The sequence below is a fragment of the Bos indicus x Bos taurus genome, chromosome 3 (assembly GCF_003369695.1).
Source record: "Bos indicus x Bos taurus breed Angus x Brahman F1 hybrid chromosome 3, Bos_hybrid_MaternalHap_v2.0, whole genome shotgun sequence".
NCBI classification, from domain to species: Eukaryota; Metazoa; Chordata; class Mammalia; order Artiodactyla; family Bovidae; genus Bos; species Bos indicus x Bos taurus.
Genome location: NC_040078.1, coordinates 53712584 through 53844511, shown reverse-complemented (window position 1 = coordinate 53844511; position 131928 = coordinate 53712584). Strand labels below are relative to the sequence as shown.

The window sequence follows — 131928 nt, the reverse complement described above, 5'->3', positions numbered from 1 at the left end:
GTGTAGTTAGCTTCACAGGGAATGCTTGCATTTGTTATTTTGTTTTTGTCATATATTTTGAAGCATGTACATAAATGGTTTTTGCTTCTGGTAATGAATTATTAGAAAATGTAAGATTTTGTTGTGAGGTGAATGCTTTTGGCCCTCAGGTTTACCATGTAAATCTGGATTTTGGTGTGAAATCCCTCTGCCTGAGATTTAGTACTTTTGAGTGAACTTTATTGTTTTTAAAATAACTTTTATGTAACATACAGATTCAATTTTTATAATAAATAGCAAATAAAAACAGATTCAATGTTGGAAGAAGTTGACTGGACTAATTTTACCTGTATACATTTATCAGTGCCCAAGTTCCAGAAGTGAGTCCCTCCTCTTCCCAGGGTTCCCTGTGCAGTTGTGTTGTTACGTTGTTCACCAAATGAAAAATTTCAGATTTATGTAGCTGTCTTCCAGTTGCTAAGTTGTGTCTGACTCTTTGCGACCCCATGGACTGTATAGCCCACCAAGCTCCTCTGTCCAAGGGATTTCCGAGGCAAGAATACTAGAGTGGGTTGCCATTTCCTCCTGCAGAGGATCTTTCTGACCCAGGGATGGAACCCACGTCTCCTGTGGCTTCCGCATTGGCAGGCAGATTCTTTACCACCGAGCCACCAAGGAATGGTGGTATGACTATCATAACAGTAATATGAGTTTTTAAACTATGCTACAATGGCCACAAGGCTCTGAAAACTGTTGGACTGATCCTAGAATGCACTGTGGGAGGGTATGCAGTCTATCACTCTCCTGATTCATCTGTCCAGCAGTGTTTGTCCCTTGGGACTCGTTCACAAACCAATCCATCTCTCTCCCTTTCTTCTTGGCTCCTGTTTCTCCGTTTGCTGTTGGTTTAGCACTAACATTGACTAGTGGACCAGATGAAATAAAAAGTAAAAAACTGAGACAGGAGATGTTGAAGTTTAGGTAGGGAGAAGAGATGGAATTATCTGGTAAACCAGGTACATAATAGTTTGAACTTTGGGATAGAAGACTTTCCCCTCTCTCAATCACACACAGAGTTTAAGGAGCACATTAGGAAGCAGATACCAAGAACTTTTCTCTGCTGGAGGGCAGAACCTGATATAGACTGAAGCAGGTTATGAAGGAAACTAGATGGCACTATTTTTCCCTGGAAATGTACTTTAAGCAAGGCTTTCTCTCACCTCTAAATGCCTTGGGAATGGGAATATGTGGAGGAGATGAAACCAGTGCCTGACCTAAGGCATCACTGCGAGGTGCTTTGGCTGAGTCCTGTCCTAAAAGCCCAGAAGGCAGTCACCGACCCCCACAATCGTGGCAACAAGGGTGACTCCGCGTTCTTCACTCCTTTCCACTTTGCAAATCACTTTTCAAACATGCTGTGAAGGGAGCCTGGCTGTGCAGGCAGAGGCTGTGGCCATGCTGTTGAGGCCACAGCCTGATGCTCTGGAGCTGCAGCTCATGGTTGGGTTTCTGCCCCTTGTTTTGGATTCTCTGAAATTCAGGTTCCTAGCTTGTTTTCTGTGTCCCCCTCATCTCTGAGATCCAGAGAAAAGCAGTTTATCCAAAGGCACAAAGCCAGAGCTTGAACTCAGCCCCATATTTACAGAAAAATATCTATATGCCAAGGAAGGATCAGAAAAAAGTCATCTTTCAACATGTGTAGTCTCTTTGGAAAATATAAGTTTCTCTTCACCCTGTGTTGTCTCATTAGGCTCCATATGAGAGTTCTAAGTCCTGCCTCCTAAATACAGTACTTCCATAGAACAGCCTGTGTGCCACTGAGCTTTTCAGATTACTTCTTATATAGCAAATACCTTACGTTTTGTGTGCCTTTTTACACAGGCCTGTTGGTTTGTGTAGGGCTTCAGGCACATCATTTTTTTTACTCTCTGCCTCCCTCTGCCGCTGAGAAGAGAATAAATCAAACAGAAGCTTGCCTAGTTCCTATTTCTCCCCCTTTTATTCAGTTTCTCCTTGCCTGCCTCCCGAGGGAAGATCTTTAGAATTCGGTGGCCCTCACTTAATCTCAGAGACTCCATCTCAAATGAGATGCATGTAGAAAGCCCTATGCAATGCCCAGCACCAGGATCAGACAGGACATGTTGGGTGCCTGGGCAGGAAACAATTCAGCAACCTTGAAACGTGCTTTGAATGTTCATTTATTAGGTATTTGGTAAAGATGGGGGAGCTGGTTTTCTACTAGTAAAAATCATGAAGCTTAAATAGGCTAATTATTTCCTTCTCCAAAAGCAATACTCACAGAAAAGTGAGGTAGAGCTTAAAGATGACTGAGCAGAGAGAGGTGGGGATTGGGGAGATAGTGTAAATAAGTCCTCATAGTATTTCTATCAAACACCCCAACAGACAGTCTCCTCTCCCAGGCCTCATGAGCAGGCCCATCAGCTGCCGGGTCTCCCCTCTCTTTTTTCTCCCCAGAGCATCCTTCTCTTTTGACCCAACTCTTTTCCTTCCCAGATTTCAGGTGCTATACCCTTCAGTATCTCTGTCTCTGGGCCGTTTAGCGTTGTCCTAACCACATATTCCAAGCTTATATAAATCACCCTTTACTAAATCCCAACTTTGAGAGTATAAATAGCCATCATATCAAGGGAGATGTTTTACTTTGTAGTCATCAAAATAAGTGTCTTTGAAATCACAGTGTCCAGAGGAGTATGACTGTCAGCTGGCTCGACGTGCTTGCAAGCCTAGGAACTGGAGGCAAATGGGATTATACTAAAGGACAGGATGGTTTCCCAGGTTCCTCAGGTTGTAGGTTTACCAGAAGAGGAGTAATAGATTTGGACCATTGAATATAACATGCTGAATAAAATAGGATGCATTTGAAAAAAAGTGTCTTTCAGTTATCAGGATTCTCCCTTCCTACAAAGTGGTTTCCTGTCACAATTTCAGATTCCAAATGATAGACTTATTCGCTGTGCTGGATGGAAGTAGGACCAATTCGCAGTCCTTAGGCTGGTAACCTAATGAATTGCATATGAAAACTCAAGTTAATTGGTCCTGACCTATTATCAATTATTCCAATAATATTTGGTGTTCTTTGTAAGTTAGTACCGAGGCAAATGTTGGAACATTGAGGGGACCAAATGCCACCTGTCTGAAGGGAGTTTCCCTCTAGCCTTTCCCTAAACTGGGTTTCCTTGTCTCATGTGCCTGTGTCTTAACGTGCTTCTATGCTATGCTAAGTCACTTCAGTCTGCGACCCCATAGACAGCAGCCCACCAGGCTCCCCCGTCCCTGGGATTCTCCAGGCAAGAACACTGGAGTGGGTTGCCATTTCCTTCTCCAAACGTGCTTCTATGCCACATTCTAAAAAAACTCCACAGGTCATTTTGGGTTTGAGAAAAGAGCGGTTCTGTCACCCTTTTCATAATAGACTGAACCAGTCTTGGGTAACTGCTCTGTGAAAAAGGAAATCCAGAAGAAGAAGGAGCCAAGTGAAAAAACATTGATTCAATCTGCATTCTGAGGCCTGAGGGAAATTTGCTGGCCCGGTGATTCCTGGGCAGAACAATATATTACAGACCTCATTAATGGCTTCAAACTGAGGAAAGATAAAAATCTAATCATTTCATCACTGCTCCTACAGCGTGGAGTCTGCCACCTTGGGGGAAGCATCATATTGGGATACACCAATAACATCATTTACCTTCTGCAGTGGTAAAGAATTCACCTGCCAATGCAGGAGACATAGATTCGATCCCTGGGTCAGGAAGATCCCCTGGAGAAGGAAATGGCAACCTGCTCCAGTATTATTGCCTGGAAAATTCCATGGACAGGAGGAGCCTGGCAGGCTACAGTCCATGGGTCACAAAGAGTTGGACGTGACTGAGCACGTACCTCCTGCAACCGGCTGAGTACTCTAGTGGGTTCTTCCTGTGTGCTGTCTCAGTCCATCGAGCAACCTTAATTGGTGTGTTATTCCCAATTCACAGATAAGAAAACAAACTTAAAAATGAGAATTTCCCCAACACCTTGTGACTGTTCAGAAGAGGAATCCAATGTAACTTACAGGTCTGCAAAGCTCTTTCTACAGAGATTTAGGTAAACAGCACCCAGGATGAGCACTTCACCCTCTCACCCACCTGAGTATTTGAAGACTCACAGATCATGTTCTGCTTTTCAGAGTTCACTGGTCTCCTCTTGGTAGCTTTAAGCCTGTTGCTTCCTTCTGTTCCATATCTATCTTAGTTTGTCTTCTCCTGAGCCAATGAGTCACTTCCTGTCCATACTATTTCCCCCATCCTCTCCTAGGATCACAGAACTTTCCAACAGAAGAAACCATGGAGACTTTTTAGACAAGGAAAACCTAGGTGACTTGTCTAAGCTCACAAGCCCACTGCCTGAGAGAGGTGGCACCGAAATCTGCACATGCCCCTGTTTGTGCTCTTCTCAGGAGCACAGGAGTCTACAATAGGGGTCTCCAACCCCCAGGCCATGAAGCAGTACCCATCTGTGGCACATTACGAACCAGGCCACCCAGCAGGATGTGAGTGGTGGGCAAGTGAGTGAAGCTTCACTCCCCATTGCTTGCATCCTTCTGATTCATGGGAAAATCGTCTTCCATGAAACCAGTCCCTGGTGCCAAAAAGGTTGGAGTGTGCTGTGCTTAGGTTGCTTCAGTCGTGTCCAACTCTTTGCAATCCTAAGGACTGTAGCCGCCAGGCTCCTCTATCCATGGGATTCTCCAGGCAAGAATACTGGAATGGGTTGCCATTTCCTCCTCCAGGGGATCTTCCCGTCCCAGGGATCAAACCCACCTCCTGCATTAGCAGGCAAGTTCTTTGCCGCTAGTGCCACTTGGGAAGCTCTGCTAGTCTAAAACCAAAGCCCAGTGGAAGAGCCAAGACTAGCACCCAAACTTCCTCACTAACTGCAAGCCCTGTGCCTTCTCTAACAAGCTGCGTTCATTTTAGCTATGTCCTGTATCCTGATAATAACACTTTCTGTGCAAAGTGCAGTGCTGGGCCCAAAGCACTTGAGGCTCCTATCCCCACTTCACTTATCAGCTAGGCTCTGAAAGCAGCCATCAATAATTAATCATTATTGAGAACTTTGGAGTTCAATGGCCATAGACTTTATAAATGTGTTTAAAATGTGTTAAGATAGGCATGGTCTCCATTTATAGAAAAGAGAAGTCAATCCAGGATGGTTAAATGACATGAGGTGACATGTTAGATTATATAGCTAGTATGTGGCAGACCCAGGTTTTGAACTGGAGACTCTAGCATCAAAGCACTGCTTTTTGTATAGTGCACACTGCCAGGATCAAGTGACAAGCAAGTGATGGTGGTGTGAAAACAGCCTAGGATTTCGGCATCTGATCCAGTATTCTGTCCTTTAGACTGTGCAGACATGCTGGGAAAGGATTGATATGCACACAGATATATCCATATACACAAACATATCGCTTCAAACACCCTTTAGTATAAATACAACAATTTCATCCAAACGACTAATGTAATTTTAAACTTGTGGTTATTTTTGAAACTGCAGAGTTTTTCTTTCAATGTCCTAACCTAAATTATGAGCACATGTGCTCTCATCAGAGAAACAGAGTGCCATTCTGAGTTTCAGACCCTGTGGGAGAAGATGGATGAAAACCTTATCCTGTTAGAAAAAGAGTTGTCAATATTTTGGTCCTTGCTTCAAGGTGCACATGGGGCTCCCAGTCAGTTTGGGTTTAATACAGAACTGCTGTTACAGTTTAACTCCCTGAGAATCTTGGTTTATTATACAGAGATGCTGGCAGACATTTTAGACTTGCAAAATGACTATCAATCACAGTTCAGGCTAAATTGATTCTAAATTCGTTCTGCTGATGTGGACTTTTGGAGAGTGCGGAGGAGGGGTAGGTGATGCTGTCCTTATTGAATTCCTGCTGTGCTCTGGATAAGGAGGTGTGTTCCTCACCCCAAGCTGGTGATGTGTCCCTCCCTGGCTCTGCATATTTGCTGAACATACCCCTAAACATGGAGAAAGCCTCACCTCAGGCTCCAAGAACCCACTCCTTGAAGCCTTGGTTCACTTGGCATTTCCCCTTGGTTTCTTCAGAACGCCTGCCCTTCAAGACAAGGGCACATTAGACCCACTGTGAGCTGCCCGATCAACCACCTCCAAGGCCCTTCACACAGTGGAACTGCAGCTCCCAGATGAGCTTGCACCCCAGCCACCGAGCTCAGCTCAGGAACAGAAGACGGCTTACCAAGTGACTTTGCAACATCACATTAGCTGCTTTTTTAGTCTTCTAGAAGATGAAAGAAATTGACCTGCCTCCCTTTTTCTTTACGATGATGAGTCTAATTCCCCCAGCTTAGAAAAAGCACCCACGGAGATTTTTTTTTCCCAAGATTGAAAATGAGCCAAATGGCTCAGGTGCTGCCTCAGATAACCGGCAGGGGCCCCAACTGAGCCCCTGGCCAGAGTGGCTATAGGGAATCCCCTTCTCGGCATGAGCTGTGGCTCAGGAGTTTGGACAGGCTGAGGATGCCAGGGGCCATCTTGTAGTGAGAGAGAATGTGGGATCCTTGTGACTTTTAGGATTTGGCATTGGCCCTTGCAACTGCCATTTCCAGTGTGATCTGTGGGTGCCTGTGTGCTAGGGTCCCCATCTAACAGAGCCTAATGAGAGGGTGAGCTTAGGTGTTCCCTAGGGTGCCTTCCAATTCCAGTATTCTGATCTACATAAGATGCTCAGTAAGTGGGAAGTGTTGATCAGGGTTATTATTGAGTAATTTTCCTAAGAGCTCGAGCATGTCATACATTTAATTTTTAGCTTTATAAATGACTCATTTTTATGGCATGTGAACAACTCTTTTATTCACTTAAGAACCTACTGCATAACAGCAGGTGAGGGAGGCTGGGATGGTTTTAAAGGGTTGTTCTGCCAAGCCTCCCATCAAGAGAACCAGATGTGCGGTGAAAAGGAGCCATGGAGGGCAGGGCAGATAGGCGCATTCCCAGGAGGTCCTATGTCATCTCAGGTTACAGTTCCCTGTAAGTGGCATGGGTAAAAAAGTGACCTGGGAGGTACTTGACCCTCTTGGGCTTTTAACACCAAAGCATGAAATCCAAGGCTGATCCATCACCACTGATGTCCAGCCCACAGTCTAACCTGAGACCAACTGCTGCCTCCAAGTTTTCAGTTCTTTGGTTTCTGTTTCATGGGGCTCTGGGCCTAAGTGTTCCATCAGCTAACAGGCTCCAGCTGCAGAGACACGCTTCCAGGCTTGGGTGCGCTGAGAGGTGTCAGCTCCTCCCTGTTTTAAGGGTACAGCCCCGGCAGGGTGCCAACGCCAAGGGCAGACTCGTCTGGCTATTCTGACCCATGATTGGCCGCCCTGGAGCTGTGTGTTGTGCACCTAGTCTGTGCCCTGGTACAGCTGAAGACTGCTCCAGGCCTAGGTGTGAACTCTGCTGTGTTTAGAAGAGGAGAAAGCAAGCCCCTTGTCTTAGAGCTGGGCTGTCAGCCAGCTGCACCCTGGGTTGGAGTCTTACCTCTATCAGTGAGATCTGGGTAACCTTACCTCTCTAAGCCTCAGTTTCCTCATCTGTAAAGTGTAGACTCTATCCTACAAATATTTAGCACCTGCTCCCACACAGGGGCTACCTTAGGTATTGAGGATACAGTGGGATCAATGACAAGACAAGCAGCCTCATGAAAATAGACCTCCCTTGGTCTCAGGAGGATTCCAGGAGATTAAGTACAATGCTTAGCATCAAGTTCAACCCCAGTAAGGGTTCACTACATGTTAGTGGTCATGAGTTTTCCTGCCAAAGACAGATGGTAGAAAATCTTTTAAAATGTATTCTTTCTCATCTTTATCTTTACACATGTTTTTCTCCTTCATGTTCCATTTGTCTAACTAACTTGAGTTCTTCCATTTCTTGGGTTTAGTGGTCACTTCCCCAGCATAGCAGCTGCCTGACCAAGTCCACCTTCAGGCTCCCCTGTTGTGCGTTCCCATGGCGACTGGCACTCTACTTTGAGGTAGCCATCCCCTTGGTAACTACTACTTATTTAACGTCTGTGTTCCTGACTAGACTGTAAATCTGGTGTGGACAGCACCCATGGCTGCCTGAAGCGTCAGCACGGGACTTTGAGATTCTCTGTGAATGTCTGCCGATTGGACTGGCCTGCACGTGGAGCGGATGTTCTCCTCTGAAAGAGAAAAGTACGTCAGACCAGAAAACAGAGAACCTGATCCATTAGGAGCACATGGCCCCTTTCTTTCCTCCCTCTTTTCTCTCTGCTCATATGAAGAGGACAGACAGCCAAGAGATGGTTGAGAAAACCAGCCGTGCCCTGGACAGCACCCACATCTCCCTGGGAGCAATCAGGTAACCAGGAAGGTATCGGTTACCTGATATCAGGAATCAATCAGGTAACCATATTACGATGCAAAGGAAGGCAAGAAGGGTTCCCTGTTGGTACCAAGCATGTACCCACCACCACGCAGGGCACTGCTGAGAACAGGGCAGGCAGAGCCTTCTGTGAAACCATGTACCACAGTCACACTTGTCTGTTCTTCCTCAGTCAGATTGTGTGATTAAAGGAAGAAGTCTTGTCTCTTGTAGCTATAGAGAGAAGAGGGTTGAGAAAATGAAATTCGACTCCACATGTCTGGAATGACATTAGCAGCAGAAAGATAACCATGTTGACTTTTCACTCTGTCACCCAGAATGACAGGAGCCGCCTCCTCCAACCTCCCACCTCAGTACCTTGAGAAAGAGACACATTTACATGTGACTCACTGGAAGTGTTCATATTCTTGCCCTCTAGTACACTGTGAGATTTAACAAAGCAGCACTGTGACCTGACCCCAGTGATTTGCTTCTGGCCAGCACCCAAACCCTCAGGGCAGTGCTGGAATTCCCACATGCATTCCTATAGGCCCACCACAGGAATGGCAGGGAACGGGATGGCAGTCCATGGGCCAGGCCTTCCCAAACCTCCCTGCCTTTGCCCACCCTGTTCTCTCACTCAGAGGCCCCTGCCTTCAATATAAATTTGGAAGCTTATCTATCATCTATCTACTATTTAAATAGATGGGAATATCAGACCACCTTACCTGCCCCTTGAGAAATCTGTATGCAGGTCAAGAAGCAACAGGTAGAACTGGACATGGAACAATGTACTGGTTCGAAATCAGGAAAGGAGTACATCAAGGCTGTACATCGTCACCCTGCTTACTTAACTTATACGCAGAATACACCATGCAAAATGCCAGGCTGGATAAAGCACAAGCTGGAATCAAGATTGCTGGGAGAAATATCAACAACCTCAGATATGCAGATGACACAATCCTTATGGCAGAAAGCAAAGAGGAACAAAAGAGCCTCTTGATGAAAGTGAAAGAGGAGAGTGAAAAAGTTGGCTTAAAGCTCAACATTCAGAAAACTAAGATCATGGCATCCGGTCCCATCACTTCATCGCAAATAGATGGGGAAACGACGGAAACAGTGAGAGACTTTATTTTCCTGGGCTCCAAAATCACTGCAGATATTGACTGCAGCCATGAAATTAAAAGACGCTTGTTCCTTGGAAGTAAAGCTATGACAAACATAGACAGCATATTAAAAAGCAGAGACAATACTTTGCCAAGAAAGGTCCATAGAGTCAAAGCTATGGTTTTTCCAGTTGTCACGTATGGATGTGAGAGTTGGACCTTAAAGAAAGCTGAGCACCGAAGAATTCATGCTTTTGAACTGTGGTGTTGAAGACTCTTGAGAGTCTCTTGGACTGCAAGGAGATCAAACCAGTCAATCCTAAAGGAAATCAGTCCTGAATATTCATTGGAAGGACTGATGTTGAAGCTGAAACTCTAGTACTTTGGCCACCTGATGTGAAGAACTGACTCATTGGAAAAGACCCTGATGCTGGGAAAGATTGAAGGCAGGAGAAGGGGATGACAGAGTATGAGATGGTTTGACGGCATCACCGACTCGATTGACATGAGTTTGAGCAAGCTCTGGGAGTCGGTGATGGACAGGGAAGCCTGGCGTGCTACAGTCCATGGGGTCGCAAACAGTGGGACACAACTGACCAACTGATCTATCTCCCTACCTCTTTATCTACCTAGCGATCAACTTCTCAAACCGGCATTTATTTTTCAAGACTAAGACAAAATATTTTGTCTCTGACCACCTTCCTTCCCTCAAGTTACAGTTCAGTGCTTTTATTCTTAAACTTTATAAAAATGCAGTGAAGTTATTTATAGATTCCCTCCTCACTAAACTGACAACAGAAATCAAATCTTGTTAATCTTTCTTTCCCTTTCAACTAGTAGAGTGCCTAGCACATTGTAGGTACAGAATGAATGAAAAGCAGAAGTTTAGGCATTGGCAAACCTCATTGCAGGACCAGGGGGTCAGCCAGAAAGCCCAAGGAGAAGTACACGTGCCAGAAACTGCTCGTGGGTACTTTTTGTGGACAGACTGTGAATATGATAAGCCTTCGAAGGCTGGTGAAGGTGCCCTTCGTGGGCACGTGAACAACATAAGGAAGTAGAACTTTGGGTGCAGACTTTGAGGGTATAATGGGAATGATGAGGTTATGGTATGAAAATCTTATGCTCATCCTACAGATGAGAGAACTGAAGCTTGAGAAGGTTAAATGTTTCTGTAAAAACTCATACTGCTGGTAAACAAATCTGGCTTAGAATCCAGATCTGATTTCAAAGTTTGTATTCTTAGATACTATGCAGAAACTCAACCAAATCTGCAAACACCATCTTGAACTAACATCCTTTAGGTCTTCAGGGAACATTCTCCTAGCTTGTTAAGTGACTCCAGCATGTCACTAACCCTGACTATGCCTACTTCAGTTTCCTCTTCAGTAAAACAAGGAGCATTGAGGTATGTGACTATAAAGGCAGTTTCAGCCTCTGATTCTCTCTGCAATGCAAATGGTTTCCTAATCTGGGGATCAGTGTGGTCAAAACATAAGTGTACTTGTGTATTGGCCCTGGAAAACTTTCACAGGTTGCAATCGTGACTCCAAAACACAACAAAGACTATGAAATACGATCTTAAGTATTATCTTAAAGGTCTAGTCATTCTTCCCAAATGGGCAGTTAAAATATGCTCAGGCACTAAAGCATGACTGTTGAATTCACAGAGATCATCTGTTTATCTAAATAGTCATACTCAAGTCACAGCAAAGCTTTCACTTGCTCTCTACGGCCTTAGGGCCTTTATTCTACCTGTAATTCTGTATCATAGTGAAGGGAAGTTCAGCGTTGCACTGCTCTGACCCGTGGCACCTCCCCCCACCCCATTCCCATAAGTCTCCTTCAGACACAAACGCATTTCTCTGCCTTCAGGCTGAATCTTAGGGTAGAGCGCCTCTGAAAATGTCTGTGTGGTTCAGGATGAACTTCACAGTGAAAAGTTTCCACCCAAACCACTGACTAACATCCTGTTGTTGTTTTCATCAAATCTATGCAGTCCCTCCTTTGACTTGGCTTTCATTTGGAGTGATCTGTCCATTGCCATTTTTCTGAAACATTCAGAACAAGATACAATCTCATTATGGTCAGTGACATAGAGTGGACCTTTCAGAGCATAAAGAAACATCTGTCCTCCATCTGCAGTGCCTAAAAAATAGGACTTTCAATAGAGTACATTGTAGGACTCTAATGCCTTTAAAGGGCAAGAAATCCATTTTTGACTAAAATCTCCATAAATATGTCTAACAGAATATTTTCCTCTTACATACTGTTTTTCAAAGAGCATTTCAAAGGCCACTAGTGCAGAGCATTTAATAAGAACATAATCTTTAGGTTCAACCAGACCTGGTTCAAATACTTTTTCTGCCATGTAGTAGCTGTGTGCTCCTGGAAAGTGACTCAATCCTTATAATTTTAGATTTTCTCAGGGATGTAAAATAGAATAATTGTACCTGCCCTGGGAGATAAGGTTGTCAAAGAGAATGACATGTGTGTGTGTGTGTGTGTGTGTGTGTGTGTTAGTTGCTCAGTCATGTCTGACTCTGTGCAACCCTGTGGACTGTAGCCCGCCAGGCTCCTCTGTCCATGGGATATCCCAGGAAAGAAAACTGGAGTGGGTAGCCATTCCCTTCTCCAGGAGATCTTCCCGACCTAGGGATCAAACCAGTTCTCCTGTATTGCAGGCAGACTCTACCATCAGAACCACCAGAGAAGCCGGAGTGACACTTAGTCGGGCACTAAATAAACATCAGTTGTTGTTCCTACTTCATTGTTGCTATTGTTAATCCTCGGGGCAGACTGGGCTGATTTCTCAGCAGCTGAAAGAACACGGGATTTGGAATTAGACCTGAATTTGCACCCTGCCACTGCCGCTTACTAGTTGTGTGGCCTTGGGGAAATTACTGCATCCTCAGCTCAGCTTCCTCACCATAAAAGGAATATAAAAACTGACGCCAAAAGCTCAACCTCTCTGCACACCGGTGCCGATTCAAATCTCAGAGACAAGAGTGAAGTAGAGAAGGATAGTTTTATTACTTTGCCAGGCACAGGGGAATACAGCAGGTGCCTGCCTCAGAAAACTATGTGTCCCCCCACATGGAAAGGACAGTGAGAAGTTTTATAGTAATGCTTCAAAGAGGGCCTGTGATCAGCTCGTGGACGCTCTTCTGATGTGTTGGTGGTGAGGTAAGCAGGAGTCTGTATCATCAACCTTCAGGTTTCAATTGGTCTGGGGTCTACATGCTTGTGGGCAGCATACCACGGTTAATTGTAACTTCTTCCACCTGGAGGGGGTTTCGGTATCTGCAAAACAGCTCAGACATTGTTGTGTGTATCCTTTGATGGGGAAACAGGACCTTGTTTCTCTTGACTGTTTATCCCTAGTCTTGACTACCCTCCCTTCCCTAATTAATAATGGCTTGAATCTGCCCACTGGGACTCAGGAAGGTCATGGGGGCTGAATAAAAGTTATTTCCTATAATCAAAGAAATGGGGGACACAGAAAGGCTTTGTGTCCAGGAGCCCCCGGAAGCACCCTGTTTGGTATCAAAACTAACTTGTGAGGTGCAAATGAGCTGGTTTATGTGAAATATATTTGCCAACTGTCAAACTCTAAGCGTTTAGCATTAGCATTATTTTGTCACTGTTAATATTATGGGCTGAATGTAAATGTCCCCCAAAAATGCATATGTTGAAACCCTAACTCCCAATGTGATCCTGTTAGGAGGAGGTGTGGCCTTGGGTAATAATTAGATTTAGGTGAGGTCATGAGGGTGAAGCCTATAGGATAGGATTAGTGTCCTTATAAGAAGAGAGAGCCTGGAGCACTCTCTTCTCTCCCACTCCCCATCTCTTTTTTTAAATTAATTTTTTAACTGATGCGTAATTGCTTTACAGAATTTTGTTGTTTCCTGTCAAACCTCAACATGAATCAGCCACAGGTATACATATGTCCCCTCCCTCTTGAACCTCCTTCCCATCTCCCTCCCATCCCACTCCTCTAGGTTGATACAGAGCCCCTGTTTGAGTTCCCAGTGACATACAGCAAATTCCCATTGGCTATCTATTTTATATATGGTAATGTAAGTTTCCATGTTACTCTCTCCATACATCTCACCCTCTCCTTCCCTCTCCCCATGTCCATAAGTCTGTTTCTCCATTGCTGCTGCTGCTGCTACTAAGTCGCTTCAGTCGTGTCCAACTCTGTGCGACCCCATAGACGGCAGCCCACCAGGCTCCCCCATCCCTGGGATTCTCCAGACAAGAACACTGGAGTGGGTTGCCATTTCCTTTTCCAATGCATGAAAGTGAAGTCGCTCAGTCGTGTCCGACTCTTAGCGATCCCATGGACTGCAGCCCACCAGGCTCCTCCACCCATGGGATTTTCCAGGCAAGAGTACTGGAGTGGGTTGCCATTGCCTTCTCCGGTTTCTCCATTGCTGCCCTGCAAATAAATTCTTTGGTACCATCTTTCTAGATTCCATATATATGTATTAGTATACAATATTTATCTTTCTCTTTCTGACTTACTTCACTCTGTATAATAGGCTCTATGTTTATCCACCTCATTAGAACTGACAAATGTGTTCCTTTATATGGCTAAGTAATATTCCATTGTGTATATGTACCACAACTTCTTTATCCATTCATCTGTCAATGGACATCTAGGTTGCTTCCATGTTCTAGCTATGGTAAACATTTCTGCAATGAACACTGGGGTACGTGTGTCTTTCAATTTTACTTTCCTAAGGGTGTATGCCTAGGAGTGGGATTGCTGGGTCATATGGTGGTTTTATACCTAGTTTTTAAAAAAAAATCTCCATGTCATCTTCCATAGTGGCTGTATTAATTTACATTTCCACCAATAGTGCAAGAGCATTCCCTTTTCTCCACACCCTCTCCAGCATTTATTGTTTGTAGACTTTTTGATGAGGGCCATTCTGACTGGTGTGAGGTGATATCTCATTGTAGTTTTGATTTGCATTTCTCTAATAGTGAGCAGCCACTGCTCCTTACCTTGGACGAGGGGTATCTCCTCACTGCCACCCCTCCTGACCTTGAAAGTGGAATAGCTCCTCTAGGCCCTCCTGCACCCGCACAGCCACCGCTCCTTGGACGTGGAGTAGCTCCTCCTGGCCGCCACCCCTGACGTCGGACTGGGGTTGCTCCTCTCGGCCATTCCTGTGCTGTCGCAGCCTGGCACTCTCAGCCGCTGCCCCTGACCTCGGACGTGGGGTAACTCCTCTTGGCCACCGCCCCTCAGGCATGGGGTCCTCCAGGCTTCTGCCCCTGACCTCAGACGTGGGGTAGCTCCTCTCCGCCGCGCTAAGTGCACTGGTCGCAGCCGGCAGACATCCTGGAATGTGAAGTCAAGTGGGTCTTAGAAAGCATCACTACGAACAAAGCTAGTGGAGGTGATGGAATTCCAGTTGAGCTCTTTCAAATCCTGAAAGATGATGCTGTGAAAGTGCTGCACTCAATATGCCAGCAAATTTGGAAAACTCAGCAGTGGCCACAGGACTGGAAAAGATCAGTTTTCATTCCAATCCCAAAGAAAGGCAATGCCAAAGAATGCTCAAACTACCACACAGTTGCACTCATCTCACATGCTAGTAAAGTAATGCTTAAAATTCTCCAAGCCAGGCTTCAGCAATACGTGAACTGTGAACTTCCAGATGTTCAAGCTGGTTTTAGAAAAGGCAGAGGAACCAGAGATCAAATTGCCAACATTCGCTGGATCATGGAAAAAGCAAGAGAGTTCCAGAAAAACATCTATTTCTGCTTTGTTGACTATGCCAAAGCCTTTGACTGTGTGGATCACAATAAACTGTGGAAAATTCTGAAAGAGATGGGACTACCAGACCACCTGACCTCCCTCTTGAGAAACCTGTATGTAGGTCAGAAAGCAACAGTTAGAACTGGACATGGAACAACAGACTGGTTCCAAATAGGAAAAGGAGTACATCAAGGCTGTATATTGTCACCCTGCTTATTAACTTCTATGCAAAGTACATCATGAGAAATCCTGGGCTGGAAGAAGCACAATCTGGAATCAAGATTGCCAGGAGAAATATCAGTAACCTCAGATATGCAGATGACACCACCCTTATGGCAGAAAGTGAAGAGGAACTCAAAAGCCTCTTGATGAAAGTGAAAGTGGAGAGTGAAAAAGTTGGCTTAAAGCTCAACATTCAGAAAACGAAGATCATGGCATCTGGTCCCATCACTTCATGGGAAATAGATGGGGAAACAGTGGAAACAGTGTCAGACTTTATTTTTGGGGGCTCCAAAATCACTGCAGATGGTGATTGCAGCCATGAAATTAAAAGACCCTTACTCCTTGGAAGAAAAGTTATGATCAACCTAGATAGCATATTCAAAAGCAGAGACATTACTTTGCCAACAAAGGTCCGTCTAGTCAAGGCTATGGTTTTTCCTGTGGTCACATATGGATGTGAAAGTTGGACTGTGAAGAAGGCTGAGCGCCAAAGAATTGATGCTTTTGAACTGTGGTGTTGGAGAAGACTCTTGAGAGTCCCTTGGACTGCAAGGAGATCCAACCAGTCCATTCTGAAGGAGAGCAGCCCTGAGATTTCTTTGGAAGGAACGATGCTAAAACTGAAACTCCAGTCCTTTGGCCACCTCATGCGAAGAGCTGACTCATTGGAAAAGACTCTGATGCTGGGAGGGATTAAGGGCAGGAGGAGAAGGGGACGACAGAGGATGAGATGGCTGGATGGCATCACTGACTCGATGGACGTGAGTCTGAGTGAACTCCGGGAGTTGGTGATGGACATGGAGGCCTGGCATGCTGCGATTCATGGGGTCACAAAGAGTCGGACACAACTGAGTGACTGAACTGAACTGAACTGAAGAGTGAGCAATGTTGAGCATCTTTTCATGTGCTTGTTAGCCATCTGTATGTCTTCTTTGAAGAAATGTCTGTTGAGGTCTTTTTCCCACTTTTTGATAGGGTTATTTTTCTGGTATTGAGTTGTATGAGCTGCTTGTATATTTTGAAATTTATCATTTGTCAGTTGTTTCATTTGGGGCTGTCTTTTCATCTTGCTTATAGTTTCCTTTGCTGTGCGAAAGCTTTTAAGTTTAATCAGGTCCCACTTGTTTACTTTTGTTTTTATTTCTATTACTCTAGGTGGTGGGTCATAGAGGATCTTGCTTTGAGTCATCGAGAATTCTGCCTATGTTTTTCTCTAAGAATTTTATAGTTTCTGGTCTTACATTTAGGTCTTGAAAATTTTGAGCTTACCTTTGTGTATGGTGTTAGGAAGTGTTCTAATTTCATTCTTTTTTTTTTAATTATATTTTATTTTTTAACTTTACAATATTGTATTGGTTTTGCCATATATCAAAATGAATCCTCCACAGGTTTACATGTGTTCCCCATCCTGAACCCTCCTTCCTCCTCCCTCCCCATACCATCCCTCTGGGTCATCCCATTGCACCAGCCCCAAGCATCCAGTATCGTGCATCGAACCTGGACTGGAGACTGATTTCATATATGCTATTATACATGTTTCAATGCCATTCTCCCAAATCATCCCACCCTCTCCCTCTCCCACAGAGTCCAAAAGACTGATGTAGCTGTCCAGTTTTCCCAGCACCATTTATTGAAGAGGCTGTCTTTGCTCCATTGTATATTCTTGCCTCTTTTGTAAAAAATAAGGTTTCTGGGCTTTCTATCTTGTTCCATTGGTCTATATTTCTGTTTTTGTGCCAGTACCATACTGTCTTGATGACTGTAGCTTTGTAGTATAATCTGAAGTCAGGAAGGTTGACTTCCTGAAGGATGTCCTTTAGGAGAATGTCCTTCCTGAAGAATGAAGGACCAGCTCCATTCTTCTTTCTCAAGACTGCTTTGGCTATTCAAGGTCTTTTGTGTTTCCATATGAATTGTGAAATTTTTTGGTCTAGTTCTGTAAAAAGTATCATTGGTAATTTGATAGGGATTGCACTGAATCTGTAGATTACATTTGGTAGGATAATCGTTTTCACAATATTGATTCTTCCTACCCAGAAGCATGGAATATCTCTCCATCTGTTTATGTCATCTTTGATTTCTTTTATCAGATTCTTATAATTTTCTCTATACAATTCTTTTGTCTCCTTAGGTAGATTTATTCCTAGATATTGTCTCCTTAGGTAGATTTATTCCTAGATATTTTATTCTTTTTTGTTGCAATAGTGAATGGGATTGATTCCTTAATTTCCTCTTTGTGATTTTTCATTGTTGGTATATAGGAATGCAAGTGATTTCTGTGTATTGATTTTGTATCCTCCCCTCCACGTCTTAATTCATCTGTTTACAAGCCAGGAAGAGGGCCCTCACCAAGAACTGAATGTTGACCTTGGACTTCCAGCCTCTGAAACTGTGAGAAAGACATGGCTGTTGTTTAAGCTACCCAATCTGTGCTATTTTGTGACAGCAGTCCAAACAGACTAAGACAACACCACCACCATCTAGTTTTTTTTTCAGAAGTTTTCATTTACAAAAGTCTTGATTATGTGCTCAAGTGATGATAACTGATTTCCACTCAGTGTGAGTCAGTGCTGACCTCTGTAAGCATTTAATATTCATATGTCTGAAGAGATGCTGAGGCAGAAAAGGGTTGTTGACTATGGCCTCAGCCTATCGTGTGTTGTTTTTCTGTTTAATTGTTGGGTTTTTCATATCTCACCTCCTCCCCGTCCCCACCCCCACCACATTTAAAACAACTGGCAATCCAGCTCCTCCTATTTTCCTGGGAACCTGATCCATCTGTCCTGCCCATAGGGTGGAAGTCCTTGGGCTTAGGGCTTTAAAACCAGCCAAACTTAAGTTTGAAGCCTGCTTCCCAGACTTTCTGTGTTACCTTGGTCAACTCACTTAACCTTTCCACACCTCTATTTTCTCATATGCAAAATGGGAGAGACTACCTGGTTGGGAAAAGTCAATAAGACAGTACTTTTAAAATTTTGAGAGCCACATCCTTCAGCCAGGGTCACTCACCAGCTTCACCCTCCTTCCTGGAGCTCTTGGATTATCCCTGCTTGCTTTTTTTACCTGATTATTGACACCTCTCCAGGGCTTTTGGTGAGATGATCACCAACAGAGTCAGCAGCTATTGTAAGCCTGGAAGAAAGTATTCTCAGGGAAATATTAATCAATACTGTATCTCAGTAAAAACAATAGACTTTATTAAATATATATGCTGATTGAATATTTGAAAGAGAGAGTGTGTAGGCTTGGATATTCACAATGTCTCTGGTGGATATATACACAAAAAAGGTAACACTGTAGACCCTTTTCTCTGCATATCTTTTTGTATTTTCTTTTAATTTTGCATCATGTGCATATAATAACTATTTTTAAATTACTTAAAAAATGTCAGTGATATGGGAATATGTTCTTGATTTGGATATTCTAGAAAGAGTCTCCAATGCCCTGAAGGTTAGCATACACTACAAAACTTTCTAATATATGGATAGGGGAAATTGTGGGTTTTTAAGCTAAAAACTACTGTCTAATAATAGCCTATTAAAGGCTATAAGAAGAGATTTTAATTCTGTGGCCTCTTTGCTGTAGAACATCTATAACCTCTCACCTCAAGGTGTACAAAGAAACCATTTGTCACCAGTAATAGGAGTAATGTTAATGGAGAGCTCACTTTGTCAGGCACTGTTATGTGCATATTTTCACACACTACATCAAGTTCATTTTCACAACATTCTTGTGAGCTGAGTCATTATTACTCATATTTTACATAGTAGAGAGTTGAGTCTCCCAGTTTCCTAATTAGCAAGTGACAGAGCTGAGATTCAAACCTACTAAAGGTTTTTCAATGTTTCTTTTTTATTGGATAAATTTGACAGGTAACATTGTGTAAATTTAAGGTGATATTTATCACATTACATACTTTTAGTATTATCATCTATATTATACTGAACATTAGATCTTAATTACTTATAATTACTCATTACAAGTTGGTACCCTTAAACACTATCAGTCTTATACCCCTACCAATAGTCCTCTGGTAACCAGCATTTTATTCTGGTATTTTTATTTGTTTTCATAGGTCAAACCTGTTGTAGGTTGTGACAAGGGGCATTGGACTATTATAAGGATTAAATTAATTAATATATTTAATTGCTTAGAACAGAATTTCTTATAAGTATTCATTCTCATTAAATACAAACATTTGGAGTCAGGGAGGAATTTGGTAAGTTAGAAATAAGTGCAAGTCAGCAAAAGTACAGGAAGTCATTTTTATAAACTGAAATATGTTAAGGTCCCATTTATTCTGTGACTTAAGAGTCCTATGTTTTTCAAGATAGTTTTCCTTGTTTTTATTTCCTATGCCATTTCCTAGATCTTCCTAGGTCTCCTGCCATGAAGTTTTTGTGCCACTTCTCCTCCCCCAGCATTTTATGCTTTTTCATTACAGATTTTTTTTTTTTTTTGGGTCCTGCCATATGGCTTGCAGGATCTTAGTTCCCCAACCAGGACTGGAACCCATGCCCCCTGCAGTGGAAGATTGGTGTCCTAACCACTGAACGACTAGGGAACTCCCCCACCATAGAAATTTTTAACATAAAATCAGAGAAGATAATATTTTAAGGTATAGCTATTAGGATGACCACCCACACAAGTGGAAGCTTTGTGTTTGGATCTTCCTTGGTGGTTCTGATTGGGCTGTGTTTCTACCTGTGGGAGCTGAGAACAGGTGAAGCAGGAGACTTACAGGGCAGTTTGCTGTTCCAAGTGGTTAAGTCATAAAGACAGTTTGAGATCCTATTTTCAACATGTACGGGAATAGCAACTGCATAACTGCTTGCTATATAAAGCAAAAGAACAAGCAATATCTGAGCCTGACTGACACCATGTTTCTGCAGTCGCATGCCAGGCTCACAAAAATACAAAGCAAGAGAGGAAAATCCCTTCCTTTTGCCACCAGAACTGCTTTATCCTCCCACCAGAACTGTAGTCTATTTGAGCTGCTCTAACAAAGCACTGGGGGCTTGGGGAGGTGGAGGGGCAGGGACCGGACTTCTTGCTATTCCTCAACAGCAGCAGGTAATCTCCCATTTCAAGGCCTCAACCCAAATGCTCTTCCTCAGATACCAGATATCCATGTGGCTCATTCTCACACCACCCTCAAGCCTTTCCTCAGCTGCCTCCTTTTCAGTGAGCTCTTCCATGACCCACATATTTTAGATTTGTAATTGCCCATCCCAATTACTCCTTCCCCTGCTTTATTTTGCTCCATAACCTTTATCACCAGCATATTTTACCGTCTACTCATTTGCTTTAGTGTTTATATCCTTCCAAGAGAATCTAAACTCCACAAAGGTGGAGACCTTATTTTATTCACTGCTGTCTTCCCAGTTCTTAGAACAATGCCTGCCACAAAGTAGATGTTCCATAAATATTTGTTAAATGATTGAATGAAATCCTCAGAGGAGGATAATGAAGCAGAGAGAAGCTCAGTTTTAGCCCAAGATCACAGGACTAGTGTGTGCAAGGTTCAGGATTAGAACTCAGTCAGAGCTCATGGCACTCTCTCAACCTTGTTCGGGGCTTCCCTGGTGACTCAGTGGCAAAGAATCTGCCTGCCAATGCAGGAGACACAGGTTCAATCCCTGATCCAGGAAGATCCCACATGCCGTGGGGCAACGAAGCCCATGAGTCACAACTAGTGAAGCCCATGTGCCCGAGAGCCCATGCTCTGCCAACAAGACAAGCCACCACCACGAAAAGCCCATGCACCACAAGAGAGTTGCCCCTGCTGGCCACAACTAGAGAAAAACCCAGAAGCAAGGAAGACCCTGCACAGCCAAAAATTAAATGCATAAAATTATATTTTTAAAAATCTGGTTTAGCAGCTGAGAGGGGGTACTCCCCATCCAACCATAAGAGCTGGCTGGCTGGGCTATACCGTAGGGGAGGCACTCACCAGGGTTCAAATGCAAATCCTGCTAGAAAGGCTGAGCTGAAGCAGAAGCAAGTCTTTTGGCAGCGCTGTTGACAGACTCTGATTAAGGAAAGTCATTTGAAGGCATATGAAGAAGCGTTCCAGTTTTAAGACTGGCTTTAACTATTTTTCTTTCAGCTGTAGCTTTCCGGGACGATGAATGTACCATATGTCAGTATCTCCAGGTTCCCATACAAATTAGGAAACTAAAAATGCCCGATGATTAAAACAGATTTCTGCTTGTTTCCATGGGAAATCAACTGCTCCAAAACCTTAGGAAACTGGGAGGGAGGGAGACTGTTCAGCTCGAGGTGCTGTCTCGGAGTGGCTGCACTCTGCCTCCTGCCTAAGTTTCCCTCCAGTCTGTTCAACATTTTGGACAGGCGGGGGGTGGGGTGGGGGTGTAGTCCTAGGTGGCCCACCCTGCTGGCAGCCAAGTGACACCACCATGAAAAGCCCGTGTGTCTTATCCAACTCCTATGAGCCTCCTGCCTCCAGGGGACCGGACGCTCTACTCCAGGCCCTTCAGTGCTGGATCCCAGGCCCACCACACAGGAAGGGCCTCTTACTAATGACAAATAGACACTGAACAGGGCCGAGCCTCTGGCCTCATCCTTCCAGCATGGTTTTGGCGAGTGTTGAGCCCGCTAGCAGGTCTTCTGGTCGACCAGGGGATGCCCCCTCCAGGACTCTTGTTTGCAGACTCACTGCTGGCTACTCACAAGTAGGCAGTGGTAATTTGGGGAAGTGGGAGGAGTGGCCTCAAAACAGCAAGGGGGCCCTGGGCAGCTATACCAAGGATGTCTCTAGAAGGCTGTGATGATTGCTTGCTCCTGCCTGCCCCAGAATTAGCACCAATTTGCCTAAAAGAGAGAATGTTCAGAGAAAAGGCTGCAAAAAGATTTCAGTGTTGTCTTGCCAGTGGCCATATTTTATCTTCTTTGGGAAAACTGGCTCAGGTGCTTACCTTAGCCTAAGTTGCTGTTTAGTTGATAAATCATATCCAACTCTTTGTGACCCCGTGGACTTTAGCCTGCCAGGTTCCTCTATCCATGGGATTTTCCATGCAAGAAAACTGCAGTGTGTTGCCATGTCTTTCTCCAAAGGATCTTCTCGACCCACAGATCAGGAAGTACTGGCAGGTGGGTTCTTTACCACTGAGCCCACCTCGAAAGCCGTAGCTGAAGTTCAGGATTGATCAAACCACACCACCACTCTCCCTCAACCACCAGACAAGCTGAGGGTGAAAAAAAAAAAATAACTTTTTTTCTGCTTTCCTAACCCATAATGTAATTCAGGCATGCCAGGGTGACGCCCAAAGCTGGAAACTCGGCAGTAAGTTGAGAGTAGAGTTTAAATTTGGGAGACTTACTATCTTACTATCTGGGAGACCTCAAGGAACTCAGAGTCATAGATTGAGTGTCTCTAAAGTGGTGATGACAATACCTCTTCCTCAGTGAGATTATCAGAATGAAATAAACTAACTTAAGTAAAAACTCTCATACTGAGCCTGGTAGGCAATAGGTGCTCAGTGCCTGTGGCTTCTCTCTTCTTTCCCTCTGTTGCTATGTCTTATTGCCAAAACTGGAAACAGATAGCTTGGTGAGCAATAAGTAAGCAATTCCCTTACTACTCCCATAACCATTATTACCAGCACTAGCAGTTCAATTCTTCTTAGAATTACTACTGGCGATGCAGATAGTACACAGGATTCCAAATCCTTGTACGTATTATCCCACTGGCAACACATCAGCCAGGCTTGGTTGTCTTGCCTAGGTGGAATGTTTCTCAGAGACACTAAGTGGAAAAGGACAGTGTGTCATCTTCTGCCAAAATAAACCTCTGGTAGGTCCTTGTGGAATTAAGACCATAGATCACAATGCATTCCAAGTGCCTTCCCCTAGGCTGGTCAAAATATTAATTCCTCTTGTCTTTAAATGACTCACAGGTGTGATTCCTTACCATGAGGCCATCCTTACAGGTTCCACGTAATCAAGATTAGAGGACACATGCAGTGTTATCATTTTGTGGTCCTGGTGGGGCTTTCAGTAAATCAATCTTTCCATCACAGCTCTGCTATGCATATCATGCTCTGGTGAGTTGATCTATTTCTGCAGATTTCCTGTAATAGCTTCTCAATGCTGCCAGATCTGCTTCTACCCCTAACCCAGTTCTAATACTGACTACCCAGAGTTGACACAGGCTCCACAGGTTAAAGGCAAAGTCCTCCACATGACTGTATTCACTTCAGATGCTAGACATGAGTCTTGGGAGGTTCCCAGACCACCCACTCTTCTCCCCAACTAGCTACAAATTTGGGGGTTCCATGACTTTCCCAATGGCTCAGTGGGTCAAGAATCCAACTGTAATGCAGGAGACACAAGAGATGTGACTTTGATCCCTGGAGGAGGAAATGGCAACCCACTCCAGTATTCTTGCCCTAAAAATCCCTTGGACAGAGGAGCCTGGTGGGCTACAGTCCACAGGGTTGCAAAGAGTCAGACATGACTGAGCATGAGCACAATAAACAATATAACAACTTGAAAAATTCTCTAGAATGACTCACAGAGCTCAAGTACTAGAGTTACAACTTTATTGGATACAACCAAGAGCAGCCAAATGAGATGCATGAAATGAGAGAGAGGAGAGAGGCCAGAGCTTCAATGCCCTCCCCCCATGGAGTCAGGGCATGTTACTCTCCAGGCACATCTATGAGTTCATTAACCAGGAAGCTCCACTGAGCCCCAGTGTCCATGGTTTTCACTGGGGTTTCACTACATAGGCACAGTTGATTAACTAATTGGCCTCACGATTGAACTCAATCTCCAACTACCCCAATCCCAGAGGTCAGGCTGGCCTAAGGGTCCAACACTAATCACATGGTTGTTCCTGCTGATGTCCATCCCTCATCCTGAAACTATCAAGAGGCCCAGGTGAGTCAATTCTTTAACTTAACAAAGACACTTCATCATTCAGGAGATTCCAAAGGTTTTAGGACCTCTGTCCCAGGAATGGACAAACATCAGATATATTCTTCATTATATCACAGTCTCTTAATATTTACAAACCATCGGGGTTTTGAGTTTAAGGTTTCTCCTTGGGGCGGTGGAGAGATATTTGAAATAAGTTGAAGTCATCATGTATTGAGAAACGACTATGGCCAGTCATTAACAATACGTGCTGAGAGTAGTATTTGGACAATAAATTGGGCAACTACGTGGAGGGTGGTCTGGCTGAAGCTAAAATGGGGAAGACTGAGAGAGGCAGTGGCTGCCGTGTAGCCACAAGGTGGTGAGAGCTAAACTAGGGGAGCAGAAGTGGAAATGCAAAGGGAGACACTGAGAGAGATTTTGAAGGAAGCTTTCAACTGACCATTTAAAATGTGTTTTCCATTACAAGAGACTACACAATGGACTGAGAAATTAGAACTACTTGAAGAGTTAAACTACCTTCTAAAGATATCCAAGTAATATTGACAAAGTGGCTCCTCTGTGATTAACAGAACTTTGTATTCTAAACATTGAAAAATTCAACTAACATTAGAGATCTTAATGCTTTACCTCTTGAATAAATTTCAGGAACCCTGTCCTCATCATTAATGCCATATTCCCATTCATTCTTCTGAACAAAAAATAGGGACTCCCCTTGTCTTCAAATGAAAGACTTATTTATGTTTTAAAATGAATATTGTCAGTTTTCATCTTTAAAACAGCCTTTTGAAATTTCTTCACTTCTAAGTTCAAGATCCTTTCCCTCCTTTAGATCAAAGATTCATGACGCATCCCTGAATAAATTATGTATAAAAGAGAACCTGTAATATTGTTACATTAAAAACTAGCTATTTCTTCCTGCACACAGATGTCAGTAAACAATAAAAGTAATATTTCAGAATTCTGTATGTTTTCCTCACACTAATTATTAAAATAGTGAATTACTCATATCCGTAGAAGTTCTGGAATATGACAGATATTTTAGATAAGAATTTTTCAAAAAAAGTAATTTAACAGATTTAAATTTAGGGGCAAAGAGAAATGACGATTATTTTAATGTATAGAAATAGAAATGAAATAATAAAAATTATATACAGTTTGCTCAGGCAATACGCATTCATTTTGTTGTTATTTTTCAGTTGCTAAGTCATGTCCAACTCTTTGAGACCACATGGACTGCAGCACACCAGGCTCCCCTGTCCTTTACTATCTCCCTGATTTTGCTCAGATTCATGTCCATTGAGTCGGTGATGCTATCTAACCATCTCATCCTCTGCCTCCTCCTTCTCCTTTCGCCCTCAGTCTTTCCCATCATGAGGGTCTTTTCCAGTGAGTTGGCTCTTCACTTCAGGTTGGCAAAGTGTTGGAGCTTTAGCATTAGTCCTTCCAATGAATATTCAGGGTTGATCTCCTTTAAGATTGACTAGTTTGATCTCCTTGCAGTCCTAATGTTTACTTTAAAATTTTTAAATTATATATAAGCTATTAGACGTTGACTTTTAAGAAAATTGGCAACTGGCAACTCATGTTTGTCAGTATGCTTAAAAAAATCTGGAGAAAAGACTTCTTTGACATTATATTAAAATAATTAAGTGAACAAGTAGTTTTTGAACCTCAACTAGGTGGGAAACAGAAAAAAATCTAAAGTGTCAAAAAAAGAAGATGTAATTAGCTGTTGAATATTATTAAAAATTAACATTTACTGCATGTTTACAATGTGTCAGGTACTGTGCTAATCATCACAATCACACTGTAAAGTAGATATTAACACTATAATTTATCCCCATTAAACTACAGAGAAACTGAAGCTCAGAAGTTAAGCAACTTATCCAATTTCACACAGCGAAAGATTCATTACTATAAGCATTTATAAAAAAGAGTGTTTTAAAAAAGAACTCTATGGAGAGAGAATTTGAATAGGACATTTAAAGACTGATGGAATTTGGAAGAGAGTAGAGAGATGAGAAAAAAAAAATGAGAGAAAGCAGAAGGTAGTGTGAAGACCTGCACAAAGTCAAGGCAGTAGTAGTCACAAAGCCAATGAAGGCATGTGCCAATGGGGTGAGAGTGCCCCTCAGGGAAAACAACTGCAACACTTATAAAGGTGATTTGGACAAAAATTGGGTCCCTGGGCATTCAGTTATCATATTAGAAAGCATGCAATGCAGGCTAAAATGCAGATAAATCCAAATCCTTTTCATTAAGGAATTACACCATTTCTGCCCAGCTATTTGAGGCCTTGCAGAAATCAGAAGATGGAACCCTACTTATGTTGGGGGAGGTCATTGAAAAGCCATGACAACTGGTTTGACCTCTCCTGTCCTTGGAATATGTGTTCTGTTTGCTTCCCCCACTCCCAGAAGCTGGCCCAAGAGGACTTCCCTGGAGGTCCAGCAGTTAAGACCCCATGCTTCCACTGCAGAAGTGTGGGCTTGATCCCTGGTTGGGGGAACTAAGATTCCACATACCACTAAGTACAGGCAAAAGAAAAAAAAAAAAAAAAAAGCAAACACTGTTCCCAAGGATGAAGCCTTGAGATAATAATCTGGTGATGAGACTAGATTGCATACAACCGAACCTAGTTAAGGACTCCATATAGACTTTTAAGATTCTGGTGAGCAGATGCAGAAATCTCCTTGTCCTGCATCTGTCCAATATAAGCCTTATAGAAAATCCCCTTATGAAGCCTGCCACCTACCAATCTGGAGTGGTCTGCTTCTTTGTTCCTTCTCTCCCTGACTTCTGGGTATGGGCTTCAGTTTCAGATAACCCCTGGGAAGTTCCCAAGGAGGTTTGTGAACCATCAACTCACTTCTCTTAAACCTCTAGATTCACTCCAGATTTGAGAAGAAGCTTCTTCCAGTCCTTGACAGAAAAAGAAAAATACCGACCAATCTCCACAAAAGTCGTTCAGCAAAGCCCATGATGACTCCTGTATTTTCTTGTGAAAATGGTGGCAAGGGATACAGAAGTGCATCTTGTTCTTGCAACTGAAATCTGTGCTGTACCATTTGTCTTCATTAATCAGATACTGAGCAGATCTAACATTGCAGAGAGTTTTATAGGAAACTTTCCTATCACTAATTTTCAGAAATAGTTTTGGAATTTTAGAGACTAGCCAGAAATCTATAAATGCTGTGCATTAAATGATCTCATCATTCTAAGTAGTAGCCAGCCAAGATTTTTAAAATTCCTTTCTCCTTAAAGCACTCAGAAGTCGCCTACTATTGCCCACCTCCATGCTCTTTGGGAAGATAAGCTCGGATAAGTTTCCAGCCTGATTTGAAGAAAAGCACTGTGATGTGATGTGATTGTTAGCCTAGACACAGTCATAATGTGCCCATCTGGGGACTGTGGCAACTGTGGGTGACTTGTGGGCTGGTAATACCACTCCTGATAATGAAAAATTAAAGCTTGCCCAAGTAAAGAACTGGTAACTTTAAAAAATATTGTTACTTTTACCTCCTTCACTAGATACAGATTGTAAGACAAACATGTGACATCTATTGTATATTTGTTTTAGATTATTAAAATATTTTTCAAATGCATCTTGTCAGGAGTTTGACATGCATTGAAATGGAACATTTCAAAATGGCTTAACTGGAGTATCTTCTTACTCAAAATGAGCCACACAATATCTCCCTTCTCAGTCACTGTGGGCTGATGATGGACATAATTCATCCTTAAATGATCCTGAAATATATTCATTATGGAGAGATGAAGAATAAAACATTATATCTGGGAAGAAAATCTAGAGATAAAACTACAAAGAAGCAAGAAAATTGATGTTTATTTCCCTTAAGCAGTCCAGAAAAAAAAAAAATCACATTTTCTAGAAGTTGAAAAAATTCTGATGTTATAAGGCAGAAAAGGATACAAGACTGCAGTAAGAGTTCAGGCTTTGGGGTCAGGTACCTTGACTCCATTTCTGGTTCTGCCACTTTCCCAGGTGACACTAGAGATAAAGAATTCACCTGCTAATGCAAGAGACGCCAAGAGACATGGATTCAAGCCCTGGGTCAGGAAGATTCCCTGGAGAATGAAATGGCAACCCACTCCAGTAATCTTGCCTGGAGAATTTCATGCGCAGAGGACGCTGGTGGGCTACAGTCCACGGGGCTACAAAGAGTCAGACACAGCAAGACACATTACTTACCTGTGCCTTCAAGTTCCCTGTGTGTGAAATGGGGACAGTGATAGCACCTACCTCATACTGTTGTTACATGGATTAAATGAAACAGTAAATGTAAAATGCTTTAAGCCCTGCCTGGCTGAGAGCACTCAACAAATGTTAATTTATTGATCTTACCCTATTTGTAGCATTCAAATCACTGTAGCAAATTATCAGACAACCTCTTAAAAATTCCAGACTAGGTTGCTCACAAATCAATTATTGTTATATTCTAAAGTCCCTGAAACCCTTTTGATCAGAAAACGTTCGTTTCAAAGCAACTGATCAAAAGCATTATTATAGAACACATAAAGTTTGAGTTCTGGTTTAGTCAATGAAATCAACATGAAGAAATGACATCAAATTAGATGTAAATAGACTGTTGTTGTCAGGAGTATCTTACAAGCTGAAGAATATCATTGACATTCAAGAAATCTGGATGTTTTAAGTTTCTTAAATGTGATCACTGTTGTTTTCATGTTATCATAAAATGATCCTCCCTTTGGCCACATGAAGCAATTTATCTATCCAAACTCCAGTGTTTTCCTTTATTTACACTACTTTTGGAAGAAATTAGTGAAGTTAACTCAGAAGTACACACACACACACACACACATATCTATTCTTTACTGTAATATGGTAAATTTCTTTGCACTGAGGATTAATTTTTAAATTCATTTAAAATAACAAGATAGAACATAAGATATTTTATAGTCATTTTAATGAAATGTTAACATGCTGGAAAGAAATTCATGGTGCCTTTCTTTGATAGCCCATAATCAGAGCACACCATTTCTATCAGCCCTCTATTGAATGTTCCTCAGAAACAGGGATGGACAGCTCTAAATGTTATAACAGGCCTAGAGAAGCATTCATAGGAGAGTATGTTCACAATAACAGGGAGGGAGACCACCTAAGGTCATGAATTATTCCACGCATGTTCAATTCATAGGGAGGAAAAAGCCAGTTACTGTCAAGGACTGTAAAAGGCTGGAGACGTTATTATTTGCAAGCTAAAAAATGTCAGCCTGCCCCAGTTTCTTGGATGCTGGTAGAAGACATTAAACTCCTGGATCAGAGTTGGGGAAAAGTTCACTTCTTACAGCAATAGCTGTAGCCAGAATATCAGCATTTTCTGTGTGTCTGTTCCCTGAGCTTCAACATACTAACAGCAGGTTGTGTTGTAGAAGAGGAGCCATGATCTTAGGTAATGTGAACCCTTTATAACGAGTGTGTCTGCCTGTCCTTTGCTCTGGAGAGAGACATTATAATATTATTATACTGAGCAGTCACTGTGTTTGCCCTTTGCTCCAGAGGGAGGCATTATCACTACTGTCAAAGCTGTTCACTATACAAATGTCTTTGAAAATCTAGTCTGATAGAAAGGGCAGTCAGTGTCTTGCTCACAAGATGTGCAGAAATATTATAGATGCATGGACAGTTGTCTCCTGTTGGTCATTGGTAAATTATTCTATGCTATTCCCTTTGAATGCACAGAAAGTGTTAGCTGCTCAGTTGGTGTGTCTAACTCTTTTGCAATCCTATGGACTGCAGCCTGCCAGGGTCCTCTGTCCATTGGATTCTGCAAGTAAGAATACTGGATTGTCATTTTCTCCTCCAGGGGGTCTTCCCAACCCAGGGGTGGAACCTGGGTCTCCTGCATTGCAGGCAAATTCTTAACTGTCTGAGCCGCCAGGGAAGGCCATAGAAAGAACCTAAAGGCTAACACAAACATGTAAAAGCAAGGGAATATTCCTCAGTGTAAAGGAACAAGGGCACACTATTACCAGTGAGAATGGGGGCTCCTTATCCTATTAAAGATGACAGGTACTCTATTATGGCTATTTGTAAGGAAAATGCCTACAGATTGTGTCTACCAAGAAGGCTTATCTTCATAGGCATTCATTAAATTAATAGTTAATAGGGCCTATAATTCCCTTCTCTTTCCAAGGAGGGGAAATCTTATAAAGGTTCTGAAGTCTTTAACTCTAGAATAACAATTCAAACATTCTATTCTGAGAGATTTTATTCTTCTTGGAATGTTGATAGATATGACGAAGGAAATCATTCCATGGTAAATGAAATTAGAGAAAAATCACTGCAGGTGGTGATTGCAGCCATGAAATTAAAAGACGCTTACTCCTTGGAAGGAGTTACGACCAACCTAGACAGCATATTAAAAAGCAGAGACATTACTTTGTCAACAAAGTCCATCTAGTCAAGGCTATGGTTTTTACAGTAGTCATGTATGGATGTGAGAGTTGGACTGTAAAGAAAGCTGAGCGCAGAAGAATTGATGCTTTTGAACTGTGATGTTGGAGAAGACTCTTGAGAGTCCCTTGGACTGTGAGGAGATCCAACCAGTCCATCCTAAAGGAGATCAGTCCTGGGTGTTCATTGGTAGGACTGATGTTGAAGCTGAAACTCCAGTACTTTGGCCACCTCATGCGAAGAGCTGACTCATTAGAAAAGACCCTGATGCTGGGAAAGATTGAGGGCAAGAGGAGAAGGGGATGACAGAGGATGAGATGGTTGGATGGCATCACCGACTCAATGGACATGGGTTTGGGTGGACTCCGGGAGTTGGTGATGGACAGGGAGGCCTGGTGCGCTGCGGTTCATGGGGTCACAAAGAGTCAGACACGACTGAGCAACTGAACGGAACTGAACTGAACTGAACAGAAGTTCAGCAAAGCAACAAGTATTTTTAGAGCAGGACTTCTCAGAGCCCTTAGCATGTTAGTATTCACTGTGAATCCCCAAGAGGAGTAGAGTGTTCCCCAAAGGCTCCCCAATAGAGTGTTCTCCCAATGGCCCCAAGGACCCCTATTTCTCAGGGTACTCAAAGGGTAATTCTACAAAATGCTACTTGGAAATGCCTCAGTATAGGAAAGGCTTTATCTCACTGGCAATGGATGGCAGAAGACACAGGTGCTTTGGGAAGAAATTGCCTGACTGGTCTGCCCTGCTCTAGACATATTTCCCAGAGATAACAGCAAAGGATGCCTTCCTGCATCTTTGATTATATGTTGGTGACTATATCCATTACTTCCTGAAATCTAGGTAGGATAAATATTACTAGCAATAAACGTGATCACCAAAGATCTTACCACTGTTACTGAGAAGGCAAACCAGGCTTTCTTGTTTCTTTCTCCAGAGAGGTAAACAATGTCAGTAAATTTAGGAAATTAATAAGTGAACTCCAAAAAGTCTCAAGAAAATGTACCTTGTGTCAGTATAGGTGGCAGCTTTAAGAAGACAGCATCCAGGCATGGCTGTAGCATTTTCTGAGTGAACAAAGCACCGTCCATGATACTTTTCCAAAGAGAGAGTCATGTTTATGTAACAAGAGCATCTGCAATTTCACTACCCCGATAAGGTGTCTTGAGCCATGGATATTCATGCCTCAGAGAGACAGAGAAGAACAGCATTTTACTCAGAGTAAAGAAGCAATTCTTCAGGCCTGAAATCAGGTGCTTTGTCAGGGCTGATGTCACTGAAATTTGAAGCAAGTTGATGTTAAAGTGTGATCTGAGATGTTCTAGGGTACATTCTACATGCATAATATGATATGGTGAAAAGAAAAAGCTAAAAATGTTTAGCCCAGGGAAAAATAATGAGTTACCTTCCTTAGGAGGTAAAGCCTAATGTAGTTTGTTTAATAAAGAAGAAAGTTCTAACCCTCTTAACAGTGTTTCATTATCTTTAGAATAATTTATTTCACGGCTACAGCCAGTCATTTGTAGATTTAATTAATGAGTTAATACAGGTAAAGTTCTTAGATCAGTGGCTGTATGTATATGACTAAAAAGTAGTAGCAAGCAAATATTATTTAGTAGTGCAGTTATAGCAGTTACATTTGGATACAAAAAAAAGTCACTCCTGAGACTATCAAACTTATCTTTACTTAAAACCTATACTACATGTCATCATGTGAAAGCTATTTATCATTGGTCTATATAAAAATAAAAATTCCAAGAATGAGGCTGCCTGGTATATTTCATATTGCCTAAGCTCAGAACCACAGACACTTCATGCTCTTTTATTAAGTTTGCTTTCAATCATAAAACGCTTCTCAATTAAAAAGCAAGCTGTAAAATCATCCCAGGAAGGCACATTTGGGATATGAGTATGCTACTGGGAAAAGCACAAATTAATGCAATTTCAAAAAGTACTGGAAAAGTACATCATAAACCTTACTGAAGATACTTGATGGAGTCAATTTAAAAATACATATTCCTTTACTATGTGATTGAATAGTGGTTAAGCCCGAGAACTCTCAAATTAGACTCACCTGGATCCAGATCCTAACTCTTCCACTCATTGGTCATATGGCCTTTGGCTAGTTAATATGTGGCCTTTGGCTAGTTACTTGATTACAATCTGCCTCTCTATCAATAAGAGAAAATAACACTGCCTACTAGCTGGGGACAGTAACTAAATGATACAATACATAAAAATATTAATATAAAGCTAGTACTTAGCACATTAGCATGTACTTTGTAAGTGTTTATTCACCATTATTTCCAAAGAATATCTCACAAGTTAGTGGGACCTATTGTGTTTGCATATACACACACATGCATGTGTTTTGAGGAAGATGTGTAAATTACGATTTTAGAAGAATTTGACCCAAACTTTTCTAGAATCCTATTTTAAGTTCTTAGCAACACTACCCTCGCCTCTGGCACAATTCTACTGCCATTTTAGGATCAAGAGCACATTTGACCACATTACCTCTTGGGCAACTTCCGGCTCACAGGACATTTTCTAGGGAAGGTTTCTCTTGTCTGAGCATTTTTATTGGCATACAGTCAAGAATTTAAAAACTGTAGCTAAAGGTGGGTTTTGTCTTCCAGCTATTAATTCAGAAAGTGCTAATGGTTGCAACAATGTTAACAGCTGAAACTTAAAAACAACCAAGTTTCCTGTTAGTTCAGGATCCTTCCCACAAAGCTCACAAGAGGTCTGCTGAGCAGATGTGCAAGGGTGGGCAGAGAATGCTGGGTAAAGTTCTGCTGGTGGTTTGGGTTTAGAATTTAGATTTTACTTTCACTATTACTGGGAAGGATCAACTGACATCCCATACAAAACACACAAGCATAGCAGGTTGATCTTAAAGAATAAGCCCAGCATTGAAAAATCAAGGTTTAAGCAGATACATGTACATAACACATAATTTTAGTATAAACTAAAGGGTTGAGGTTTTAGAGACTGCAGTTTAATACAAATTATACTGAAAGTCAGAACAAGTACAGGAAATGGAAATATTTTTAAACTTGTTCTTTCAAAATTTATTGCCAGGCTCTCTGCTAGTAATGATGTAGAATTGAATAAAGAAACAGTAGAGAAGCAAAACGTTAATGGTGGCATGTGACGCTGAAACAGAGATTCAAAAATAAGTTATATGGGAGCACAAGGAAGAGAGAATTATGCTTGCCCGGAGCCTGCAGAGCTCTACAGAGAAGGTGACTTTTGAAACATGCTTTCAAGGAATGAGATCGCTCAGGCTGCTTTTTATTGTAGCTAATAACAAGATAATGTAATATAATCACCATTTCCATACAATCTACCACAGCAATTGCATATATTCTTTCTAAGCTTCACTGGAACCTTAAAAAGAAGGTATTATTCTCCCAATAAAGATATGGGAAATGGGATTCAAAAATTAAGAAACTCACAATCACATAGCTGGTGAATGGCAGATTCAGGATTTGAGCCCAGATCTACATCATTCCAGGCTTCCCAGGGGGCTCTAGAGGTAAAGACTCCATCTGCCAATGCAGGAGACATGAGACATGAGTTTGATCCCAGGGTTGGAAAGATACCCTGGAGTAGGAAATAGTAACCCACTCCAGTATTCTCACCTGGAGAATCCCATGGACAGAGGAACCTGGTGGGCTACAGTCTATGGGGTCACAAAGAGTCAAACACAATTGAAGCAACTTAGCATGCACACACTACATCATTCCAAATTTTGTACTATGGTCATGAGTTGCCCAGAAAGATCTACTTCTGTTCCCTATTGTCAACCAGTATATGGTTAACTTGTAACTATACAGAACTCACCCTGGAAGCCCATCTGGAAGGCCAAACTTTGGCCTAAAGAACTGAATATTTAATGAAAGATCAAAATGGTAGCCCTGGCCCACAGGGCCCGCTCTTTTCTTTGAACTTCAACCACATTTAGTTCAAAATGGTTTATACTGAGTCAAGTGCATGCCAGATTCCCTCTCCCATGCTCTGTGAACACCTGGAAATGAGGGAATAAGCCTAATCCTTCTCTGAGACCCTCAGGGTTCAGCAATCACAGAAGCTGGCTGATTGCTAATTGACCTAGTGTTTTACAGAGGGCTTGATAAGTGTGTGTGTTGACTGAAGTGAGGTGACTATAGACTTAAGGCTTACGTTCTGTAAAATAAGAAAAGGAGACCTAAGCAGTACAATATAGTGAGTTTCAGACTAGCGCCTCTCAGACCTCAGGGTGCATGGGAATCACCTGACTATACACAGAACTGTCCAGCTGATCCTACTAGAAAGCAGGCACAGAGTAGACAAAGGTATTGCAATTAATGGGGTAGAGCAGGGAGGGACTTAACTTGCAGGGACTCAAATCCATCTGCAAGCTTCACTGCTGTTTCTGGTCGTTTTGTTCTCTGAGCAATAGTGCAAGTCGCTCACTCTTTGTGACCCCATAGATTGTAGCCCACCAGGCTCCTCTGTCCATGGGGATTCTCCAGGCGAAAATACTGGAGTGGGTTGCCATGTCCTCCTCTAGGGAAACTTCCCAACCCAGGGATTGAACCCATGTCTCCTGCATTGCAGGTGAATTCTTTACTGTCTGAGCAATGAATTGTAGTAAATACCACAGCTACCATTTACTAAGTACTTATAAAGTGTTTGGCCCTGTTCTTGGTGATTTAAGTGTGTTATTTAATTCTCACAGCACCCTATAGTACTATACTTACATTGTTGATGGGGTGGGGGGAAGTAACAGTAATTTCCTTACATTTACACAGGAAAAGCAGGGATTTCTTCCGGGTTCACCTCAGTCCAAAGTCCAGCATTGTGATTCCTTGACACTGGGCAGTGAGGCAGCGTTTCAGGGAGGACTAAGCTTGAGTTTAGGGTACTAGTGGCACAAGGAGGATAGAGGTGCAGGCAGAAAGCCTCTGGAGAACAAAGCCCTCCGCAGGATATTTGTGCCCTTAGTGCTCATGTCGCTGTTTAAATCCAGGTAAGGTATTTAACTTAACCAAGTTAACTAGTTAACTCAGCTAGTACCTGGTGGCCTGCCAGATACTCAAATTTTTATTTTATTTTATTTTTATTTTTTTTTAGCAAATTGCTAGTCAGTCTTTGTCTATTCTCTAGGAAACTTCCAGGAATTTTCCCACCTGCTATCTAGGAGGAAGGCCCCACTTTAGAATTAAGTGTTGTTCTCTGGGTTAATTAAGGCTAGTGTTAGGGTCATTTCCTAAAGACTAAGAGGGTTGACGGTTTTCTTCTGTGAAAGACACCCAACAACAGTACTGGAATTGGAAAAAGTGTAGGAATTTGCCAGAGGAGCACGGAAAAATCAGTTAAGGCTAAGAAATCAACTTTTTTTACAAATTTTAATTTTGACTTGGAGATTAAAATAGGGTAAAAGGAGAGAGGCCTGCTTTCTCAAGTTTTGGGGTGTAAGAACAAACCAACTAGCAAAAAAAAAGATTAGCTGTCTATGAATTGCTCTGTTGGCATAAACCCCTCTTTTGCTGAATGCCAAGACAAAGCAATAGTTTAATTGTTTGTGCTCTTAGAAAAACTCATATTGGTAAGGCGTTCCAGAAGATCTTATAAATACTTAGTAATCTTGTCTGTACATTTTTCCACTGGGGAGATTTTCTATACAGGTGACTCAGCTTTCAATAAGGCAGAGTTCGCTTTTCATCCTGAAATTGGGTAGGGAAAGATGGAGAAGAAAAGCGTGGTTTAGTTCGATTTAAGACGGGGGTCGGGGGGAGAAAGAAACCCCCTCCCCCATACTCTTTAAACAACAGGTGGTTTTGACAAGAAAGATCAACTCCATGCACAGTAGGAAATTGCGGGCGGAGCATTCGATTTCAGTTCCCCAGAACCTGGCGCCAGGTTGTCAGGATGCGGGAACAAGGAGGTTGCTAGCGGACAGCAAGCTCAGGTGTTAAGGGAACAGCTCCTGGGCTTTTTGGTCTAGGAAAGCTGGTTTTTGCCTTTGTTCTCTGTCTCTCTGTGTGTGTCCCACCACCCCCTCCCACCCTTCTGCTCATCTGTGAGGGGAGCAGGATGAGGAAGGATTATCTCCATCCTCCCAAGTCCTTCCGAGGAGTGCCCAGAAGGGCTATTTTTAGTGATAGCGGCTCCCCTCCAACTTACCCCGGGGTGGAGCCGCGACTGTAGCGCGGCCGCCCAGCGCAGGGAAGCCTCGGGTTAGGGATGAGGAAGGTAGTGGCCCCGGTCCATTCCTCAGGCACTGGCCGCCAGGTGGGCGTTTCAGAGGCCGGAGTGGCTCCACCGGCAAGCGGCGGGAGATCTTCGTGGGCGCCGTGAAGGAAGTCCTCGGCGGCCGGCCCGGGCGCGGGGTGGTCTCCGCGGGGAGGAAGTTCCCGGGCCCGGCGGCCTGCGTCACAGCGGGCTGGCACCGCGGAGCCGACCGGCGGGCGGCGCGGCGACCCCGGGGCCGGGCGCTGGGCGGCGCTGGCTGCCGCTGGCCCTGCTGCTCGCGGGGCGGCGCTGGAGGCGGCTCCGTCCGCGGCCGGGGAGGCGGAGGGGAGGAGGGCTGCGGGGCTGGGGCGTTAGCTGCGTCCCGGCTCGGAGCCCGCGAAGAGGACTAGGAGGAAGGCGCCGCCGTGGCCGCGGCCGCAGTGCTTCGGGGCGCGACGAGCCATGAGCAGCCGCCCGGCGGGCGACCCCGCTGCCGCTGGCCGCCGCTGAGCCCAGCCGGGAGACGGCTCGCCGCTCCCCAGCACCGTTCGCAGCCGGCACCCTCGCGCCCAGAGGTAAGGGCGGGGACCGCCGAGGGATGGGATGGGATGCGATGGAGAGGGACGGCCCGCCGAGGACCGCCGGCTCGGTCCTCTAGGTGTGCTGGAGCCACGACTCGCCCCGCCTCGTTCGCGTCCCTGCCTTCCCCCCGCTCTCGGGCGGGCGGACTGTGGGCTCCTGCCCGGCGTGTGGTCCCTGGAGCCATCCGCTGCCGGAGCTCGGGGACCCGCCAATCCTTACCCCACCCATTCCGCGCCAGCCCAGCGTCGGGTGAGAGACCCCAGCCTGGCGCCAAGCGCAGCGCGGCAGGTTCTGCGGACTTGGGGGGATGGGGCTGGGGGACCAGGAGAAAACGGGGCCACGCAAGGGGAGATCGTCGTTCTTTTCAACCTTAAACCTCCCTGAGACCTCAGGGTCTTTACCTACTGGTCTGCTCTTCCTCACCACCCCCGAGCCCCTGAAGTTAGCACTTTGGGGAGAGAGAGGAATTAGGTCTCCGAAGGGAACGAGAGCGCGATGCCTGCTCCCCAGCAGGACCCGAGGGGAGAGAGGGTTTCGCTGGATCTCGCGGGCCCCAGAAACCAGGTGTCTAGGCCGGCGATTGAGACCAAGACCAATGCTTTCGACACAAACCCAGGCTCGCTGGTCTTTCCCTTTCCAGCTGGTTCTCAGCGACGACACGGCTAGGGATGGAGTTAGCGACTCAGGAACCTTAGGATGTGCTCTGTAGAAGCTAATTCCTTTCTTCTCTCCCTCTGCCAGTTCTTCCCTCCCCCACCCACGGTATACATCGGATTTTAGTACCTTCAAAACCTTGCTCTTTACCTAGCTTTGGGTGCCACGGACACCTAGCCCACATCCCAGACAGATATTTCAAAGAGTTAAGGCTAAACTTCACTTTCGAATTCTTTTTAAGCATTTTAAGCTCCCAGCAAACCGGTTAGGAAGCACTTTCAAGTCCCTATCTACCTTAAAGTAAAAAATAAGCACCCATCAAACTGTGTGTGAGTGCCAGCAACGTTGGGCAGAGGGAGATCTGAATGACTATTTCATGCAGATTTATGGGGGAGGAACAGGTAAAGGAAATGGCAAGGCTTATTTTAGTCACACATTTCTTACAAGCTCTCAGTCGTGTAAAAAATGTAGCCTTAACCAACGGTCACATTTCCGGACAGGTATATAGTGGTTTCCTAAGGCATACTGGAGGCTTCTTCATGGACAAGTTATTAAAATGCCGTCCAGATGAGAGATGAAGGCAACTGGTCTTAACTCTCTTCGCACAGTAGGGTACCATCACCTCAGCCATCAGCTTTATAGTTTTTATTTTTCTTTACATTCTATTTTTAAATGATTTGTGTAAACCCCAAAGGTAAGCCATACTTTACAAAATTTGCTCAGATTCATAAACCTGTGGACATGGGTAACAGATTAAGTGTCTACAGCTCCAATCTGTGATATTTGCCTTCTTGTGATTTGCTTAGATAGGGAAGACCATGGACCTGACCCAGACTGGCTTTACTTTGGAGTGATCAAATACTCTCTTTAGGTCAGGTTGTTTGTTTGCTTTTGAGGCAGAGGTGGGGAGCAGCTTTGCAAGGATGGATGCTTTTCATGGTTCACATAACAGATTTGACCACAGATAAGGCCCACTCACCCACCAGCAGTATCAGAGATAGCAAGCATGTTTAACAACTTTCTTAGTAATAAAATGATCAAAGCCTTTGTTAATGGTACTAATCTCTTATTTCTCAGATGAACTAGGCACTTAAGGAAATGTGTTTTGAGAAGGGAATGCTTTTAGTGTAAAAAGTATCTAATTTTTACCAATTTGTTAATGATTCTTAATAGTCTGTACTTAAGTTGTAGTCACCCATAACTTCATAGTAAAACCCAAGTTTAAAAAAGAAATAGAGTGGAAATACGCACTTATTTTGCCAAGTGTGGTGTTAATAATCTAGTATGAAGCATTACTGTAACACAGGCTGAACTAGATGCCTGACATGCATGATCTCAAAATCTGACAACAAAACCTTAAGGCAGATGGCCATTCACACATTACAGAAGAGAGAGGCTCAGAGTGTGTGACTTATCCAAGACCGTACAGCTAAGTTAATGCCTGAATGAAGCCAAGCCTCTAGTTGTCTTTTCTTTTTTTTTAATTTATATTGGGGTATAATTGATTTACAGTATTGTTTTAGTTTCAGGTGTACAGCAAAATGAATCTATTACACAAATACATATATCCAAATCCTCTAGTCTTAATGATTTACTTTTTTGTTATTCAAAGCTGCCTTTTTTTTTCCTAAATAAATTTATTGTTAACTTACCATAAGGACTGTATGAGGAAATGGAGGATTAAGGAAGTCAGGTCACCTGTTCAGGGTTTTCTGGTATATAGCAGAATTCACATTTGGAATCAGGGCCATCTGTTTCCCAAACCCCTCTTCTTGCCACTGCTGTCTATTAAATGATTTAGAGCTTAACCTAATGAACATTTCACTCTGGCTCATCAGCTATTCTCATTCACATGATAATGATGCCCTCATGAGTTGCAACACACTCCCAAATACTTTATACTTAATCCCTGGAGTGCTGGCTATGTCTCTAGGCCCAGAACACTCATGAAAGCATATTGTAACCTACGAGGTGACAGGTATCCTAATGCAGGTATCATTAATTCACTTAATGTCTCTTAAAATATAAATCATTGTAGACTGGTATGGGGTAAACGGCATGGCCTCAAGATAGGAAAAGCTGGTACAGGTTCTGGCTCTACTGCATAGAACAAGTGCCAACTAATTCACATTATTGAGCTTCTCTGAGCCACAGTTTCTTGGTGTGTAATGGGCTTATAAGTAAAGCCTACCTAGCTGGATCATTGTGTGCATTCAATGTAACAGTGCTTACAAAGGACAGCTTCTGAAACCTGTGTGTTGTGTGTTCAGTCACTATGTTGTGTCCGACTCTTTGCCATCCCATGGACGCAGTACACCAGGCTTCCCTGTCCTTCACTATCTCCTGGAGTTTGTGGAAACTCATGTCCATTGAGTCAGTAATGCCATCCAACCATCTCATTCTCTGCCACCCCCTTCTCCTGCCCTCAATCCCTCCCAGCATCAGGGTCTTTTCCAATGAGTCAGCTCTTTGCAGCAGGTGTCCAAAGTATTGGATCTTCAGCTTAAGCAGCAGTCTTTCCAATGAATATTCAGGGTTGGTTTCCTTTAGAATTGACTGGTTTGATCTCTTTGCTGTCCAAGAGACTCAAGAGTCTTCTCCAGCACCATAGTTTGAAAGAATCAATTCTTTGATGCTCAGCCTTCTTTATGGTTTAACTCTCACATCCGTACATTACTAATGGAAAAACCATAGCTTTGAGTATATGGACCTTTATTGGCAAAGTGATGTCTTAACTTGTTAATACACTGTCTACATTTGTCATAGCTTTCCTTCCAAGGAGCAAGCGTCCTTTAATTTCATGGCTGCAGTCACCATTCGCAGTAATTTTGGAGCCCAAGAAAATAAAATCTGTCATTGCTTCTACTTTTTCCCCTTCTATTTGCCATGAAGTAATGGGACAAAGGGCTTCCCAGATGGCACCAGTGGTAAAGAATCTGCCTGCCAATGCAGGAGACATAAGAGAAGTGAGTTTGATCCCTGGGTCAGGAAGATCCCCTGGAGGAGGGCATGGCCACCCACTCTTATATTCTTACCTGGAGAATCCCATGGACTGAAGAGTCTGGTGAGCTACAGTCCATAGGATCACAGAGTCAGACACAACGGAAGCGACTTAGCACAATGGGACAAAATGTGGTCCTGTCACCTAGTAGGTGCTTAATAAATGGTAAGAATTACTGTAGTCTACCACTGATTGAAATTTCTGCTTAATTTTACATTTGTATATTTTACATGCATATAGCATTTAGTCAGCACTGTCATTGATTCACTCTTTTATATGAAGGCCTTATCTGCTTTTTAGCATCTTTAACTTTTGAATCACATCCTTGTTTTTGTAGTCTTGACTTATATACACTTACTCACCTTATGTAGTTTTTCCTTTGCCCTACTCTGCACATTTTTTAGAATATTAATAGCCATCTTTCAATGGGATGGAATTTGTATATCTTGGCAAATGCACTATCCTGTTTTCTGCCTCTCCTGATATCTCAGCCTTGCTTATCACTCAGAGGACCATGGCAATCCTAGTATCTCCCTACCACATACCTCACCCTTCACTGAGTCTCTACCAGCTAATGTTCTGCATCTACTTCCAGGTCCAACTCCTATGTAAGCCATGGACCTTCCATTTTTAATCATTTGTCAGTTCATTTATAATTCAGATAACATATCCCCCCCTAATGATTTTTACATTTTTTAAGGTTATTTGTCTAGGTAACATCCTACAAAAAACTGTAAACTCTTTAAGACAAGGACATTTTTCTATTTCTTTATATGCTTTGCTTCAAATAGAACATCAGTTCAGTTCAGTCGCTCAGTTGTGTCTGACTCTTTGCGACCCATGAATCACAGCACACCAGGCCTGCCTTTCTATCAGGCCTCCCTTTCCATCACCAACTCCCTGAGTTTACCCCAATTCTTGTCCATCGAGTCGGTGATCCCATCCAGCCGTCTCATCCTCTGTCATCCCCTTCTCCTCCTGCCCCCAATCCCTCCCAGCATCAGAGTCTTTTCCAATGAGTCAACTCTTCGCATGAGGTGGCCAAAGTACTGGAGTTTCAGCTTCAGCATCAGTCCTTCCAATGAACACCCAGGACTGATCTCCTTTAGGATTGACTAGTTGGATCTCCTTGCCATCCAAGGGACTCTCAAGAGTCTTCTCTAACACCACAGTTCAAAAGCATCAATTCTTCGGCACTCATGGTTTCAATTTCCTGAATGAAAGATGAGTCAGATATTCAGAGAGAGATCCTCACAATAATTAGGAAACACACCCAAGTTATTTGTCTCTGTTACATGAGTAGTGGCACCTTCCACTTTATTCTGAGACTTGTTCATCCCAGCCTCCTTCACTCCTTTAACTGGCATTACATTTACTGGAAGGCCACAGTTCTTCAAAGCCTTGGCCATTAGGTACCAGGTAAGATAGCTATGTTTTATTGATCAATTGCTTCTGTGGTGGTATAGTAACCTCATTAGGTTGTAACTATATTGAGTACATCAACAGTATTTGAGTAGTTTGGCATTTTAGATGGGGTAATGACCCCGATGGATTTCTTTAACTAGGATTATAATTTACCTACGGGAAAGAAATGCAGGTTTCCCCCATTATCTGCAAGCAGAGTTCCTCTGAAAATTTATGTAAGCTGAAATAGCATAAAGGGAAGGAACAGTTATCCTAGGACACATCTTACTAACCGATGCACAGAATACATGGAGATAAAGCGCAGATGCTCACAGATACTGTTCAAAGTTATGGGGCTTGATGTGGAGATGCTGAGTGTAGTTCCTGGGGGAGGAGCTTGGCGGTGCCACTGTCGCTGCTGCCCTGGGTGTTCCCTGCCTCTGTATTTCTGCTTACTGCAAAACCAATGCTGAACACTATTTTTGCTTTTTACCTCTCTTTTCCATAAGTGCAAAAATCCTTTTTGGATTTCTTTCAGTTAGTCAAAACAGGCACCACTATAGGTCTTTCATAAAACTGAAGTGATGTAAAGGGAACTTTCAAAAAACAGGTATACCTGTACCTGCCTTAGAGAGAAGGTTAAGATAATAAGCAAGGAGGATTTCAAACCATTTGGTTGAAAATAGGACTAATCATGGCACAGTATGGAAGATACAATCAAATTGACTTTCATGAGAGAACAGACCAGTTGCTCAGTCATGTCCAACTCTTTGCAACCCCATGAACCACAGCACACCAGGCCTCCCTGTCCATCACCTACTCCCTGAATTTACCCAAACTCATGTCCAGTGAGTCGGTGATGCCATCCAACTATCTCATCCTCTGTCGTCCCCTTCTCCTCCTGCCCTCAATCTTTCCCAGCATCAGGGTCTTTGCAAAAGAGTCACCACTTCTCATCAGGTGCCAAAGTATTGGAGTTTCAGCTTCAACATCAGTCCTTCCAATGAACACCCAGGACTGATCTCCTGTGGGATGGACTGGTTGGATCTCCTTGCAGTCCAAGGGACTCTCAAGAGTCTTCTCCAACACTGCAGTTCAAAAGCATCAATTCTTCAGCGCTCAGCTTTCTTTATAGTTCAGCTCTCACATCCATACATGACTACTGGGAAAACCATAGCCTTGACTAGATGGACATTTGTTGACAAAGTGATGTCTCTGCTTTTTAATATGTTGTCTAGGTTGGTCATAACTTTCCTTCCAAGGAGTAAGTGTCTTTTAATTTCATGGCTGCAGTCACCATCTGCAGTGATTTTGGAGCCCAGAAAAATAAAGTCAGCCACTGTTTCCACTGTTTCCCCCACCTATTTGCCATGAAGTGATGAGACTGGATGCCATGATCTTAGTTTTCTGAATGTTGAGTTTTAAGCCAAAGTTTTCACTCTCCTCTTTCACTTTCATCAAGAGGCTCTTTAGTTCCTCTTCACTTTCTGCCATAAAGGTGGTGTCATCTGCATGTCTGAGGTTATTGATATTTCTCCCGGCAATCTTGATTTCAGCTTGTGTTTCTTCCAGCCCAGCGTTTCTCATGATGTACTCTGCATATAAGTTAAATAAGCAGGGTGACAATATACAGCCGTGACGTACTCCTTTTCCTGTTTGGAACCAGTCTGTTGTTCCATGTCCAGTTCTAACTTGCTTCCTGACCTGCATACAAATTTCTCAAGAGGCAGGTCAGGTGGTCTGGTATTCCCATCTCTTTCAGAATTTTCCACAGTTTATTGTGATCCACACAGTCAAAGGTTTTGGCATAGTCAACAAAGCAGAAATATATGTTTTTCTGGAACTCTCTTGCTTTTTCCATGATCCAGTGGATGTTGGCAATTTGATCTTTGGTTCCTCTGCCTTTTCTAAAACCAGCTTGAACATCTGGAAGTTCACGGTTCACATATTGCTGAAGCCTGGCTTGGAGAATTTTAAGCATAACTTTACTAGCATGTGGAGAAGACAATGGCACCCCACTCCAGTACTCTTGCCTGGAAAATCCCATGGATGAAGGAGCCTGGTAAGCTGCAGTCCATGGGGTTGCTGAGTCGGACATGACTGAACGACTTCACTTTCACTTTTCACTTGCATGCATTGAAGAAGGCAATGGCAACCCACTCCAGTGTTCTTGCCTGGAGAATCCCAGGGACAGGGAAGCCTGGTGGGCTGCCATCTAGGGGGTCACACAGAGTTGGACACAACTGCAGCAACTTAGCAGCAGTAGCAGTTACTAGCATGTGGGATGAGTGCAATTGTGTGGTAGTTTGAGCATTCTTTGGCATTGCCTTTCTTTGGGATTGGAATGAAAACTGACCTTTTCCAGTCCTGTGGCCATTGCTGAGTTTTCCAAATTTGCTGGCATATTGAGTGCAACACTTTCACAGCATCATCTTTTAGGATTTGAAATAGCTCAACTGGAATTCCATCACCTCCACTAGCTTTGTTGGTAGTGATGCTTCCTAAGGCCCACTTGACTTCACCTTCCAGGATGTCTGGTTCTAGGTGAGTGAGCACACAATCGTGATTATCTGGGTCGTGAAAATCTTTTTTGTACAGTTCTTCTGTGTATTCTTGCCACCTCTTCTTAATATCTTATGCTTCTGTTAGAATTATGAGAGAATAATGAGAGAATTAGCATGGGGAAAAGACCCATATAGTCTCACCACAAATATCAGAGGTGGAAAAATTTTAAAGGAACTGGTAAAAGAAATGAAACACTATAATATTACTATACTATGCTATGTTCTCTCTCTATATATGTCTGTGTGTGTATGTGTATATATATATACACACACATACATGTATATATATATATGTATATATATGCTGCTGCTAAGTCATTTCAGTCGTGTCCGGCTCTGTGCAACCCCATAGACCGCAGCCCACCAGGCTCCCCAGTCCCTGGGATTCTCCAGGCAATAACACTGGAGTGGGTTGCCATTTCCTTCTCCAATGCATGGAAGTGAAAAGTAAAAATTAAGTCACTCAGTTGTGTCTGACCCTCAGTGACCCCATGGACTGCAGCCTTCCAGGCTCCTCCATCCATGGAATTTTCCAGGCAAGAGTACTGGAGTGGGGTGCCATTGTATATATATATATATATCACACACTATCACACACTATGACAATAATAACAAATACTATTATTTATTATTAATAATAGGCATGTTTAGATATGGGTCATTCCTGGACTATAGAAATAGAAAAGAGACTGTGAGGTCAAGATGGGCAAGAGTGGAAACTAGTGTGGCCTCGAATACCTAGAACAATAACGTACTCCAATTCACTCTCAGCACAGTCACAGAAGGGCAAGAGGGTAATCTCAGAACTTTATGTAAAGTAGATAGTTCAGCATATATAGTGAAAATTTCATAAACATATTAAAAGGTAAAGAATACCTGAACTCTTTTCCAATATCAGGCGTGAAACAAAAAAATAGCCTGGGCTACCTACTTAAAAGTGTAACGCACTGTCACAAGTTCAGGGAGTGAATTTAAAATCCTTTTCTGGTGTTGGATCGACTGTCCTTTTAGAATATGATTCTATAGTCTGTGAATGGCAGTCAATAGAGACATGGTAATATTCAGAAAACGAATACAGTTAAGAAAAGAGAAAAAGGCAGAATTCAAGAACCGGTTTTAAGAAAACTGTTGTAAACCTTAGGGAAACAACTGAAAGTGTTCCAGATGACTGGGTATTTGAGGTCAAAGGCATTCAGGAGAACTATAGATTCTTTAAAGACCTCAAAAGAATGAACGCTCTGTCCTTACTGGAGATGGGTGGGAAGGAAGAGCAAGGAGGAAAGTTATTTTGGCTGAACTCAAACACTGCCCAAAGGCTAGAAGCACAAGAGAGAGTAATGAAGCTCTTAGGGAAGCATTTCTCAACCTTTAGTTCATGCCCACCTTCCTTCCAGGGATACATATTTTTAAATACATTGTAATGTATCTAATTGTAATGCCACAGATACCCTGTCTACCCACTTAGGTGCTGTGGCCTGTTGGCAGGCTACACCCTGAAGATTCTTTTCCTCTGCCCTGCAGACCCAGTAACCCACTCCCGTATTCTTGCCTAGAGAATCCCTGCAGACACAGAAGCCTGGCAGGCTACACTCCATGAGGTCACAAAGAGTAGTACACAACTGAGCAACTAAGCATAGCACACAGCAGTCCAAGTGTTTGACAGGGACAAGATTGCCCCCCCTGTTGAGAACAAATGGAGGAACATGATTCTAGATTATGTTTGAAAATCACAAATGAGCCATGTGGAACTAAAAGACATGAAGAACAGTGTATACATACACATTTTTCCTTTATAAGAAATCATATTTCATTGGCTCTTAAGCTGAAATGTATTTGTAAAAATATATCTTCCAATTGTACCAGTTTCATCTTGGCAGCATTATTACATTCATTAAGTTATCTTCCAGACCGGCCTCTACCTGCATTCTTTTGTTTTAGGGATGGGAAACCCTCCTTAAACTTTAAATGTGCAACATCTTTTATTTACTTACTTCTGTTATGCTGGGAAGGCTCTGATACTAACCATTCATTCTTGTGATTGTTCAGTTTTAATGAGTATAAATTAGTTTGTCTTTATTAGAGCATTTGCATTTTATGGCAATTGTTTATTATTATGAAACACTGTGTTCCCTATCAAAGAAATCTTAACTCACAACAAGTAGATATTTGGTGGTGGGGGTGGGACTTCTGAAGTCACTCTTAGCTTTTTCGTGTTTGTTTCCATCCTCTGGTTCCATAGGGAGCATAAGCCTGGGCTTCTGACATGGAATCTCAGAGCCTTTAGGGTTAGAGGAGCTTGGCTTCTTTATATATTGGCTTCTTTTGGCACTTGGAGCCTGTGGGCTTCCCAGATGGCACTAGTGGTAAAGAATCCACCTGCCAGTGCAGGAGACACAAGAGCTGAGGGTTTGATCCCTGGGTCAAGAAGATCCCCTGGAGAAGGAAATAGCAACCCACTCCAGTATTCTTGCCTGGAGAATTCCGTGGACAGAGGATGCTGATGGGCTGTAGTCCATGGGGTTGCAAAGAGTTGGACACCACTGAGCGTACACACACACAGCCTTTGCGTGCTCCTTCCTCCACCACAACACATCTTCTTTCAGCTTTTAACTGTATTGTTCTTTCCCCCTCTCCTTTCCCCTCAAGGCTTCAGAAATATCTTTGTTTTCCACATCTTTTCTCTTTGTTTGATTTTTAGAGCTGCACTGAAAGTCCCGTGAGGGCAGAGGCCATTTGGCCGTATCAGTCTTGTTCACTTCTGTATCCACAGCACCTGCACAGTGACTGGAACAGAGCTGCTCAAGAAACAGTTGTGGAATAAACACTTATGATACATTTTGCACTAAAGTTTCTAACCTGCCATCTTACAGTATATCCCTTTCTGTTATTTTAAATTCTAGAAATGAAATTTAAGAGTGTAATTAGAAGTTATTCTTCTTAATGGGGTCGTGACATATGTACACAGAAATATTTCTATATGTCACTGGAAATTTAGAGTATTATATAAAACATGAATTCAGAACATCAAAACAAGTCCTAAATAAAAGTCACTACATAAGCTAAATAGATGAAAACTCATGGGTCCAGTAATCAATACAAATTACTAACTACTCTTTCTCGAATACCTTAGGAATATATTAAAATTAGAAACAGATTCAAATATCTTTTTTTAAATAGGAATGATATAACCTATAAATCTAGCTTCTGGAAAAATACTTTGGGGGTCACTTAGCTAATAACACCTTGATTTTTAAAAATAACTATGAGAATAGCTTCATTAGGAAAACAGCTTCAAGCTAATTTCTATTATGTGCCCTGAAATTAGCAAGGTCCAGGATAATTTCCCATCAGCAAAGTTAGGAAATACTATATATAGCACACAAAAATACCTTTCTAGTTAATGCACAGCTATGTAGATCCCTGTAACCAGAAAATGGTAAAAGTTGAGGAGCTAGAAGTAGGGGTATGTCTAGGGCTTGGATCTTTGTTGAGTGTTTAAGCACTTTATCTAAGGAGCTGATGGTATAACGTGTATCTTATATTTCTGTATGTGGCCCCATGGTGCATAATGTAGTATTGAAGCAAGAGTTGGAAATGAGCTTGGCAAAATAAAAATGAAGGAAATAATCAAAACTGAGCACTGAAATTCACTTAAGGAAAGTATAGGATTGTACCTTGAAGAAAAATAAATAAAACAAACATAAAATATACTAGACTTTTGTTTGTTTTGTTGTGTTCGTTTCTATATCACCAGTATTTACAGTAGTACCTAATATGTTCACAAAGGATCGGTAAATATTTGTTGAATGAATAAATGAATGAAATGCAAGATGGAAAAAGACTAACTACATGCCATTAGGGCAAAAGTAAAGTTAATCCTATGGAGATGGTGATGGATAACTAGTAGACTGAAGAAACTGTTAGAAAACACTTTTTGGACAAATCATTTTTGAGTCTGTGTTACAGTTTTATTTTAGTTTTACATGTAAAAGACTTCTGGTAGGTCAGAAGTAGTTTAAAAATTCATCCCGACTAGGGACATTTTATAAGCATAGTGGATGGTTAGATATTATTGTTAGGCTAGATAAAAAATGTGGGTTCAAGGTCATTGGATTCTTGCCTAAGTTAACTGATTAGCTCTTTAGCTGGTTTCCAAAGATAAGTCTTCTCCCCCTTTAGCATTATACCATATTTTGTAGGAGAAGGCAATGGCACCCCACTCTGGTACTCTTGCCTGGAGGATCCCATGGACGGAGTACCCTGGTGGGCCGCAGTCCATGGGGTCACTAAGAGTCGGACACGACTGAGTGACTTCACTTTCACTTTTCACTTACATGCATTGGAGAAGGAAATGGCAACCCACTCCAGTGTTCTTGTCTGGAGAATCCCAGGGACGGGAGAGCCTGGTGGGCTGCCGTCTATGGGGTGGCACAGAGTCGGACATGACTGAAGCGACTTAGCAGCCAGTACAATAAGGACGAAAAAAATTGAAGACATAAAGATTGGAAAGGAAGAAGTAAAAGTATGTCTACTTACAGACTTTGTGTTTGAAATTAGGATTCCGTATCCCAAGGAATCTACAAAGCAACAACTAAAGATAAATGCCACACTCATCTCTAATTAACATGTGGATATTTAAAATTTAGAAACAAAATCTTTGAAATAAATCTGTTGTCAGTGACTGTTTCAGTCAGCCCTTGTACCTGAACTTGAAGATGATTTTACTTATCCTGAAAGGGTATCTAATAACATAATCACATTAATAACATTTTGTTTAACTTTTTTACTTAACAGCTCTCCCCATAATGTCACTGCAATAAACAGAACAGCCTACTGTTGCCCTAATTAAGGAATTTAAGGAGCAAATCAATTAAAACTAATTATTTCCAGCATCTCTTTTACTTGTGAGTACCCCATCCTGGATTATAGGAGAGGGAGCACACCTTTGGTGTTACCTAGAGGCTGTCTAATGTGTCTCAAACGTGTTTTGAATGTTAAAAAAAAATGCTCCTTTTTTATTGCTCCAAATTAGAAACAATCTTAAACCAACATTTTTAAATGTTTTCAGATAAGAATACAGATGCCCAGTAATAAGAGAAGGCCATATGGGTCGCTGGCTTATTAACTACAACTAAGAAAGTGTTTAAGAAATCTCAGAATTTTAATTTCTTTAGAGTCCAGGAGTCTCTTATTGTTCTGCTTGTTTGCTTTTAGTTATTTATGATTTTGAAATTTCAAAAAGCAGCCCCAAAGCAGGAAAACTAATTGCCCCTTCTGAAAGAACACATTTGGTTTGAGTGAAGGAAAAAATATCTTTTGTCAATTAGGTAGAATATATGGTAAGTAAATAATTTTACATCTTCATATTGGGAAAAGTTTTTTCTTAGTTACCAGTTACCTATTCTATTAAGCTAATTAAAAACAGCTAATTTTATTTCCGTGTATTATTTATCATGTAAATCACATAAGCTAAACAATGGTGGACGACAGTATTTAAAGTGTTACACCTCAGTTCTTAAGATAAAAGAAATTTTATAAAGCATGTTATAATCATATTATTATTATTTAAATGTTATAAAGAACAAATTATATTTATGTATAGATATTATACATAGGTTAAAACTATCATATATTATTTGCCAAAGGTTGTTCATTAATTAGTTATTAGTCCTAAGTCTTCATATTAATTGTCTTTAATTACAGTTTATACTTCCATTTAAAAATGATGTAATCACAGTTCATATTAGAATGTATCAGAGAAATATGACATTTCATGGTTTCACATTACTGTAGGAGTGCAACAACCATTAAATAAACTGGCACTAGTTATAATTCAATGTTGTTGAACATATGAACAAAGACATAAATTTTTAGTGTAAATAATGATCTGGGGAGCTGTCTGAGCTCAGAACTATCTGAGATGCTGTGTTCTCAGTTTTATATGCCAAATAAAACATAATTCTCAGCAACAAAAACAGAAATGATCTGACCATGGCTTCCCTGGTGGCTCAGACGGTAAAGAATCTGCCTGCAATGTGAGAAACCCAGATCCGATCCCTAGGTTGGGAAGATAGATCTCCTGGAGAAAGGAATGGCAACCTACTCCAGTATTCTTGCCTAGAGAATGCCATGGGCAGAGGAGTTTTGTGGACTACAGTCCATGGGGTCGCAAAGAGTTAGACATGACTGAGTGACTAACAATTTCAGTTTCAGTTTCATGAGACAAATACAAAGAAGTTAGTAACTTCCAATTAAACAGGCATCCTATCAGAGTACAGGTCAGTCATGCAGGAACTAAAATACATTTTAACAGCTTTATTGAGATATAACCCATCTTCTATAACACTTATTTTTTTAAGTATATAATTCAGTGGTTTTTAGAATAATTACAGAATTGTACAACTATTACCATAGTCTGTTTTAGAACATTTTCATCACCTCCCCAAAAAAATCTGTACCATAAACTATCACTCCCCAACATGCCTCCATTTCTTCTCTGAAGCTCTAGGCAGCTGTCTGTCCTCAGTCTCTATAGATTTGCTTGTTGTAGAAATTTCAGTAAATAATATCATGTTATATGTAATCTTTTGTGACTGGCTTCTTTCACTTAGCATATATTTAAGATTCATCTGAGTTGTAGCGTGTATCAGTACAGCATTCCTTTTAATTACCAAATAATATTCCATTATAGGGGTATACCATATCTTCTCTTTCCATTCTTCAATTAATGGGCATTTATTCAGGTTGCTTCCACTTTGAGACTGTGAGGAGTAAGGCTCCTGTGAACACTCATATAAGCATTTGTGTGGACATATGTTTTGATTTCTGTTAGGTAGATCTGTGTAGAGGTGGAATTGCTGGGTTATCTGGTGTCTCTGTGTTTAACACTATGGTATAAATGAGGTATAATTTTTTCATGATCTCCCAATCTAGAATAAAATCAGGGCTAAGACTTTTAACTGCCTTTTAGTGAAATTTAAGAAAATAGTTAAATTTGTTCTGAGTACTCATTATCAGGAATATCAATTGAACTTTGAATTTTATGTAATTCAGTGCAGAGTACTATAAAGCTTTGCTAAATCTCTTTGAATTAAACATTCTGATTGAGAAATATAGAAAGAGCTGTTGAAGGGTGACCAGAAAGCTATTTGCATAGGTTTTAGTTCCTCATCCTTACTGACAATTCCACCCATTACCTGCAAACTTCCCTTTTGTGCATTTTTCCTCTTTTTGTTGTAAGACAGTGGTGAATATTTTTTTGTGTTTCCTTATTCTAGGTATATATGTTTATTACCTCCTGCTTGGGATATGTGAATTCATTTTAGTCTTTACAGTCCTGTTAATTTCCCTCTGGAAAGAGGGAAAGGCACTTTTAAAAGTAAAACACCTTTCCTTGGCTAATGTTCTTTCAGGCACTACTCTTTTGCCCAGGAGGGTGAGAGAGGGGCTGTCTTTTTAAATTGTAGATTCTATCTTTTTTATCTATTTGAATTATTCTTTTAATCCACTGTCAGACCAATTCTTGACAGAAATTTCCCTTTACTCTTTATACACAGCCTTATGAAATCACCCAAGCAGATTTCCCCTTCTGCCTTTATTTCAACATAAATCTATTTAAAGAGGTGTTTTTCTAGGGGAAAAAAAGACAAACTCTGACCACTTAACCTTCATTCTTAGAGATATTCAAAGCAAGGGAAAAAGTATAGTTGTAGTAAGTGGCCAAAGAATTCACTGACCACAAAATAAACAAACAAACAAACAAAAAAACACAAAGCACTGTAAATAACTATAGAAACAGACAAATATACAAAACAACCTCTGAACCAATTCCTGCATACAGTTTTTTAACTGTTAGACAAATGTGAATACAAGTGCAAACATATACACAAACAAACCCACTGTAAGAAAACACAAGATAAGACTTCTGTGAACGTTGTCAAGGGATAATTTTTTAAAAGTTAAACATGACTCGATGAATATAGAATGAACCTGTCAAAGATTTATTCAACTCCTTATTGAGAGAGCTGGTAAGATGGCAAAACATTTAGTTTAAAGAGCATTCCAGGAACTGTTTGAAAAAGGAATGTTAGAATAACATTACTAGGTTAGATACAAAACTATGTTACGTCCTTCGGGGCAATAAAAAAACATATGTTTTGGGTTTTCTTTTCTACCGAACAAAAATCTACAATTCTGGGATGTAATCAGTAGTAATTAGCAAGTCAAACAAAATATATTTCCCTAAATTATTCTTGGGTAGGCCAGTTAAACACTTCTGCAGTATAATAATAAAAGGATATCTGCCCTCTTTTTGCCTCACTTCCAAGTTTTAGATACCTTTTTTCCCCTAAAAATGCATAGTTGTTCTTCCTAAGCTTCCTTTTGAAGGGCTTTTGTTTTTCTTAGTATTATAACAGAGATTTGGCCGTGGAATGTGTCAAATTCAAAACACTGGTCATTGAAATTCTCAAATTTAAAATATGGCATGGAAACTTTGGATTCTACACTTGACTCCCCGTCTTGGGAGTCCTTTACGTCACTCAAATATCAAAATACCTCTCTGATCTCATCTTGGGGAGGAGTTCTTTAACTCCAACCCCAAGTTTAACCAATTCTTATGGTCCAGACTGCTCTCCAAGCTCTCAATTCAGATAGTAAATCATCGTAAACCCAGTGGAACAAGAGCCCTTTCAGGTGGCCACCAGACTTTGACATTCAAGAGATAAAATTGCTGTAGATCAGCAAAAAAATACTCCAGGCTCAGGAAGAGAAGCAAGGGTACATGCCATGAAGTTCCTTGATCCAGTGGCTGCTAGTTTGCGATGAGTAAATCTCCATGGGACCTCCAAGAACCGTGACAACAAAAATCAGCAAACTATGGGCTGTGTAGCTTGAGTCTACAACCTGTTTTTGTATGGCCTGCTTGCTGAGATTGGTTTTTACATTTTTGGAGGGTTGTTTAAAGAAATTTTAAATAATATATAACATAGACCAGATGTGATCTATAAGGCCTAAATATTTGCTATCTCTCTATCTGTAAAGCTTCCCTGGTGGCTCAGATGGTAAAGAATCTGCCTGCAATGTGGGAGACCTGGGTTCAATCCCTGGGTTGGGAAGATCTCCTGGAGAAGGGAACGGCTACCCACTCCAGTATTCTGACCTGGAGAGTTCCATGGACAGAGGAGCCTGATAGGCTACAGTCCAAGGGGGTGGCAAAGAGTCAGACAGGGCTGAGCAACAGGACTTTCACTTTCACTTTCCTTCTATAGAGTAAGTTTACTGATGCCTGCATATATATTAAAAAAATAATTTTGTTGTTAGCATGTATCGAAGAATTACAATAGAGTCCCTGGTGTTTTGTTTTGTTTTTTTAAAGCTCTCTAGTAGGCTAATTCAAAGATTTGCTCTTCCTAGGGACATTTTATAGGAAAAGAGAATGGTTAGAGAAGTGTTAGATTCAACATCAAAAGAAAGTAGTATTTGGTTAAAGGCTACTAAACTCTTGGTTGATGACTTATTACTGGTGTTTTTTTAAAAAAGCTCTCTAGTAGGCTGATTCAAAGATTTGCTCTTTGTAGGGATATTATATAGGAAAAGAGAATGTTTAGAAAAGTGTTAGATTCAACATCAAAAAAAATAATATTTGGTTAAAGGCTACTAAACTCGTGGTTGACAATTTATCAACTGCTTGGGTTGGTAACTAATCTCCCAGAATATCTTAATGTCATTAAAGTTTATTAGAATAATTTAATTAAGCATTGTATCAGGAACATTAATTTCTTTCTGGGAGGAGGTTGGAAGTTATATTACACAAACAGATTTGACACACTTTTTCATTTATAAGGCAATGTATTAGTGTATATTAAAAACATAACAATGGGTTACAATAAAAGTAGACTCTAGGATTCTTTTGATACCACATTATTAATATTTCAATTTAGGACTACCCAAATAGGAAGATGAAAAACTTGGAAAAGAGTCAAAAGACCATCACAAAGAGGATTAGAAGATTGGAAAAGCAAAATCTATGCGGAAAAAATGAAAGGACTTGGGATATTTCAGCTAAGATGAGGAATACAAGGAGAAATTGAATAATTACTTCCAGTGGTATAAAGGGATCTTCAATTGAATCTAAAGAGTGATTGTATTTCTCTTTTGAAAAGAGATAGAAGCTTAACTTTCAGCATAAGAATTTAAAAAGAATTTGCTGACACCAAGTCATCAGACTTGCCACAAATTTTCATAAAGGCTGTGTCTTTGTTTAAAAATTGAACAGAGTTGGGGCTCTCTGCCCTGCGTCGAATATGCTCTTGCCTGAAGGTTTAGACAGATAATCCCTTGAGATCAGCCTTGTGTTTTGCAGACCATACTGGGTACAAACCACCACCTGATCTGCTCTCCTTTGAGGAAATTAAAAACCAGCCACTATCCTTCATAACATACTCTGTAACAGATGTGGTAGGGTAAACAAATATCTGTGTGGCAAAGATAAGGGGTAGTACTACCATAGAAGAACAGGGAAATATTCACAAGTATTTAAATATCTGGAAAGAGAAACCATAAAAATATGGCTCATAAGGCAGAGACCTGGAGGAAGGGAGGGAGCCATCCATATCTGAGGAGAGAGAGAGCCAAGAAAAGGGAACAGCAAACACAAAGGCATATCCTTGGCCTGATGGGCCAACAGCAAGGAAGCCAGTGTGGATGGAAGGCACTGGGGAAACTAGTAGCTATTAGGAGAGGAGACTGGAGGCTCACAGAGTGTGTGTCCTCCTCTCCTGTGAGTGCAGTGAGGGGCCATTAGAGGGTTCTGAGCAACTGAGGGTCAAACTATGACTTGAGTTTTATTTTATTTATTTATTTATTGTATTTATTTATTTAACTATGCCAGGTCTTCTTTGCATCTTGAGGGATCTTTGTTGCAATTCATGGGCTTCTCTCTGGTTGTGGTGTGCAGGTTCTAGAATGCAAGTGCTCAGTAGTTGAGGCACACAGACTTTGTTGTTCTGTGGCACATGGGATCTTAGTTCCCTGACCAGAGATCAAACCCACATACCCTGCATTGGAAGAGGATTCTTAACCATTGGACCACAGGGTAGTCCCATATGACTTGAGTTTTAGAAGGATCACTCTGGTTGCAGTATAGAGAAGCCATTAGCCAGTGGCTTCAGTGCTTTTGTAATCTTAAAAAATTGTTGAAGACTTCCAAAGAGCTTTACATGGGTTATACCTCTAAATATTTACTATATTGGGCTCCCCTGGTAGTTCAGACAGTAAAGAATCTGCCTGCAATGCAGGAGACCCAAGTTTGATCCCTGGGTTGGGAAGATCCCCTGGAGAAGTGAATGGCTACCTATTCCAGTATTCTTGCCTGGAAAAATCCATGGACAGAGAAGCCTGGTGGGCTACAGTCCATGGGATGACAAAGAGAAATTTAAAACTGTTAAGTATTTATTAACTTATTTTAAAATAACAAGAAAACATGTTAACACACATAATGTATTTTTATGAAAATAACTGTATTTTCCCCCAAAGAAAGACAATGTCATTGTCTTATATTGTTACACGTGTCTTTAATGCCTGACATTCATTATGTTCACTGACATCATATAGCCTCAAGAAAACTCTATACACTCACCAGAGAATGTGAGTTAAAAAGGCAAATCACATGTAGTATTCGTACAGGAATAGTTTTGACCTCACTGACTTTCTAAAAAGGCACAAGTTGAGGAAAAATAAAATGGTACAAACTAGATAGTAAGAGAAAAGGATGGAAACATGGAGACTGCTGCAAAAAACCACATGAGACATACTGGTGGTTGGGACTATAACTGGCAGTGTAATTAACGAGAAATGGTCAGATTCTGGATATAGTTTAAAAGTTGAACCATTAGGCTTTGCTGACAGAATACGTCTGGGTGCAAGATGAAGAAGTCAAAATTAGCTTCAAGGTTTTAAACCAGGGGAACCATAATGTAGAAGATTGCGGGGACAGCAGATTTAGAGTTGAAATGAATTCTGTTTTGGACTTACTTATTTTGAAATGCCTATTCAACATCCAATTGTAAATGTCAAGTTACCAGCTGGATATATGTCCAGAATTCAAGGGAGAAACTTTTTATTGCCTTTACATCCCTCAGTACCTTTAAAAGAAAAAATGCATAAAGCTGAGTTTTCTGAACTTTTCAGTATCTGAAACATATTATTTATTCTACTTTCAGATTTGGAAGTTAGTTTGGTTGGATATTGAACTCTAGCTTGACAACAGCTTTCACTAAGAATTTCAAATGTTTCAAAGAGGACACCACAATTTGGGAGTACTTTTAGGCATATTCCATTAATGGTAGATATAGAAAAACATACAGTAAATGGAATTTTTAGAATCCTGAAGCTTCCTAGGAGAGAAGGCTAACTAATATTTTAATTAAATAATGAGGTTGATAACTTATATTACTGCCAAGAACTTTTCAAAGTGTGCATGATTTAAACAGACTGCCACAGAGTTAGATTTCAAACCTAGGTCTTTCTGGCTTGAAAATTTGCATTGTAGCCATTGCATTATTTTGAAAAGGGTGAATGGAGATAACCTGCTTCCATTTTTACTTTTTAATGTGGCTGCTTATGACTAAACTTAGAGTTCTCAGAATACAGATGTTCAGTGAGGTAGTATATACCCATAAAAGAATAATATTAATACTTTTATTAGTTTTACTGTTGGCATATATTGCTTTGGACTAAGGATTTTATAATCAGCCTTAATGTGCGAAAATGAAATCATTTCATAGAGAAGAGAATTTGTATAAATTGCCCTGAAGTTTTACGTTAAAATACTATTAATAACTTGTCAGTGCCACAAGAAGGAACATACCCCACCTTTTTGAATGGTCTGCCTGGTAAGCTCAGTCAGCAGTGGTCAGAGTGGTTTAGAGGAAAGATATTTAGTATGATGACAATCTGTTCCTGCAAAATTTTCAGGAGACCTCTTCTTCACTAGGGGCTTCCCTGGTGACTCAGCAGTAAAGAATCTGCCTGCCAATGCAGGAGATGCACATCTGATCCCTGGGTTGGGGAGATCCCCTGGAAAAACAAATGGCAACCTGCTCCACTTATTCTTACCTGGGAAATCCCATGGGCAGAGGAGCCTGGCGGGCAACAATCCATGGGGTCACAAAAGTCGGACACAACTTAGCAATCAAAACAACAACAACATTCTTCACTAGAAGGGAAAAGAATTTTAGACCCAAACTGGAACCATGCCTAAGGGACCATATCACATTAGAATATTTGATATGCAAAAATAAGAATGTTTTAGGTGAGGCAACAAGGTGGCAACAAGCAGACATATTTGTAGAGACTGAAGAATGTGAGTATCTGAGAGCATCTTTACATTCACTCAGCTGTATTGAGATTTTTTTAAAAATTGAAATATACCTTGCTTTTAAAAAGCCCCCTTGTGCCACATCCAAATCTGAGCAGAATAGGTCCCTTATACGAGGAAACCACAAATGTTGAAAACAGTGGTGTTCCTTGATGTTCTTTGGCTGCACCAATGTTTGGTTTAACTAGCATTTCTGGCAGTGCAATCACTTGAGTCTCAGAATTAGTTTGCTTAGAATTTTTATGTTCTCCTGTTGACACATTCAACCTGAATCAAAATTATTTGTGTGACATCATAAGCAGTGTAAGTATAGCATTTGTAAACAGTCTAAAGCTGTTAATATGTTAATTAATGTACTTGGGTGTGTTTGCTTGGAAACCTGGAAGCCTGTTTTAAAGTATATCTGTCATTTAGACTAATCTGAGAAAGAGTCAGAAAATGTTTAACCTCTCTGACGTTTTAAAAGAGTCATTCCCTATCTTTCAATGTCTCATATACCAACTAAATCATTTATTTAGTGAAATTATGGAAAGTAACAGACATACTGTACTTGAAAATAGACAGTTATATCCTCCTTTTAAGAAAAACTATACCTAAGCATCATCAGTATTTTTATATTAGAATCACCCATGAAAATTAAAGAAATCCTCATTATCTTAAAAAAACACAGCATTTGATATAAAAATTGAACCTGTGTATTGTCTTTCATTATCAAGTAATAAACTATCAATTTTTAAATTAAAAAATATGGAAATACAACAGGAAAATGAAATAGCTGTACTTATTTAGGATGAGATAGATTCTACTCTTAAAAATTTTTTAAGTTTAAAGTTATTAAGTGCTTGACCAAGAGACTGAAGAGCTAAGAGATTTAAAACCAAAAGCCAAAAAGTTAGGAGCCAACACCAATGGAAAAGCAAACAGAAAATTAAAAGAAAACATCTCTTAATATGTTATTCTGAATAATATGAATTTAAAAAAACATTGCTGATTTTATAATGTAAGTTAATAGGACTTTAAAAAAATTATTTATTTTAATTGGAGGCTAATTACTTTACAATATTGAGGTGGTTTTTGCCATACATTGACATGAATCAGCCATGGGTGTATATGTGTTCCCCATCCTGAACCCCCATCCCACCTCCCTCCCCATCCCATCCTTCAGGGTTATCCCAGTGCACCGATTCTGAGTGCCCTGTCTCATCCTTCAAACCTGGACTGGCAATCTGTTTCACATGGTAATACACGTTTCAGTGCTATTCTCTCAAATCATCCCACCCTCGCCTTCTCCCACAGGGTCAAAAAGTCTGTTCTTTACATCTGTGTCTCTTTTTCTGTCTCGCATATAGGGTCATCATTACCATCTTTCTAAATTCCATATTTATATGTTAATATACTATATTGATGTTTTTCTTTCTGACTTACTTCACTCTGTATAATAGGTTCCCGTTTCATCCACCTCATTAGAACTGATTCAAATGCATTCTTTTTAATTGGACTTCCCTGGTGGCTCAGAGAGTAAAGCGTCTGCCTACAATGCGGGAGACCCAGTTTCAATCCCTAGGTGGGGAAGATCCCCTGGAGAAGGAAATGGCAACCTACTCCAGTATTCTTGCCTGGAAAATCCCATGGATGGAGGAGCCTAGTAGGCTACAGTCCGTGGGGTCACAAAGAGTCAGACATGACTCAGTGAGAATCAGATCAGATCAGATCAGTCGCTCAGTCGTGTCCGACTCTTTGAGACCCCATGAATCGCAGCACGCCAGCCCTCCCTGTCCATCACCAACTCCCAGAGTTCACTGAGACTCACGTCCATCGAGTCAGTGATGCCATCCAGCCATCTCATCCTCTGTCGTCCCCTTCTCCTCCTGCCCTTAATCCCTCCCAGCATCAGAGTCTTTTCCAATGAGTCAACTCTTCGCATGAGGTGGCCAAAGTACTGGAGTTTCAGCTTTAGCATCATTCCTTCCAAAGAAATCCCAGGGCTGATCTCCTTCAGAATGGGCTGGTTGGATCTCCTTGCAGTCCAAGGGACTCTCAAGAGTCTTCTCCAACACCACAGTTCAAAAGCATCAATTCTTTGGCGCTCAGCCTTCTTCACAGTCCAACTCTCACATCCTTACATGACCACAGGAAAAACCATAGCCTTGACTAGATGAACCTTTGTTGGCAAAGTAATGTCTCTGCTTTTCAATATGCTATCTAGGTTGGTCATAACTTTCGTTCCAAGGAGTAAGCATCTTTTAATTTCATGGCTGCAGTCACCATCTGTAGTGATTTTGGAGCCCAGAAAAATAAAGTCTGACACTGTTTCCACTGTTTCCCCATCTATTTCCCATGAAGTGATGGGACCAGATGCCATGATCTTCGTTTTCTGAATGTTGAGCTTTAAGCCAACTTTTTCACTCTCCACTTTCACTTTCATCAAGAGGCTTTTGAGTTCCTCTTCACTTTCTGCCATAAGGGTGGTGTCATCTGCATGTCTGAGGTTATTGATATTTCTCCTGGCAATCTTGATTCCAGTTTGTGTTTCTTCCAGTCCAGCATTTCTCATGATGTACTCTGCATATAAGTTAAATAAACAGGGTGACAATATACAGCCTTGACGAACTCCTTTTCCTATTTGGAACCAGTCTGTTGTTCCATGTCCAGTTCTAACTGTTGCTTCCTGACCTGCATACCAATTTCTCAAGAGGCAGGTCAGGTGGTCTGGTATTCCCATCTCTTTCAGAATTTTCCACAGTTTATTGTGATCCACACAGTCAAAGGTTTTGGCATAGTCAATAAAGCAGAAATAGATGTTTTTCTGAAACTCTCTTGCTTTTTCCATGATCCAGTGGATGTTGGCAATTTGATCTCTGGTTCCTCTGCCTTTTCTAAAACCAGCTTGAACATCAGGAAGTTCACGGTTCACATATTGCTGAAGCCTGACTTGGAGAATTTTGAACATTACTTTACTAGCGTGTGAAATGAGTGCAATTGTGCAGTAGTTTGAGCATTCTTTGCATTGCCTTTCTTTGGGATTGGAATGAAAACTGCCCTTTTCCAGTCCTGTGGCCACTGCTGAGTTTTCCAAATTTGCTGGCATATTGAGTGCAGCACTTTCACAGCATCATCTTTCAGGATTTGGAATAGTTCAACTGGAATTCCATCACCTCCACTGGCTTTGTTCGTAGTGATGCTTTCTAAGGCTTACTTGACTTCACATTCCAGGATGTCTGGCTCTAGGTCAGTGATCACACCATTGTGATTCTCTGGGTCATGAAGATCTTTTTTGTACAGTTCTTCTGTGTATTCTTGCCATCTCTTCTTAATATCTTCTGCTTCTGTTAGGTCCATACCATTTCTGTCCTTTATCGAGCTCATCTTTGCATGAAATGTTCCTTTGGTATCTGATTTTCTTGAAGAGATCCCTAGTCTTTCCCATTCTGTTGTTTTCCTCTATTTCTTTGCATTGATCGCTGAAGAAGGCTTTCTTATCTCTTCTTGCTATTCTTTGGAACTCTGCATTCAGATGTTTATATCTTTCCTTTTCTCCTTTGCTTTTCCCTTCTCTTCTTTTCACAGCTATTTGTAAGGCCTCCCCAGACAGCCGTTTTGCTTTTTTGCATTTCTTTTCTATGGGAATGGTCTTGATCCTTGTCTCCTGTACAATGTCACGAACCTCATTCCATAGTTCATCAGGCACTCTTATCTATCAGATCTAGGCCCTTAAATCTATTTCTCACTTCCACTGTATAATCATAAGGGATTTGATTTAGGTCATACCTGAATGGTCTAGTGGTTTTCCCTACTTTCTTCAGTTTAAGTCTGAATTTGGCAATAAGGAGTTCATGGTCTGAGCCACAGCCAGCTCCTGGTCTTGTTTTTGCTGACTGTATAGAGCTTCTCCATCTTTGGCTGCAAAGAATATAATCAGTCTGATTTCAGTGTTGACCATCTGGTGATGTCCATGTATAGAGTCTTCTCTTGTGTTGTTGGAAGAGGGTGTTTGTTATGACCAGTGCAATTCTTTATATTACATTGTGTATATGTACCACAGCTTTCTTATCCATTCATCTGCTGATGGACATCTAGGTTGCTTCCATGTCCTAGCTATTGTAAACAGTGCTGCGATGAACATTGGGGTACACTGTCTCTTTCAATTCTGGTTTCCCCAGTGTGTATGCCCAGCAGTGGGATTGCTGGGTCGTATGGCAGTTCTGTTTCCAGGTTTTTAAGGCATCTCCACACTGTTTTCCATAGTGGCTGTACTAGTTTGCATTCCCACCAGCAGTGTAAGAGGGTTCCCTTTTCTTCACAACCTCTTCAGCATTTATTGTTTGTAGACTTTAAGATAGCAGCCATTCTGACTGGTGAGAGATCGTACCTCATAGTGGTTTTGATTTGCATTTCTCTGATAATGAGTGATGTTGAGCATCTTTTCATGTGTTTGTTAGCCATCTGTATGTCTTCTTTGGAGAAATGTCTGTGTAGTTCTTTGGTCCATTGTTTGATTGGGTCGTTTATTTTTCTGGAATTGAGCTGCAGGAGCTGCTTGTATATTTTTGAGATTAATTCTTTGTCAGTTGCTTCATTTGCTATTATTTTCTCCCATTCTGAAGGCTGTCTTTTCACCTTGCTTATAGTTTCCTTTGTTGTGCAAAAGCTTTTAATTTTAATTAGGTCCAATTTGTTTAGTTTTGCTTTTATTTCCATTACTCTGGGATATGGGTCATAGAGGATCCTGTTGCAATTTATGTCGGAGAGTGTTTTGCTAATGTATCTTCTAGGAATTTTATAGTTTCTGGTCTTACGTTTAGATCTTTAATCCATTTTGAGTTTATTTTTGTGTATGGTGTTAGAAAGTGTTCTAGTTTCATTCTTTTACAAGTGGTTGACCAGTTTTCCCAGCACCACTTGTTAAAGAGATTGTCTTTTCTCCATTGTATATTCTTGCCTCCTTTGTCAAACATAAGGTGTCCACAGGTCTGTGGATTTATCTCTGAGCTTTCTATTTTGTTCCATTGATCTATATTTCTGTCTTTGTGCCAGTACCATACTGTCTTGATGACTGTGGCTTTGTAGTAGAGCCTGAAGTCAGGCAGGTTGATTCTTCCAGTTCCATTCTTCTTTCTCAAGATTGCTTTGGCTAATCGAGGTTTTTTATATTTCCATACAAATTGTGAAATTATTTGTTCTGGTTCTCTGAAAAATGCCATTGGTAGCTTGATAGGGATTGCATTAAATCTATAAATTGCTTTGAAGAGAACATTTTAAGTAGTCACCTCTCTGGTTTTTCAGAAACTCTTCTGTAGAGTAAGGGAAAACACCCTTGCCTGCTAATTCCTGAATTAAATCAAGAAGAAATTCAATTTTCAATTCTGTTATCCATGAAATGTTAGGTTTAGTGACTTACTTAGAATAATTGGCTCTAAAAACAGATCACCTGGGTTGTATTCAGGCTCCTCTACTTACTGCTATGTAACCCTGGGGACATTTGACCTAGTAAAGTCTCCATTTCTTCTGTAAGGGTACCCAGAACCTAGGTTGTTTTGAGATTAAATGATATGATACATGTACATGTCTAAACTTTAGCTCATACTGTGATGGAAATGCAATTTTTTTATTTATAAAGGGATCTTTGCTGTTAAGATTCACACTCAGTGTTATTCTCAAATAAAAAACCTATAAAGTTAAAATGGACCCCATCAGAACTACAGTTCTAATGTTCAAAGCATCATCCTCATTCAGAAAACGTTCTGGAGGGTTAAATCATTACCATGCCTGTGGAGCTCCTTGTCATTATGCTCAGAGGACGAGGTCAGAGGCTGGGAGTGCCAAAATGAGTAAGGTAGTATCTGCCCTTATAGAATTTAACAGTGTGGGTGAGGAAATAGATGCATATATAAATAACCAAGGGGAGTGCAGGAGTGAACAGACCAGGTAGGGAGAGAGTTGATCTTGGCCTACATATGAAAACATGCAGCCACAGGCTTCCAGAATTGAACACTGCAGTTTATGGTCATGATCCTATCAAATGTTATCCTAGCCACATGCTCTTTCTGCAGGAGTGTGGGCCACCTGGTGGAGCCTGTCAGTCCTGATGTGCTAATCCAGGAGAGGTAAGGTACCTATTAACTATAGACACGAAATGAAAATGTGAGTCCATAGAGTACTGAAATCATTTTAAAGTAAGCAAATTCTGCTTTGGTAGGCCAAGCTGAAGCTCTCGTTTTTCCTTAAGACCTTCCCTGGTTAATAGGTTTACTTTTTATCAGAAAAAGAGGAAGTAGGTTTCTAGGGAACTAGATCTCAACCTCAATTGCATGTTGGCATCACCTGGGCACGTTTAAGAAGCAACTTCTTGCCTGGAGTGATTTTCTGATCTAACTGGAACATTAGTATTTTTAAAGCTTTCCAGCTGATTCCACACATTGGGAGCCTCTACTCTATGTACCCTGGGTTTCATTTCCTCCAAGATTTTCTATTTCAGGATCCTGGTTCAGCCCAGATGTTGTCAACAGGTTTTCCTATGGATCATTCCTGATTTAACATCAGTCTGTGTGACTTCCTTTTGGGAACACATGGCGTTCTCTGCTGTTTCAATAAGTGATTTTGGCTCCTGGGGAAATACCCATCTTAGGCTCTGAGCAGAGCAGCTGGGGGCTTTCTCAGCTAGCACTCCGCCTCCGGGTTTTGAGTGTGAGTCTCACCCATTTTTCATGTCTCTGTGGCATGACCAACCCACAGGTTCTGTTCTAGAACCTTCTATTGAATCATTTAACAGCGGGCTCTCCCTGTTTACCCTAAATCTATTATGCAGCAGTTTGAGACCTGCTTTTACATCAAAATTGAAGTACTTTGTATTTGGCCATAGTCAATCCATAAACTTTTAGGTTCTTACATCATCTGTTAGATTTACATATTCCTTTGCTATCTTGATTTTGATATTAATAACATGTCTGTGTAAGTTCTGTTTCTACTGGTTTATTCCTTCAATCAAAAAGTATCTGTTGAATGACATATGGGCCAGATACTCTCCTGGACATTAGGGACAAAGTGGTGTCCAAATCTGACAAAAATTTCTGCCTTCATAGGACTTATGGTCAAGGGGGAGGAGACAAGAGAAATACGTAAGTAAGTAAAATATGTGGTATGTTCAAAGGTACTAAATGCGGAGAAAAATAAGGCAGCACAGGAAGAAAGGGACTGCTGGGCCTGGGGTGGGCTCGTAATATATTAAATCAGCTTTGCAGTATTATCCATGCAAGAGCTGGTGAAGGCTCATACTGGAGTGGTAGTGACAGAAATGGTGAAAAGTGGTTGGCATCTGCATGAGTTTCAGCAGGGCCTGAAGAAGACAAGGGATTGAACCCTGCAGGTATCAGGAAGAGGAGAGTTCCAGGCAGAGGGTAGGATATTGGAAATACGAGGGCTCTGAGGCAGGAGTGAACCTAGGATGTTGAAGAAACTGCAGGAAATGCCAGTGTGTCTAGAGCAAGCCAGAGCGAAGAAGGCTATGACACTGGTGCTGAGGGTGGGGAGAAGGCAGATTACATAGGGCCTATAAAGACTTCTGTGAACATTTTTACTTTTTCTGAGTGAGATGGAATTATTAGAGGGTTTTGAGCACAGGAGAGACCCAATAGGACCATTTTGGCTGCTCAGTTGAGACAAATCTATGTGAGTCAGTGATAGAAACAGGGAGACCAGTTGTGAGGATATTGCAATAATCTAGCTGAGAGATGATGGCTTGGACCAGGGTAATAGCAACAGAGCTGAGTCAGAAATATCGAAATCTGGATGTATTTTTGAAGGTAGAGTTTGTTTCTCTTAAGTGTCTAATATATTTTCACATTTCTCTTGAAAGTTGGAACTCAAACTCCAGTTAGAGACCAAGTAATGCTAGTTATAACAAAAGGTTGACTTGCAAGGCTCTTGTTACCACCAATTCAGTGCCCTGATTTTTTTTACAGAATGATGGTAGATGCACCGTGGCTTCCCATAGTCCTGACTTTCCCATTTTCCTGCTCTTGTGCATTGCTAGGCATTTGCCATTGAGAATTCTAACCTAAACTATCAATGATCACTCTTGCCTGCTATTGTTTAGTAAGTACCTGTCCTTCCCTTCTTTCAGTCTTTACCTTATTCAGTGGTAGGTCCCTGGAAGGTGATTTAGACAGGCAATGGGAGTGAAGAACTTGATACCGCTACCATTATTACATAAGAGCCCAAGGTTCAAAATAAATCAGGTCGAAAACACCTCTTTTCCCACTCCTCCCCTGTCTTCCCTCTTCCAACTTCCTGAACAAAGCAGAGAAAATTTTCCTTTTCAACCTCCATGTAAATCTCCCAGGGGGCCTTTTATGCCTTCCTTGCTTCTCTGCCCCAAAGTAGAGTGTAGGAATCATGAGAAAAATGTAGAGTGTTGCAAAAAAAAAAAAAAATCTGGTGATTCTCTTCTTCAAAACTAAGTAAGCCTAACTCTAAATTCTGGTATTCATGTAAATATTTCTGTTATACTGGCATACCTTGGAGATGTTGTGGGTTTGATTCCAGACTACCACAATAAAGCAAATATCATGATAAAAATGAGTTACACCAATTTTTTGGTATCCCAGTACATATAAAATTTATGCTTATACCATACAGTAGTCTATAAAGTGAGCAATAGTATTATGTCTAAAAAACAATGTACATACCTTAATTTAAAAATATTGTATTGCTAAAAAATGTTAACTATCATCTGACAATGCTGGGAGCCCACAGACTTTCAATTTGTAAAAATCACTGTATTCGTGAAGTACAATAAAACAGGTATACCTGTTCATTTTTAACAACTGAGAGAATTCCAAAACATGTGTATACTCATATTCATTATTCATTCATTTATGACATTATGACAGCAACCATTTATTGAGTCCTTTTTATGTGCCAGGCACTGTTCTGCACACTGGGAGGTACAAGTGAACAAAATGAAGTCCCTGTTTCTTAGGAAATGTACCTTATAATGCAGGAGAAAGACAAAACACAAATAGATAAGCCCGTATGTAGTACATCTGATAAAGATAATACTGTTGATAAAAGTCACTTAGGAGAATGAAAAAATGGACTGCTGGGATAGTGTGCCACTGATGGTGGCAAGTTAATAGTAATATTTTAAAGAAGGTCACCAGAGACAGTGTTACATTATCATAATAATGATGATATGACATTTTCACAGTAACCTAAAGGAAGAGAGTGATTCAATCTCACATCTGGTAGGAAAACGCTCTTTGCTACAGGAAGTCCTTAGGTAGTTATCTTGTACTTCCTAGTGACTTCATCCTGTCCCATGGCTTTAATCCCTTCCTGTACCTTGATGAGCCCCTAATTTATATTCCTGGACAGATCTTTCCTAAATCTAGCCTAGTATATCAGACTTTCTGGCGTCCCTCCCCTTAAATGTCTTAATCAGTTCAGTTCAGTTTATTTGCTCAATCGTGTCCGACTCTTTGCAACCCCATGCACTGTAGCACACCAGGCTTCCCTGTCCATCACCAACTCCCAGAGCTTGCTCAAACTCATGTCCATTGAGTCGGTGATGCCATCCAGCCATCTCATCCTCTGTCGTCCCCTTCTCCTGCCCCCAATCCCTCCCAGCATCAGGATCTTTTCCAGTGAGTCAGTTCTTCCCATCAGGTGTCCCAAGTAGTGGAGCTTCAGCTTCAGCATCAGTCTTTCCAATGAATATTCAGGACTGATATCTTTTAGGATTGACTGGTTTGATCTCCTTGCAGTCCAAGGGACTCTCAAGAGTCTTCTCCAACACCACAGTTCAAAAGCATTAGTTCTTTGGCGCTCAGCTTTCTTTATGGTCCAACTCTCACATCCATACATGACTACTGGAAAAACCATAGCTTTGACTAGTCAGACCTTTGTTGGCAAAGTAATGTCTCTGCTCTTTAATATGCTGTCTAAGTTTGTCATAGCTTTACTTCCAAAGAGCGAACGTCTTTTAACTTCATGGCTGCAGTCACCATCTGATTTTGGAGCACAAGAAAATAGTCTGTCACTGTTTCCATTGTTACCCCATCCATTTGCCGTGAAGTTATGGACCGGATGCCATGATCTTAGTTTTTTGAATGTTGAGTTTTAAGCCAGCTTTTTCACTGTCCTCTTTCACTTTCATCAAGAGGATCTTTAGTTCTTCTTCGCTTTCTGCCATAAGGATGGTGTCATCTGCATATCTGAGGTTATTGATATTTCTCCTGGCAGTCTTGATTCCAGCTTGTTCTTTATCCAGCCCAGCATTTCACATGATGTACTCTGCATATAAGTTAAATAAATAGGGTGACACTATACAGCCTTGACATACTCCTTTCCCAATTTGGAACCAGCCTGCTGTTCCATGTCCGGTTCTAACTGTTGCTTCTTGACCTACATACAGATTTCTTAGGAGGCAGGTCAGGTGTTCTGGTATTCCCATCTCTTTCAGAATTTTCCACAGTTTGTTGTGATCCACACAGTCAAAGGCTATGGCATAGTCAATAAAGCAGAGGTAGATGTTTGCTTTTTCTATGATCCAACGGATGTTAGAAACTTGATCTCTGGTTCCTCTGACTTTTCTAAATCCAGCTTGAACATCTGTAAGTTCTCAGTTCACGTACTGTTGAAACCTCACTTGGAGAATTCTGAGCATTACTTTGCTAGCGTGTGAGATGAGTACAATTGCGCTGTAGTTTGAACATTCTTTGGGATTGGAATAAAAATTGACTTTTTCTAGTCCTGTGACCACTGCTGAGTTTTCCAAATTTGCTGGCATTTTGAGGGCAGCACTTTCACAGCAGCATCATTTAGGATTTGAAATTGCTCGGCTGGAAATTCCATCACCTCCACTAGCTTTGTTTGTAGTGATGCTTCCTAAGGCCCACTTGACTTCACATTCCAGGATGTCTGGCTCTAGATGAGTGATCACACCATTGTGGTTATCTGGGTCATGAAGATCTTTCTTGTATAGTTCTTCTGTGTATTCTTGCCACCTCTTATCTTCTGATTCGGTTAGGTACAAACCGTTTCTGTCCTTTATTGTGCCCATCTTTGCATGAAATATTCCCTTGGTATCTCTAATTTTCTTGAAGAGATCTCTAGTCTTTCCCATTCTATTGTTTTCCTCTGTTTCTTTGTATTGATCACTTAAGAAGGCTTTCTTATCTCTCCTTGCTATTCTCTGTAAGTCTGCATTCAGATGGGTATATCTTTCCTTTTCTCCTTTGCCTTTAGCTTATTTTCTTTTCTCAGCATTTGTAAGGCCTCGTCAGACAACCATTTTGCCTTTTTGCATTTCTTTTTCTTGGGGATGGTCTTGATCAGCACAATGTTATGAGCCTCAGTCCATAGTTCTTCAGTCACTCTATCAGATCTAACCCCTTCAATCTATTTGTCACTTCCACTGTATCATCATAAGAGATTTGATTTAAGTCATACCTGAATGGCCTAGTGGTTTTCCCTACTGTCTTCAATTTAAGTCTGAATTTGTCAATAAGGAGTTCATGATCTGAACCACAGTCAGCTCCTGATCTTGTTTTTGCTGACTGTATAGAGCTTCTCCATCTTCAGCTACAAAGAATATAATCAATCTGATTTCACTATTGACTATCTGGTGATGTCCATGTGTAGAGTTGTCTTTTGTTTGTTCGAAGAGGGTGTTTGCTGTGACCAGTGCATTCTCTTGGCAAAACTCTGTTAGCCTTTGCTCTGCTTCCTTTTGTACTCCAAGGCCAAACTTGCCTGTTACTCCAGGTATTTCTTGACTTCCTACTTGTGCATTCCAGTCCCCTGTGATGAAAAGGACATCTTTTTTGGTGTTAGCTCTGGAAGGTCTTGTAGGTCATCACAGAACCATTCAACTTCAGCTTCTTCAGCGTTAGTGGTTGGGGCATAGACTTGGGTTACTGTGATATTGAATGGTTTGCCTTGGAAACGAACAGAGATCATTCTGTCATTTTTAAGACTGCACCCAAGTACTGCATTTCAAACTCTTTTGTTGACTATGAGGGCTACTCCATTTCTTTTAAGAGATGCTTGCCCACAGTAGTAGATATAATGGTCATCTGAATTAAATTTGCCCATTCTGGTCCATTTTAGTTCACTGATTCCTAAAATGTCATTGTTCACTCTTGCCATCTCCTTTTTGACCACTTCTGATTTACCTTGATTCGTGGATCTAACATTCCAGATTTCTATGCAATATTGCTCTTTGCAGCATCAGACGTTACTTCTATCACCAGTCACATCCATAACTGGGTATTGTTTTTGCTTTGGCTCTATCCCTTCATTCTTTCTGGAGTTATTTCTCTACTCTTCTCCAGTATCATATTTGTGGTTGTTTATCACTAAGTCTTGTCTGACTCTTTGCAACCCCATGGACTGTAGCCCGCCAGGGTCCTCTGTCCATGAAATTCTCTAGAATTTCTCAAGAATACTGGAGTGGGTTACCATTCTTTCCTTCAGAGGATCTTCCCAACCCGGGAATCAAACCCAGATCTCCTGCATTGCAGGCAGATTCTTCACTGTCTGAGCCACCAGGGAAGCCCTGTCTCATATATAGTATGTCTCTAATTAAATTACTCATGCCCTCCCCCAAACCACCTCTTTCTGTTGTTTCCTTCAGAAACTGTCATCTCTGTCCGTTCTGTGTCTCAAGTTAAAAATCTTGGTGTTATCTTCTTCTGTCTCACACCCCACATCTGATCCATCATATACATCATGAGTTACTCATATTGGGGAAAACTAGAAAAGAAGGAAACTTGGGGAGTTGGGATGAAAAAATTGAGGTTAAATATTAATAGAAAGCAGAACAGTAATAGAAGTATCTGCAGGTGGTATTTGATGATATGAAGAAAATGAAGCTAAGGGATCATATGCCCTAGAACTCAGGTTGACATAAAATCACATCATAAGTCAGATTCTCCTAAAAGAGCCACAATCTCAGAGTGGTCCACCTGTTTGGATATGTCTTAGCATTATGAATTAGTTGGCAGAACTCAGGCTGTAACTCCACATGTTGGGATAAGACTTTAAGTACCCATGGGAATTTTTTACATAAATGGCACCTGAAGCATTTTCTGTCCCCCGTGTGACCTGAATGGGGAAGCAAGAAATTCAGAATCATAATTTTAAAAAAGACAATGAACACTTGAACCATGTTTTTAAAAACAACAAATCCTCTTTGTGGGCATATCTGCAGTAAAGCAAAACACTTTGCTGAAGCATCAAGAAAAGGAGGTTCTGGTGCTTTTCTAGGGGCAAGAGACAGTTAACAGTGTCTCAACCAAATTAACTTGAATAAGAACAATGAGAAGGAAGTAAGTATTCACTGTCCTTCTGTTTTAATTTGGAATGTGTTTCCCAGTATTCAGATTCTCAGTACAGAAGGTTTTTGCTGTTTTGCTGCACTGAGTTCCTGAAAGTCACATGTAGAATCCCTAAACGAGACTGGAACGGTGTGAAATTGGGCGAATTTCATTCTCCACCCAGGGCTTCCCCCGTGGCTCAGTGGTAAAGAATCTGCCTGCCAATGCAGAAGACGTGGGTTTGATCCCTGGGTCAAGAAGATCCCCTGGATAAGGGCATTGGCAACCCACTTCAGTATTCTTGCCTGAAGAATCCCTCATACAGAGGAGCCTGGCAGGCTACAGTCCGTGGAGTCGCAAAGAATCAGACATGACTGAAGCAACTGGGCAGAGCAGCAGGTTCTCCACCCAAGGGTTTACCATTAAATGAAAAATAGGTGTAACCAAAAGTATCACATAGAAGTCCTTCTGTGGTTCTGATAAAATTCGGTTTTGCTAGCTATTTACAACAGAAGTCTCAGTGCCATACTAGTTACTCCCTTAAGAGAAACTGAGTCCTTTATAAAATTTAAAAAGATCTTTCCTCAGACCGTATGTCTCTCACAGTGCCAGATCTTAGACAACTGGATGCTAGTCACAAATCTGACTGCCCTGGATTTAGTCCTCAGATAATAGCTAACTCCCCAAATAGGAGTTTTTGTCAATGGATGACAAGGCTGAATTTCCCATTAAGGAGGTTGTTAGAGACTTAAAAAATTTCTTTCGCGAAGTGGAATGAGTCTGAACATTGGAATCTGACAGAGCAGAGTGGGAAGTTTTGCTTTGCCCTCACAGGCTTTGTAACCTTGGAGAAATCATTTCATCGCTCTTGCACATTTATTCTTCTGAAGAGCTAAGATAATACCTTACCTCATGGGTTTAATGTGGAAGCTCAGCAGATAAAACTTGATTAATACCTGCTGTGTAGTAGGCATAATAATATTAAATGTTCATTGTTACACCTTTCCTCTCCCCTTTAAAAAAGGTGAGCTCTCAGTTTGTTTTTTTGTTTTATAAAGATTTGTTTGAGTGTGATACCTCAAGTTAGAGCTGAAGGCCATAAATGCCAAGCAATTCTTATTCTTCATAGTAAATTCCCTATCACATTTACCAAATTGGATTGTTAGCTCTATTGGTAATATTAGCAGTTGTCATATCTGAGTGCTAATTTCCTACCTAGAATAACAATTAGTGTTTGCCAGAATTACCTTTTATATACTTCCCAGAAACTCTGTGAAGGAAGATACCATCCTTTTCCCTATTTTAAGGAAGCAGAAGGATTGAGTAACTTGTTCATGGTCACCCAACTCCCCAGTGGCAGAGCCAGGATTCAGACCCAGGTACTTTGACCTCAGTGCTATGCCATGAACACTAGAGTAATCCTTTCATGCTCAAGAATTGCATTAATATGAATGTCTCTTCTTGCTTTAATCATCAGGGACATAACTTTTCCCTAAAAGTGGAGATTTGACATGGAAAATGTAACCTATTCTTTCTGTTTTTCTTTCTTTTGCCTTTTCCTATAATAAAACCAGAGCTCTAGACTGGGTGAGAGATTCTGTACCATTTGGGGAGAAAATAAGTGGGTGAAAGTAATGCATTAAACTGAACTTTTAAAATCATTTAAGATCACATGTCACTGAGAAAAGTCTCATTTGATCCCTGCAGACACTTTGCTTTCCCCTATTTGATTCTGTGAGTTAAAAGAAAGGTACAGATTATTTATTACATCAGCTTAGTCTTTATTACTGTGCTTCCACTCCCTTGGATATTTTCTTTCTTTAATCTGTTTACATGTTTTTCGCCTGTTGCCATGGTAAAGCTCATTCCATGATGTGAGAGATCTCAGTGCCAAAGAAGGTTTTCCTAATGTTAAATCCTGTATTTTCACTTCCACATTTTATCTTGGTGTTACTAGGGCAACCCAAATAATTTCATTTTCTCTTTGAAGTTGATACCTTTTAAAGTTTTTATACCCTCATGCTGACTCATTCATGTTCTTACTATTTTTTTTGGTTTAATTCCTGCAGCTACTTCTTTACACACACATTTTCTGCTTCTCTATAATCATAATAGCAGACGTACTGCGGTGTAGTGATTAAGTATTGGGGGGATTACAAATCCCAGTGGGGATTAGAAAAAGCCTATGAACTTTCTCACCAGAAAAAAATAGCAGTTTAAGAAAAAAGATGAATATACAATGGGGAAAGGATTGTCTCTTTAATCAATGGTGTTGGGAAAACTGGACAACCACATGCAAAAGAATGAAACTGGAACACTATGGTATACCTTACACAAAAATCAATTCAAAATGAGTTAAAGACCTGAATATAAGAAAGACCTGAAAGCATAAAACTCCTAGGAGAAAATACAGGGGATAAGATCATTGACATCAGTTTTAGCAGTGAGCTTTTGACACCCAAAGCAAAGGCAACCAAAGCAGAAATAAACAAGTGGGATTACATCAAACTAAAAAGCTTTTGTAGAGCAAAGGAAGCCATCAAGAAATGAACAGGCAACATATGGTATGGGAGAAATTGCTTGAAAATCATATATAAGTGATTAATATCCAAAAAATATAAAGAACTCATACAACTCAATAGAAAAATTCAAACAATCCAATTTTTAAAAATAGGCAGAGGATCTGAATAGATATTTTTCCAAAGACGACATACAAATTGCCAACAAGCACATGAAAAATGTTCTCAACATCACTTATCAGCAGGGAAATGCAAATCAAAACCACAATGAAATCTCACTTCACTCCAATTAGAATGCCAATTATCAAACTTCCCTCATGGCTAAGTGGTAAAGAATCTGCCTGCCAATGCAGGAGACATGGGTTCAATCCCTGATCTGGGAAGATCCCACATGCTGCAGAGCAGCTAAACCTGTGTGCCACAGCTACTGAGCCTGTACTCTAGAGCCCGGAAGCCGCCACTACTGAGCTCACATCCCACAACCACTGAAGCCTTCATGCCCTAGAGCCCATGCTCCATAACAAGAGAAGCCACCACAATGAGAAGCCTGTTCACCGCAACTGGAGAGTACCTCCCATTCGCTTCAGCTGAAGAAAAGCCCGTGCAGCAACGAAGACCCAGCACAGCCAAAAACAGCACAGCCAAAAACAAATAAGTTATATTTTTAAAAAGAAGGCCTATTGTCAAAAGGATGAGAAATAACAAGTATTGGTTAGAATATGGAAAAAGGGAAATCCTTGTGCACTGTTGGTAAGAACGTAAATTGGTGTGCGCTTGTATGCTAAATTGCTTCAGTAGTGTCTGATTCTTTGTGACCCTATGGATTGTGGCCTGCCAGGCTCCTCTGTCCATGGGATTTCCCTGGCAAGACTACTATACAAAACAGTATGGAAGTTCCTCAAAAAATTAAAAATGGCCGTATGATCCACCTCTGGGTCTTTATCTGAAGAAAATGGAAACACTGGCTGGAAAAGATATCTGTACCCCCTTGTTCATTGCAGCAGTATTTGCAACAACCAAAAGAGAAACAACATAAGTGTCCTTTGATGGATGAATGAATAAAGTAAATGTAGTAGCTATAAATATATACAATGAAATACAATCATAAAAAAGAAATCCTGCCATTTTCAACAGTATGAATGGACCTTGAAAGCATTGTGCTAAGTGAAAAAAGTGAGCCAGAGGAAAAGAAACACTGTGTGATCTCGCCTAAATGTAGAATCTTTAAAAAAAAAAAAAAAGCTGATCTATGAAATCACAGATACAGAGAACAGGCTGGTGGTTACCAGAGGCAGAGGGTAAAGGGTGGTGGCTGAAATGGGTGAAAGTGGTTTGAAAAGTACCCAGTTATAAGATAAATGAATTCTGGGGACGTAACAGACAACATGGTGACTGTAGTTAACAAGACTGTATTGTATATTTGAAAATTGTGAAGAGAGTGGATCTTAAAAGTTCTCATCACAAGAAAAAAAAAATTGTAATTGTGTGGTGATGGATATTAACTAAACTTGCTCTGGTAATTATTTCACAATATATAATATCAGTATACCAAATCATTATGTTATACAGCTAAAAGTAAGACAGTGTTATATGTCAATTATATCTCTATTACAAAAATAAGTAATGGATAGAAATATTCAATAAATAGTCTCTTTTACCCAAATGTATTTGGTTCTTGGATTTTGAATAGCAAGTTGGAAGAATTTGTATGGCAAAAATCTATCTCAATCTATTCCAGTTCAGATTGTCAAACTTAAGGTACCTATTTTTTCCACTTTTATTTGTACTTCATCCCAGGACAATTTCATGCCTGTTTTTATATCTTTGTCCTTTGCTGGCAGGTCTCTTGGCAAACTACCTGCAGAGGTTAAATGGTTAGTTGGTATGTTTCCTTCCTAATGCAGGTTGGGCTCACAGAAACCCTTTGGGTTTAAATCCATGCAAAGAGCTCAGGAGCAAAATGAAGGGATAACATTTTGAGTCTCCTTGAGAGCACATACTCAACTATCACTTCTTATTTCTCTTTTATCCCCAGTATTTGACACAGAATGTGTTTGGATAACAAATGTTGGAAGAGAGAATGGGAGGGAGGAAAAAGGAGGGAATAGGAAGAAAGAAGTGGAAGGAAGAAGGTTCTACCCAAGGGAGGAAAGGAGAAAAAAGTAAAACAGACTAAAGGAGACTCTCCTCTGACTAAAGACTGAATTTCCTGTGTGACTCAGAAGTCGGCTCCACAGGAGGAGTTCTAGAGAGATGCTGAGTGAGATGCTACTCTGCAGGCTGGTGCACATTTGGATGGATGCAGGTGAGAAGAGCAGCCTCTGGTCCTCATATCTGCCACCTTAGAAAAAGACTCCTGGGGAGTCCTCGTGACTTTTTGCCCTTTTCAGTCTAGGAACATGTAACTTGGGGACTCCCTCTGTCTCACAGAATCTGAACCAGCTCAGGTTACCCCTACCCTCATTGTCTCCAGAGATAGAAAATATCAAGTTCAACCTTATTTGAATAAACAGAACCTTTCTAATGAGTGATGGAGGGCAAAGTAAACGTCTCAAGGGGGAACAAAAGAGATCACATTGTAGACCTTTCATTCTGCCCGGATGTTCTCCTGGCCCTGCCCTTCCAACTTTACCAGAGTAACTATTCCTACCTCTACTTCCTGATTTCATGCAGGTGTCACTTCCTAAACCCCCAGTATCTCAGGTACCTCCATATATTCACTACCAGGGGATCTGAAACTTCCACTTCATTGTACCTGTCACAGTTGTGATTAAATGATGGTATGTCATGTTTTCTTTTTTTTTCACTGAATGTCTTTCCACCATCATATATGGTCCATCAGACAAAGGTTATGTCTGTCTTAATCACTGGTATATCCACATTAGTGAGCTCAATACCCTGCAAATAAAAGCTACTCTGGAACCTGTAGAAAGAGTGAATAGCTGCCAGGCACTGTGTGTGGTAGGTGCAAGGGATGTAATAAAGCTTTTCAAAGGCATTGCATCTATCTTTGAAAAACTCTGTGCCTCTGGAGTAGCTATCTCTAATGATAATATATCCCTCTCTCAGCCTCCAGAAAGGAAAGATGAAAGATGAATCAAAATCCTGTGGCTTTTGACACCTTATTCCCCTAAATCCCACTTCTTTCCCACAAAAATACATCTTTCATATCTAAAAACACTGAGTAGAAATAAACCAATTTATCTTCTCACTAATTTCTGTTCCTTTGTTGAATAGACATTTATTTTGTTTTTCTGGAAACAATTTTGATTTATGTCTGTATAACCATTTTTTAAGGCCCTAGAACATTGGTCTGTTAAGTTTTTAACATGGGTCATCTGAAAATAGGATTAAACATTACAGGACAAGTAAAAACAAACAAATACCCACAGTTGTTCCATAAATTTGTCTTTTCCGTTGGCCCTAAGCTACCCAAAATATCGTTCGCTCATTCCTAAATCCCATTTTACTTCAGAACTTCCAGAACTCTCTCAGCTTTGAAATGTTTGATGTTCTTTTTTTTAGGCTTACTTTTAAAAATCGTTTATTATTGGAGTATGATTGCTTTACAATATTGTGTTTCTGCTGTACAACAAAGTGGAAATGTTTGACTTTTAAAAATAACTTTTTACTTGTTTCTTCCTCACTGTTTCCTTCTAAATCTATTTTTAAATAAATGATTGTCTTTTCTACATAGCTTTTCAGTATTTGTGATTAACAATGAAAACTTCCCAATTTAACAACTCTTGAATCAATTTTGTTCCTTTCAAGCATCCTCAATCTACCTTTTCATCCTATTGATGAGGTTGTTTGAACAAAACCGCTTTAAATAACTAGATGCTTTAGATAACTAATTGTCAACATACAAGTTGATGTATTACTTGGCTTTAGTATCTTGTTTTCTAGGTCTCTGAACCATTTAAAAGTACATTTGACAGAACTCAGTATCTTTGAGATAGTTTTCTCAGGAAGACCTCATCTGGCCCCAAGCCGTCTTTCTTAGTAATAATAATGACTGTGAGTAAACGATTTTAAAATACTAGACAGTTTGTCTGTAAAGATGGGCACTGTTTTGGGTCTCATTCCTAGTTAGCTGATGGCCTCTAAATTTTTCTCTCTCTTTTCCTTTTGCTGACAAAGTATTTAAATGAATAAATCTGAGATTTCACACTGGGAACTGTTTTGGAACTTTGTTTTTAATGAACTATTCATTTGTTTGATGAACATATATTGAGCACCTGTTATGGGCCAAAACTGTTAGGTGTTGGGAAAACAATGGAGACCAACATTCATTTGGAAACCAAATAAATGAATGGGAAATGGTGCCTGTGACGGGGGCCACAAGAGAGATCCACAGTGCTGTAAGAGCCTGCAGAGCTGGATTTGACCTAGTCAGGGAGACCAAGGATGGCTTCCCTTAGTAAGCAGTACTAGAAACCCACTCTGCAGGAGGCACAGGAGTCTGAAAAGTGAGGAGAAATTAACAAAACATCCCCATTATAGAGTTAGCACCACAAGGACCTGCTGTAGTTGCTGGTATCTCCTTTGTGGTGACTTCTCAAGAGCCCCACACAACACTCAGCCTTTGCAATCAAATAATGTATAGCACCTAGTTTCACTCTTCGCTTTTTTGGAGGGGGGAAATAGAAGTTTTTTTTTTTTTTTTCCCCCAGTTTTATTTTATTTTTTTGATGTTGTTGTACAGCAGATTTTTATTATTTTATTTTTTAAATTTTTTAATATAAATTTATTTATTTTAATTGGAGGCTAATTATTTTACAATATTGTATTGGTTTCGCCATACATCAACATGAATCTGCCACGGGTATACACGTGTTCCCCATCCTGAACCCCCCTCCCACCTCCCTCCCCATACCATCCCCCTGGGTCGTCTCGGTGCACCAGCCCCAAGCATCCAGTATTGTGCATCGAACTTGGACTGGCGATTCTTTTCATATATGATATTATACATGTTTCAATGCCATTCTCCCAAATCATCCCACCCTCTCCCTGTCCCACAGAGTCCAAAAGACTGTTCTATACATCTGTGTCTCTTTTGCTGTCTCGCATACAGGGTTATCGTTACCATCTTTCTAAATTCCATATATATGCGTTAGTATACTGTATTGGTGTTTTTCTTTCTGGCTTACTTCACTCTGTATAATAGGCTCCGGTTTCATCCACCTTATTAGAACTGATTCAAATGTATTCTTTTTAATGGCTGAGTAATATTCCATTGTGTATATGTACCACAGCTTTCTTATCCATTCATCTGCTGATGGACATCTAGATGCTTCCATGTCCTGGCTATTATAAACAGTGCTGCGATGAATATTGGGGTATACGTGTCTCTTTCAATTCTGGTTTCCTCAGTGTGTATGCCCAGCAGTGGGATTGCTGGGTCATAAGGCAGTTCTATTTCCAGTTTTTAAGGAATCTCCACACTGTTCTCCATAGTGGCTGTACTAGTTTGCATTCCCACCAACAGTGTAAGAGGGTTCCCTTTTCTCCACACTCTCTCCAGCATTTATTGCTTGTAGACTTTTGGATCGCAGCCATTCTGACTGGCGTGAAATGGCACCTCATTGTGGTTTTGATTTGCATTTCTCTGATAATGAGTGATGTTGAGCATCTTTTCATGTGTTTGTTAGCCATCTGTATGTCTTCTTTGGAGAAATGTCTATTTAGTTTACTTTGGCCCATTTTTTGATTGGGTCGTTTATTTTTCTGGAACTGAGCTGCAGGAGTTGCTTATATATTTTTGAGATTAATTCTTTGTCAGTTGCTTCATTTGCTATTATTTTCTCCCATTCTGAAGGCTGTCTTTTCACCTTGCTTATAGTTTCCTTTGTTGTGCAGAAGCTTTTAAGTTTAATTAGGTCCCATTTGTTTATTTTTGCTTCTATTTCCAATATTCTGGGAGGTGGGTCATAGAGGATCCTGCTGTGATGTATGTCAGAGAGTGTTTTGCCTATGTTCTCCTCTAGGAGTTTTACAGTTTCTGGTCTTACGTTTAGATCTTTAATCCATTTTGAATTTATTTTTGTGTATGGTGTTAGAAAGTGCTCTAGTTTCATTCTTTTACAAGTGGTTGACCAGATTTCCCAGCACCACTTGTTAAAGAGATTGTCTTTAATCCATTGTATATTCTTGCCTCCTTTGTCAAAGATAAGGTATCCATAGGTTTGTGGGTTTATCTCTGGGCTTTCTATTTTGTTCCATTGATCTATATTTCTGTCTTTATGCCAGTACCATACTGTCTTGATGACTGTGGCTTTGTAGTAGAGCCTGAAATCAGGCATGTTGATTACTCCAGTTCCATTCTTCTTTCTCAAGTTTGCTTTGGCTATTTGAGGTTTTTTATATTTCCATACAAATTGTGAAATTATTTGTTCTAGTTCTGTGAAAAATACCATTGGTAGCTTGATAGGGATTGCATTGAATCTACAGATTGCTTTGGGTAGTATACTCATTTTCACTATATTGATTCTTCTGATCCATGAACATGGTATATTTCTCCATCTATTAGTGTCCTCTTTGATTTCTTTCACCAGTGTTTTATAGTTTTCTATATATAGGTCTTTAATTTCTTTAGGTAGATATATTCCCAAGTATTTTATTCTTTTCATTGCAATGGTGAATGGAATTGTTTCCTTAATTTCTCTTTCTATTTTCTCATTATTAGTGTATAGGAATGCAAGGGATTTCTGTGTATTGATTTTATATCCTACAACTTTACTATATTCATTGATTAGTTCTAGTAATTTTCTGGTGGAGTCTTTAGGATTTTCTATGTAGAGGATCATGTCATCTGCAAACAGTGAGAGTTTTACTTCCTCTTTTCCAATTTGGATTCCTTTTATTTCTTTTTCTGCTCTGATTGCTGTGGCCAAAACTTCCAAAACTATGTTGAATAGTAATGGTGAAAGTGGGCACCCTTGTCTTGTTCCTGACTTTAGGGGAAATGCTTTCAATTATTCACCATTGCGGATAATGTTTGCTGTGGGTTTGTCATATATAGCTTTTATTATGTTGAGGTAAGTTCCTTCTATTCCTGCTTTCTGGAGAGTTTTTATCATAAATGGATGTTGAATTTTGTCAAAGGCTTTCTCTGTATCTATTGAGATAATCATATGGCTTTTATTTTTTAATTTGTTAATGTGGGTGTATTACATTGATTGATTTGCAGATATTGAAGAATCCTTGCCTCCCTGGGGTAAAGCCCATTTGGTCATGGTGTATGATCTTTTTAATGTGTTGTTGGATTCTGATTGCTAGCATTTTGTTAAGGATTTTTGCATCTATGTTCATCAGTGATATTAGCCTGTAGTTTTCTTTTTTTGTGGCATCTTTGTCAGGTTTGGGTAGTAGGGTGATGGTGGCCTCATGGAATGAGTTTGGAAGTGTCCCTTCCTCTGCAATTTTCTGGAAGAGTTTGAGTAGGATAGGTGTTAGCTCTTCTCTAAATTTTTGGTAGAATTCAGCTGTGAAGCCATCTGGACCTGGACTTTTGTTTGCTGGAAGATTTCTGATTACAGTTTCAATTTCCATGCTTGTGATGGGTCTGTTAAGATTTTCTATTTCTTCCTGGTTCAGTTTTGGAAAGTTGTACTTTTCTAAGAATTTGTCCATTTCTTCCATGTTGTCCATTTCATTGGCATATAGTTGCTGATAGACGTCTCTTATGATCCTTTGTATTTCTGTGTTGTCTGTTGTGATCTCTCCATTTTCATTTCTAATTTTATTGATTTGCTTTTTCTCCCTTTGTTTCTTGATGAGTCTGGCTAATGGTTTGTCAATTTTATTTATCCTTTCAAAGAACCAGCTTTTGGCTTTGTTGATTTTTGCTATGGTCTCTTTTGTTTCTTTTGCATTTATTTCTGCCCTAATTTCTAAGATTTCTTTCCTTCTACTAACCCTGGGGTTCTTCATTTCTTCCTTTTCTAGTTGCTTTAGGTGTAGAGTTAGGTTATTTATTTGACTTTTTTCTTATTTCTTGAGGTATGCCTGTATTGCTATGAACTTTCCCCTTAGCACTGCTTTTACAGTGTCCCATAGGTTTTGGGGTTGTTGTGTTTTCATTTTCATTCGTTTCTATGCATTTTTTGATTTCTTCTGTGATTTGATGGTTATTCAGCAGTGTGTTGTTCAACCTCCATATGTTGGCATTTTTAATAATTTTTCTCCTGTAATTGAGATCTAATCTTACTGCATTGTGGTCAGAAAAGATGCTTGGAATGATTTCAATTTTTTATTATGTTTTCTATTTTGTTTTTGGTTAAGAATATATTATCTTCAGAAACAGGTGTATTTTAATGAATTGGTTTATATTTTCTGTATTTTTTTTTTTTTCATTTAGATTTTTGGCACAGTCTTGGTCTGACTGAGAGAGTCTACAAGTAGACTTTGACCATATTCTCCTAGAGGCTTCATATACAGAAACTTCTTATGGCCTTTGTCAGCTTCCAGAAGTGAGACTCGAGGAAAGTTGAATATCATCATGTTAGATTTTATTTAGCTTTGCTGTGAGAAAAGAATTGGAAGGGGGAACTCATATAATGTCTAACTTGGAAAAGAGGAGCCATTAAATCAATATGTTAACTTTAGAGCCAAACCCAACAGATATTTTTCTTTCAAGCACAAAACTTTGCATTAAATGTTTACTGGCTGTATGGGTAAAAACAAATATTCCAATTTCCAGGTAGTTTTAATAGTCTGACAGTAAGATTCTGGTCATTTTCTCCTATAGTTCCCACCTACCTCCCCAGAGGCTGGAAGATCTGAACTTCTTTGTTCCATCATGGATCTTACTGAGCACAGCCAACAGAAAAGACAAACCAAAAGTTGACTTCTTGAGAACAACTTTCTTGAAAAGAGATTTACTCAGCATTTAATATTTTTCTGCTATTAACAACCCTACCATGTTCCCTGATCTTAAAAAGGGAAATTGTGAATGGTGGATTATTATAAAGATGAGTTTAATAAAAAAGATGATAAAAACAATGATACTATAAATCCTCTAGTCTTTCAGTCTCTCACTTTAACCATCAATCTCTTTGTTCACTGAGGAGTGTTGCTTTGGCTCCTACTGTATTTAACATGGCTGGAAATTTAAAATTTTACCCTATTAAACAACAAAAAAAGAGCTTAGTGGCAAAGTTTTGATAACAAGTTACTTTAACTTCCCTGTCACTCTTGATTGGCGCTCTGTTTTTTATAAGTTCCAGACCATCTATGTGTGTGAAAACTGTAAAACACACCAGACTTTCTACTGAAACAGAAAAGGCAAGTCCCCCACTACCCCCTACCCCAGCCCCCTGCCACCAACCCCTGTAGAATCATTAGGAATTTAACTCAACAAACTATTGAGCCTTTTAGGCCCCAGAGCAAGCAATATGAAATAAAAGGTGACCCCTGCCTTTTCAATCTACTCTATTTGGTGAAAAATAAGCAAAAAACTTTAGTTTTAATGTTCTGGAGAGCAGGAATGTTTCTGTCCTCTCCACCTCTCCTCCCCGTCCCTTCCTCAGAAAGTCGCCTTCCAGGTAGATGGCTTCCGGCACTTGTTTTGTTTGAATTTTCTGGCCTGCGCTATATATTCATGGTGTTTCAGCTGCTTAGAACTGTTGTGCTTTCTTTATTCAAGGGGGAAAAGTGAACTGGAGATAAACCTCAGTCTCTTTTTGCCCTTTGAAGGAAGAGAGACATCATCTTCAAAACAATCACTACAGATATACTCAGTTGAAATCTAGACTTGGTTTTTGGATGTGGAGACTGATGAGAACTGAAATCTTGTCTAAATTACATTTGAATGATATCAGCCATTTAAGGGGAAACACAGCATCTGAATGCAAAGTTCCAAAGAATAGCAAAAAGAGATAAAGCCTTCCTCAGTGATCAATGCAAAGAAATAGAGGAAAACAACAGAATGGGAAAGACTAGAGATCTCTTCAAGAAAATTAGAGATACCAAGGGAACATTTCATGCAAAGATGGGCTCTATAAAGGACAGAAATGGTATGGACCTAACAGAAGCACAAGATATTAAGAAGAGGTGGCAAGAATACACAGACGAACTGTACAAAAAAGATCTTCATGACCCAGATAATCACGATGGTGTGATCACTGACCTAGGGCCAGACATCCTGGAATGTGAAATCAAGTGGGCCTTAGAAAGCATCACTACGAACAAAGCTAGTGGAGGTGATGGAATTCCAGTTGAGCTATTTCAAATCCTGAAAGATGATGCTATGAAAGTGCTGTACTCAATATGCCAGCAAATCTGGAAAACTCAGTAGTGGCCACAGGACTGGAAAAGGTCAGTTTTCATTCCAATCCCAAAGAAAGGCAATGCCAAAGAATCCTCAAACTACTGCACAATTGCACTCATCTCACACACTAGTAAAGTAATGCTCAAAATTCTCCAAGCCAGGCTTCAGCAATATGTGAACCGTGAACTTCCTGATGTTCAAGCTGGTTTTAGAAAAGGCAGAGGAACCAGAGATCAAATTGCCAACATCCCCTGGATCATGGAAAAAGCAAGAGAGTTCCAGAAAAACATCTATTTGTGCTTTGTTGACTATGCCAAAGCCTTTGACTGTGTGGATCACAATAAACTGTGGAAAATTCTGAAAGAGATGGGAATACCAGACCACCTGATCTGCCTCTTGAGAAATTGGTATGCAGGTCAGGAAGCAACAGTTAGAACTGGACATGGAACAACAGACTGGTTCCAAATAGGAAAAGGAGTATGTCAAGGCTGTATATTGTCATCCTGCTTATTTAACTTATATGCAGAGTACATCATGAGAAACGCTGGGCTGGAAGAAGCACAAGCTGGAATCAAGATTGCCAGGAGAAATATCAATAACCTCAGATATGCAGATGACACCACCCTTATGGCAGAAAGTGAAGAGGAACTCAAAAGCCTCTTGATGAAAGTGAAAGTAGAGAGTGAAAAAGTTGGCTTAAAGCTCAACGTTCAGAAAATGAAGATCATGGCATCTGGTCCCATCACTTCATGGGAAATAGATGGGGAAACAGTGGAAACAGTGTCAGACTTTATTTTGGGGGGCTCCAAAACCACTGCAGATGGTGACTGCAGCCATGAAATTAAAAGACGCTTACTCCTTGGAAGGAAAGTTATGACCAACCTAGATAGCATATTCAAAAGCAGAGACATTACTTTGCCAACAAAGGTTCGTCTAGTCACGGCTATGGTTTTTCCTGTGGTCATGTAAGGATGTGAGAGTTGGACTGTGAAGAAGGCTGAGTGCCGAAGAATTGATGCTTTTGAACTGTGGTGTTGGAGAAGACTCTTGAGAGTCCCTTGGACTGCAAGGAGATCCAACCAGTCCATTCTGAAGGAGATCAGCCCTGGGATTTCTTTGGAAGGAATGATGCTAAAGCTGAAACTCCAGTACTTTGGCCACCTCATGCGAAGAGTTGACTCATTGGAAAAGACTCTGATGCTGGGAGGGATTGGGGGCATGAGGGGAAGGGGATGACAGAGGATGAGATGGCTGGATGGCATCACTGACTCGATGGATGTGAGTCTGGATGAACTCTGGGAGCTGGTGATGGACAGGGAGGCCTGGCGTGCTGCAGTTCATGGGGTCGCAAAGAGTTGGACACAACTGAGCAAATGAACTGAACTGAACTGACAGCCTTTTCAGGGGTTTAGAATCCTATGGGATAGGGGTGAGGGTCAAGTATACACTAACATCCTGGAAGACTATTTTTGGTTTAAGGAAGGTGGAAACAGTGTGGAATGAAGAGGTGACTGAGAAGAGCAGTGAGGTGCAGAGAGCTGAAGCCTTAATTCTCAGAGAGACTTTAGGTGTATTTAGAACAGAGATGAGGGAGAGAATGAATAACATTTGATGATAATCTTTTATGGTCAGGTTTTAAGAAACTATTAGATCACTTAGCTCATTTTTGGAAAAAATTTCTGAGTTTACTTCAAATGTACAGAATAAACATTAAATAATTACTAGTGTCATTTAGATGTAGCTGAAGTTCTTTGACAAAAATTCCAAAGAAGTAAAAATCTCACCAAGATTTATAAATGCCGTATTCTAAACTGTTATACTGTAAATAAGGCTTTTATGTTTGGATCTTTTTCTGTCACTTGTTTCTTAATAGACTAATGTTCTGATAAGGGAATCACAAAACATGGCCATTGGATACTGACTGGTGCTTAAGAAGTCATCATCGATCGATATATCCTCTTTGTAACTAGTGACAGACATCGTACATTAAATTTTCAATGACCCTTAACTTTGAAATTATAAATTATTCCTGACTCTCATTCTCTTCTCAAACAGTTTCTTCAGTAGTGGATGTACTTTGAATAATCATTATTCAATGATTGTGAAGCTATGTGGTAATAGTCAAACTCTTATTGCAGTATCAAGCTATAAGAGAGGATAACAGTAGAAGAATTGTCTTTACTACAAAGTGCTCATTTGGGTGTGTGTGTCTGTTTATGACTATGTTTGCATGTTTAGGCCTCTTTGACTTTAACAAAAATGTGTTGAGGGTCTGTTCTAAGACATTGTGCTATTTTCTAGAAGATACAAAGATCAACAAGATATAAATCCTGTCCTCAGTGAAATAAAAACAGCAACCTCTTTAAATGCACCATTGGCACTGGAAACAGTAATCAAAGATCAATTACAATTCATGCTGTCACGGGAATTTGTTTAATGCACATTCTCCTAGAAGTGTACACAGGGGTGAGGCAGGCACTTTGTCTGTTTTATTCCCCCAGCACCTAATACAGTGCTTGACATACCTTAAACTTTATACTTTTAGTGTACATTTTAATATATATTTCTTATAATGCTATAATTATTTATAGCAAGTACACAAGTAAATGAAATATGCTTGTGAGAGAAAAATAAGCTACTGATAATAGTACATAACAAAATTTTAGTAAATTAAAAACTTATGACTATGCTAAAGATAACTGTGGATACTGGTGTGTAAAGCAATAGCCTTGTGATATACGGTCTGAAGCAGTGATTAAAGGGTTTTTCTTTAAATATGGGAAGGATATAATGAGAAAAATGTTATAATTATATCTTAATTGACAACTAAAATAATGTTTAAAATAATTTTGTTTATTTGGCTGCACTGGGTCTTTGTTGCAGTATGGGGATCTTTTATTAATAGTTGCAATCTCTTAGCTGCTGTGTGAGAACTGTTAGTTGCAGCATTTGGGATCTGGCCACGGATGGAACCCGGGTCCCTGCATTGGGAGCTTGGAGCCTTAGCCACGGGACCATCAGGGAAGTCCCCAAGGAGTAATTGTTGTTCCCTACCACTCTTAGAAAAACAGGTTAAGCTCATTTTGAACGCTTCCCAAATAATGTGATTGGGCCATTAATTTAACACATGACATCATGGAAATATTCAAGGAGATGATAGTACCGAAGTATCCATTGCATTGTCAGATCAACTTGCCTTCTGAGTCTAAAGTTCTCATTTATGGGACTGTAAGAGCACTAGAGCTTAAGAATCCTTTAAGTATATTAATAATAGTTTATTTTTCATTTTATGTTTTCAAAGAGAGACATGAAACAAGAAATTCTATTTAAGCCATTTGTTTCTTAGTATATATTTTAGATTCTTTGCATTCAGATCAGTGTGATGTATTATTGACTAAAAGCTGTAGAGTAAAGGGTAAGGTTTGATTAGAAGTCAAGACACCACTGGCTGTGTTCCTTGGGCAAGTCACCTAATCTCTCTCCACTCAAGTTTTTACTCATAAAATGAGAGTTATGGAGTGGATGACTTCTGAAAGAGCCTTTCAGATTCTCTGAACAGTTATAACCCACCTCTGAGTTTCTTTCAATTAAATAGATTTCTGTAGAACCATATAATCATGGTTTTCTTTAGTGGATTTTTCTTTTAAAAAAAATTATCATGTATACTGCAATTGCAGAGTAAAATACAATCCAGAGTCATGCTCTCCTAAGAGAGAAATAAATCACTTTTATATAATTAGGAAATCTGGCTTTTTGTCCTGTTTTTTATTTCCATCTTTGCATTGCTAAAGGAAAAGTAATTCGTTTTATAATTGATGTTTTGAGCATATTCTGATGACTTTATTTTGATTGGTACTGCTGAAAGAACCCATAAATAAATCATGGTATTCCTGTGCTCTTTCTGTCTTGCACTTCTCTGCACTGGCCTTGGCTGTGCCAGTGTCAAGGCCCTGCACCGTGGGATCTTCCTCCCGTGACAATACTTAGACACCCACTTTGCTTTTATAATCATTATTTCCAAATCAAAAGGCAATCACCCCTCCTATCTTTATCAGAATTACTAGTTACTCAGTAATTTATTCAGCAAATATTGAGTGCCTACCATATGTCAAGCATTACTTTCTAGGTGCTGGGACACATCAATATACAAAATAAAATTGAAAAGAAAATTCCTGTCATCATGAAACTTAGATTCTTTTAGGGGAGACAGACAATACATTAAGGAATGTATAATTTTTGGCAGATGGGATGTGGGATGTAAGAGATGAAGAAGACTCAGGATGACTCCAAAAATTTTGATCTAAGCAACTGGATAGACATAGTTGCCATCAAGGGAGGAAAGTTGCAAGAGGAACAGGGCTTTGCCAGGGATAGGAGAGGTAGGGATAAGGAAATGGAACTGGAGTTGGTTCCAGACATCCTGAGTTTAATGTGTCTACTGGGTGTCCAGATGGTGATACCAAGTTGGCAGCTGGGCCCACCATTTAAAGCATGATGACTTCATGTGCTCACAAGGGAGTAAATGAGGTAGGGAAGAGAATTGGACCAAAGACTAAACACTGGGCACATCAAGGCCAGAGGTCAAGGAGTTAAAGAAGGAACAGCATGGAAAACAAGAGGAAAACCTAAAGTCTATAGCATCCTGAAAGCCAAGAAGAGAATGTCATTTTATACCAGATGCCTCAGATAGAGCAAGTAAGGTGAGGGCTGAGAACTGACCATTAGCTTTAGTTAGCCACACAGATGAATTATATATGTGGGTTTCTTTCCTGTAGAAGTCACATTTGTTGTGCTCAGGAATTATTGAATTTTTAACACTCATTTTTGTAAGGGGCCACTCACTGTGCTATTGATGTGATTACTAGGATCACTTGGAATTGGCTCTTGTTTTCTTGAGCAGTACTATACTGTCTAATGTCTAATGCTATTTTCCAACTGCCAGAAAAATGTGAGACAAAGCACTGGTAGTATATACCCACCTAATAGCCATTGGAAAACAGTGTTAGCGATCAGATTTGAATCAGAGTAGAATATATTTGATATTCTTAAAGTCCTGGGTAATAAATAGAGTACAATTTGTTCTGTATAATTAATTCTTGAGAAGAAGATATTAAAACTCTCCTGAGATGGAGAAGAAGACATTGTTTCAGGGAGAACCAAATAAATGAAAGAAAGAAACTCTGGATTTGCAACTAACTTTACCAATATTCTTTACAAAAAGGATTATAGATCTGTATATTTTTGAGAGGTAACATTTTATGAATAATGAAGCCTTTAAAATGAGTTTTAGTAATAAGTATTTTTTAATTTACTTATTTTAATTGGAGGCTAATTACTTTGCAATATTGTAGTGGTTTTTGCCATACATTGACATGAATCAGCCATGGGTGTACATGTGTTCCCCATCCTGAACCCCCCTCCCCCCACCCTCCCCATCCCATCCCTCAGGGTCATCCCAGTGCACCATCCCTGAAGACCCTGTGTCATGTATCGAACCTGGACTGGCTAGTTTTAGTAAGAAGTATTTTTAATAAAAGTAATGCAAATGGATTTCTGCAAAAGGATATAGAGGCAAATATATAACAATGTAAAAGTTTATATATTTTTGATTAGATGCAAGAATCTTTTGATTTAATTTGAAATGCCATGTTTCTAAAGGCATTATCAGATAAGCAAAAATCTTACATAGTAAGTTAGAAATTAGAGTTGGAAGCAATATTAATATAATCATTTATATTTCTAAAATAGGAAAAAAATATAAATAGAATTATCCTGATTGATCTTTAGGGGAAAAAACTATGTAAACTTAGCAGTTTATTCAGAAGTGGCTTCTTCAACTTGATATAATAACTCTAAAAATGTCACAAATCATTTGGAAAGTACAATGATAATGAGAGAGAAATTGTGTTGTCACTGTAATGCACAAAGAGGGGAGGAAGGTTAGGGAGAGAGGGGAACGTATATATAATTATGGCTGATTTGCGCTGTTGTATGGCAGAAACCAACACAACACTGTAAAAAGTTTTTAAAATATTGAAATAGAAAATGGAGGAAAGCACTTAAATTGGTGAAAGAACACAAAATTTTTTTTCAGTTAAGCAAGTGCAAGATTCCTTCACCCTCTCTTTAGTTTTAAGTCAAGAGGTTTTAAGTCAATTCCTATATTTCCTCTCTTCCCCCCCCCCCTTTTTTTTATTTGCATCAAAAATAATTCCAAGGATTAAATCTGTACTGGATATTGGCTTTAAGCCTTGTGTTATGTTAAAACAATGAAGTCTATATGTGCGTATTATACATGTGTCCACATACATTTATATGTAGTATGTGTGTACATACATATAAGGAAGGGCATGTGCATGCCACATGCACATACACACACTTACCCTAAAGAGGTTAAGGACATTAAGAGTAGAGTTATAACTCTAAAAGTCTGTTTCACCTTGACTGTTTCCTCTGAAGCCCTCTTAACTAGGCTGTACCAGTATTAGGAAGCAGTAGACAATACTTAAGTTTCCTAGATTGCTTAGTTTGTCTTTATTTTCCACATTAAGAGAATGATGCCAATGAGGACTGGCAGAGCCTCGCCGTTATGAGTGCCCTAGGCCTTTGCTTTTTCAAGGCCAGCCACAGATGAAGGAACAGTGAACCTCTACCTCAGTGGTTCTCAAAGTGTGGTTTATGGAACACCTGTCACCTACACATTTTTAGAGGGTCCACAAGATCAAAGATCAAACCAGTCCATCCTAAAGGAAATCAGTCCTGAATATTCTTTGGAAGGACTGATGCTGAAGCTGAAACCCAATACTTTGGCCACCTGATGCAAAGGACTGACTCATTTGAAAAGACCCTGATGCTGGTAAAGATTGAGGGTGAGAGGAGAAAGGGGCGACATAGGATGAGATGGTTGGATGGCATCACTGACTTGATGGACAGGAATTTGAGCAAGCTCCAGGAGTTGGTGATGGATAGGGAAGCTTGGCGTGCTGCAGTCATTGGGGTCACAAAGAGTCGGACAAAACTGAGTGACTGAATTGAACTGAACTGACAAGATCAAAACTAGTTTTTAATGCCAAGATATTTCTTGCATTTTTCACTGATGGTACAAAATCACTGGTGGGTAAGTCATCTTAGTGTGAATCAAGGTGGAGGCAGCAAATTCTACTGTATACCTCATTGGCACACATTTACAACTTAAAAGAAAAAAATGCCAGTTTTATTTAATGTCCTGGTTGAATCCATAAAAATTATTATTTTAATAGCTCTTGACCCTTGACTACATATTGTAATAATACATGAAGTGATGAAAGGGAAGAATACATAAAGCACGTCTGCTGAATTCCAAGTACAGTAGGTAGGTATCTCGAGGGAAATCTTTATTTGAATTGAAAGTTGAATTAGCCACTTTATCATAATGTACAATTTTTAATTGAATAAAACAACTGATATTCAGACTTGAGTATGTGGAAGATAATTTCTCAAAATGAATGAAGCGAGCTTGACATTTCAAAGAGAAGAACATAATATTTGCTGCCACAAACAAAATTCAAACTTTCAAGCGATGATTAGAATTTTGGAAAATTTATACACCACCATGAGCTTGACAGGCTCCAGTTACTTAAAAAATTTTCTGATGAAAGCATTAGTGATTTCAATGAATGTGATTTCTAAGTATAATTTGTCAGCATTTGGAAAATCTGCATGACTAAGTGATTCAGTATTTTCCATATTTTCCAAATGACTAATGTTGTTACCAAATCATATATGGATAAAGGGTCCATTCAAAGTTCAAGACTGATGAGTGAGTTTTAACAGCAAGGAGTTTGAAAAGTTCATTAATACAGTTTTCAGGCTCTATACTGCAACTTACCAAGTTAATTTGATATATTATCAAGTTATAGTTATCCACAATTATATGAAAAGCCTGCTAAGATAGTCTTCCCTTCTTTAACTGCATATATTTGATTCATAAATTTCAATCAAAGCAACGTATCAGAGCAGACTGAATGAAGAAGCAGATATGAGAATCCAGCTATTTTCTATTAAGTCCACTGGCAAAGAGATTTGCAAAATGTGAAAAAAATGCCATTATTCTCATTAATTGTCTTTGTTTTGGAGAATATAGTTATCTTTATAATAATTTATGTTAACTTGGAATGAGTTTATTATTTTTAAATGAGTTAATATATATATTTTTAAATTTTCATTTTAATTTCTAATGTAGTAAGTATTGATAGGTATCATCCACCTAAAACATGCTCTTTGAGGTCCTTCTCCTACATTTTAGGACATGAAGGGATTCCCAAGATCAAAAATCTTGAGAACCACAGCTCTTCATTGGTGTATTTTATTCCTAAAATTGTTCCTTGCATCAGAGAACAAGCCCGGTTCCCTCCAAGGTGTACAGGAAACTTATCAAGAAGGAGACAATAACCAAATCTATCAAAAGATGTAAACTGTAGCACAAGCACCATACTTGTTAGTCCTGTCGCTGCAGCTGGCTCGGGTCACTCCTAATTTGATTAGGTGAGCACTGCTCTATGAACAAACATCTGAATCGACTCATCCATTTAACAGACAGTTGCTCAGGGCCTCTTGTTTTCCAGGCACTGTGGTAAGTGATGCGGGTGCAAAATAGAACAAAACAGTAGCTTCTAGGCAGAAAGTGGAAGTTAAGATGAGGTTTAGTGCCAGTCTGTGACTGCCACTGGACAGCTGTGACTAGAAAACATTTGGGGCCATGAGATAATGATCCATTGAGAAGAAAACGGTCCTAAAGTGTCAGGAAAATCAAAATTTGGACTAGTCTGAAATGTTAATAACACTAGGAGTAGGCGAAGTTATTTAGCTTGGGTGGCTTGCCTGAAACATATGTTTTGAAAACACACATATGATAACATATAGGTTCTCCCTTCAAGACGCTTGCAACCCAGTGGGTGAACAAAGTGGAGTTAGGAAAGTTGTGTTTCAGTAAAATGAGGAAATTTTATCAAATGCTGCACAGATGTCAAGTAGGTAGATCATAGGTAAAAGGAATGCCAAGTGGTTGGATTTTCCATGTTATGTTGAGACAAATTACTGCTTAAGAAAAAGTCAGGTAAAGCAGTGAGATGGAATGGAACATATTATAATAATTTCCAAAGATAAACACTAGTGAACCCAAATAAGAGGCTTTCATTTTCTTTAGGCTGTTTATCGTACAGCCTTTAATTCAGTATTAGGGAAGAGAAGATCCAGGAAAAAAAAAGGCTTGGGAAAACAAGCACCAAATGTAGCCTTTCCCTACTCTGTAATCAGACTACATAACAGTCAGTTCAGTCACTCAGTCGTGTCCGATTCTTTGCGACCCCACGAATCGCAGCACACCAGGCCTCCCTGTCCATCACCAACTCCCGGAGTTCACTGAGACTCACGTCCATCGAGTCAGTGATGCCATCCAGCCATCTCATCCTCTGTCGTCCCCTTCTCCTCCTGCCCCCAATCCCTCCCAGCATCAGAGTCTTTTCCAATGAGTCAACTCTTCGCATGAGGTGGCCAAAGTACTGGAGTTTCAGCTTTAGCATCATTCCTTCCAAAGAAATCCCAGGGCTGATCTCCTTCAGAATGGACTGGTTGGATCTCCTTGCAGTCCAAGGGACTCTCAAGAGTCTCTCCAACACCACAGTTCAAAAGCATCAATTCTTCAGCACTCAGCCTTCTTCACAGTCCAACTCTCACATCCATACATGACCACTGGAAAAACCATAGCCTTGACTAGATGGACCTTTGTTGGCAAAGTAATGTCTCTGCTTTTCAATATGCTCTCTAGGTTGGTCATAACTTTCCTTCCAAGAAGTAAGCATCTTTTAATTTCATGGCTGCAGTCACCATCTGCAGTGATTTTGGAGCCCAAAAAACTAAAGTCTGACACTGTTTCCACTGTTTCCCCATCTATTTCCCATGAAGTGATGGGACCAGATGCCATGATCTTCGTTTTCTGAATGTTGAGCTTTAAGCCAACTTTTTCACTCTCTTTCACTTTCATCAAGAGGCTCTTTAGTTCCTCTTCACTTTCTGCCATAAGGGTGGTGTCATCTGCATATCTGAGGTTATTGATATTTCTCCTGGCAATCTTAATTCCAGCTTGTGCTTCTTCCAGCCCAGTGTTTCTCATGATGTACTCTGCATATAAGTTAAATAAGCAGGGTGACAATATACAGCCTTGACGTACTCCTTTTCCTATTTGGAACCAGTCTGTTGTTCCATGTCCAGTTCTAACTGTTGCTTCCTGACCTGCATACAGGTTTCTCAAGAGGGAGATCAGGTGGTCTGGTATTCCCATCTCTTGAAGAATTTTATCATACAGCCTTTAATTCAGTATTAGGGAAGAGAAGATCCAGGAAACAAAAAGGCTTCGGAAAACAAGCACCAAATGTAGCCTTTCCCTGCTCTGTAATCAGACTACATAACAAGGGCAGCTGTAAAGAGTGAGATTATTGGATCCAAAGATGGCAAAAGAGAAACTTTTTTTTGGCCCTCACTGGCCACCCTTTTTCCTTGCCATGAGATAAGGAAAAATATTTCTTCTCCCAGTAGCTGGATGATTAACTTGAAGTCTTAAATCATAATACAGGCAATGGGATTAAGCCAAAAGATAGAACAGTGCAGGTGAAGAAAAGGATGTGTCTCTTTTCCCAGAGCCTCAGTATACCCTATTCATCTTCTGTCATTCAGAGAGAGAGGCTGGGGCTTCCCTGGTAACTCAGTGGTAAAAAAAAAAAATCCATCTGCAATGCAGGAGACTCAATACCTGGGTCAGGAAGATCCCCTGGAGGAGGAAATGGCAACCCACTCCAGCATTCTTGCCTGGGAAATGCCATGGACAGAAGAGCCGGGCAGGGCTACAGTCCATGGGGCTGCAAAAGAGTCAGACAAGACTTAGCGACTAAACAACAACAAACAACAGATGTTTCCAGGGAAAATTGACTTCTCAGAGGATTAGTTTGAGGTTCACAGTGAAATATAAAGTGTTTAGGAAATACAGGGGGGAAAAAAATCAAGTCAAAAATCACAGGGACCAAAAAAAAAAAAATAGGGCCAAAAAAAAAAGTTCTCCCCAACACCTCCTCCCCACATGAGATGATCCCATTTATCAGAAGAAGATTAGTGGCAAAGTCGTTTGCCTTTCAGGACTTAGTAAATAATTAATACAAACGAATGCTGAGGTTTACACTTTAAAAATAATTCAAAACAAAAAACCCCAAGATGACAAGACAAATAGGAAAAACGTTTTAAAGGATGGGCTGTGCTCTTTCTGGCATCTTCTGGCTCTTTCTGGCATATCTTTCTGACATTAGTGGAAAGGGAGAGACCAGGAAATAACAGGCAGCTTTGGTCATGCTGTCTCTCTGGGCCTTTAGCTTTGGCCCATTGGAGCTAAAGGGCACCGCTGATTGGATAGGAGTTAGTAAAGGTGCTTGCTGTTTTCCATGTGGGGCTCCTTATTTCCTTAAGGGGTGGATCTCTCAATAACTTGTTAAAACCCTAAGTACAGTGACAGCTCATGGACTAATTCAGACCACTGAATACGACAGGTTGGAGCAGAATTTTCAAATGCCGTGAACAGTGCAGTATGTTGTGTGTAAAGATAAATGAATTCACCAGTCACCTCTCTTTTCTCAGAAACATGATTCCGGTGACAGAGTTCCGGCAGTTCTCTGAGCAGCAGCCTGCCTTCCGGGTGCTGAAGCCATGGTGGGATGTGTTTACCGATTACCTGTCCGTGGCCATGCTGATGATCGGTGTGTTCGGATGCACTTTGCAGGTAGGTCAAAAAAGAGGCAGAGCAAGACACTAAGCCATCGAAACCTCTTAAAAAAGTGTGTGATTTTTAACCATGTATACATTCGTTGCTCTTTCTCTGTTTGCGTGTGGTATTTATAATTATGGCAGGGAGCCTGAAGCCTAATTTCCTGAACTTTCCTAATAAGGTAAATAGGGTATTTGTAAGATTTAGCTGAGTTCAAATAGCAGTTGAGTATAGTCAAGTAATATTTGATGTCATGAATATCAAAGGGAGTCCTTTATCTTCCAAAGTTGGCTTTACGGTAAAATATAGCATAGATACCCACAGTGCCATTTACATTCTTAATATCAAGCTTTTTTCTTTATCTCTTATTTTTACTCCTAAGATTTTCTGAAAGATCTGACATTTTGATGAGATGTTTTCACACCCAGTGCTTTAGTTCTGAATTAAAATGTAACTGAATCATAATTTATTCTGTATAGATACTGTACATTCATATGTTGAATCTAGATTTTTTTTTTTTTTTATGCGTATCTATGTGTCAGGCACTATCCTTTGTGGCCATAAGCAGTTCATTTCTAGGGGGAAACTAAACAAGCAGTCAGAACAGGTTGTGATAGAGGCTTCTGAAGAGCTCTGAGTGCAAAGGAGGGGAACCAGAAAAATGGTTGCAATATTAAAACTTGAGAACCAGTCAGGAAGAGGGAGCTGGCAATAAAGAAAGTGCTAGGAAGAGGAAAGAAAGCTCTTAGTCATGGATGTGAGAAAAGGACATGACTCCTCTGGGAGACAGTGTGTAGGACCAGCAGCCTTTGGGTGTCTTCAGCGTGAGGGTTGAAGCAGAGCCTGGGAATGGAGTCAGACCAGGAGGATGCGCTTGGTGAGGTAACGTCAGGAATGGCAGTAGAGAGTGAGTGATGGAAACTGAGGCGCCTCTGGAAAAGGCTGACGAGGGGCAGCCCTAAGGACAGGTGCAAACCAGGAGAGAGGAGAGGCTCAGGTGTGGTCAGTGAAGGCAGGTGGTTCAACTAACTCACAGGCTGAGGAGAGAAAAACAGCAACTAGGCCTTTAGAAACCTTAGTGCAAGTGGTTGGAAAACTGAATGGGAGTTAAAGGCTGTGGGGTAGATGCAACTGTCATGTATTGATAGATCTGAGAGGAAAAGTCAGGAAAGAGGGAAGTAGCTAGAAGTGGTGCAGAGTAGAAATAAAGACCTTTTTGTTGTTGCTTTTAATAATAGTTAACATCTAGTGCTTCCTAGGGCTTCCCAGGTAGATGCAGTGGTAAAGAATCCACCTGCAATGCAGGAGACTCAGGTTTAGTCCCTGGGCCAGGAAGATCCCGGAGAAGGCAATGGCAACCCACTGAAGTATTCTCATCTGGGAAATCCCATGGACAAAGGAGCCTGGTGGGCTACAGCCCATAGGGTCACAAAGAGTCAAACATGACTAAATGTCTAAGCACAGTGCTTCCTACGTGTCAGACACTCTTCTGAAGACTTTACATATGTTTTAAATCATTTCATCCTCATACCAACCCTCGGATGTTCTATTATTATCCCCATTTATAGATGCAAAACTAAGGCACCAAGAGATTAGGAAAACTTCCAAGGTGACTGACGAAACCCTTGTTGAAATCCAAACAGTTTGGCCCCAAATCCCTATCCTAATCCCTAACACCAGGCTGCATTTTATTCGCAGGCTGAAAATATTTTGCCTTCCTCCCCACACCGATAAAATGATGCCAGTGAAAAACTAGAGTTTGAAAGAAAGGGCATAAATTCATTCATAAATAAAACAGATAGTTGTTGAAGAACCTACTGTATGACAGGCACTGTTGTACAGGCCAGGCATTGTCAATGTAGGAGATAAAAATAAAAGACAAATTTCCTAGCCTTATAAAATTTAAGTTCTATGGGGAAAAAAAGAAGCAAAATCAGTCAGTTATACGCTGATTCACTGGAAAAGACCCTGATGCTGGAAAAGATTGAGGGTGAGAGGAGAAAGGGGCAACATAGGATTGAGTGGTTGAATGGCATCACTGACTTAATGGACATGAGTTTGAGCAAACTCCAGGAGATGGTGAAGGACAGGGAAGCCTGGCGTGCTGCAGTTCATGGGGTTGCAAAGAGTCGGACACAACTGAGTGACTGAACAGCAGCATCAGCATACATGTTAGAAGGTAATAAGAACAATGGAAAAGAAAATAAAGCATACAAGAATGGTAGGAAATCCCAGCAGCTGAGATTAGCACTTGAGGTTCTCAAACAGGGTGCCCTCACCAGGGAGGTGACTTGTGAAGAAGGAATTGAAGTCAGTGCGAGAGCAGCCTATCCAGATATCCGGGGAGGAGCCATCCTATCAGAGGGAACAGATGGAGCAAAAGACACAGTGAACAAAGCAGTCACAGTACCCTTCCCCTTCTACAGAAGAAATTGACATTTGGCTTTCTCAGCTTTCTATCTCAGTTTCCCTGGTGCCTGATACAGTAGAATGTTAATTGTGTTACTAGGCAACATTGCTTATGGCATCAATGGCTGCTGATTGGTCAACTACATCTGGGGTCAGGGAATGATAAAAATGCCTGGTAGGAAGACATAGATGGGATTTCTGTGATTCTGGTGACACCTGTAACTGAGCATGTCCCTTGACACATGAAATATCTATCTACTAAGTTATAAGAATTGTTGGCTCCTTGGGAACATAAAGCATCAAAGTCAGAGTAAATGCAGAACCTGCATACTGTGGATCTCTCTTCCTTGCACCTGAGATGATTGGGGAGGAAAAGCCTGGGGAGAGACTAGCTCTTGGGCGGCAGGGTGGACCACCACACAGATAGTTGTGAAGATTCCCCCCAAAAGGAAACAGCCTGATGCTGCCTGGCTGGCAAGCTTTTACTCCAGTCCTGTTTCCAAGTGATTCTGGAACCAAGTGAGATCTGTTATAACACTGTAAGTTTGAATGTTGAGGTGATGTTACAGGCCTGAAGCAGGGGTGTTCCTCACACACTGAGGGAAAAGCCAGGAGGCCAGTGGGCTAGAGCAGAGTGAGGAGTAGAGTAATAGAAGATTGAGGCCTGAGAGGCAACAGCTGCCAAATCTTGGAGGGCCTGGAGGCAACTGTAAAGATTCTGTCTTTGCTCTGAGTGAGATGCTCTGTGTTTGGAGGGTTGTCATTATCTGACTCAGGTTTTGACAAGACCACTCTAGGTGCTGAGAATACAGTGTGGGGGACAAGGATGGAAATGGGAAAGACTGAGAAGGCTAGTGCAATAATCCAGGCATGACACAGATCAGATGGCTTGGACTAGGAGTGAAGCTGTGGTTCTGGATATATTTTGAATGAAAAAAAATGAGAGTTGCTAGAAGATTGGATTGAATGAGATGAATGAGAGAAAAAGAAATCAAGAATGACTATAAGGTTTTTAGGCCTGAGCCACTGGAAAAAGTTTGCTTTTGAGCATGTTAAGTTTGAAATATGTTACATGTCCAAGTGGAGAAGTAAACAGTTAAATAGAAGACCCAGGAGTTGTTGGTAGGAGAAGAATGATCATCTTCAAGAGGAAGGAGGTGTTGGATCCAGGATCCAGGGGGCGGATTATCATTGATTTGGATAGAGGGAGCACCTTCTACAAGAACAAGAGTGATGGCCACAGAGACATTTTTTGCAGGGAGAGGAAAGACACAGTAAGATGGGAGTGTATGCCCTAGAGCTTCCATGAAGTAGAAAGTGACCCGTCTGCTGAGAGATTGTGGGGGAAGGGAGGCAGCAAGATGCAGCAACGAGGTGGGTATGGCTTGGGGTCCTCAAGGAGAAGGGCGGATTTTGGAATGGCAATTTGGGGAAATAGCAGGAGGAGGGTAACATAGGTCTGCAGGAAGACTCTGCATGTGTCTTACTTTATCGCTATGCCAAGCATGACAGCAGAGCTGCTGCAGGGCCTTGCTTATTAACAAGCGCAGGTGTTTTTCTTATTTACTTATTCTGTCGTAGAAAAGGGAAACCACAGAGCATCTATAAGAACTAGTAGCTAACTTGGAACAAAATAAATGAAAATGGGAGTGTGTATCTATGAAAATGCCATGATGAACATCATTTAGGGATATAGCTGCTGTGAGTTCAAGCACAACTTAAGCATCTCTTCCTGAGCCCTGGTCAGAACCATCTTCCTGGAGCATAGTCCCCATCATGTCTCTCTGCTACACAGAAGCTTCCCACTTAGCACCCTGCCCAGCACATCGAGTACCCACTCCTCAGATGGGTGACCCAACATGGAGCCTTCACACACAGGCCTGTTTCATCCTTACCGCCTTTAAGAATATGGATGGCAGTTGACTGGATACCGGAAAGACAATATTAGATGTCAAGGTTCTAAAACATCTGAAATACCCCAAAGGAAGATTGTATCAGAATGTGAAGGCTGCAGAGCTCAGAATTCATATGGGGTAGACCATGGTTCAACAAACATCCCTGCTGCTGCTAAGTCGCTTCAGTTGTGTCCGACTCTGTGTGACCCCATAGACAGCAGCCCACCAGGCTCCCCCATCCCTGGGATTCTCCAGGCAAGAACACTGGAGTGGGTTGCCATTTCCTTGCATCAGAATGTGAAGGCCACAGAGCTCAGAATTCATATGGGGTAGACCATGGTTCAACAAACATCCCTAAGCACCCTCAGTATATCAGGTGTTGTGTGGTGTGCTAGAGACACTGAAAGAGAATACAGTACAGCCCCTGCCCTCAGATTGCTAACACTGTACAGACCATAGGAATACAGAAGCAATGCCATTCAATGTGGGAGCACCTTGATGGTGGTAGACTTCAAGAGCATTAAATATGATGTCATCTTAGCTACTGGAAGTTAGGGACTTGAGGAGGTAAATTTGAGCGAATTCTCAAAGAATAAGCATATAAAACCAAAATATACATTTTTTGAAAAGAGGAATTAAAGGAAAATATCAGTATAAGCAGTAGATTTAGTGTGATTATTTCAGGAAGCCCTCATTGGTGGGTCCTCATAGCCTTTTCAGGGGCATCCTGCTCTGGGTGGGGCATTCCCACAGAATCCAGGATGCTAATAGCACTCCACTGAGTGACACTGGTAAGGAGCCTGTGATAGAATGGGTATGCATTTTGTTTAGCTCCTATAAGGACCCTTGGGAGATAGATCAGTCCCATTTTTCAGATGAGCATTCTCATCTGAAAGGTTAGGTGATGTCCCAAAGCCAAGAGAGATGCAGCCAGGATTCAGATCTCAGGTCAGTTCTCCACCATGTAACTTTCACTCCTGTTTACCCTGCTATGGTGGGATATTATGAAATCATTACAGTTGCAAATAGTAATAGCCAAATTTTGGCTTGTAAAACAGAATTTTAAGTATAAAAATAAGTGCAAGATGACTGAAAGAGAAAATAGAAAGTTATAATAAGATTGGTTTTTTCTGATTTACAGCTTAGGTTCTCTAAAAGATTATTCACTGTACACCTGCTATTAACAAATAATAACTTCTAACCTGTAGTGAACATTAAAGAGACAAGAATAAATTACTAAAGAAAGTAAAACCACCAGTATTCGTATTACAAATGAAAGTAATGTTCCCGAGGGGGAGAATTTAAGCTCTTTATTTTAGCTCTGCTGTGATAATCCTGTTTAATGACTGATAAATTCATAAACAAAGGTTCTCTTTGAAGCTCAAAATCCTTTCCCATTTCTAAGGGGATCTTACAGTAATCACAATATGTTTTTATGCCTTGATTTTCCCTTTGTGCAGTAAAAGTGCAGTCATTCATTATGATCATGTTTATAAAACAAGATAACTCTTGGGATTTGAAAACACAGCAAAACAAAATCTCAGTAGGGTTAGAAGAGTACTCATTGGTGGTAAAATAGGATTCCAGCAGCTTTTTTACTGTTTTATAAATGGTCTCTTCCAATAGCGAACAATAGTTCATTATCTCTTTTTTTTTAAATCATTATACAGTTACCCTTTTACTTTATTTTTAAAATTATTCTTTAAATTGGAGGATAATTGCTTTACAGTGTTGTGTTGATGACTGCCGTGCAAAAATGTGAATCAGTCATTATATATATATATATATATATATATATATATTTCCTCTCCCTTTTGAGCCTCCCTCCCACCCCACCCCCATCCCACCCTTCTAGGTCATCTCAGAGCACCAGGCTGGGCTCCCTGTGTTATATAGCAGCTTCCCACTAGCTAGCTATCTTACACATGGTAATATATATAATTATCTCTTTATTCCAAAAGAGATGGTATGCATATAGCTTTAACACTATGCAGCTTTGAAAATACTGGGGAAAGGAGGAAGATACTGTCTTGTCAATGGTCTGTCTTGTCAATGGTCTGTTGATTCTTGCCTTGAGATGTGAAGGGATCAAAATCAATATTTGTCTTACTCATCTGACAAATATTTATTCATTTCTGAGCAAGTGACTATTTTCAAGGCTGCCATAGACTAAGAGCACGCATAAAGAGCATTCCTTAGATTGTATCAGTCCACATAACAAACAAATATAAACTCATTGTAAACCAGAAGAGTGTATGTATCCTATTTCTGTATAGTCACACACCCTCTAGGGCCAATAGCATAAACACCCAACCTTGTGCTATAAACAATACTATTCAAATAATTCAATAAAATAGACGAAATCCTGAAAGGTCAACACGCTGCTTCCTGGAAAAATAAGATTGCTTTAGATCTCTGCTCCGTGACTCCAGGTTATCTTATTATGACCAAATCCAAAACAGCCCATGGTCAAGCTGTTACCAAATATAGAGTTAACAGTTAGAAACCAGCAACAGGAACTGGAAGATAAGCCCCCTGGAAACCCTAGGGGACTGCTCTGTGACTGCTACACAGGAAAGACATTTCCTGCTTTCTGAATTAGAGGGGAAAAAGCCAAGAGAATGACTTAAATAACTTGAAATCACCTACAAAAAAATCCTTATAGACTAAGCCAATGGCCAGGAGCAAACTGTCCAGCAGAGTCACACTGAGAAGAGTTTGGGACATCGGAGCTTGCTGGTTGGAGTTGATCCTCACTTTTAGTTTTGCTTCATACTCAATTGCTTCTCTGGTTTAGAACCATCAGCATCAACTCCATGGCAAATGGCCTTCAACTGAAAATACTCATAGGCAGTTCACTGGAAAGCACAGGTGGTAAAAATTAGTGATTTCGGAGTAGTTCATTTTTAAAAACATTTATTTGGCTTTGCCGGGGCTTAGTTGCAGTACGTAGGATCTTAGTTACTATGTGTGAGATCTTTTGTTGCAGCATGCAAACTGGGATTGAATCCAGGCCCCCTGCATTGGGAGCTTGGAATCTTAACCACTGGACCACCAGGGAAGCCCCCAGAATAGTTGGATTACAGGCCCTGAATCCTTGCTTCTGCCTCTCTCCCCTAATCCTTTGTCCCATACCACCCAGGATCTCTAGTAGATTTCTCCTTTGCCAAATCTGAATTTACAGATGGAGACTCAGAAATTCTTACTTAGATTAGCCTATTGTTTACGGTGAAATTCAGAATCCTAATATAACAGCAGATAGTACCAGTGGGGAGGCTTAAAATGAAGACCTCATCTAAGATATGTTTTATAAAGCTTCTGTGTACAACATGTCACCATTCTACTTCACTCTTTGGGGAATATAAAGCAAAAATCATTTGATGGTGAAAATAATTTTAAAGATCAACCTTTCTCATCTCATCATGGTGGTGGATGCTGTGAGAGAAGCACTGTTTCAAAATCCCTGTTATATCTGGTAACAAAAATATGCCTTAGTTAGGATTCCCTTGGTATGATGGTTTATTCAAACTGATATTTTTTCTTTCCTAGAACTTTATTTCTTGTCATCTATCACCTTGACAACTTAATGTGCAGTGAATTCCTGACCACAAGAATAATATATGAGTGCCTTTCACTTCCTTCTCTTGGGTTTAACACAGGACATGAATCTAAATGCTTTTCTTAGACCATCTGATGCCGCCCAATGCCCCTCAGTGAATGGGGAGCGTTTCCTTTTATTTCACTATTATGGATTGTTGTGACTTTGTTGCCTATTGATTGTTTAATAATACATCTTTCCCTCAGCAAATCACTGACAAGAGAATTGAATTTTTTCATCTGTGAAGCAACTGAGATTTACTTATACTTAGTCTCTTGTTCGGAGAAGGCAATGGCAACCCACTCCAGTACTTTTGCCTGGAAAATCCCATGGACAGAGGAGCCTGGTGGGCTGCAGTCCATCAGGTCACCAAGAGTCAGATACGACTGAGCGACTTCACTCTCACGCATTGGAGAAGGAAATGGCAACCCACTCCAGTGTTCTTGCCTGGAGAATCCCAGGGATGGGGGAGCCTGGTGGGCTGCCGTCTACGGGGTCACGCAGAGTCGGACACGACTGAAGAGACTTAGCAGTAGCAGCAGCAGTCTCTTGTTAGGACTTCCCTAGTGGCTCGGTTCTGAGAAGGCAATGGCACCCCACTCCAGTACTCTTGCCTGGAAAGTCCCATGGACGGAGAAGCCTGGTGGGCTGCAGTCCATGGGGTCGCAAAGAGTCAAACAGGACTCAGCGACTTCCCTTTCACTTTTCACTTTCATGCATTGGAGAAGGAAATGGCAACCCACTCCAGTGTTCTTGCCTGGAGAATCCCAAAGACGGTGGAGCCTGGTGGGCTGCCGTCAATGGGGTTGCACAGAGTCGGACACGACTGAAGGGACTTAGCAGCAGCAGCAGCAGTGGCTCGGTTGGTAAAGAATCTGCCTGCAATGCAGGAGACCCAGGTTCAATCCTAGTCTCTTGTGGATCCTATGTTGTAAATCACCAAAATCTGTGTTTAAAAATCTCTGTTAAGCAGGTTTATCATGAGATGGAGGCAGATAACCTTGTATTTCTAATCGGGACCTTTGATTTGGAGACCCTCCTCCATCCTCTCATATGTCAGGCAAGCAGATTCACTCCTCCTCCTCTTCCCTCACTGGGTTCCTCCCCAAGATCCCTCTTTCCCATTTCCCTGAGAACACTGAGCGTGTCTAGATCTTCTCGGCCTACACAGGGCCTCTGTGCTAAGGATTAGGCTAACACTTGGCACTACATTTTAATTGCAAGGCTTGTAAGTTCCTACATTATATCTGGAATCTTATATTTAACATACATAACGTGTGCTGTTCTTTTGTCCCCATGCTACTGTTTTTCTTTGTAAAATCCTGCATTTTTGTTATTTTTATTTTACAGTTCCTATTGTTTTGGAACATCTGGCCTTCCTATAGTTTTTTTTAAATCTAGTATTATTGTTTTGTATTTACTTTAATATAAACTATGAAATAAAACACTCCCAACTAGAAAGATACATATCAACTGAAAGATTTAACAAAATATAAGATCGCACTCACAGTGGCAATGAAAGCTATTAAGTATCTGGAAATTAAGCTAATCAAGAATACACAAGAACTTCACTTCAGTTCAGTTCAGTCGCTCAGTCATGTCTGACTCTTTGCGACCCCATGAACCGCAGCACGCCAGGCCTCCCTGTCCATCACCAACTCCCGGAGTTCACCCAGACTCACGTCCATCGAGTCAGTGATGCCATCCAGCCATCTCATCCTCTGTCGTCCCCTTCTCCTCCTGCCCCCAATCCCTCCCAGCATCAGAGTCTTTTCCAATGAGTCAACTCTTCGCATGAGGTGGCCAAAGTACTGGAGTTTCAGCTTTAGCGTCATTCCTTCCAAAGAAATCCCAGGGCTGATCTCCTTCAGAATGGACTGGGTGGATCTCCTTGCAGTCTTCACTAATAGCTTTTAAATGCCTCATAAATGACTTATAAGACAATTTGAATAAATGGAAAGACATTGTGCCTTTGGATGGCACAAACTTGACATTAAAAAGATGTTCAGTCCTCAAAAATTAGTTTGTAAATTCAAAGCAATATTAAGAATATTCTAGTTAGTTTATTTTTGAGAAACTTGGTGAACATATGTCAAATTTATATGAAGAGTGCTCACTTGTGGTGGTGAAGGGGAATAGAATGATATAAGCTGATAGAAGGAAAGAAAAGAGAGAAGGAAGAGGAGGTGGGGAGGGAGGGACTTTGCAGGAACTGATAAAATACAGTGCTTGGAGGAATATGGAAAGTTCAGCCCTCTGCCCCTGAGGGTTCCCTTGCCCACCACACACGCGACAAAACGCCTTGACTATATAAACTAATTTCTTCAGATTTCCTTTATAGAATATGGGTCAGAAGCTCCATCTAATTCTCATCCCTTTCCCAATTGTAAATTTCTAAATCTCTGTACAAATATTCTATTTACAAGCAGGAAATTTCCTAACTCTAAATTTCACAAGTGGGTACGTCATTAACTCTTAAGATGTAGCATCCCCGTTTTTCAAGAGCAAAGCTCTAGCTGAAAGAATGACCTCTAATTGTTGGGAATAGAAACCTTGTAAGACCAGGCCTCATCTGTAAGGTTCATTCATGTGTCCCCGGAAGGAAAGACAGTAGCGGTCCTGGATAAGCAAGTACTCACCAGAGTTCATTCTGTGGAATGACAGGATGAGTGAGGAAGAATTCACGAGACATTTTTGCCATGTGCTAACGTACAGTGAGCATTTGTGTGCCAAGTCGCTTCAGTCTGTCCGACTCTTTGTGACCCCATAGACCATAGCCTGCCAGACTGCTCTGCCCATGGGATTCTCTAGGCAAGAATACTGGAGTGGATTGCCATTTCATTCTCCAGGGGATCTTCCTAATGCAGCAATCGAACCCGTGTCTGTTATGTCTCCTGCATTGGCAGGCAGGTTCTTTACCCATGGTGCCACCTTAACAGCCTTGAAAAGGGACTGAGACCTTTGAATTACTGAGATACTGTGCTTATTTCCGGGTATTTTACATCATAACTTAAGAGACTGTGACCAGTACAAAAAAGAGACCAAAAACTTGTTCGAGACCTAGTTGAAGGTACACATAGCCTAAAGCTGAGAAAATTGATGAGCTCATGAGAAAAGATAGCAGGTACTCAAAGGGCTGCCATGTGGAAAGTGTAAATGGTCTAAACTGATTTCATGTGTCCTAGGACACCAAACAGAACCAACAACAGAAGTTTTAGAAGGAAGATTTTGGCTCAGTACAAACCCAACTTTCAAAAAGTTAAGCTCTTTCTGAAAATACCATGTTCAGTTGTGAGTTTCCCGTTACTGGGAAACTCACAGAGGGTGAATGGCCTGGTGGAAGGGAGCCTACAAGGACAATCCACGTGTTGAAAACTGTGGGCATTTGTCCGCTACATACGATTAAGTTCTAGGCAGTTCAGGCAGTGATAAAAATGACAAGGCCCTACCAAAAAAACATCAACTGATAACATTTAAAATACAATGTCAGGTGTATTTTAAGTGCTTTGTGAAAAAGCAGTGTAAGGAGAGAGAGAGAGGGGCCCTACTTTAAGTAAGGTGGTCAAGGAAGTCCTCTCTGAAAAATAAACATTGGAGCAATACCAAAGGAGCTGAGATGGGGAGGCATGGGGGTATCCAGAAGAAGAACATTCCAGGCAAAGGAAACACAAGAGGCCAGTGTGCCAGGTACAGAGACGGGACAGGCAAGTGTGGTGCTTCCACTGTTTTCTTGCTAGGATCCACTGTGTGAGGCTTGACATCAGTCTTAACCTAAGTGGAGTATTACCACAAATGTCAGGCACCTGAGATTTAAGCTTCAGAGTTGTCAGAGTTAACACAAAGGATTTAATCCTGTAGTATGTAAAATCTGGGACCTTATAATCTACCAAAGCAATTAGTATTACCTCTTTGTTGACAACTAATCACAGTGTGTAGAAGAAAATACTACCATATCTCATTGCCCATTCAAGACTTCAAGTTGCTCAAAGGCAGGATCTGTGTCTGGTACATCTTTGTACCACTTTTATTCTTAGACCTAACACACAAGAAATGTGTGTTGAGTGAATGCATCAATTTGCTTCAGCAGCTCTAAGAATTTATTAACTGTCTTAGTAAAAACAATTGTATAAACTCTTAATTTAAAACTGGATCATAAACTGATGGAGGAAAGCTTTGTGTGGTATAATTAATGAGAGGTGATAAAAATCAGATCTCCCCTGAAAAAAAGTAGAAAAAACAGCCAGTAGCAAGTGATCTTTCTTTAGGAGTATCAGACATTAAGCACAGCTCTCTGCAGAACTGGATAGGAATTCGAGGAGCATCCTCTCTAGAACAATTATCATAAACCCAGTGCTGGAGAAAGGAGACAGCCCCTTAAGCTTGAGCAATAAACTTGAAAGAAAAAATCCTTTGAGGATGTACTGCAAAAATGTGCTAAAAATAGATCAACAACTCCTGAGTTGTATGTTATGTGCCCTCACGTGCTAGAAAACTACAATCAAAATTGTGTAAAAAAAAAAAATCATGCTTTTATGGCAAAGAGGCTTAAGAAACTGTAGACATTGAGGCACCTTGGAAGAGCAAGTTACAGAATCACTGCAGTGAAACTAATGAAGTATATTTTTACAGAACCAAGAATTTGTTATGTTTTGGCCATTTGTGGTTGTTTTATAATAAAGTTGAATGCCATGGTGAAAATCAGGTTTTTCTTCCGTATGAACTGTCCATTCATACGGATGTTGGGTGGAGAAATATTTTTAGGGCATCCCAAACTAAACCTCATTGTGAGTGTTGACTGAGTTCTGTTATGGTATTAGTACTTGACCATGTGCCCATGAAATAGATGTTACAAGCTGCCTTGAGAGTCTAAAAACCTCCATGTTGTGTTGTGGGAAAATGGTTTCTTCTTTCTAAACAACCAGATTTCCAACAAACTTTTGAAGGCTTGCTTATGGTCATTAACTATTTAGTATACTTTAGTCTTTCAGACATTAAAAAAAGATTATTTAAAATTTAGTGGTTTCTGAGTAATGATGATATTTTCATGATATTGGTTTATTCTAATCTAAAAAGGTCATTCTAACCTAAGAAGATCCTGCACTAGTTAAAATTCTTTTAAAGAAATAAAAGTAATAGAATTTCAGAAAAGAATTTAGAGGTGATTTAGTACAAGTTCTCATCCACTATAGAAATCTCTTTTACAGCATCCTTGACAAATTAATATCTGGTTTCTATTTGAGCAAATTTGGTAATAGGGAGAAATGTGCTGTTTAATCACATTTTTGCTATGAAACTGCAAGTAAATCAGTACATATTTACTGAATGTTGACTAGGTTCCCAGCGCTGTTAGATATTATTGGGAGTAAAAATAATTTAAGGCCCCATCTCTTAAGAAGCTTAAGGAATAGTTGGAAAGCAAAGTAACACATTCATTTATTGTACCAGTTTATTCAGTATATGGTGTTATAGGCACTGTGCTAAGTTCTGATAACACAAAACTTGCTCTTGGCCCTGAAGATGTTTAAACTGTTGCAAAGATAGACGCTCAAATACATCCTTCTAACACACAATATAGTTGATGGGGTGTGTGTGTGTGTGTGTGGGCGCGTGCACGCGTGCATGTTCATATTGTAATGACCATAGATTGCAATAGCTGCCAAAGAGGAAGAATAGTTAAGTCTACCTGGGGAAACCCAGTTTCTTGATATTCTGTGTAGGATGGTTTAAATTATATTCCTGGAAAAAAAAAAAAAAAGTGTTGTGGTGTGTTATAAAGAATAAGACCTGTAAGGCAAAATAAAATTTAATGAATGTCATGTGGAAGTGTCTAGCAAGTAAAGACTTTCAACTTTTTAGATGTTAACGGTATTTTATTTCTAAGAATAAAGAAATAGAGGCTTTGAAATGTGTACATCACTGTTCATTGTGTAATAGCAAGTTAAAATCTTTAGGCTCCCTAAGAAATAAACTATTCTAACTGGCAGTATTAGAATTAGCTCCTTTAGATTTGAGTTGGTATCTCCCTATTGGGTACATTAGTCTTAAGAGCTGACGAGATTCTTTGGACCAATACCTAAAACTAAGGCTGTGTAATCTTAAATTCAAATATGTTAGCTTATGTTTTGGGATGTTAATGTAAGCTTTTAAAATGTTGGAGCTGGACTCACGAAATGCCTAATGCATGAGGAGACAATGTTGTAGAGATCCTCTTCTGAATCACTCTTGTGCATCATTTGTATTCGTCAGCTGCTTAATTTTAAACTTTTAGAAATTCTGTAGTATCAGCCACAAATCTTTTGTCTAATAAACAGACCATCAACTGCGTCATCAGTTTGCCTTGTAAGAAACCTCATATGCTCCCTGGAAATCTTAAATCTGGGTTAATTTTTATAATTTCAGCTAGGTCAAGTAAAATTAAAGAGAAAAGTTGAATCTTTCCCCAGAGCTTCAAGCAAAAAAAAAATGGGGACTCTGCCATATGATGTTGGGTAAAACACATGTCCTTTCTGAGCCAATTTTATTAAATGAGCAGCATTGGCATCATTTTCATTTCACAGATGATGGGAGAAACCTAATGGTAAAATAGAAATGTGTTATGTTTAGTCTCTAACTCCAGACTTCAAAAGCCTTCTCTTCATCTGACATTTCTAGATGTCTTAGGTGTGATTAGTTGAGTCTCTAGCAAAGAGATTGAAAGATGTCTAAGATCAAGGTCCAAATGCCCAGATCTTCCCTCTCACAGCTGTCTGCTTCCCTCTTCCAAAGGATCTGCAGGAGCTATATAGGCAAAGGACAGACAGACAAAAGAACATTTGATGAAAACTAAGTTGTGGCCCCAGACCTCACTGTCACTCTCCCAGTGAGCTGGGCCAGAACTCAGATAAGTCACAAGGACTTCCTTTGGCTAAACACTGAAGGCTAAACCGGAAGCAGGTGGGAGAGCACAGGAAGCCTCCTTTATCCTCTTTCCCTGTACTTTAATCTCTGTCACCCTGGAGCAAGAAAAGGGGAAGCTGGGCAAAGAAGAGACTGGGTGAGGAGGAGCTCTTCTGAGCAATCCTCCCCAGGCCCTCCCAGGGTATAATTCACTTCTAAGAGGGGGGCAGCTCCAGACCCACCTATCACATCAACTTCACAGAATAAGAGAGACTTCAGAGTGATGACTCCTATGAGAAGCTCTAAAGAGAGACTCCAAACAAACTAATTCCAAGAGAGCCCCTGCTCAGACTCAGAGCCTTAACCCCCTAACCCCTTAAGCACCAAGGTTCAATGCCTTTTCCTTTAATGTTACCATCTCTACCAGCCCTCTTTCTCCTGGAAAGAAAAAAAGGAGGAATAAAGTAGAGTCTTGAGTTCTGCCCAAAGATCAACCATCAGATGAGTTAGGAAAAAAGAAAAAAAAAATCCACAGCTGAAATTCACCTTATATGGTAAAAGATCTATTCGCCTGGAATGTGTGGAACCAAATTAATGGTATTTCTGGAGTCCAGATAGCTTAACTTCCAAAAAAACATAAAATGATTGGGAAAAAAAAATTCTCCAACCATCCATCACACCTAAATGACTAAGGATTGGCATGACTCTTGCCTTACCTGCAAGCCTTCTGTAATATCATGTAATTTAAAGTGTTTATTGCTCAAGCATGTCCAGCTCTTTGAGACCCCATGAACTGTAGTCTCCCAGCTCCTCTGTCCGTGAAATTCTCCAGGCAAAAATACTGGAGTGGGTTGCCATTCCCTTCTCCAGGGGATCTTCCCTACCCAGGGATTGAACCTGGGTCTCCCGCATTGCAAGCAGAATCTTTGCCATCTGAGCCACCAGGGAAGACCCTAGTGATGTCACAGCAAGATAACAGCTGTTCTCTCCTGTAAATGATACCATCTTTTCTTTCACATAGATTGAACCACAGCCTGGCAATTGACATCATTCATTTGCTGAGTAGTAGAGCAAATTATTCTTTGATTACTATAGAAAATTTCTGAAATAAATTACCATTTTTTAAAAGATTCTTTTAGTAGTTCTTTGTCTATTGGGTTGGTGCCAGTGGTAGAATTCTGTATCTCTGGGCTGTTTGTACATTGGTGTGAATAGTCCAGAAGATTTATGTTTCTCTGGGACTCTTCCAGTTTCTATCTTAACTCCTGCTCACAAATTTGTCAGTGAACTACAGGGTGTCCAGAGATAAGTCAATTGAAAACAGAACTAAGATTTCAGTCCCTGAGTGTTGCTTCAGAAAGAGCTTTTTCTTCATTATTTCAAGAGCATAATTTTAAATATTTCAAAATTCTAAGCAACAGAAACAAAGATGGTAACAATAACCCTGTGTACGAGACAGCAAAAGAGACACTGATGTATAGAACAGTCTTATGGACTCTGTGGGAGAGGGAGAGGGTGGGAAGATTTGGGAGAATGACATTGTAACATGTAAAATATCATGTAAGAAACGAGTTGCCAGTCCAGGTTCGATGCACGATACTGGATGCTTGGGGCTAGTGCACTGGGACGACCCAGAGGGATGGTATGGGGAGGGAGGAGGGAGGAGGGTTCAGGATGGGGAACACATGTATACCTGTGGTGGATTCATTTTGATATTTGGCAAAACTAATACAATTATGTTAAGTTTAAAAATAAAATTAAATTAAAAAAAAAAATGTGACTGAGGAAAAAGAAAAAAATGTTCAAAAACTTAATTGGATTTCTTAGTGCCAATAAAATGGACAACTACAACAGAGGGGTGGAAAAAAGAAAAATTCCAAAAGAATCTGTAGAATTCTACAAAAAATAAGAATAATAAATGTTTTTCTTGAAAAAAAAAAAAATTAAGCAACAGAAACAAATTGTCTTGGTTATGAATCACTAACAGTATGTTCCTATTGTTTATCCATAGTTTTTGTATATGCACTGAGTTTTCTCATATGGTTTTGACCTTGAAGTGAACGCTTTCCACTTAAGTCGTGATGGATGAAATAATTCATTAACCTACTTGGCTTATCTGAGGTTATTGATATTTCTCCCAGGAATCTTTATTCCAGTTTGTGCTTCCTCCAGCCCGGCGTTTCTCATGATGTACTCTGCATATAAGTTAAATAAGCAGAGTGACAATATGCAGCCTTGATGTACTCCTTTTCCTATTTGGAACTAGTCTGTTGTTCCATGTCCAGTTCTAAATGTTGCTTCCTGACCTGCATACAGGTTTCTCAAGAGGCAGGTCAGGTAGTCTGGTATTCCCATCTCTTTCAGAATTTTCCACAGTTTATTGTGATCCACACAGTCAAAGGCTTTGGCATAGTTAATAAAGCAGAAATAGATATTTTTCTGGAATTCCCTTGGTTTTTCGATGATCAGCGGATGTTGGCAATTTGGTCTCTGGTTCCTCTGCCTTTTCTAAAACCAGCTTGAACATCTGGAAGTTCATGGTTTACATATTGCTGTAGCCTGGCTTGGAGAATTTTAAGTATTACTTTACTAGCATGTGAGATGAGTGCAATTGTGAGGTAGTTTGAGCATTCTTTCACATTGCCTTTCTTTGGGATTGGAATGAAAACTGCCCTTTTCCAGTCCTGTAAAACACTGCTGAGTTTTCCAAATTTGCTGGCATATTGAGTACAGCACTTTCACAGCATCATCTTTCAGGATTTCAAACAGCTCAACTGGAATTCCATCACCTCCACTAGCTTTGTTCATAGTGATGCTTCCTAAGGCCCATTTGACTTCACATTCCAGGATGTCTGACTCTAGGTGAGTGATCACACCATCGTGATTATCTGGGTCATGAACTTTTTTGTACAGCTTTGTACATTTGTACTCTTGATGAAAGTGAAAGAGGAGAGTGAAAAAGTTGGCTTGAAGCTCAACATTCAGAAAACTAAGATCACGGCATCCGGTCCCATCACTTCATGGCAAATAGGTGGGAGAAACAGTGGCTGACTTTATTTTTCTGGGCTCCAAAATCACTGCAGATGGTGATTGCAGCCATAAAATTAAAAGACACTTACTCCTTGGAAGGAAAGTTATGACCAACCTAGACAGCACATTAAAAAGCAGAGACATTACTCTGTCAACAAAGGTCCATCTAGTCAAGGCTATGGTTTTTACAGTGGTCATGTATGGATGTGAGATTTGAACTATAAAGAAAGCTGAGCGCTGAAGAATTGATGCTTTTGAACTGTAGTGTTGGGAAAGACTCTTGAGAGTCCCTTGGACTGCAAGGAGATCCAACAAGTCCATCCTAAAGGAGATCAGTCCTGGGTGTTCATTGGTAGGACTAATGTTGAAGCTGAAACTCCAATACTTTGGCCACCTGATGCAAAGAGCTGACTCATTGGAAAAGACCCTGATGCTGGGAAAGATTGAGGGCAGGAGGAGAAGGGGACGACAGAGGATGAGATAGTTGGATGGCATCACTGACTCAGTGGGCATGGGTTTGGGTGGACTCCGGGAGTTGATGGTGGACAGGGAGGCCTGGCATGCTGCGGTTCATGGGGTTGCAAAGAGTCAGACACGACTGTGCAACTGAACTGGCTGACTCACTTGGCTTATCTGAAAATGCCATGAAGCAAAAAGAAAAGTGTTTAATTTTATCCACTTCCTCATTTTTCTTTTCTTTGTGTGTCCTAAAGAAGCTTTCCTCAAAAGAAAAGGGATGAAAACAATGTAGATACAACTAAAATTCAAGATGTAGGAAATGAAAACATTCTTGATGACTAGAAAGTCTCAGGCTAACCAGGGTTAAAAAAAATTAACATTCACAGTATGTATAGTCATCCTTACCTCGAGAAGTCAGTGTATGTATATTCATAGTGGTAGGAGAATTGCTTTTATTAAAGCGAGATATCAAAACGCAGATAGGATCGTAATGTAGGTGTGTTGGTTTTTCCTTTTACTTGGGATTTAAATGAATGAGTAGTGCCTCTCAAATCTGGCACTCTCTTTCTGTATCTTCAATGAGTCAGCACTTTGCTCCAGCTTTAGGCATCACTAGGCTGACATCACTTGGCAGTTTGGAGGTTGTATGAAATGAGCTGTTTCATCTCAGAGGAAGAGAGCCAGAAGGCCGGTTTCCCCATGTTCACTGGCATCTGACTTTATCCATGTGTGTACTTGCCAGTGTTGCACTTTGTTTTCCTTTGGGGAGGGGGCACAGTGTTGATTTATTCACCTCATATTTATTGCGCACTTACTTTGTACCAAGCAATGTCAATAAGGATGGAGCTTCTCTATATCTTTACTGGTCTAGAAGGTACACTGATAATAGAAAATCAGACTATGTTTCCATAGGTGCTACAATAGAGGGGAAATCCAGACTTAAAAACCTGCTCCCGTTAACTGTATACTTTTGTTCTATACAGTAGTGACCCAGGTAATTATGCATTAACCTTTTCAGTGCTTGATTCTTACACCAGACTAGTGGCATTTGATGTTCCTCAGAGAAATTTTTGATGACACTTCACTAGAGAAGATCTGCTTGACGTCCGGTTTTTAATCATGTACAGATGAATCCTACAGCATGTGTATTATTGCTGTACCTTACCACCAAGAGAATTCATTAATTCAAAAGTCTAAGTGTTAATCAGTTCATCCCTCCAATCCCTTAGATTTTTTTTTTCCAAGGACATTGATTCCATGCCTCAGAGGTGCCAGGGTATGATTTTTTTTTTCTCCTTTTCCTATTGCTCTTGAGGAAATAAGCAACCAATAAAAACAGACTTTTTACTCAGTCCTTATGTTTATTAATAGACATCTTAAAATTTGGCAATTTTCTTTATACTGTTCTTTCTTGCTCTCTTTACACTCTGGGTCTAAACTTCCTCCATACACAGGGTGTTATTTCCTGACCATCACATAAGTTTTAAACATCATCATTAAATAAGGAAGATACCATGTGCATAGCAGGCAGGAAATGATGCCCCACCCTTGCAGTTTTGCTTTTCCATTTCCCCTGGAGACAAGGACTTGTTTGTGTTGGTGAGAGTGATGCAGTGTGTGTGGTGGCTCCTGCGTGTCTATTTTTGTTCCCCATGGTTATTGCCCCCAAGTACACATGTATTGGGCTTGGAGACTAGCAAGCTTTACGAATAAGACATTTGCTGAGAATTAAAGCATTTAAATCTTTACCCTTTTAGAACCATCTTCCATGCCTTTTTCAGTCCCTTTTGTTTCTCAGTAAGATTTTTGGTACTTAAAATATTCTCAGTAGTGAGCCTTGAAACAAATTCTGGCATTCTGAGTTAATCCTGTCACTGATGAGGGTAAACCTTATGTCTCTTGAGGATAGATGCTTTTGTCTCCTAGCGTGTTTCTGAGAGAATATAATTAATGCAGTTTGTACATTAACTGATAACTTAGTGACATGAAAGTTAATTCCCTTCCCTTGTATCGCCATCATTTTTTCCCAGGAGAAATGGGTCTACCTCAGAAAGGATGGTGACAGTCTGTCTTTTTAATCTTTTTTTAAAAAATCTTAATTAATTAATTAATTTATTTATTTTTGGCCATGTTACACAGGCATGTGAGATCCTAGTTCCCCAGCCAGGGACTGAACCCCTGCCCCCTGCAGTAGAAGCACAGAGTCCTAACCACTGGACTGCCAGGGAAGTTCCCATCTTTTTAACCTTATCCCTTGTTCTTTGCAAATGCAGTCCTTTGCCTCCTATCTCTGGATCCCGCAGGGTTCTGACCTTATCCTCCCCCTCCAAACCTATCCAGGTCCAGCAGTTTTGAGGCTCCAATGAAGTTGCTCCTACTCCATGAATCCTTCTCTGCTCACTGCAAGCCTTAGCTTGTTGCACTTACCACACCATTCACTCGATGTATATACAACATTGTGTGCACCCTTGTTTGGCTTTTCATGTGCCTGTTTATGTTTCTCCAACAAGAATGTAAGTGCTTTTAGAACAGGGAATGTTGGTTATGCCTCCTTGATTTTCCTATGATGGTTAGCATAAAGTAGATCTTCAGTAAGTTTTAGTTAATAAAGGATAGCCTGTCCTTAGTATCTCTGAATAAGCCCCGGGGAATAGATCTTTGGGATCTGTTTCTTACTAGATCATTCTTAGATCAGCAAAGATAACTTGTTCTATCAGACTGGGGACAAATCTGGTTGGTCTTCAGAGTCCAACCCTCTGGAACCAGTTGTATCTGGAGAGTGGAGGGAAAGTAAGGGATAAAGTTAATCATCTTCCTGTTGGCCCACCTGTCACTTCATGACTCCAGTCTACCTGCCCATGTCCAACTTGCCATAACCAAGTTACAGCATCATCTTTTAAAAGAACAGGCCACTATCTAAAGAATATACCTGAGTGACACATTAGCATACTGGAATGATGACTGCTGATTTATCATATGCAGCAAGTTTTCTCACTTCTTTCAGTGATAATACAGTCGTAGCTATGATTTAAAGTCTAAACCAGAAAAAATGATTTAGGAGTTATAATTCATAGAAAAAGAGTACTGGACTTAATTGTCAAAATTGTAGGAAAATAAGACCTCTCATATGCTGTTAAGGGGAGATGTATATAAAGAAATCCAGACTTTTCTTGGTGGGAGAAGCATTTGACATTGTAAGTTTACCTTGTTTGGCACTACCCAAGCAATATTGTTTATTCATAATGGTAGCTTGCTCATCAGTCATTTCCAACTCTTTGCAACCCTTTGGATTGTAACCCACACCACTCCTCTGTCTATGGGATTTCCCAGGCAAGAATACTGGCATGGGTTGCCATTTCCTTCTCCGGGGAATCTTCCTGACCCGGGAATTGAACCCATCTCCTCTGTTTCCTGCATTGCAGGTGGATTCTTTACCCACTGAGCCATTAGGGAAGCTCATAATAGTCATAAGACTATTTTTTTTAATTTCAACACACTGCCTCTCTCTTCTGAAAAGATAGTAAAGCAAGAGTTATTCTTGAAAACACTCTGTTCAATGTGCATAGCCATGATAAAGCCATGATAAAGAGAGATACTAAAAACACATACATGGACTTAAAAGCAAGATAAATGGTTCTATGGAGCACAAATAGAATACTGAGTGGGGCTGAGGCAATAGCCGGGCTCCCATCCAAATGTAGGCAGTAGCAGCCAGGAGTTCAGCTCCTGCCAGTAAAGGAACTAAAAATGCACCAAGCAAGATAAGAGACTGGAGTCCGGTCACTGTAGCCAAAGGCCCTCATTTCCAAAAGGAAGCTAAAAAGAATGGCGAAGAACTGACCGCTAGAGCTGGTGCTTCAGAGGAAACCATGCATCTGGGGTGCCTCCCAACCAGGAACTGAGTCAGCCCGCCTGGAATTGTGAGATCCTGACATCACAGCGGAGCAGCGAAACATCATGACAGGTCCTAATGGTGGACTGGGAGGCTGGGTGCAGGAAACCACAGAAGAGCTCACGAGAGAAAAACAGTCTCCTCAGAATGAGCGTACCGCCCAGAACGCATGAAGACAGCTATGCTAAGAAAGTCTCTCAGCAAAATTGACAGTCGGAATATTGATTCACTCCACTCTAGAGGAAACTAAGCTTTGCAACAATAATGAAGTTAAAATATATTTTCTAAAGTGTAAAAAAATTAAATAAAAAGCAGAAAAAATAGATTCAGAGTGGTCAAGGAGATAAAGACAAAACATTAAAAAGTCAGTAGATATGTCATAAGATCAGAAATAAAAAAACCACTGAAATTTAAAATATCAACAGGCAGAAGAATAACACTGTACTCAGTTGCAAGAAGAAGTAATGAATTAGAATTCTGAGTTACCCAGAGCCCAGCACAGAGAGAGATGAGAATTAAAAAGTGCACACACACCCATGGAACTGAGAGACTCTAACATATATCTAATAGGAATTGCAGGGAAAAATGGAAGAAATGGTGAAGCAATTTTTGAAGCAATTATTTAAAGAGATTTACCTGAAGTTTTCCAAAATTGAAGAAAGTCAAGTCCTTGGCTACAAATATTGAGCAGTGTTCATCTACATACATTTAAAATTAAGGTGAAAATGTAAAAGATATTTTATTAAAGATAAAATCTTCAAAGCTACCCTAGAGAAAGAGAGATTGCTCCTCAGAGAACAAATGTAAGCTGACAGCAGACTTCTCATCAGCAAAAGAGGCCAGAATAAAATGGAATAATATGTTTAAGTGCTGAAAGGAAATTACTGTCAGCAGAATTTTATAATTTACAAAGTATTATTCAAGAGTGAAAGCAATATAGACATGTTCAGATGTATGAGGCATATGAATTTTCTGTCTACAGGCCCTTATTAAAAGAACTATTAAGGGATACACTTCAACCCATAGCAAAGGAACTCAGGGGAAGATAAAGGATCTGAGACAGTGGGTGAGCACATGATTTAATAAATATGTAGATAATCACAATGAACTATAGATTATTTTTTTCAAAGGAGAGCTAAAACAGACTCTAGGAACAACACAACAGGATAGTTCGGTGGGTAGTTAAAACATGCTTGGAAGAGGAGGTAAGGATTCTGAAAAGCTTTGAGTGTATCAGTTCAATTCAGTTCAGTTGCTCAGTAATATCCGACTCTGCAACCCCATGAATCGCAGCACGCCGGGCCTCCCTGTCCATCACCAACTCCTGGAGTTCACTCAGACTCACGTCCATTGAGTCAGTGATGCCATCCAGCCATCTCATCCTCTGTTGTCCCCTTCTCCTCCTGCCCCCAATCCCTCCCAACATCAGAGTCTTTTCCAGTGAGTCAACAACTCTTCCCATGAGGTGGCCAAAGTACTGGAGTTTGTTTTTTTTTTTAAGTGTATACATTCTAAGAAATTATATGTAACCTTAACTACAGAAATTTAGTGTACACATTCCCAACCAGCTGAGGCAGGATGGAAATAGGAGATGTGTACAATGTTATCAGAGCAACAGAAAGCAGGAAGGAGGAAGAAGTGGTATATATAAAAATAAAAACATGGACATGAATCCAAATATCACTAAATATCCAAATATGAGTGAGGTGAGCCACAACATTGCAATGGATTAAATTCATTTGTAAGAAGAAAGAGGTGATTAGTTTGGATTTTTTTAAAAGTCCATAAAACAGACACCTAAGGAAATAACAAAACACAAAGTTTCTAAATAGAGATTAAAGAAGGATATTAAAAAACAGGAAAAAGCTGATGAAGCTCTGATAATATTAGATAGTATTTAGACCTTCCATTTTCAAAATGCACTCTTTATCAAAACAAGGTGTATTTTTAAATTTTAGAACACACATAAATTCTTGTAACACCACACAGGATACAAAAGAATCTCAAAACCCCGAGGAATCCCCGGGTCCTGAACCTTTGCAGTGAACCTCTGGCAACCACTGATCTGTTCTCTGACCTGGTTTACAGAATGTCATGTAAAATCAGGCACTATGTAGTTTTTGAGACTGGCACTGTTTTTAAATTAAAACTTGCCTGAATGCAATCATCATTGGAATATTTTTAATAAATTATAGCACATCTATATCATATAGTAATATAGACCTTAGAATGAAGTAAATCTCTATATGTGGGTGTGTTAGGGTCTGTAAGACATACTGCTGCTGCTAAGTCACTGCAGTCGTGTCCGACTCTATGCGACCCCGCAGACGGCAGCCCACCAGGCTCCCCCGTCCCTGGGATTCTCCAGGCAAGAACACTGGAGTGGGTTGCCATTTCCTTCTCCAATGCATGTAAGTGAAAAGTGAAAGGGAAGTCGCTCAGTCGTGTCTGACTCTTAGCGACCCAGTGAACTGCAGCCTACCAGGCTCCTCTGTCCATGGGATTTTCCAGGCAAGAGTACTGGAGTGGGGTGCCATTGCCTTCTCCGGTAAGACATACTATGAAAGTGAAAATTTTAAGGGGCAAGAACAATGCATGTAGTAAGATCCCACGTGTTTATATGTCGTGTATGCAAAGTCGCTTCACTCATGTCCGACTCTGCGACCCCATGAACTGTAGCTTGCCGGACTCCTCTGTCCATAGGAGGCAAGAATACGAGAGGGGGTTGCCATTTCCTTCTCCAGTAGATCTTCTTGACCGAGGGTTCGAAGCCATGTCTCTTAACATCTCCTGCATTGGGAGGAGGATTCTTTACCACTAGCACCACCTGAGAGGTCATGTCTATGTCAATACACAGATATAGAATACCCACCAAACTTATCAGGCTTCCTAAGGAATGGCAGGGGAGTGGGAAAGGTGAAGGGAGTATGCTCCCCTCTATGCTAAATATGCATCTTTTAAAAGAAGATTTATAATAGCAAAAAATAAAATATTTAGGCATAACTTAATAAATGCCCAAAATCTATTTGAGGAAAGATATGAAACACTCCTGGGAGATAGAAAATTAGATTAAGCCAAGTGGAAACACACACATGGAGAGGAAGAATCAACACCATAAAGATGTCAGTGCTTCTTAGTTTATAAATGTAATATAATCCCAATAAAAATACCACCAAGGTGATTTTTTTTTTTTTTTTTTTTGGATCTAGACTATAAAGTTGATTATAAAGTTCATTGTGAAAGACAAGCATGAATTTGAGCACTTACAACACTCATTACTGATTTAGTCACCTATCTCCTGTTCAGGACCTTGAAGGGTGCATTGCTCTTGGTATCTCTGGCGTGATGTCTGACGTACAGCAGGTCCTTCACTAGGAGTGACTTTTCCTGAGGCACACTCAAAACTAGTTAGCACTTGTGTTCTACACGTCCCACACCTCCCCCATCAATGTCTTTTATGTCTCCTGCATGTAAAAGATAAGCTGGCCCTTATGTATGTTTCCCTGTCTTTGTTATATCAAGCGGTTTCTCTGAAGCTGAGTGGCTTTGTTTGATTGAGTTTGAATCTCAGCCCTTTGGTGTCTCATTCATGCACATGTTGAACTGCTTCAGTAGCTTACCACTGGTCCCTGCTGCTTCTCACTGCGCTGCTTTTCTGGAAACTGCCTCAGTTAAGCAGATCTTACTTTTTTACATTGTAATGATGGAGTTTATGATTCTAGCAAAGGGACTGAGAATCAAATAACCATCATCAAAAATACAATCAAAGATGTAGGTGGACATTAATAATTTAAAATTGTGAAAGTTACTATTAAAAGGTCCTAATTTACATTGACCATGCAAGATATTTCAATATGTGATCTGCTGCTGCTGCTGCTAAATCGCTTCAGTCGTGTCTGACTCTGTGCGACCCCATAGACGGCAGCCCACCAGGCTCCCCTGTCCCTGGGATTCTCCAGGCAAGAACACTGGAGTGGGTTGCCATTTCCTTCTCCAATGCATGAAAGTGAAAAGTGAAAGTGAAGTTGCTCAGTCGTGTCCCAACTCTTAGCAACCCTATGGACTGCAGCCCACCAGGCTCCTCCATCCATGGGATTTTCCAGGCAAGAGTACTGAATTGGGTTGCCATCAAGTGTGTACATATTCCACATAAAAATGTATCTCTTTGCTGGTATAAATTTGGCAATTATGATTTTAAATATTCGATTTCTTTTTCTAGCTCAGAGCAGCATTCCAGGATATAGTTTAGATAGGTTGCTTCAGTTTTTTAAGGAAGTTTGAATTTTACTTTGTTTCTCTTAAAAACACACCGTGTAGAAAGCAAAATCAGGAAATGCAGTTTATTTCATTGACCCTACAATTTTTTTCCGAAAACAGCTGTTGTGTTATCTGAAAATAATTTGCAAATGGGAATTCATGTATTTGGCTCTTAGTGAGCCCATTTCTCCAACCACTGCAACCTTTGTGTTTCTTTTCCAGAAATATTATCCACGTATTAGAACAGTCATGGAATGATTTTACATGTATATTTTTTATTCCTCTAGGAACTTTAGTTGTAAAGTCTTGAAGAGCATTTTATATACTTTGTTACCTGGATGTCAGCTGCTCCATAGGATATAGAGGATATTGTATCAAATTCCAGTCCATGAGCTCTCTGTATTCTAACAGACTCCTGGAAGAATTAGGTTCTCATAGTCCCAGTTCCTTCTTCCATGGAAACAATTTAGATTATAGATTTTTAGCATCCCAGGCAAAATCTCCTTGTCTGTTCAGTTTTGATCTAAGCATTAAATTATTTAGTCTTTTGCCTGTGATTTCTACAGTTCATTCATAATACAGAGGTGTGTGTGTGTTTAGCAGATTTTACCAAAGGTTTAGGGAAGAGTGAAAGGTATTTCCATCTCCAAATGGAAATAATGAGTATGCAGTGCAGCCTCCTACCACATTGCTTGTCCTGTTTCCTTCGATTCTACCCCTCCTCTACTGGTTCACCTCCCCCTCCCTCCAACCCCGTTCATCCCACTATAGCGTGGGCGGTTTAGCCATCTTTGTTGCTGGTTTCACCTCACTTTTGCCCTCAGTGACTCTTGCCCTTCTATGTACAGCTTTTCCTTATTCTGAAACTAACTTAGGTATTTGCTTTAACTTAGATGATTTCATTCAAGAATTATTCTCAGAATTACCCTGGTGGTCCAGTGGTTAAGACCTGGGGCTTCCCACTGCAGAGCAAATGGGTTTGGGTTCTGGCTGAGGAACTAAGATGCTGTGCTGCACAGCCAAAAAATAATAATTATTTTTATTCTCAAATCTGTTCTTAGAGTAGTAACTTTCTTACCTTGATATATCATGGATCAGATTCTCCTGTTTATCTTGCTTTTTAAATTTTTTCTCTACCCCTTGACCCCGTTTCTTTCCCCTCTTTCTCACCCTTCCCCTAAATAAACACACTTTGTAGGTGTAGCTCTAGTCTCGACGCTTTTTTCCTCCAAAGGCAGTCTGAGAGTTGTCCCTAGAAGAAAGGCATTGCATTTCTCATCTGTGTGACACATGTATGGTACAAGCTGGTGGTGATGGTCTGAGCCTTGATGTTCTGCAGAACAGGATATGGTGGTGGGGCTTTCTTCCTGCTCTTACCCTAAGCACTCTTCCTTAGTCCTGCACTGCAGCCTGGAACCCTACCATTATTCTTTGGGGAAAAAAAAATTGCAGCTATTCTTTAAGGCTTATTTTGTACTCTAATCTTTAAATTTCTGGATTAGGTAAAGAGAAGTGAGATATAGGTTTAATTGGGCAAGCTACTCAAAAGAGCAGAAAAGTTGAAACAAAATCTTTTAAGTTCTTACAAGCTGCTGTTTACAAATATCCCACAAAACACCCCTTACTCTTTTCTTTTTTAAAGGAAGCCTTTCTGTCTTCTCTTTCTTTTACTGTACCTTTGAAAACATTGATGCTTTTCCCAGTTCTTCTCAGTGTTGGAGTGTTTACAGTAATCATAGAAAGTAACTTCCTTCCTCTCTTCTATGGCTACTGCACTGTTTAAATCCCCACCGTCTTTTCTCTTGGGCTCGGCAGCCTGCCCTCTTCCTTCTCATAGTGCCAGATAGACAACCTGCCATCACATCTTTGGGAATTCAACTCCAAGCTGTATCCCTGCTGGAGTCTTCTTGTGATGTGTCCTCTTAGCAGTATGAGCAGCTATTTTGCTTAGCTATTTGGACTAAATTCCAGCATCTTTTTCTACTCTCTGCTCATTTCTGACTAGTTAACAGCTTCTGGAAAGGATATCACTGTCTTTACCTTCCTGGGATTTAAATAAGCACATTTTAAAATGACATCTTGAAAGATTGAAAGAAATATGACATCGGAAAGCTGAGAGGAACTTCCAGAGTTCATCTATATATTACCTTCCTACGTTGGGCCGTTCTCTTAAAGCCATTGTAGCAGAAGTTTGGAGAAACGAGCAGACTGTCTGAAGTGGTGCTGTTTCATTGCTGTATGAAGGTTGGCAAGCTGTTGAAGTTCGCTGAAGCTTAGTTGGGTTCTTCTGTAGAATGCGGAGAAAATGACCTACTTCTGTAGCATGGCAGATGCTAGCCAATCAAGTGCGTTTGTCCTGAATATAAAGAGGTATCCCAGGAGGGCACACAACTGAGCCAGGGAGACACAAGCAGGATTTCAGGCCACACTTGCCCCTCAGCTGGACACCCTGGTGCCTGGCATAACCTGAAACCCTCTGCAGCAGCCAGGCTCTGGAGGTTAATCATCTGCCCCCATGAGGAGTGAGTCTGGAGAAGGGCAGGGCAGGAGGCAGTACTGGGACCATCTGGGTGTTTGGCAGGGACTTAGAACCTCCAAAAGGTACCTACCTGCCTTTTTACCTTCTGGCTGATCTTGCTTTACACCAATGCGTCTATGTTTTCATCACATCATTAACAATGTCATATTAACATACTTGGAGAAAGAAATGGCAACCAACTCCAGTATACTTACCGGAAAAATTCTATACACAGAGGAGACTGGTGGCCTGTAGTCCATGGGGTCACAAAAAATCAGACATGACTGAGCACAGCACGGCATTAACATCCTAGCTCAAAGGTGTCACTCTTGGAGAAGGTGCTGGGGAAGCATTTCTGTCCATACTGGTCTCTAGCCCCCACCTTTTGCCTGCTTCACAGGTGTGTTCAGTCGCTCAGTTGTGTCCAACTCTTTGCAACTTCATCAACTGTAGCCCGCCAGGCTCCTCTGTACATGGGATTTTCCAGGCAAGAATACTGGAGTGGGTTGCCATTTCCTTCTCCAGATAATTGAAGCTTCACAGATAATTGGAGCATTAAATGAGACTACAGTTGGGAAAACAGCTAGAACATGACCCCAGCCACTGAATTTCTTTTTCTGTTTGATATTTCTGCAGGGTAGACTCTAACATCTGTCTAGGCTTTCTCCTACTATTTTCTGTTCCAGGGGTTTCCATGGTACAGTGCTTGACCCCAAGAAATATAAAGGATGCCCTATTGAAATATGAGATTAAAATGAAAACTTTATGTTTATTTTAAACCTAAAGGAAAAATAAGCTTTCTAATATTTGGCTGATGGATTGGCAATACTTTATGGTTATAATTATAAATAGGCATATGTGAGTGAGTGAAAGCCACTCAGTTGTGTCCAATTCTTTGTAACCCCATGGACTATACAGTCCATGGAATTCTCCAGGCCAGAATACTGGAGTGGGTAGCTTTTCCCTTCTCCAGGGGATGTTCCCAACCCAGGGATCGAACATAGGTCTCCCTCACTGCAGGCAGATTCTTTACCAGCCAAGCCACCAGAGAAGCCCATAGACATATATATGCACACAAATATGGACGTGTTTAACACTTTTTTTCTCTGATACAGGTAAGTGATTAAAATGTTTGTTTGAAGACATTCTCAAACATTCTCACACCACTGTAGTCATGGAACCCTCTGAATGCAGTCACATTTGTTTTTCTTCCCTGCCTTCTTCTGATTTCCATAGTAAATGGTAGCCCCTGGTGTATCTTCTAGTCTACAGGGCGTTTATATATCTTTATAAACAAAACTTCCTCTCTTCCCCCTAACCTCATTCTTTCATTGTTATCCACATAGGATATGGGAAGAGATAAGCTTTTCCCCTAAAACATGTATAACTTTAAAAGGTAATTTGTTACTTAGGATGAAGTAAAATTGAGATCTTTTTTATTTAATCCTAGAAACTCAGTAAAATAAAATAAGAATGTGGGTTCTGGGTCCAGGTGGCCTGAGCTAGATGACATTAAGCAAGTTGCCTAACCTTTCTGTGCTTTCGTCTCCTCATCTGTGAAACTGGGGTAAAAAGAGTAATCTGCCTCATCAGGTTAAGGTGACAATTTTTTTTTTCCCCAAGCTGAATTTATTTATTTATTTATTTTCAAATTTTATTTTATTTTTAAACTTTATAATATTGTGTTAGTTTAAGGTGACAACTGAAATAAGTAATATCTTTGACATTTTTGGAATAGAATTGCATATTAAACACAACAGAAAGTTTGTTGCTGCCATCACTGTAATCACTGTCCTTAACTTTATCCCTAGGAAAGATCCACGCCCAGAACTATGCAACTCTGAGTTGGAAGGGCTAGCATCCGTGTCAGTTCTAGACTCATCCACTTTCTCAGCAAATATATACTGGTGGTCTCCTATATCAGATACTCAACTAAGGGCTGGACGCTCCACTGCATTGTCAAACCTTGTACAACACTTCTCTCTAAGGGCGTGTATCTCCCACGTCACCAACTTGTGGTCATATTCCTCGTGCCATAACAGTCCACTTTGTAATAGACTCAGTGTACACTTTGTGTACTTCTTCCTGAAGATGATTCCTCCAGGTTGATTCAAAGTGTAGTTTGCCTCATCCTATTTCATCTTTGGGAAGAAAGTGTTCTCTCTTACTGAAATTGCAATCTTATGAGACTGCAGGACTTAGTAGGGCTTAATATGATTTTCAACAAACTGAAGCATTAGTAGGGGAATAGAAGTTAATGTGATATTTTGTGTGAAAAGCAGCAAGTTTAGACATAACTATTTTACTATCAAACATTTCTATAGTCTTTCATCTCTCTCTGGATAAATAGCTTTTAAAAAAGCATAGTAAATTCCCATTTTATTAAAACTAGACATATTCATCTATGCATGACTAGGATATGGGTAGAAAGAAAAGAGGAAATGATAAAGACAGGAATTTCTCCCATATTTCCTCCTTTTAATCCTTTTATTTCTCGTACAGAAACTAATATAATGTTGGGAGCCATCCAGTTCAAGACTGAATCTGATAAGAGGATGTACTTCCGAGACCAATGACTGATTCCCCAAAGGCTTCAGTGAAAGAAGAAATGCAAACTTTTTAAAATACGTGAAATGTTCTTCAAATATTTGTCATGCACTGTTCTGTGTGCTGACAAAACTGCTCCATTTTGTGTCATGAGTTAGATGTGGCAAACAAAGATAAGCATTTCATTTTTCTAACCTGTGGGCTAAGAATAAAAATCTCGTGCTGGAATTGAACATTGTATTCTCCAGGCAAAGGAAATGGACGTTTATTGGATGTTACTGCTGCTTTCCTTCTCACTAATGACATTATGAAAGCTCTTTGAGTAATATAATTTGGAAATATTATTTCTGTGTTTCAGGTCATGCAAGACAAGATAATCTGCCTTCCGAAAAGAGTACAGCCTTCTCAGAACCAGTCTTCTGTTTCAAATGTCTCTCAAGCAGTGGCCAGTACCACCCCACTGCCTCCACCCAAACCATCTCCTTCTAACCCGGTCACTGTGGAAATGAAAGGGCTGAAGACAGATTTGGACCTTCAGCAGTACAGCTTTATTAACCAGATGTGTTATGAGCGAGCCCTCCACTGGTACGCCAAGTATTTCCCATACCTAGTCCTCATTCATACCCTGGTCTTCATGCTCTGCAGCAACTTTTGGTTCAAGTTCCCTGGCTCCAGCTCCAAAATAGAACATTTCATCTCAATCCTGGGGAAGTGTTTTGACTCTCCCTGGACCACACGAGCCTTATCTGAAGTGTCTGGGGAGGACTCAGAAGAGAAGGACAACAGGAAGAACAACATGAGCAGGTCCAACACCACCCAGTCTGGTCCAGAAGGCAGTCTGGTCAATTCTCAGTCTTTAAAGTCAATTCCTGAGAAGTTTGTGGTTGACAAATCCACTGCAGGGGCTCTGGATAAGAAGGAGGGTGAGCAGGCAAAAGCTTTATTTGAGAAGGTGAAGAAGTTCCGGCTGCACGTAGAAGAAGGTGATATACTATATGCCATGTATGTTCGTCAGACTGTACTTAAGGTCATAAAATTCCTAATCATCATTGCATATAATAGTGCCCTGGTTTCCAAAGTCCAATTTACAGTGGACTGTAATGTTGACATTCAGGACATGACTGGATATAAAAACTTTTCTTGCAATCATACCATGGCACACTTGTTTTCAAAACTCTCCTTTTGCTACCTGTGCTTTGTAAGTATCTACGGATTGACGTGCCTTTATACGTTGTACTGGCTGTTCTACCGTTCTCTGAAGGAGTACTCTTTTGAGTATGTCAGGCAGGAGACTGGAATTGATGATATTCCAGACGTGAAAAATGACTTTGCTTTTATGCTTCATATGATAGATCAGTATGACCCTCTGTATTCCAAGAGATTCGCAGTGTTCCTATCTGAAGTGAGTGAAAACAAATTAAAGCAGCTGAACTTAAATAATGAGTGGACTCCAGATAAACTGAGGCAGAAGCTGCAGACAAATGCCCATAACCGCTTAGAACTGCCTCTCATCATGCTCTCTGGCCTTCCAGACACTGTTTTTGAAATCACAGAGTTGCAGTCCCTAAAACTTGAAATCATTAAGAACGTCATGATACCAGCCACAATCGCGCAGCTAGACAATCTCCAGGAGCTTTCTCTACACCAGTGCTCAGTCAAAATCCATAGCGCAGCATTGTCTTTCCTGAAGGAGAATCTCAAGGTCTTGAGCGTCAAGTTTGATGACATGAGGGAGCTGCCCCCCTGGATGTATGGCCTCCGGAACCTGGAGGAACTCTACCTGGTTGGCTCTCTAAGTCACGATATTTCCAGAAATGTCACCCTTGAGTCTCTGCGGGATCTCAAAAGCCTTAAAATTCTCTCGATCAAAAGCAATGTTTCCAAAATCCCACAGGCAGTGGTTGATGTTTCCAGCCATCTCCAGAAGATGTGCATACACAACGATGGCACCAAGCTGGTGATGCTCAACAACCTGAAGAAGATGACCAACCTGACAGAGCTGGAGCTGGTCCACTGTGACCTGGAGCGCATCCCTCACGCCGTATTCAGCCTGCTCAGCCTCCAGGAATTGGACCTCAAGGAAAATAATCTGAAATCCATAGAAGAGATCGTTAGCTTCCAGCACTTGAGAAAGCTGACAGTGTTGAAACTCTGGCATAACAGCATCACCTACATCCCAGAGCATATCAAGAAACTCACCAGCCTGGAGCGTCTGTCCTTCAGTCACAATAAAATCGAGGTGCTGCCTTCCCACCTCTTCCTATGCAACAAAATCCGTTACCTGGACTTGTCCTACAATGACATTCGATTTATCCCACCTGAGATCGGAGTTCTACAAAGTTTACAGTATTTTTCCATCACTTGTAACAAAGTGGAGAGCCTTCCAGATGAACTCTACTTCTGTAAGAAACTCAAAACTCTGAAGATTGGGAAAAACAGCCTATCAGTACTTTCCCCCAAAATTGGAAATTTGTTATTTCTTTCCTATTTAGATGTTAAAGGCAATCACTTTGAAATCCTCCCTCCTGAACTGGGTGACTGTCGGGCTTTGAAGCGAGCTGGTTTAGTTGTAGAAGACGCTCTGTTTGAAACCCTGCCTTCTGATGTCCGGGAGCAAATGAAAACTGAATAACTTATTTTTGTTTAACGTTTGACTGAAACATGCTTCTACCAAATACAGTATAAATAATTAGGTAGTCTTAATGCCTTTCCTACTTTATTATTATTTTTCTTCTTTTTCGCACAAAACAAAATGTACACAAAGAATGAGGAGTATGTATTTTTTAATAAAAATTTAATTGTATTTTTTCAATATTAGTATTTTAAAGATTTATTTGTCCTGGAACCTAATGTATCTATTATTGTTTTCTACTGACAGAGACAGATGGTTCCACCTGTTTTTGTTTGGTTTTTTTGTTTGCTTGCTTGCTTGCTTGCTTGTTTGTTTTGGTTTTTTGGTAAATTCTTGTGGAAGGAAGGGAATTTTAGGTTGCATGCTTTTGGTATTTTTTAAATCGATGAAGATACTTTGCCAAGGTCATTTTTTAGCTTGTTTACATCTGTACAGGGTCTTTATTTTTGTTTTCATTGTATACATTGTATGTGTATCAAGGAATCTCTGCTAGTTATTTTAATACCAGCTGCCTTCTGCATTGGTCAAGTATTTCGTTGTATAGAAAACTCTTCTCTGGAGTATAAGCTCACATAAGTGCATTGTCATGGACTATTATTTTCAAAATTTCCCCTTGCCTCCAGCAGAACCCTAAATTGTATTCTTTCACATACCTGACAGTTATTTATCATTAGGCAAGGATTTTTTAAGTAAGGACGATAATCTTCCATGGTCAGCTTGCTTGGATTGGTCATTTATAATTTAACTGATGTACATTACTACCAACATTTTTAAAATGTTGAAAATATTTCCTTCAGTGAAAAAGGAAATGCAGAAACTCCTCCCCTTTAATATCAATGTTGTTATGTAGTTGTGGTGAACAACCTTAGAAAAGCTAATTTATTTTAATTAAAATAGCTAATTAAATTTAAAAATCAGAATCAGAAGCCTGCTTTTTAGTAATTTAATCATCTTTGATATCTTGATATGTGAATACATCCGATGGGAAAAAAAAAAAACAGTGCTACTAAAGCACCCTGCTAAAGAGCTGGTGCGCTCCAGCTAGGCGCGCTGGTTCCTCTGGGCAGTGTGGCAGTGGTGACCTCTATTCAAATTCTGCCTGTTACACAAACTAATCAATGTATACACACACATATATATGTATTAATCAATCTCCCTCAAGTCAGCCCTTGCTATGAATGCTAGTGATGCAAGCACAGAAACTCTGTCTGTTCTCTTTGGCTTAAAAAAGTTTATCTCATCTAAAATAATTCTATGCCTTTATTTTTTTAAGTGTGAAAAAATA

The 131928-nt window shown here is 40.5% G+C and overlaps 1 protein-coding gene across 1 annotated transcript; it reads left to right on the top strand.

The window, feature by feature from the left end:
* The first annotated feature begins 37397 nt into the window (after positions 1–37397).
* LRRC8C (leucine rich repeat containing 8 VRAC subunit C) lies at positions 37398–131649 on the top strand. The gene is made up of 3 exons (XM_027536579.1): positions 37398–37632; positions 96404–96545; positions 128370–131649. The coding sequence occupies exons 2-3, from the start codon at positions 96408–96410 to the stop codon at positions 130641–130643; spliced, it is 2412 nt and encodes an 803-aa protein (XP_027392380.1). The 5' UTR covers positions 37398–37632; positions 96404–96407; the 3' UTR covers positions 130644–131649.
* Positions 131650–131928: the final 279 nt, after the last annotated feature.

What these genes read in the sequence shown, in the direction of transcription:
- LRRC8C (XM_027536579.1), top strand. Translation starts at nt 96,408, where the DNA reads ATGATTCCGGTGACAGAGTTCCGGCAGTTCTCTGAGCAGCAGCCTGCC. An exon ending in TGTTCGGATGCACTTTGCAG is followed by an intron (nt 96,546 to 128,369) that starts GTAGGTCAAAAA and finishes TCTGTGTTTCAG; the next exon opens with GTCATGCAAGACAAGATAAT.